Source organism: Myxocyprinus asiaticus, chromosome 26, assembly GCF_019703515.2.
Source record: "Myxocyprinus asiaticus isolate MX2 ecotype Aquarium Trade chromosome 26, UBuf_Myxa_2, whole genome shotgun sequence".
Classification (NCBI taxonomy): Eukaryota; Metazoa; Chordata; class Actinopteri; order Cypriniformes; family Catostomidae; genus Myxocyprinus; species Myxocyprinus asiaticus.
In genome coordinates this window covers 32,204,049-32,340,000 of record NC_059369.1, presented here as the reverse complement: position 1 = coordinate 32,340,000, position 135,952 = coordinate 32,204,049, and the positions used below count along the sequence as shown (strand labels likewise).

The window sequence follows — 135,952 nt, the reverse complement described above, 5'->3', positions numbered from 1 at the left end:
ACTCTGGGCCCATGGGCTCGCTGGTCTGCAGAGGCCCCCATCCAGTTGTTGATTGGAAGCTCCTCCCGCAAACATGGATAAGGGAAAATGGGCCCCATGGCCACGAGCTGGCCCCCATGTGAGATGTAGGCCAGTATAAGCCTGTGCATTAAGGTGCCCCTGGCTGTGGCAGCAAAACAATTCAGACCCAATAATTCATAGTTACCACTCCCAACATGTACAAACACCTCTATCTTGATCAGTTCAGATGAGAGTATCAAAAGAGTCTTACCCAATGGAAGGCCAATCATCACAATCGCTCTTTGATTTTTATCCCTGCAGGCTCCTCTGTTTTAATCCTTCTCTTTTCCTCCATAATACCATCTGTTCTCTCTTCATGCACTCCCTTCTGAGATATTTATTTTTTCACAATATATTGATAGCTGAAAGATCTCTAGGTAGCCTATCATGACAGTATGATCTGCATGTTAAAGTATGTTTGTTTTTCTATCATAGTGGGGACTTTCCATGGACTTCTATTTTTTTTCTACTGAGCTAACAATATTTCTATCCCCTATAACCTTACCCCTACACCTAACCCAAACGAAAACCTTTTCACTATCCTTGTGAGGACATTTGGTCCCCACAATGTAGACAAAACCTGATCCACACATACAGATAAGATTTCGAGGCACATTCTAACTGACCTTTAGGGGTAAATATATGGTTAAAACATTATTTGGACAGCAGCAGGGACAATTAAGTTTTCAGATAATAAAAGACCTTGCCACATGTTTATAACACTCATGGAGAACACTGAGAAAAAGCCTTCACCTTCTTTTCTGGTATCTGTAGTTTTTGTTCATGTGTGAAACTTTAAATGACATGTGATATAAGGGGACCACCTAACACCCTACTTAACACCTATGGCTTGTTTCTATGGATACGGAGAAAGTCACTGAACGCAAACATGGGAATGTATGATTGTGGGGATGGGTGACACCATTCATTTAATGAGAAAAATTATCTTTGCACAGCCATCTGGCACAGCCCTATCCAACTTATCGCTATCATCCATTTGTGGTCAAATCATCATAATAAAGGCATAATCAAACATTTATCAGCTATGCTGTAACCTTTCACTACCTACATTTATAAACAAGAGTGGTCCACTTGCAACCTGTCTTACTCTTGGTTATGGAACACTATCAGTAACCATGGAAACTACCATTCTGTTAAACACTCCAAGGCCAGTGAAAGCAACTGCTAATGAATTTGACCAATTTGTCAGCGGTCAGGGCTTGAGAATTCAGGCTGTGTGAAATGCTGTCCTGAGGCGTTAAACTTTCCATGTGTCTTCACCCTAATGATCAGATCAGACTGACTGCATGTTATTTAATATCCTAATTATCCTGTGAGGTTAAAAAAAAGTCAACACCAAAGGTATAAAACCATCCTTTGCTAGTTTGATCTGTTTCTACACACTTTTGATATGATTAAAGGAAACTTTAGGAAACTACACTGTAACAAGTGGTAACCTGCAATTGTTACCTTAAGGAGCTATTTCTACCTAATCTAAACCTTTAAACTAGTTTTGTTGGTGTAACCTAATGTAGTCAGCTTGATTCAGTGATGTTAAACAATATTTGGGCTTGAATCACATCAGTTCATTGAGATGTTATCACATAAGGCCAATTTTTTGGGTTTACATTTTGTCGGTGGAAATAGTTCTTTTGATCTTCTGCCAGTTGTATTCATTGGTCCACTTGGTTGTCCTTCATTGGTGGGATCACAAGAACCATCTTATTTCTTTTTGCTAATGCATCAGAATTGATTTTGTTAAGCTACAATATGCCTCTGTTCAATATTTTTTGATTTGTCATTCTCCTGACAGTTTCATTCACACTGACACCCATTTGGTTCCTGTGTTATTATCAGACATACACAATACAAACGCACATTCTCCAGTCCAGACCACTTATTGACACTTCTCCCAGGCATTTGCTGACATCAAAGACATGATTACATCTCCATGCTGCAGGTTACTTCCCAGATCTCTCCATGAATGCAGACCAGATCTTAAGGTTATGCCACTAGATGGACCTGTTGGACTAAACGTCAACCCTTGTGTCTCCATCAGAGTCCTTCCATGCTGCCTCTGTGCGAATGCTTTAAAACCTTGTTTGTTTGTTTTGAAAGTTGCAGTAAGCTAATGCCTGAGCAGATGCCCCTGGGTAAAATCAGAGGACATGGTAATTAAAAGAGCAGATCCACACACATAAACACACACACACACACACACACACACACACACACACACACACACACATACAGACCTGTGAATAAATATATATGAGACATAAAATTGATGGGAACATCCGCATAATGACATACAGCTCCCAGAAAGTCACAGCAATCACAAACCTATGTAAGAAACCTATCAGAGATGGCTGTCCACTCAAAGCTCACGCAAATCAAGATAATGTATTCATGCAGCCTGTGGCGCTTAATAGAATAAATTACCATAATAAAACCAATTACAACAATTATGGATAAAAATAAATAAATAATAACAAAAACACACCAAAAACAACAAACATTGCAGAATGGTTCAGAATGTCCTCTATTTCCAAAATAACTACCTGTACTTTGAGTAAATACTTAAACAACAGTCCTGAGAAACGATGGAGGGTACAAGTTGTGCATGGCCTGGATAATGCGTGCACATGCTCACTCCCACGTCTTCAACACCCATCCATCTGGACACTTCAAAGCGCAGATCACTGTGAAAACAACTCAAGTCCAAGTGATTAAACGTCAGCCATTACGTGAAGGTGAAAAGGTTGAGAAGAGAGTAGGAGGTAAATGTTTTTATACAGGTAAGAGATCTCATTCAGAGTCCAATGAAAAGACCATCTGGTGGTGAGGTCTGGTGAGGTAGGTGTGTGTGTAAGTGCATGTGCATGAGGCTCTAATAAGAAGTCTGGAAACAATTAATTAGTCAACACCTGCACATTAGGGAGTTTTGCTTTGATCACCTAATGACCACAATCATCAGAGCATGGGTAGTATATGACCTGCCTAAGTGTAAACATAAGTATCCTGGGAGTATTGTGTAATAAAAAAACTTCTCACATACACAAGGCATACACATTCTGAGATACAAGCCATACACTTGTATTCTTAGCAACTTAAAATGCATGCATAAGTGTTCAATTAGTACATATTTATCGGTACATGTGTTCCCTGGGAGTCAAACCCTCCTTAGCATTGCTAGCATCATTCTCTATCAGTCAAGCTACAGGAACACAATAAGCTATCTATCTACAGTTGAAGTCAGAAGGTTACATGCACCTTAGCCATTTTTTACATTTAAACTCAGTTTTTTCACAATTCCTGACATTTAATCGTAGAAAAAATTCCCTGTCTTAGATCAGTTAGGATCACTACTTTATTTTATACTAAGAATAAAATTGAGTAGAGAGAATGATTTATTTCAGTATTCATTTCTTTCATCACATTCACAGTGGGTCAGATGTTTACATACACTTTGTTAGTATTTGGTAGCATTGCCTTTAAATTGTATAAATTGGGTCATACATTTTGGGTAGCCTTCCACAAGCTTCTCACAATAAGTTGCTGGAATTTTGGTCCATTCCTCCAGACAGAACTGGTGTAACAGAATGAGGTTTGTAAGCCTCCTTGCTCGCACTCACTTTTTCAGTTCTGCCCAAAAATTTTCTATCGGATTGAGGTCAGTGCTTTGTGATGGCCACTCCAATACCTTGCCTTTGTTGTCCTTAAGCCATTTTGCCACTACTTTGGAGGTATGCTTGGGGTCATTGTCCATTTGGAAGACCCATTTGCGATCAAGCTTTAACTTCCTGGCTGATGTCTTGAGATGTGGCTTCAATATATCCACATAATTTTCCTTGCTCATGATGTCATCTATTTTGTTAAGTGCACCAGTCCCTCCTGCACCAAAGCACCACCACAACATGATGCTGCCACCCCCATGCTTCACGGTTGGGATGGTGTTCTTCAGCTTGCAAGCCTCACCCTTTTTCCTCCAAACATAATGATGGTCATTCTGGCCAAACAGTTCAATTTTTGTTTCATCAGACCAGAGGACATTTCTCCAAAAAGTAAGATCTTTGTTCCCATGTGCACTTGCAAACTGTAGTCTGGCTTTTGTATAGTGGTTTTGGAGCAGTGGATCTTCCTTGCTGAGCAGCCTTCCAGGTTATGTCGATATAGGACTCGTTTTACTGTGGATACTGATACTTGTCTATATGTTTCCTCCAGCATCTTCACAAGGTCCTTTGCTGTTGTTCTGGGATTGATTTGCACTTTTAACACCAAACTACGTCCATCTCTAGGAGACGGAATGCGTCTCCTTCCTGTGCCGTATAATGGCTGCATGGTCACATGGTGTTTATACTTGTGTACTATTGTTTGTACAGATGAACGTGGTACCTTCAGGCATTTGGAAATTGCTCCCAAGGATGAACCAGACTTGTGGAGGTCTACAATTTTGTTTCTGAGGTCTTTGCTGATTTCTTTAGATTTTCCATGATGTCAAGCAAAGAGGCACTGAGTTTGAAGGTTAGCCTCAAAATACATCCACAGGTACACCTCCAATTGACTCCAATTAGCCTATCAGAAGCTAATTGGCTAATTGCCTAAAGGCTTGACATCATTTTCTGGAATTTTCCAAGCTGCTTAAAGTCACAGTTAACTTAGTGTATGTAAACTTCTGACCCACTGGAATTGTGATATAGTTAATTAAAAGTGAAACAATCTGTCTGTAAACAATTGTTGGAAAAATTACTCGTGTCATGCACAAAGTAGATGTCCTAAACAACTTGCCAAAACTATAGTTTGCTATACATCTGTGGAGTGGTTAAAAATTTAGTTTTAATGACTTCAGCCTAAGTGTATGTAAACTTCTGACTTCAAATCTATCTATCTATCTATCTATATATCTATCTGTCTATCTGTCTGTCTGTCTGTCTGTCTGTCTGTCTGTCTGTCTATCCAACTATCTATCTCTCTATCTAATATCTGTCTGTATGGAAAAACAGATGCAGATTTGGTTGCATTTTGGGGATTTGGTGTAACTTTTTTTCAATGATTTCAATGGCTTGCAAGATCTTGTGAGTTGTAGCTCTTTTGTAATGTTACTGTCATTTCATGTTGCAACAGACATTAGCAAAAGACAGTACATGTTCACTTTGTACACTAGAGGGCAGTACTTTTGCATGGCTCCTACTAACTAATCAATTATGCCTCATGTGCAATACAGACTTCTATATATTTCTTTTCCACCTCTACTAACAAAAGAGATTTAAATCAAACAAATGCTTTCATACGGCATCACAAACAACACAATAATACTGATGCTAATGTCATTGCAGGGTTTTATGCTATTACAGTAATATGAATGACTAATAGACATAAATATACACACTCGCAGTCACTTTGGTTTTGGCAGTAAATTAGTGGAATGGTCAGTCAGTATGTTCACCAGTCAGTCTGGTTCTGGCTTTAGGTACACTTTCTAAAACAACTCCATGGTGGCCTGTGGTTTTCTTTCTTGTGGGAACTGCCTGCCTGGAAAACACTAACAATGACAGTGACAGTACCAGAAACAATTTTATGATGAATCGGTGAGGTTCAGTTCCTCTCTTTATTCTGACTCCTAGTCCTGGGACAACTAAGGCCAAGTGTACACTTCATTAGTATGAATGTTTCACTTGTCTCTGCAGAGGCCTGATGTGGCTTTGATGTGAACTATTACACAAGGGGAGAGTAGATTATGTATGCACACTTTGATGGGCCAACTCAAGCAAAACAGACATCAGTGAAGTCTATTCACAGTATCAGTATTACCTAACAGAAATGTTTTGTAATATTTTGTAATTTTCTTGCAAAATGTTTCTAGGCCACAGACAATTTGTGGCAGCAATCAAAAGAAAAATATTATTTTATTAAATAAACTTCGCTTTATGAAGTTTATGATGTCCTTGACAAATCTTGATCCTTGAACAGCTATCTGTGGTGTGATTGAAATAAAATGGATTAAGAAATGTTGAATTTGGGGAGAAAGGACATATGCAATGGGAGTCTACATTGAAAATGTATTAACCAAATCTAATTTAAACCTGGAAATAAACTTTAGGATTAAAAAAAAAAAAAAAGAAAAAATCTACAACACAGAGAAGTTATGATGTAAAAAAATAAGAAATATTTATAATTCTGTACTATTTCCAGGTCACTAATCAAATAAGCAAATTTGTTGCATTGACTATGCTAACTCCTAACAAAAGGTCAGATTTCCTTGCTTTCATTACAGCACACCCGACGCTCTTTGGAACATTCTTAATAATGCCGGGATAACATGGATCATCAGGTTTTGCACAAACCTCTGCAGTCCATGCCAGCGCAAGTGAATTATATCATTGAAGCAAAAGCGGGACATACTAAATATTCATGTTAATTTTTATGTTCAACTTTTTACTCATATTGTTATGCTGACAATATAATTTGTAATGGAAAAACTGCAAGTTAAATCAGAAAATCAGTGCCCACGTATTTTAGGTGAAATTCTAAATTTTTATGTGTGCCGCTACAAGGTATTAACATACTTTGTAACAAAACAGCAAGAAAAAAACTAAGGTAAGTTGACTGGTTTGGAAAATATCACCAGCACCTCAGTTTGCTCTTGTCCCCTCTCTCAAGCCAGAGCCAAGAGTAGCTTTCTGTACTAGAAGAGTCTTATCTCACTTCTGTCACTCGATGTCTCTCTCTGTTTTTTTCACATACAACAACTTTTCAAAATGAACAAAGTAACAGACATTATGACATCAACCATATGTGCGTATGCAGGTATGTGTGCATGAACATGGGTGTTTTGTTGCAAGAGAATCTCTACATTGAATCCCATCTCTGATTTCTATCTACAGTTAGTCAACCATATCAGCACTTCATTATAGGAGCAGATATCTGAGAGTGGCAATGCCAGAGCAGGAATGCAGAGAGATAGCTTTCATCAGCTACTGCCTACTTAACATGCCTGCCGTGAAGACAGATCACCCGCTAATGTGGCTTGGGACTCTGGGACACACCAACACTGATAAAACAGACCAAATATTCCATCAAACAAAGTAGAGACTCGAAGCATTCACCCTTCACATTAGTAGGAGAATGCATGAGAAGTGAATTACAGGTGGCATTGGTGGGCGAGTGGAATATTGTTACATTTCACTGGAGAACTTTATAATAATTATGTAATAAACCAACAAATATGCATTGGAGTGGGATGTTTGTTTCCTTTGTCCTCTTGATTCCTATTAGGAGTACCATAATAATGAGGGAAATGCCAAACATATGTCGCCATGGACCATGGCCATTTAAAGCAACAGGGTTATAATTTAAAACAATCATGTGTTAACTTGTTACTTTGTATTGAATAGTTGAATAGTTGAGTTAATGGCTTAAAACACTGAAAAAGCACATCAGGCTTGCTTGAAAAAATTGTTCCGTCGCCAGAGTGGTCTCTTGTGTTCTCGCCAGTTGACCAATGAGCTTCTTCATTTACTGAAGAACTGACAAGACATCAAGCTGATCTGAACATTTTCATCGCACTCAGCTGCATATCATCACAAATGCAATAATGCATAGTGATTCTGTCAACAAGTGTTTTTTCCTACACTAAAATGACATCAGAAAGCAGAGGCACAACAGTCTGATTTATTAAACAGAATTTCTTTACTTACTTATAGCTGTCTATGGACATACACGTTCTATGGCATGCCTCGAGGGGATAATTACACAATCACGCACTTTCAGAAGGTAAAGTTACTCCATGAATCGCTTCCAGAGGACATTTTCACACCTGGCTCATTTGAAGCATTTGCTTCAGAACCTGTTGTGTTGTCTACCTTGGTTCGGTTCTATAGGCACATATGAACACAGCAATCGCACTCAAAACAATTGGTCCGAGACCATCTGGATGGGGAAGAAATCTGTTGGTCAGCTCATCACTGTAATTCTTCATTACAACGTGGATATAGCCTTTTGGCGGCTATATTAGATATTGGTCGATATTCACGATCGCTTCTCTCTTTTGGATAGCTGCAGAACAGTCACAAGTAGGACGGCATCAGCAACTTTTTGACAGATAAAAATGTGGCTTCACAGAAAGAGAGCGCTCCGTGAGAACAGGTACTTTTCGATGCAGAAATAAAGTAATAGCAATCAATGACTGATAAAAATAACCACAACGGAAATTTTACAGTTTTAGTCCATTTTGAAATATTACCTTGTAAAAGTGAGCCGAACCATTAAGAAAATGCAACATTGTAACTATTTTATCCTCTGTTTCGTAACAAATCAAACAAGCTACAAGTCTAAAAACACTCTTAATCACTCTATTGCAATGGTTTATCTCACATGGTACTCATGTTGTTATTTCGGCGAGCTGCACGTGACAGGGATTAAGAGAGAGAGAGAGTTGTGGTGCGTTGGTATGTCTGTCACCACTCCACCATTTTTTTTTTATCAGCAAGTGTGTCATACATCTGACTGAAGAGAGCAAGATCTCAGCAAAACAGTATGCATGTGTAACACCCTCTGCCAAAATAGAAATGTTTGGAGTCTGCTAGTGTGGCGCCAGTTTAGGCAGTACTTCTTTTTGCAGAAGACAACTCTCTGAATTGCAATCTGTTGAGCATGGCAGTCTCATTTGAGAACCTAAAGCACTTTTTATAAGTTGCTCTGGATAAGAACATCTGCTAAATGCCTTAAATGTATGTAAATGTAATGAGAAAACTTGCTCTGAGGGCGGCATAAAATGTTTAGACGTAAAGATACTGAGAATGAAATATTTAGAGACAGATCAAGAAAACTGACTCTGATAGCAATGAGAGAGTGCAAAAACATCAACAACATTTGTATAGTGGAAATGTGCTTCTTGTTGTAACATCTAAATTAATTGGTTTAATTAAAGTTAAAATTATTATTTAACATCACTGAATCAACCTGAATACATTAGGTTAGATAAAAGGGATAGTTCACCAAAAAATTAAAATTCTCTCATCATTTACCCTCATGCCATCCCAGATGTGTATGACTTTCATTCTTCTGCAGAACACAAATTAAGATGTTTAGAAGAATATTTCAGCTCTGCTGGTTCATCCAATCCAAGTAAATGGTGGCCAGAACCCTGAAGGTCCAAATATCACATAAAGGCATCATAAAAGTAGTCTATTTCCATACAACAGTGGTTTCCAGTGGTCTTCTGAAGCGATCCAATCGGTTTTGGGTGAGAACAGACCAAAATGTAATTCCTTTTTCATTATAAATCTTGACAACAGTCTCCTTGGTGTTTATCACATTTACTGAAGTTCTTGCTGCAAAAAAAATTATTTTTTCAACATTTAACGCACATTAAATCTCATAATGCCAGATGTTTGCAACAAACTCATAGTGGTTACTCTAATTATAGAATCTGAAAGACCTAAACGAATAACATTTTAGCTGTCCATGCTAAGAATCTGACGCATACAGTATCACTGTGGGTTTGGCTTAAATGAGCCAAGCTTGCTATTTTATGTGTGTGTTTGCTTTCTGAACATGCACCAACCCTCTACACTTAATTCCAGTGACCCAGAGCTCACTCTAGCCACATATATATCATTCAACTCTGCTGAGCTTGTATTGAAAAAATTACATTTCTCTTTATATCACAGAGAAGTGTGGTTAGTGGGGCAATGGACAAAGGTAAATTCTAACTTTCTATTCATAGGGCTTTGCTGGAGTTTGAGTGCTTTTTTTCTCTGTCTGTAAAAGCAAGAGTCCAGGCACAAATTCAGAGGAAATTGCAAATAAAATGTTTACCCTAGGCCTACAAAGGGGAACTAAAGAGACTATGTGTGTGTGCAATCAAATGGGGATGTAATCAGACTGGCTGGTGATGGCCGCATGCCTCCACAATCACTGATTTATCTGCCAATAAAGCTTTAACACACGCATATTTGCATATTTAGTTGTTATACAAAGTCTACAGCTGTCATTTTTGTATTAACATACAATAGTACATTTATTGTAAGGCCCAACAAGCAGGTATAGGGGCCAACAAAAACATTTTATTTAAATTACAAAGCAATATTGAATAAAGTAGATGTCACTGTGTTGAGATACTTAAATCTTGCAACACACCAATAAACAACAAGGGTTTCATTCTGTCAAAATAATATATTCCATAAAGCCCATTTACATTAGTGCAAAACCACTGACAACAACATGTTCTGCTTATACAGTAAATGGTTAGAGTGATATTTTATTGTCCATTAGCATAATTGTATTTGGGCAATTTAGAGTTGTTTATGAATTCCTAGAGTGAGTTCTCATTATGCAGCACTTAAAACTAATTCAGACCTGCCATAAAACATACTGTATAGTTTGTTTTGAAGTGTAAACATTAATGTCCACATTCAAACAGAGACATAGACAAAAACACTCCTTAATTTACCTTTGCACACACACAAACACACACACTACTCAGAAACAGACATATGCTAACATCAATTATTCATCAGACACTGAGCATTCATCATGGATTTGCTGACAGCATTTGTAATATGTGAAGTATCTTCACAAATATCTTTTGTTGGTGCACATACTTTACAATTTGAGCTATCATAACAAAATATGCAATCTTAGATTACATTTCTACACATATGGAATTAACCTGTGCCATTATGAAAAAAATATTTAAACGACAAAAAATTATGTATGATATCTAACTGTTGTGATGTCATTGGTTAAAAAGGTAAAATGCTTTGTCTGAGATTATAAACATATCAGTAATAAATTGTTGATATTTCACAGTTGCTGGAAATAACCGCACCTACATATCCAGTGTTAGGTGTAATCTGATTACAAAGTAATATTTATTACCACAAAAAAAAAAAAAAAAAAAAAAAAAAAAAACATCTGGGTTGCAGAGAGGCACTTACAATGGAAGTAAATGGGACCAATCCGTAAATGATAAAATACTCACTTTTTCAAAAGTACAGCCACAAGACATAAACAATATGCGCATTAACACGATTTTAGTGTGATAAAATCACTTACTAAACTTTTCTGTATAACATTACAGCCAATTTTACAGCTTCGTTGCCATGATGATGTACTGTCAACAAACACTTCAACAACTGTAAAAAATACGATTTAAACAACGTTACACCAAACAATACACAAGTTTTAACATAAATATTTATGTTTATAAATAAATTTATAAAAGTGCTTTTATTATTAAGTCTCGCATTTCTGCCTTTGAACCCTCAAAAAAAAAAAAATAAAAAAAAAAAATTGGCCACATTCACTTCTATTGGAAGTACCTCAGTGTAATCTGGATTTTTGCTTTATTTTTTAAAGAAAAGGAGGGACTAGTCAAATGTTTTTTTTTTTTTTTTGTGGTAATCAACATTATGCCACAAATGCTGTCGATCAAGCTTAACGTGTACTGAACCCGGAATATTCCTTGAAGTTAATTTCTTTTATTACTTGAGTTACACATTTTGAAAATACGTCTCTAATACGTCTCTTACAGCTGAAGTGCAGATGATCCCTAATGAATCATTGTAAGGGAGAATCACGTGGTGCTGAATGTATGACTTGCGTGTGAAAAAGAACAAGGAAACATAGACATAATTTTGAATTCATTGAGAAAAAAAACAAAAACTTTTCTGTGAAAAGTTTTATAAAGTGACTTAAAAGTGAGGAAATAAATAATGTGATTACAATTTTGATGAAGTAATCAATAAAGTAATCTTATTGTAATTTTATAGAAGTAATTAGTCATTTATAGTGGATTACTTTTCCTTAATAATTTACCCAACACTGCTAATCTCTGGAATATGTCTAAACCTAATTGTGAAAAATGACATGCAAGATTTCCCTGAACAATTAGTAATCTCTGTGATCAAATTATTTCAAAATTGACATTCCCCAAAATGATTCTGTCGTCACTGTAGATATCTCAGGAAATGCAATAATGTCATTTCACATAATTGTGGTTTTCAGCTGCAAGATTCACCTTAACAGTTTTTGTGCTGTCACAGTGGCAGAGAATGTATTTGGTGTTGCCATGAATCATAGTAATGGCAGAATTAGCAATAGTAATTATAGGGAATGGAAAAATACATTGAGAAATGCTGCTCCTTGGAGCCTGAGGATGATGGGCTTATGCCAGCATGCTAATACCAAACAGACCATCGAGAATTAGGCACAGGAAGCAGAGGAAGCTTCAGTCAATGCCGGAACTCCCCAAAGCTAGGTCTGACTTATCGGAGTGGCAGATTTTCCAAAAGATGTCAGAGAGTGAGAGGGAGAGAGGAATGCACAAATGTGTTTTTCATCGTGCACAACAGAGATACATAGCAGAAAACAGATAAAGTTAAAGCAAAATATAGATATGGTGAAAGAGAAAAGGAAATACACATCCCACAGAAAAGGAAAATAAACACATCTGATGGTGACCAAAGGGAAGTTATTGGATGAGTCTTAATGGTTGGGCAACCCCCAATTTGGCATGCATGCTTTCATGCTCCCCTCAGACAGTCTGAAAACAAACCACAAAAGAGTGTTCCTTATTAGTCCTAATAAATGTATTACACCACTACATTATTTCAGATCTCAAATAACCTCTGGAGTCATCTAAGACATCCTGTCCTTATGTGCGTCATTGTGTTAAGTGTACTGGGCTCCCTGTGACAGTGGAGGAAAACTTGGTTCTTGGGTGAATCACTGTGATTACACAATACAACAGAGTGACTGCATATGGTAATATGAACTGAGTGCTGTAGTGGATCAGGGATCTGTTAAAGTCCCTTTGTTTAAATGAAAATCTGGGCACAGCGACTCTGTTTGTTTGGTTTTTGGGTGACATTAATGGTTTGTAATGAAATATTAGAACACGCAAAACACAAAAGACCTGGATCAGAATTTCATTGACAAAAAATAAATAAATGAATAAATATTGTAAATAATAATAATAATAATAATAAGAAGAATAAATGGTAGTTTACATTGTATTTTCATTCCACAAATGTTGAATACATATTCAGAGGAACTCTGTAATAACAAACATAAATATGCCACTCCTGTGCATGCCATTAAAAAAAAAAAAACAAAAACAAAAAACAAACTTGAAATAAAACATTTGGAATCATATTTAATGTTATATTTCATGCCTGCAACATGCAGGCTGCTGATGAAGAGTGGTGGTGTCATACTTCTCTATAGTGTCACTGCTGTGTTAAACCTATATGCAGGGCTGGGGTGTAACAGAATACATGTAACGGGAATACGTATTTAAAATACAAAATATTAGTAACTGTATTCCACTACAGTTACAATTTAAATCATTGGTAATTAGAATACAGTTACATTCAAAAAGTATTTTGATTACTGAAGAGATTACTTTGCATTTTATTGTCATTTGTTTCATTTAATATTTAGTCCTTTCAGATGGAAAACATTTATACATATGATGCGATCCAAAGTGCATTTGAACAGCTGTGAAAAACTTTCTTATGATGTGTTACATTCATACGAGCAGACAGATTAGTAAGTTTGAAGTAAGTTTGGAGCAGAAGAGATAGAAATAAACCTTGTGTAAATTGTCAGCTTTACGCTAAGCTAAAATGCTATTTCTAGCCATTTTACATGCACATGTTATCAGGCACGATCATATTTTTTTATCAAGAAAATTCACATTGGATCATAATTTCTTTTTTTCTAGAAAGACCTTTGATATTAGGGCAAAAATCATATTCTTGATAATAATTTCTGTATTGTTTCCCTGTAAAAATATCTAAAAATCCTTAAAACAAGATCAATTTGATTTATCTTGTTTTAGAAACAACACTACATAACATATTTAGGTTTTTCAGAGAATGTATTTTTAACATGTGTATTTTGACTTACTGTACTGGCAGTTTTTATAGACAAAACAAGTTAAATAAATCTACCAGTGCTGAAGAAGTAATCCAAAGTATTTAGAATATGTTACTGACCTTGAGTAATCTAACGGAATACGTAACAAATTACATTTTACAGCATGTATTCTGTAATCTGTAGTGGAATACATTTCAAAAGTAACCCTCCCAACCCTCTCTATATGGCATCTCGCTGACCTCACAGGTTTGTGCTGTATTGACCTTCTGCTTTTTAATCAAGAACGGGTTGTGTAAAAGGGCATATAGAGAACCAGCAGTGTCCGCAACAGAGTGAGCAAAGCCTTTCCAACATGTAAAAAAACATGAACAAATGTAAAAAGCCTTTTAATATCAAATAAACATAATTTCATGACAAGCGAGACATACAACACTGTAAATAGTGGTTATATGCGGTTGTTTCATTAAGGTGCTGTTTCTTCTTGATCTGAACCTCAGAAATTCATTTTGTTGGTGAAACCTTATGTATTCTGGTAGCTTAAGTTGAATAAAACCAGTTCATTTAGATGTTACCACATGAAGCACATTTTTAGGTTACCCAACAAGTTTTACAGTGTATAAAATGCATAGCATACAATACAAAGCCTTGTTTAGGAATCTGGCTACAGGAGAAGCAGACTTTTATAATATTATAGTTTGATAATACTTAGCCTATGTAAAATTCTCTGGACATTAAAAAGAGGTATAACCTGCAATTGTTAACTTAATGATAATCATACATACACACACACACACACACACACACACACACACACACACACACACACACACATATATATATATATATATAAATAATAATAATAATAATAATAATAATAATAATAATAATAAAGGTTTTGTAGGTGTAACAAAGTATTTAGGTTGAGTGATGTTAAATAATATCTTTGACTTGAATAAAACCAGTTAATTTAGATGTTGACGCAAAAAGCAAAAAAGAAAATTCCAAATAGTTTTTAAGGGTGAAGGTTATAACTCCTGTACTTAATGCTTTAACTAACCATAATGGTCATACTGTAACAACCACAGGTGGTCGAACTTTAGAGGTAGTTTGCACTCGCGCAAAGTAGGAAGCAAGCATAGCGAACATTTGGGTACTAAAATGAGTCATTTTGTTATCTACGAATTATTGTAAAACTCCAGAAAAACTCTGTACAGAGTGCTTATCCGTGGCATAAGCTAAAAACATTTATTTGCCTTCGCTGAGAGGAGCGCACAGTTGAGAGGTGATCCTGAGCGTGTGCGAGATCACCGCACAGTCGCGCGCTCGACTCCGCGCTGGCATCGCTGGCAATCTCAGTCACTCCTAAACACCGCCTTCCGTGGGAGGCAACATTAGACACCGGCTGAACTCATAGTTCTTCGGTTTGTCTCACATCTTTCATTTTGCTTTATTAATCATAAGGTTTTTTCTTTTCTTCTCCAGATGTTTGCTTCAGGCGCGCAAAATAATTACTGTATGTGACACGAGCACATCCAGCTGTCGCGCGGTAACAGGTATCCAAGGGAACTGACATCACTAAATTTCTTTTCGATATCACAGGAACCCAGAATACTCTAAACTTATAATCGATCGTCCGCTGGAGTGACACGCTGTCTGGAAAAAGGAATCTTTCTCACGGATTTGATGGATGTTTGATCGGTTGGTGATGCCCATTTATATCATCGACCGCAAATTTCCAGATACACCTGGTGAGTCTGTTACGCATGCTGCACATGGCATAGAAACATAGTATGCTGATCAAGGTACTTCATTTAGGCACAGGCTGAGAAATGTCTCCTTGAAGTTGTTGTCGTCTCTGGTTTCAATCAATAGCTGACATGGAATGCGCACAATTAGTTGTCATGTCCTACAATATATGAAAATGTGCACTACTCTGAAAGTATTGGCTGCATTTAATGCATTTGAGCCTTTTTACCACCTCTAAACAGAGAAAAGTACATAACAGGACATGTAAGCTGCAAAACTGACACCTCCTCACTGAACACATTATAAGCCATGTGGTGATGAGTGAGCATTCAGATCAAGGAGACATGCACAACCAATCTACAGTTGCTGATATGCTTTAATATATAAACATTTAATGGAAAACTCAGGCAGTGAAGGATCCAGTCTGAACTGTTTTTATGGCTAAAAAATGACCCATACCACTCTGTACCAAACATATCACACTGCCTATTGAGAAGTGTTATCCAGATTACCCTTTGTGTTTGTGTGCACATGTTGGATGTGCAGAACATTCTGCGCTTTTAATCTACTTGTTGTTTCAACACAAGAGTGAAATCATGTCAGCTTCTTGTAATAGATGGAAAATCATATTCAAAGTTTCATTTAACCTGTTTGGGCATTTGGCAATAAGTGTAGCTCCACTATATTTCTTGAACATTTTCTGAAAATTTTGTGACACAATACAATTAACCTTGCAATTTCAAGAAGCAAGACTTTAAAACCAGAGAACACGTTTCCAGTCACTTCAGTGACATTTTCTGAACTTTAATTAATGCATTTGGCCACTGCCCAAACACATAAAACATTTCAGTTGATATTCAAACGTTCCAGTATGATATTATAAAGTATAATAAGTAAAATAATTAAAGCTATACAAGATGTTATTTAAAATAATTAGTTGAAGAAAGTATGTCATAGCACAGGGCACTGCTGACAATGCTTGAAATTTCATGTCAATTACCCACATAACTATGTGTAAATGTATGACAATCAGTGAAAACAGAAAGTTGGCCAGAATATGTGCAAAAGTGAATGTTAAAACACCAGTTGAAAACAGGCAGCAATGTTGGGGGGATAAATATAAATAAAATTGGGCATATTTTAACATAGAGCCTTTTATGGGCTCTATTTAACATATTTTAAATAGGGGCTATAAACACAACACCTCAAAAATATATAAGAAATAAACAAATATAAATATATATAAAGTGTAAATGTACCTCTTAGAGAGCAGATCTTTGCAGATAGGATAGTTAGGTTATTTTTCAGATTAATTGCTCATATTTTCACTCTGTGTGTTTTAAAAAAAAAAAAAATTATATAATCTTTCATATTATACTTAATATGTTGCTTTTGGTTATCACCATTATTGTGATTTGTATGTCAAATAATCAGGTCCACGAGTGTTGCGTGGCAAGGTCGTGTTCAGTGAAATGTGCCAAGAGTGGAACTTATTTTATAATAAAAGTCATTGATGTCAACAAAGTTGTTATTTGTTAATTGATTATTTGTTTATTTATGGGGCTCTCACAGAAATGTTGGTGCCCTGGGCGGTCATCTATATTGCCTTTAGAACGTGCCAGCCCTGATCATTGTTTCTTTATACTTGCGTAGCAGTGGGCTGGTCCACATTGCCCAGCGGCCCACCAGGAAAGCTCCCGGTGCTCCCGATGGCCAAGCCGCCCCTGCTGACATCCACCCCATTCTGCCAAATTACTGACATGCGCCATCTCCCATTAGACATTTTTAAATGAATTCAAGTACTTTTACATTTTCCTGCAGGTCAACGGAGTGCACGTTGGGTCAGCAACATCACAGACCTGAGTTCGTATACCGTGTTAAAACCAGGAAGTAATTATGTTTTTATGATGAGCGCCATTCGATTACATTTTTACTCCATAAAATATGCATTCATTTTCATTGAATTAGCCGAAAAGAACTCGCTTCACAACTAGCTTTTTGCGACCTCTCCTGAACATAAACGGAGCTCACACATGCCTATACACCCTTCCCGCTTTGGCCACTGGGGGTAATGTTTTAAATTTTGGTCAGCAAATACTGATTTTTGCTAAAGAAAAGTCAACCTACTCTTTCCGATTTCACTGTGAGATCAGGCTGGCTAACACATGACTTTACATTTAAAAGCACTTCCCACTTCGGCCACTGGCAATAGTTTGAATTTTGAGTATGCACAGACCGATTGTAACTGAAGAACTTTCGATCTTCTGTCACAGAATTCACAGTTAGATTAGTCTGTTCCAACTGGTTACATGTTTAAAGGGAATATCTCCTACAATAGGATCCGCTACATGTGTTTAACGATTCCTGATTTTCAGAGCACTAAACTGAGAGGTAGCAATCCAAAACATCCTTTAGCTTTCTCTAACCTAATTTTCAAATGCTCCCTGACTCCCCAACTAGTGTCCCCCTAATGAAATGCACCATTTCCACCACTGGCCAGGACAGCTTAATGTCTTAAGTGAGGTCTGATTTGAGAATTAATTAGTCTCTTGTTTTAAATTATTTAATTAATTAATTGGTCAAACACATTTACAAACTGTGTTGAATTGAACTCTTGAGTCAAAATGAATGGAATGGACTGATCAAAGAGTCCACAGATCCTGCAATGAATCAACATCAAGTTCCTGATCCTGAACACCATCACGTTCTGTCATGTTCAACTCAAATTGAACAGAACACCTGATAATGATCCGGGCAGGAGAGCAATAAAGCCTATAGTCATCAAAAGGCCCACTTTAGTTTACTAAGTTCATAAAGGCCCAAAGGAAACCAGACCTTACGTTTCATAATTCTGCTATTCAGTGAGAAGGTGTTTGAGATATGTTGCAAAGCACTGCTAGGTCAAAGTATCAGGTGTTAAAAGAGCCTGCACAAACCCATTCCAACTGTTGAAGTCTTGTTGCTGATGTTGTATCTAAGTCAGCTACACAGGAAAATTATGTAGTTGTACAACCCCAATTCCAAAAACGTTGGGACAGTATGAAAAATGCTAATAAAAACAAAAAGGAGTGATTTGTAAATTATATTCACCCGTTGCTATATTGAAAGCACTACAACTACACATAATATGATGTTTTACCTTGTGAATTTCATTGTTTTTTTGTTTTTTTTTGAAAATGTTCAGTAATTTCAATTATTGCAACACACTCCAACAAAGTTGAGACAGGGGCAATTACAATTTGACGAGCTGAAATAACAAGGCGATGTGAAACAGGAGATGTTAAACAGGTGAGGCAATTGTGTCATAGCACTGTATACTGTATAAGGAGCCTCCAAAAACAGCCTAGTCTTTCAAGAGCAAGGATCGTTCAAGATTTGTCAATTTGCAAACAGATGCTTCAGCAAATAATCCAGCACTTTGAGAACAATGTTCCTCAAAGACAAATTGGAAGGATTTGGGGTATTTCACCCTCTACAGTGCACAGTATAGTTAAAAGATTCAAGGAATCTGGTCAAATCTTGGTGCGTAAAGGGCAAGACAAAAACCATTTCTGAATACTCATGATCCATGATCCCTCAGACGTCACAGTCTTAAAAAACATCATCCATCTGTAATGGATATCATGAACATGGGCTTGGGATAACTTTAGTAAACCTTTGTTAGTCAAAACCACTTGCTGCTGCATCCACAGATGCAAGTTAAGACTTTACTATGCAAAGCAGAAGCCCTACATCAACACTGTCCAGAAGCACTGCCGACTTCTCTGGTTTCGGTCTCATCTTAGATGGAAAGTAGAACAGTGGAACTGTGTTTTTTGGTCAGAAGAGTCCACATTTCAAAAAGCTTTTGAAAAACACATCCGTCATGTTATCCAGGCCAAAGAGCAAAAGGACCATCCAAGCTGTTATTAGCTTCAGGTCCAAAAGCCAGTGTCTGTATGGGCCAGGAGTGTGCCAGTGCCCATGGCATGGGTAACACACATCAGTGAGAACACCATGAATGCAGACAGATTTGTAAAAATTTTGGAGCAACATATGCTGCCATCCAACACCGTCTTTTCCAGGGATGTCTCTGCATTTTCCAGCAGGACAACTTCAAACCACATACTGCCCGGATTACAAGTGAATGGCTGTGTGAGCAGAGAGTGTGGGTGCTAGATTGGTCTGCCTGCAGTCCTGACCTGTCTCCACTTCAGAATGTGTGGCGCATTATGAAGCACACCATACGGCAACGAAGGCCCCGTACAATTTTGCTGCTAATTTTTATTTTTATTTTACAGGAAATGTTCTGTATTTTTATTTTTATTTATTTTATTTTTACAGATTTTCCCTTTTTCTCCATAAAACAACGAAATGCCTGTTGTTTACAGTTTTACCCTTTAAAATGACTGGCAATTAACCATAATTTGAGATTACATCAATATTATGTTTTTTAATGGCAATTTATAGTACTTTTACGGATTAAAAAATATAATTTTACATAAAATGTGAAGTAATATTTTACACATTTTTCCTGTTCGTGATAACAAAGAAATGAATGTAAAATTACAGTAACTTGACTTTATGGATTCATGTAATTTGTGGAGGGGGGACTAGGTGTCATGGTGCCCTGTAAAAAAATAGCACTTTGTTTTTTTATAATTGATTTTCTTAAATAGTTGAATTATTTAATACAGTGACAAATTGTGAGAATTACCACAGACAGGTTTGTGACAGTGCTTTGAATCAATGGCTAATCCACAATTTGCTCTGCAAATCTGCTTTGAAAAGGCCACAGATTGATGAAATAGTGATTAAGGTCATTTCATTTGATGTGATGCATATATTTTGTGCATGCTGTAAGCTCTGTATTGATAAATATGGGATTTTCACTGGTTTCTATTTGCTAGATATTGATTATTATGGGAGATCTTATGGTTGTTATGGGCTCTGCATTTTAATTATGGTCTATCCTGTGATTGCTATGGGCAAGGTATTGCTTATTATGGTCTGCCCCTGATTGCCATAAACCTACAAATCACGTACAAACACCTTAGCAACCACTTGAAATCATAGAGCAAGCACTAAGTAACACCAAAACCACTAAATGCTTAGCAATCACCTTGTAACAGCTTAGCAACCACTTCTACTTATTCACCTTTTTCACAGGCAGCGAAATTACCCATTATGCTTAGTGTGTTCTTCCAATGCGGATGCTACAGACTTCTGCTTCGCAGATTATTCCCAATACCAAGCACTAAAATTTCACTAACAACAGTCAAAAAAGAGTGAACAGTCTGCGTTTTCTTAACATAAATCCCTTTCTCACTAAAGGCCGCATGTGAACATTGGGTTTCGATGGCAATCCCTGAATAGATAAGTACACAATCACACACATTTACAAGGTAAAGTTACTGGGCACTAGCGCTCTCTGCACGCGCCCTGTATGTGTGTGTGTGTGAAAGAGAGACAGAGAGAGACAGGCATACAGCACGCAGAGAGAGAGAGAGAATTCACGTATATGATGCGCTAGATTTAATTACGTTTTTTGTTGAGCAGTTCAATATGAAAACAGCCAAATCGCGGATATTTAGGGAATCTAGAAATCCCAACTGGTCGCCTTTTAAGGTTCAAAAAAAGAGGAAACATTTGTGAAAAGAGGACGTATGGTCAAAATAGGTTCCATTTAAAAAATTTCAGATTTGAGGCACATAACTTTGCATTATTTCTGCATTAACAAGTGCCGCCTTCTCACGCACTCTGCCGAGAACAACTGGGTCTCTCCCTCATTCACATACACTCACAGCACGATATGAGATATGAACATTGTAAAGACTATTAATAAAACAAAGGCTTGGTTTAAATGTTTTTCTTCTTTGTTATCTTCCAAAATGACAGACAGTATTTGTGACAGAGAATTAGTTTAATGCAACCTCTGATTATTAAATCTGGCTCGACTCGGAATGTTTCAGCATTGGCAGTTTTTGGGGGGCTTATCGTTGTGACATTAATTTTCCAGTAGTTTTTAAGCCACCTGTAGTTGTTATAACACCCTATAACAGCGCATAATTATCCAGACCCTTAGCTGGTCGCCATCACCAGTAACGTTAATCTAGCTGATAACAACAACTAAGCAGAAGTGTGGAGCATCCGAGAGGAAGTCTCTCACCGCAATGGCACCGCCCATGGAGAAGTCAGGAAAAAGGTGGATAGCAAACCTAAAATAATCCATAGTGTCATCCAGCCCATTGCGAAGTATAGTGAAGTATAGGATCCACTCAGTCATCATAGCTATACCCGATGGGAAAATCACCTAGCAGAATCTTTACATGCAGAATTTTGCAGATACATTTTACACATACACAGAAAAATATCAAGACACAAAAAATCATGGCAACCAAAAGAAAACAGAATATGTGGTCACTGTTTGACAGCATGCATGCATATGATATACTGTACATACAGTACATAATCAATATATATCAATCTTAATGTTATATTAATGTTTATATTACTGTTATTGTGTACTGTCCAAATATTTGGACAACATTTTATTGTGATGCTTTGGCAACATTGTTTCTCCCAACTTTCATGCCAGTAAGGCCCAGCTGAATTTAACTGAACCTTACTACAGCAGCATCCATCAGCATTGTTGATTAGCACTCACCCGCATTCTTCAGGAAATGCACATTTTGACTTTGAAGCAAATATTCAAATAAATGGTCAGGTTACAGTTTACCCTTGCCTATTTCCTTGGGTTCCTTTATAGTCAAACACATATGAAAGAAATGCTGGAATCACCACAGGCATATTTATTTTTTTTGGCATAAAAAATAAACAAACTGTCCAGGAATCTGAGTGGTTTTCACCAGGTCTGTGTTAAACCATATCTGTTCTAACCAGTAGTAGCCTAATATGGCATAATCTATATACTGTATGTATGTATGTATGTATTTATATATATATATATATACACACACACACTGGCAGTCAACAGTTTGGAATAATGTACAGATTTTGCTCTTATGGAAAGAAATTGGTACTTAATTCAACAAAGTGGCATTCAGCTGATCACAATGTATAGTCAGGACATTAATAATGTGAAAAATTATTATTACAATTTCATAACTTTAAACTACTTCAAAGTGTTCTCATCAAAAAATCCTCCACATGCAGCAATGACAACTTTGCAGATCCTTGACATTCTAGCTGTGTTTGTCCAGATACTCAGGTGACATTTCATCCCATGCTTCCTGTAGCACTTGCCATAGATGTGGCTGTCTTGTCGGGCACTTCTTACGCACCTTACAGTCTAGCTGATCCCACAAAAGCTCAATGGGGTTAAGATCCATAACACTCTTTTCCAATTATCTGTTGTCTAATGTCTGTGTTTCTTTGCCCAATCTAACCTTTTCTTTTTCTCTTTCTTTGGCTTTTTCTTTGCAATTCTTCCCATAAGACGTGCACCCCTGAGTCTTCTCTTTACTCTTGTACATAAAACTGGTTTTGAGTGGGTAGAATTCAATGAAGCTGTCAGCTGAGGACATGTGAGGCATCTATTTCTCAAACTAGAGTCTCTGATGTACTTATCCTCTTGTTTAGTTGTACATCTGGGCCTTCCACATCTCTTTCTGTCCTTGTTAGTGCCAGTTGTCCTTTGTCTTTGAAGACTGTAGTGTACACCTTTGTATGAAATCTTCAGGTTTGTTTTGGCAATTTCAAGCATTGTATAGCCTTCATTCCTCAAAACAACGATTGACTGACGAGTTTCTAGAGAAAGCTGTTTCTTTTATGCCATTTTTGACCTAATATTGAACTTAAGACATGCCAGTCTATTGCATACTTTGGCAACTCAAAAACAAAGACAATGTTAAGCTTAATTTAACTAACCAAATATCTTTCAACTGTGTTTGATGTAATGACAAGTGATGTTCTAGTACCAAATTAGCAATTTAGCATGATTACTCAAGGATAAGGTGTTGGAGTGATGGCTGCTGGAAATGGGGCTGCTGGTGATGGTGCTGCTTTTTACAGCAGTAATGTCCTGACAATACATTGTGATCAGTTGAATGCCACTTTGGTGGATTAATGTACCAATTTCCTTCCGAAACAGCAAAATCTGTACATTATTCCAAACTTTTGGCCGCCAGTGTATATTTAAGCAATATCACACGATAAAGAGTGCGATAAGGCCCTACATCAGCACTGCTGTGATTCGGCCGTAGTTAATCACAGCAGTGCTGATTTAGGGTCATATAGCACAATTGTGAGTGTGATATTGCTTATATACAACAGTTCATTGAACAAGTACATTTTAAGAAATTAGGAAAAACTGAGTACGGTCATAAAAAACGCATTTGTGCATGGAACAACTTTCTTATGCGATGGATCAGAATCTGCCATTGCTGGTTCAAAATCAGAATCTGATGCGTCCAAGCCTTCGTTAGTATTTAAAAAATGGCACTTTAGAACTAATATCATGGCTTGGGCTGTTTCTAACAAGTTATTGGAGGAACAAGGATGTATGTGTGTGTGTGTGTGTGTGTGTGTGTGTGAGAGCGAGAGAGAGAGAGAGAGAGAGAGAGAGAGAGAGAGAGAGAGAGAGTCCGTGCCACCACCTGATGCCACTCCCAAGCAGAGATGCTGTCAGCTGTCTTAAGTTCAGCTTTCTCAGTGGAAAAATAGCCATCCAAGCGGGGATATTCCTCCCTATTTCACGGTAGCCGGTGCGCAAGAGTCTTTCACTATAGAGACTGCAGTCTCCTCTGACATTTTGAGCAGTATGTCCTCTCCAATAAACTCTGGTAAGAGGTAAGCACCCTAAGTTTGTGTAATTAATCAGTCTGTTGTGTCTCCCAGCTGTGATGAGCCTTAATGCTGAAGTTGTTAGTTTAAAGCTGTTTAAAGCTACACTACCGGTCAAAAGTTTTGAAACACTTGACTGAAATGTTTCTCATGATCTTAAAAATCTTTTGATCTGAAGGCGTATGCTTAAATGTTTGAAAATTAGTTTTGCAGACAAAAATATAATTGTGCCACCATATTAATTTATTTCAATTTAAAACTAAAATGTAATTTAAAAAAAGTTTTTGAAATTGATGACTTGGACCAGATAATAAAGAAAAGCATCCAATAAGTTCCCAACATAGATGGGAACTCCTTCAATACTGTTTAAAAAGCATCCCAGGGTGATACCTCAAGACGTTGGTTGAGAAAATGTCAAGTGCCATTTATGTTATTCCATAGTTTTGATGACTTTACTATTATTCTAAAATGTGAAAAAAAATAAAAATAATGAAGAATGATTATTTAATGTTTTAAAACTTTTGACCGGTATTTCCTAGCTTTAGTAGTGCAGTAGTAATACAAGTGATCACGTAGTGCTGTTGAATATATATACACTATATTGCCAAATGTATTCGCTCATCTGCCTTTAGACGCATATGAACTTAAGTGACATCCCATTCTTAATCCATAGGGTTTAATATGATGTCGGCCCACCCTTTGCAGCTATAACAGCTTCAACTCTTCTGGGAAGGCTTTCCACAAGGTTTAGGAGTGTGTTTATGGGAATTTTTGACCATTCTTCCAGAAGTGCATTTGTGAGGTCAGACACTGATGTTGGACAAGAAGGCCTGGCTCGCAGTCTTCACTCTAATTCATCCCAAAGGTGCTCTTTCGGGTTGAGGTCAGGACTCTGTGCAGGCCAGTCAAGTTCTTCCACACCAAACTCGCTCATCCATGTCTTTATGGACCTTGCTTTTTGCACTGGTGCGCAGTCATGTTGGAACAGGAAGGGGCCATCCCCAAACTGTTCCCACAAAGTTGGGAGCATGGAATTGTCCAAAATCTCTTGGTATGCTGAAGCATTCAGAGTTCCTTTCACTGGAACTAAGGGGCCAAGCCCAGCTCCTGAAAAACAACCCCACACCATAATCCCCCCTCCACCAAACTTCACAGTTGGCACAATGCAGTCAGACAAGTACCGTTCTCCTGGCAACCGCCAAACCCAGACTCGTCCATCAGATTGCCAGATGGAGAAGCGTGATTCGTCACTCCAGAGAACGCGTCTCCACTGCTCTAGAGTCCAGTGGCGGCATGCTTTACACCACTGCATCCGACGCTTTGCATTGCACTTGGTGATGTATGGCTTGGATGCAGCTGCTCGGCCATGGAAACCCATTCCATGAAGCTCTCTACACACTATTCTTGAGCTAATCTGAAGGCCACATGAACTTTGGAGGTCTGTAGCGATTGACTCTGCAGAAAGTTGGCGACCTCTGCGCACTATGCGCCTCAGCATCCGCTGACCCCACTCTGAAATTTTACGTGGCCTTAAGAGTTGCTGTCATTCCCAATCGCTTCCACTTTGTTATAATACCAGTGACAGTTGACTGTGGAATATTTAGTAGCGAGGAAATTTCACGACTGGACTTGTTGCACAGGTGGCATCCTATCACAGTACCACGCTGGAATTCACTGAGCTCCTGAGAGCGGCCCATTCTTTCACAAATGTTTGTAGAAGAAGTCTGCATGCCTAGGTGCTTCATTTTATACACCTGTGGCCATGGAAGTGATTGGAACACCTGAATTCAATTATTTGGTTGGGTGAGCGAATACTTTTGGCAATATAGTGTACTTGAGTGATGCTGACTCACTTCACATCACCTAACTGGCTTATATTACACACAAAAATGGTCTTTTGCCATCACCTGCTGGCTAAAATATGTAATGTCAAAAAATTAAATGTAAAGAGACACATACAGTGGCTCTTAACACATCTGCACTGCTCATACACTTTAATTTAGAATAGCACGAACACATGCGGAGTGATACACACAGTGATGTGTCAGAGTGCTGATGGTGTGAGACAACTAGTACTCATAGAATGTCTCTAGTCCAATCAGATTCGAGGACCAGAACTGACTGTTGTATGTATATATACATTGATCAGAATATTTCCAAAGCAAAATTGAAACAGCATTATTCTAATTTCAACTCCATAATCAAATTAACATTCAAACTTTTAATCAACAACACACTTTATTCTGAGGCATATATATTTGTGTGTGTGTGTGTGTGTGTGTGTGTGTGTGCATGCGCATGTCCATCATGCAATCAGACGACGTAGATTCAAATTTGCCATCAATTTCCAGTTTGCTTCGTCCCGCCCACAATGACCAATGTCGGATGTGTCTTTGGTGACTGTGTGGGAAAAATGAATGTGCCCTTTCAGCAAGCCTGTTGCGGGGCGCCTACAGCACAAACATAGCAGATTTTATCAGAGCCACAGCGGACGTCAACCGACCACTGGTTGAGGTAAGTGTCTCAGATAACACATGTGAATGATATTTTCAATGTGTCATACCATGTGGCTGCACTATTGTGTTGTCAAGTTGAAAGTCTTTAAGGTAATGTTAGCATTCCTCTGATAAATTGCTACTGTAACATTAGCTATCATTAGCTTTTAAAATAGCTATGTAACCTTAATATTATTGGCAAGTCTACTAAGGCAAATCTTCAATGTCTGAAACACAGTTAAGCCAATTATCGTAATTTTCAAATTGCTCTTGTTCAGCAAGTTAATGCTAATTATATGTGGGTTGCTGTGGGAGAGGATCCAATTTGTATGACTGATTTAGGAATGCGTACCGAAACCCAGTATTCAGCAGATATGTAGGGGGGGAACAATATCTGATGGTAACAATCTTCGCTGTCAGAATGTGTTCCCCTATGCACAAACCTAACCTTAACCATTCCCTACCCTACCCTACCTACCCTAACCCTAACCATAACCCCATACACTATCGGGGCTAGGGGGAAAACGATTCCGACGGGGAACACAATTTGATACAACACCGGTATTAAACGGGCCCGTGGCTAAATTATTAAAGACCATAGTAATAAGCTCCAACGTTATCGGTTCTTTTATCGATACTTTTTAACGTTTTGGTGTAATTTATTTTCAGACTGCAGGTGCTCTCCTGGCCCAGTCTGTGTCGAAGAGAGCAGAGGTTTGTTTTACACAAGCACAGCGCACTAGTTCGGCTGATAGCGAATTGTTACAAACAAGCTTAAACAAAAGCTGTCTGTATGTATTCTAACTGTTTAGCTTAGTTTGCTGTGTATCTTAAAATTGGGCAAATTCTTGTCAACTTGAGACTAGAGATGAAACGGTATAAAAATTTCATATCACGATTATAGTGACCAAAATGATCATGGTTATTAGTATTATTGCGGTATGGTTCAAATGTGCTGGCAATGTTCAAAAAGTACTGATACACACACTGAAATCATTTCACCAAGTTTTATATTGAAACCCAACTCTGTAAACCAGGGAATAGCAAATTTATTGTTATTATTATGATTATTATTGGTGTTGTTACATTATAATAATAATTATTATTATTATTCACACACACACACACACACACACACACACACACACAATTTATCTGTCTGTCAGTCTACACAGTCTGTGTTGCATTTGAGTATATGTAATGACCCCATGCACAATTTACATAAATACAAATGAGTTATTAAGAAGATAGTGATAGTAATTGCAATGAGCCCAACAATTGACATAAATACAGGAGTATTGTATAGTAGTCTATAGTGTTTCTCCTGTTGGAACACATTTACAACCAAGTCGACGACTGCTGGATTTTAAATGAACAAAATATGTTGGTTGGGTGACTAAACTATGCAATGGGTGAATAGAGTCTGCAGACACATGATGCATACAGCAGCAGAACAACATGTAGTGTTTTTACAAGTGTAGGTCACACTGAAAGCTTCAGTTTACATTTTTGACAAACTATTAGCAAGTTAGTCAGACAAACCATGACATTTTCCCCCATTCCGAAGTCCCCACATCATGCATTGAGCTAAAAGTTAACTAACCTTCCATTCGCTATAAAGTAGTGGGTGGTGGTCACGAAGATGACTCAAGAGATTTTAAGTGTTGCCCCCTTTTGCAGCATTTTTTTTTTTTTTTTTTTGGCATGTTCTGCAGACAGGGTGACCATCTTCGATTAAGTTTCCCTCAGCACTCTTGCAAAACCCAAAATATGACCACACTTCAGATTTGTTCCTCTTAGAAGGCTGAAAAATCTCCCGAGTGCTGCCACTGCCTTCCGCCATGTTTTCACACAAAACAAAACCCATGTTGCATGCTGCGCCTGTGTCAGACTGTTGCTAACTTTGGTTGATGCTGGACAGTATTTACCGTGAATTTTCCAAACTGCGGTAATCAAACACGGTTTTAATGATAATATTTGAAACGGTAATACTAACCGTGAAGAATTTACCATGGTTTATCGTGAAACCGCTAACCGTTTCATCCCTAGCTGAGACAAACCAGCCTCTTCTCTCTACCAGCAGTACCTGCAGGCATTGAATCACATCAGCAGCAGGAGGACAAAGGACAGGAGGAATGACTGATACTGATGTCTGTGTTCTTCATTCTTTATAAACTTCACTCAGTATTCTGATGTCAGGAATATTATTTTATTGACATTTTAGATTTGTTTCCAGTGAGATATTGAGTTTATATAGTGACTCTGCTGTTGTTAACATTACTGTTGCTGCTCTAGAAACAACATTTAGTTATATTTAAAATATATAATAAATTGTAATCCTGTTCTGAATTTATTATTAATTTAAATAATATATATATATATATATATATATATTTAAAGTAATTATTTAGTAATGAAAAAGTACAGATAAGATTATCGATAAAGAACCAAACCGATAAGGAGTATCGATAAGTGTAGTAGTATCGAAAAAATCCTAACGATACCGTCCTGCTGCAACTTTATATTTGATGGTTAACCAAGCTTAAAGGAAAGCTAAATGGCTAAAGCTAACTGATCTATAAATGCAGTGCAGTAATGTAGCTAATGTTAAGCGCACCATAACATTATCATGGAAAAACAGCCTTGTTCTCATTGATTTTCTGCCTTCAAGCTAATGTTTTTTAGACACTACAGTTAAGCTAAGGAAATACATAAGTGGCCAAAATTCAAGTTTGGATGGTGGACGTGTAAGCAGGCCCGGTTCCAGATCAAAATCACTGAGGGTGCTTCTGAAAATAGTGGGGGTGCTCTGTATAAAGTCGAGATGTATCATAATTTAAAAAATTTTAATAGATTAAATCATGTTTAAATGCTACTTAACGTAAAGAAAAGTTTGTTTTTTTAATGTACAAAACATTTATTGCTTCAAGTGTTTTTCCCCCATGATCTGTCTCTGAAAATGACAGCAAAATTATGTGCCTGCAAATTAGGACATACTGATTTGCAAAATCATACACGTTTATAAGTTTTGATGCAGCATTTTGTGCATTCACAAAATGCAGGATGTTTGTGTGTTTGCTGGTATTCAAGAAAATCTGCTTGCCAATTTACAGTTCAATTGAGCTCTATTCAATTGAGCAGGGGTGTGCAGTTATTTTGGTACTGGGGCCACATCAGCCGTTAAGTAGAACTTGGAACAGAGAAGATAAAAAGTTCTGCATAGTTTTATCTTTTAATCCCAGACATGCACTCAATGAATGATGCACACTTTTCTGAAGTGTATACTGATGGGACCATTCTGCAATTGCTTGAAGTTTTGCTGCTATACTTTCTATCATAAGTAAAACTGAATAAAGGCTGAATAAAGTTATTAATTGATTATATTTTACCATACTTCAATGCTATGGTAATTTAGTATTCAATTTAACAGTCTATATCAGGAGTCTGGTTTAAAAGTCAAATAAAATATTCGGGAAAGAGATTCTAAAAGCTTATTTTAATGTTGGCCGCAAAGTGGACCCGTTTACTTGTTTTATTCTGAAAACATTATCAACCCGTTTACACGCTTATGGGTCATGATGTGAGTCTTGTCAATGGTTTGTTTGGCATTCCGTTTAGCACACCACTGAATAAAACAGGCTGCATGACACTGATAAATTATTACTGCCAGAGTAACATTCACATGCAGGTGTGAGGGACTTCAGCATTTTACAAATAACACAAAGAATAAATATATTCCTCTCTCACTTGGTTTTATTCGGGTGTCCCCTCTGTGCACTATTGAGCGCTAAGTTGTTGTTTGTTTGTTTTGTTTTTTGTGGAGAGAAAGCGCGTTCGCATGTTTGGTTGCCAGATTGCATAAATTAAGTATGACATAAGGCGAAATATTTCCAATTTATGCAAGTATAAATCTCTGATTGGGAAGAGTGGACTAACATTACAGAGTTGGAGTTCAGGAAGCGTAGCTTACCGTTATCTAAAAGATTAAACAAACAAATAATGGTTCAAGTTTGCGCATTGCCAAATTGTGGAAACAAAATTAAATGCATTTACAGACTTTGGGGGACATGAACACGCTGATTGCCAAATTGTGGAAACAAAATTAAATGCATTTACAGACTTTGGGGGACAGGAACACGCTGATGTTGTGGCTAATTGTGCTACAAATGGATGAAAACACTCCTGTCTGTACACTGCACCTTGCAAACCATCGTGTTTGCAGTGACCAATTTCACCGGGATGTCTATTGCCAGTCAAATAGAAGAAGAAATCCTACACCAAAGCACTTTTACCAGACGAAAAAGATAGACCTGCTGCAGACAGAGTGGAGGTAATGTTGTTAGCTAACGTTATTTTGTTGACCTGGCATCAATACACACGAAAGCATGCTAGGATAACGGCAAAAACAATCATTCAATAATCCAGTAGTATGTATGCATGCCCTGCATGATTACATTGCAGCCGTTTCGTGTTTGCCGGTTATAGCATTCTCCCAAAATATTGGATCGATTGCAAACATTTTGGTCCCAATTAACCCAAAATCATGGGAAAATAGGGCCCAAGTTTACAAATACCAGAATTACTTATTTAACTTCGATGGAAAATGTCATGAGGTCAAGGAAAGATAGAAAGGAGAATTCATAAGGAGTTCGAAAAATATTACCGTGAGCTAAGACAGTCCAACTGATCTTGCACTAGACCACATAAAGGTTTGTGGTTGTCTTACAATGTTTTATGGGGGTTGGCAACTTTATGGTGCATTACTGCTGTCTTCCGGACTAGAGTGCTGGTTGAGATATCTATTACCTACATAACCTAATTAATAATATTTGTTATTAAAAATCTGGATATAACACATTCGGTAAAAATTAAATATTGTATGAGCTTAAAGGAGAAATTAGCAATTTTTAAATAATATATAACAAAAAAATTATACACTGTATTTTCTCCAATATGTTGACATGGGGATTCAAAGTGTTTTGTAGGTTTGGAATGAGCTTTTTTATACTATTTATTCTGTTTATTTAATTTTTGTTTTAATTTTTGTTTAAAAAATGTTAGAATACATTTTACTAGAAACCAACTGAATGCAGGGGCTGAAGGCTCATTGCATTATAAACATATGAAGAGATAATTTACAAAAAAATTGTTATCAATTGATATTTCTAATAATGTGTTCAGTGTTTCTCCTAGATTTTTTTCAGCATCGGTGCTGTTGTGCGTGCCGTATGTCCACGAGCATGCAACGCCAGCCCGTATTCACGTGCGTTGGAATAGCTTAAAATTAATAAAATGACATCATGGTCATTATAGATAAGATTATTCATGTTTGCATTTTCTGTCTTAATTTATTTCATTTAGAGCTTTTGACATTTATCTTTGAAATGTATATCAAAGTATGAAATGCCACAACACAGAACATTATTTACACCATTTATTTAACATGAAGTAAAATGTTAATAATGGTTTCTGCACCGAGTTACAAACATTTTCTCAAGCTAAAACTTGGTGACATAGGCTACATCCTGCCTGTGAACATTTTATTTTTCTGGGCCTTTGGTAGAAGAGCTCCTCTATAGAGGAATTGGGTGGTGGGGGGCCCATTGATGCTCACACATATGCAAGAGGCCAAATGCTCTTCCTATAGCCTGTGAAAATTTAAATATAATTTAACTATCAAGATGTATGTGTACAGGACAAAGTTGTAAACCAGTTTAGTTTAAGCTTGTACCTGACGTTCCTAACACTGGACAAGTAGGTAGTAATATGATGCAGTTAAGTCAAGTAAATAACGTTGCTTCCTATAAATTTAGCTAACGTTACATAGCAGCCAAAAACTGTTAGCCTTTCCTGCTCATCTTCCAAACCGTAGTCAGAAGCACAGAGGAGATGCTCCTTCACTTTTCAACCCTCATTAGAACTGAATTTCTGGTTGAGGTTTTGCATTGTGTCTGTGGAACTTTATTCAAAATATTTCAAAATATTTATTTATTTTGTGATTTCAGGTCATGTGGAAAGACTGTGCTTGTTGATATCTACAGCAGATGACCATGGCAATCCAGGTGTGGAAAGAGTTGACTGTTTTTAATCTGAAATTGGCATAGACAAAGATAGATAAGTATTCTGATGCAATACAATCGCTCTGAGAGTGGCAAAAAATTACATTTGATCTATACTTCATATCCATTATCCAATAATATCCTTTTTTATTTATTCATTTGATCCTTGAGGGGCCACTGTGGCTGCACAAGGTTTGGTATTGCAACAGTGAGACCTCTTTCTTGCAAGGTTTGGTTGTAAGGAAGTAAATACAATGCAAATCGACTCTATTTTCATTAATCGATTTTCATGAATTAGTGGATCAAATGTATTTATTTTTACTACTCACAGAGCAACCGCATGGTGTCAGAAGATTTGGATTATACTACACGAGCCGTATGGAGTCATTTTATGGACATTTGTTGCCTTTTTTGAAGCCGAAGGCCTGGACCCCATTTACTGCAGTTGTTTGGAAGAAAGCTCACCTGGCAGTAATTTTTGGGTGAACTATTCCTTTAATCACAGTCATAGCCCCTGTCACTTTCCTGATAGTAACATTTTATCTTGTGACTGAATGCAATGATTGATGAAATCGCACAGTCTGATCACATCTCCATTACCTTGTCTTCTGGCTTTTTATCTGTGACCTGCACTCATTGCTGGGCACAGCCTCATACCTTTGGTTTATTAACATCAGGACTGGGCCACTTCCTTAAAGTGATAATGAACTTTGTTGAAGTTTGGGTTGTGGAGTTTAATGGCCATGACATAAGTCCAAATATTGCTGATCATTTTCATCAGCTGCTCCTGTGCTTCCCAAGGGTGGAACAGAGTATAGCCTCCCAATACACATTCATTGCATTGAGGAAAAAGGTCTCAAAATGACTCTTATTGCACATAAATGGGCAAAAGGCAGATTTTGATAGTATATGTTACAAAGTCTCCTGTAATCATGTCAAATTAGGCCACCTTTTGAATTGTGACATGCCCCCTGCTAGAGCAAAGACATTACTGACTCAGTACACAGACAGTAAAAAGGAAATGGTAGGCTAATCTTACCACTTATAGGTGAAAAAAGTTTGCAATGGGCTACTTTTAACAGAATCCACTCAGTTTCTGTTTCCAGTTTTGCCATGCAATAAATGTGTATGGAGGGCTATTCAACGTTACCTACTTGTGTAGCATAGGAGCAGCTGCTGGAAAAGATCAATATTTTGGACTTACAGCATGGACAGTACAACACAAAGTTCTACCAAGATTCAATATCACTTTAAAGGATAAAGCCGGTGTCATTTTTACTTATTGTAAACATGGCCTGTGAAAAGAGCAAAAGCTTGCATTGCTTTTCTGTTAGTAAAACTATGGTCCATCTTGCCACCACCAGAAATACTTCATATCATGTAATTAATTGAACTCTATGGTATTCTAAAATTAAAACAAGTCACAAACTTGCAATTTTGCTTTTGTCTGCATAATTTATTGTTACGATGACACTTCATGAAGTTGTTTCCCAGAAAAGTGTAATGAGGAATTATGCTGATCAAAGAAAAAATATAGGTCTGTGACTTGTTTTCACAGGTTTTTGGAATACAGTGGATTTAAATTAGTTACATAATATAAGGCGTTTCTGATAGTGGCTATATGGGCCATAGCTGAATTGCATTGTAGGTCTTTTCATAGGCCATGGTGACAATAAGTATAAACGTAAAAACCCCATTTCCAGAAAAGTTGAGATATTTTGTAAAATGCTATAAAAACAAGAATCTGGGATTTTTTTAATTCTCTTGAACCTTTATTTAACTGACAAATGTACAAAGAAAAAATGTCCTGTACTGCAACACACTCAAAAAAAGTTGGGACAGAGGCATGTTTACCACTGTGTTACATCACCTTTCCTTTTAATTACACGGTTTAATCGTTAGAAACTGAGGACACTAATTGTTGTAGTTTTGCAAGTGGAATATTTACCCATTCTTGCTTGATACAAGACTTCAGCTGCTCAACAGTCCGTGGTCATCATTGTCTGATCTGGTCTGCAGGCAGGCCAGTCAAGCACACACTCTCTGTGTCTACGAAGCCACACTGTTGTAGCATGTGCAGAATGAGGCCTGGCATTGTCTTGCTGTAATAACCATTTACTTCCTGGAAAAGACATCATCTTTTATTTATTTTTTATTTTTTGGATTTCCCCCCTTTTTCACCCAATTTGGAATGCCCAATTCCCAGTGCGATTTTTAAGTCCTCGTGGTGGCATAGTGATTCGACTCAATCTGGGTGGCGGAGGATGAATCCCAGTTGCCTCTGCGTCTGAGACCATCAACCTGTGCATCTTATCATGTGGCTTGTTGAGTGCGTTGCCACGGAGATGTAGTGCATGTGGAGGCTTCACGCCATCCACCGCGGCATCTGCGCTCAACTCACCACGCCGTTTCCTCAGTTCATAATGTAATTAAGAAATGGCAGTTAACAGGAATGGTGGAGTTCAAGTTGAGGTCTGGAAGACCAAGAAAACTTTCAGAGAGAACTCCTCGTAGGATTGCTAGAAAGGCAAATAAAAACCCCTGTTTGACTGCAAATGACCTTAAGGAAGATTTAGCAGACTCTGGAGTAGTGGTGCACTGTTCTACTGTGCAGCAACACTTGCACAAATATGACCATCATGGAAGAGTCATGAGAAGAAAACCTTTCCTGCATCCTCACCACAAATTTCAGCGTCAGAAGTTTGCAAATGAACATCTAAACAAGCCTGATGCATTTTGGTAACAAGTCCTGTGGACTGATGAAGTTAAAATATAACTTTTTGGCTGCAATGAGCAAAGGTATGTTTGGAGAAAAAAGGGTGCAGAATTTCATGAAAAGAACACCTCTCCAACTGTTAAGCACAGGGGTGGATCGATCATGCTTTGGGCTTGTGTTGATGCCAGTGGCACAGGGGAACATTTCACTGGTAGAGGAAAGAATGGATTTAATTAAATACCAGCAAATTCTGGAAGCAAACATCACACCATCTGTAAAAAAGCTGAAGATGAAAAGAGGATTGCTTCTACAACAGGATAATGATCCTAAACACACCTCAAAATCCACAATGGACTACCTCAAGAGGCGCAAGCTGAAGGTTTTGCCATGGCCCTCACAGTCCCCCGACCTAAACATCATCGAAAATCTGTGGATAGACCTCAAAAGCGCAGTGCATGTAAGACAGCCCAAGAATCTCACAGAACTAGAAGCCTTTTGCAAGGAAGAATGGGCGAAAATCCCCCAAACAAAAATTGAAAGACACTTAGCTGGCTATAAAAAGCTTTTACAAGCTGTGATACTTGCCAGGGGGTGTTACTAAGTACTGACCATGCAGGGTGCCCAAACATTTGCTTCGGGCCCTTTTCCTTTTTTGTTATTTTGAAACTGTAAAAGATGAATATAAAAAAGTAAAATTGCTTAAAATATTAAAGAAACGTGTCATATTTAACTTTAAGCCTTTTGGAAATCAGGCCATCTTTTGCTTGCTTAGCTATTCACAGCAACAGAAATTTTGATCAGGGGTGCCCAAATTTTGCATGCCACTGTATGTGAGTCATCCATGCCATGGGCACTGATGCACCCCCGTACCATGACAGATGTTGGCTTTTGCACCTTTCGCTGATAAAAGTCAGGTTGGTCCCTTTCATCTTTGGTACGGAGAACTCGAAGTCCCTTTTTCCCAAAAACAAACTGAAACGTGGACTCATCTGACCACAGCACACATTTCCACTGTCTTTTGGATCATCTGAGATGAGCTCAAGCCCAGAGAACTCGGCAGCGTTTCTGCATAGAATTGATGTATGGCTTTCTCCTTGCGTAATCAAGTTTCAAGTTGCATTTCTTGATGCAGCAACTGTGGCTATATTTAACAAAGTAGCGTGACAGTTTCTCATGCAGTGCAGTCTGAGGGCTCGAAGGTCACGCACATTCAACAGTGGTTTCCGGCCTTGCCCTACAAGGACTGAGATTTTTTCTGCATTCCCTGAATCTTTTCACAATATTATGTATGGGAGATGGTGAAAGATCTAAATTCTTTGTAATCTTGCATTGAGAAATTTGATTTTTTAACTGTTTGACAATTCTCTCAAGAAGTTTGGCACAAAGTGGTGAGCCACGACCCATCTTTGCTTGCAAAGACTAAGCCTTTGGTGGATGCTCCTTTTATACCCAATCATGATACCCTCACCTCAAGAGGCGCAAGCTGAAGGTTTTGCCATGGCCCTCACAGTCCCCCGACCTAAACATCATCGAAAATCTGTGGCTAGACCTCAAAAGCACAGTGCATGCAAGACAGCCCAAGAATCTCACAGAACTAGAAGCCTTTTACAAGGAAGAATGGGCGAAAATCCCCCAAACAAAAATTGAAAGACACTTAGCTGGCTACAAAAAGCTTTTACAAGTTGTGATACTTGCCAGGGAGTGTTACTAAGTACTGACCATGCAGGGTGCCCAAAATTTTGCTTCGGGCCCTTTTCCTTTTTTGTTACGTACGCACATTCAACAGTGGTTTCCGGCCTTGCCCTACACGGACTGAGATTTCTCTGCATTCCCTGAATCTTTTCACAATATTATGTATGGTAGATGGTGAAAGACCTACATTTTTTGTAATCTTGCATTCAGAAATTTGACTTCTCACGAAATTTGTCACAAAGTGGTGAGCCACGACCCATCTTTGCTTGCAAAGACTAAGCCTTTGGTGGATGCTCCTTTTATACCCAATCATGATACCCTCACCTGTTACCAATTCACCTGCTTATTGTGGAATGTTTCAAAATGGTGTAACTTGAATATTCTATAAACTTTAAACTTTGATTGAATTTTGCCCCTGTCCAAACTTTTTTTTGAGTGTGTTGCAGGCATCAAATATAAAATGTGCTTATATTTACAAAATACAATCAAGTTGGTCAGCAAAAATATTAAAAGTCATTTCTTTGTACTATTGTCAGTTAAATAAAGAGAATGACCAAATCACAGATTCTGTGATTTTGCACACTGGCCTTATCCTTTAAAGTGCCTCACCACTATGCCAAGAAATAAATTAAAATAACACCCCCTGAGTTTAAACCCTCTGACATATGTGATGTGTGGTTAAGCATGTACAAATATAATACAGAAAATGATTCTTTAAAGTAGTCAATTGTACTATAATTTTACTATTTAGTTTTTATACACTTGTAAAACTTGTATACTTGCATTTTAATGTGTAAAGACTGTGGATTGCTGATGTAAATCCCTTAAATGTTAGCTGAACACTGTAAATGTGAAGAGATTTGCTTTCAAAAGCAACTTGTGATGTACTTTGAGTTCTTGAGCATTTTGACATTTTCAAAATGAAAACTGAATAGTGTAAACAGAGATTTGCAGTCAGTATGATTAATAATGACTGACATTTGTACATCTTCAAACCTATATTTAAACAACGAATGTGTAAAAACTGGTTAAATCCTTAAAATGTCTGATTGTGTAAATATACAGACATTTCTCTTTATGTAGATACTTATTAAAGGAATAGGTTGGTATTTTGAACTCTGGGCCCAAATGGCGTTTTTGGTCATGATCGCTATTAGTAGAAACCAGAATTTCGCTTGCTCCTTGCTCCGTCCATCTGGTAACGCCGGGAAGCCCCCTCCTACTCTATTGCATGGGCATACGTGTCTTTGAAAACAATGATAAATGTTGTTTTGCCAGACAAGACGCTTGCAGTGTAATCATACCAGTGTCAGTATGTTACCTTGAAAAAAAAAAAAAGCTTTCTGTCAGCAGTTATTTTTGGATTCTTCTGGCTCTCGTGGAGCAGACACCGGCTGAGAAGGTAGTGCATTTGAGAAAAAATAGTTCCTATCCAAATAGCACACAACTATTGCCAGAAAACTTAGTTTTTTATTATTTTTGCGAATAACATACTGACACTGGTATGATTATACTGTGAGCGTCCTGTTTTGAAAAGCGTTTATCATAGTTTTAAAAGACTGTCGCATATGCCATGCAGTAGAGTAGGAGGGGTCTTCCCTCTGTTACCGGACAGGTGGAGCAGGGGAGCTAGCGAAGTTCGGGTTTCTAGAAATAGGGATCATGAAAATGTCCTTTGGGCCCAGGGTTAAAAATATTGAACTATTCCTTTAAGTATTTCTACTTATTTCCTAGTTTTTCACATAAAAACCAATATTTTGGCAGTAAAACACTTTATTGGACAATTGTATAAAATAACTACTGAATACCTTACATTTACAGAGATTGCCTTTTAATGTAGCTATATTTCATGTGTTCTGACATCCCAAGCTTGTTCATGAACAAATGTTCATTTGCCCACTGTCAAATGAAAATGTTTAACAATAAATATTTGTTTGCACTTCACTAAAATGACTGTTTAATGTCATAAATTAAAAGTACATATTCTGTGTTTATACATTGTGTTGTATTTTTTTTTGCTTGGAGAAACAAAAATCTTACAGGAAATAACTGTAGGTAGACGGGGCAGTTGCATAAAGTAACTACTAAATACTCTTAATTTACAGAGATTGGCCTTAAATGTAGCTATTTTTTATGTACTATGCTTGTTTTTCCACTGTCCAATCAACTTTTTTAAAAATATAATAGTTCTGTAAAATGACTGATTAATACTGTAAATGTGCAGACATTTGTCTTTGGTTTTATGTACTTATTGTGTTTTTATACATTATTTCTTAGTTATTGAACATGAAAAAAACTATATTTTAATAGGAAATTACTGTAGATAGACTGGGCAGTTTCATAAAGTACCAATAAAAGCCCTAAATTTACAGAGATTAACCTGAAAGGTAGTTGTTTTTAATGTATTTTGACATAATATATTAGTTTTTTTTGACTGTTTAATGAACATTTATCAACAATAATATACTGTAATTTAATTTTGACTAAAATCTGCTCTATATTTTTACAGTTTATTGCATGTAATTTTGTGGTATGGTTATTTACTGTAATTTGCCGGTATCCGTCTGGAAACTTTGCTGCCAGACTTTTCACCATTTTTTTTTACAATTTTTTTTCAGTTCACATCTTTCGTGTTCACTGTCTAGGAAAATGTCAGTAAGTCAATTTCCAGTCATCCATTTGCTGATATTTGCTCAGTATTACTTTCATTCTGTGTATTCTTGATGATAACAGATGTTGCCTAATTGGCATGAATCTTCATTTTTTTCTGTTCCTCTTCTTTTGTTTGGCCTTTTGTTCTCTGTACCTAATCAGATAACATTTACTATCAATGTTTGGCAATGTTTGACACCTTACAAGCAAGAGGATTAGCAATTCATTTCACCCTATTCAGTAATACATTTTAATGTTGCCTTCAAGAGTTTATGGTTGAAGTTAGGTTGGGGGTTTGGATTAGATGCAATAAAAACACACTATATGATGCATTTCTAGTATGCTTTTTAAAACATGCTCACCTCACCCTATGAATTAACAATTTCTTACCATCCATAATGATTTTTGTGCACTGATTAAGCTGGCATTCAGAACACCATGATTACGAGTGTTTTGAATGGAACTTTAAAGGGGTCATGAAATGCTATTTTAAAAAAATAATTTTATTATCTTCCCTGAGGTCCACTGATAATGTAAATTTTTTGCATCAAAACTGTCAAAGTTTAGTAATAAATGATAATTTTCCACACTGTCTCTGGCCCTCTGTCTCAAACACATGGTTTTACCCTCAGCGTCTCCTATAAACTTAAATGTAAATGCCCACTGTTCTGATTGGCTAACATCGTGCAGCCCCTAAAATACAGCCATATTTGAAACACAGCTGGAAGAGAAGGAACAAGCTCCACAACATTATAAAACTAAATTTCACTCAAGCACATGAGCACCATAACCATCAAACATCAAACAGTCATGTCATTTGAAATATTCATGAATGAAACTGTTGACTTAATGTTTTGCAGTCAAGACCAAGTGTCCACTGTAAAGCTTGAATCAAATTATGATTGGTTCACAAGTAGTCCATGCTGATATTAGCAGCACATACACAGTCCATAGCACAGTGAAACATGATGCAAACACATAGGTGCACTGAGGCGCAGATCACCAGAATTGCTTCTGATGGGCAAAGACGTCCAGCTAGTGCTTGTTTACCTACACCAACAATTAAAAATAGCGCATTGTTTCAGTGATGAATGACTCAATTTTGTGAAGAATTAATCAACTGAGTCATCTCAATTACAGCATAAAATATTTTTCACAACCTGCTGGCATTGACATGTAATAGAGTGTAACAATCTTGTTCTGTAAGTAAAAATCCTATTAACTTTTAAACCTTTAAAGACAGACCTACCGTGAGGTCCGAGGTTGTTCATCGATTGATATGCTTCCGCTGCCATCAGTCAACTTCATTGTTTAAAAATTGTTTGACAGTGGAATTCCTGGTGAACAACTACATTAAACATGCTCCACCAGAGAAAGTTTCACCAATCAGATAACTGCAGCCAATAGAGTCTGTCTCCCTTCACCCTTAAACTACTTATACATTTGTACATATCAGAATATTTAGCAATAAATGTGAAATATATTGTTTCTATACTCATAATCAACAAAATAAAAACAATATTTTTATTTATTCCCATCGTTTTTTATTCAATTACATCACTCGCAACGCTTCATGTGATTGTTGTTCATTCCTGTGTGAGAGACGGTTAGTACACAGTCTTGTACCTTTGTATTTTTGTCCGATTTTCAAATAATTTTTTGCCTCAATACAAAGTTTGTAATGTTGTGATTCACCTCGGTGCTGGTTGGTTTGGTTCGTGGCTTTCAGCTCTTTCATGGAGGATATTATGAAAGTCTATGCAAAAAATGAATGGGAAAAATACTTCAGGAACCCAGACGTCTGAAAAGGTAGGCAGGCACTGTTGCGCTCAATTGGCAAAAGTGGTCACAGAACGAATCTACAAAAGAAGTCAAAATCAACGATGAATCAAAACAGACAAGCGGAGTGTGTAGTTGTGTATGGGAAATTGTGTAATTACCCTTATACATAGTGTGTATTGAAATGTGAGAACGGTTTTGAAAATGTGTTGCACAAGGAAACCTGGAAACAATTTGAGACTAGCAGTGGAGACCAATGCAGAAATCTAATGTCCCAGCTGGCAGAGTTTGATTTTGAAGAGCACTGTAAGACTTAAAACTTAAAATAATTGCAAATGTCTTGTCATGTATTACTGACAAGCTTCAGCCAGAGCGCCAAAACATAGAAAAGGACCTTTTGGAGATGCGTTTTCTTCTATGGACCTCTGGATACAGCTACAGTATCTATTAAGTGTTTGAAGCCTAGTATGTGCAGTTGGGCTACTTTTGTGAGTGTAACAGCATTGAAATATAGTCTAATTCAGGAGCCTACTATGATCAAAGACTTTTAAGATTGGATGTGTAAACAGTGTGGATTAGATACAGATGTATACTGTCTGTACACCAATGAGCTGTACAAACATAACAGTTTTCTAGGGGTGTTACTTGTGCATTACACTATGATGGAGAAGTCATCTGGAGGATATGTGGATGTGTTTGTCTAAACAGTCATGCTTAGAGGATTCACCATTGCTTTGCCAACATGGAAGCAGACAGCAGCTACTATAGCCAATTATATGATTCACCATTGCAGTGCCAACAAGGAAACAGACAGAAGCTCTTGTGAAATACCCCATGCAATGGCTTGACGAGCGCAGTTTTCTTTCCTGTGTTGACATATTTCCTTTTAAAACAGGAAGTTTTCAAGGGTGTTGTCCTTACCAGGATTTTCTACTTGCTATTGCTAGTCAGAAGTTGGTGGGCTGCATTTAAAAGCTGAAAAATGCTGCCTTAAGAAGCTGTATTCAGAGGTTGGACATGCCCAAATTCAATGTTTGCATCACATCCTGTCTACAAAGATGCCCTCATCTGGCAGTACCGATAGTCTCCTTTACAGCCTTTTGATATTCCAAAAACCTATGCAAATGATTCCGTAGCTGGCTGATGGAATACAAATGGCATCTGAAGGACTGGTTCAAAGTAGGGTTGCAGCTAATGATTTTTTTGATAATCGATTAATCTACAATTATTAGAACGGTTATTCGACTATTTGGCGATTATTGCAATGATGAATCATTAGCTCTTATCCGATCATTCAACTTGTGCCCCTACTTAAAAGGTTGTATTAAACGTGCTTACTAACAATAAAGAGGACAAAATCATCTTTTAAAAATACTTCTAAATGACATTCACTGAATTAAAGTGAAAAAAAAAGAAAAAAAAAATTCTTATGAAGTTTAATTCAGTAAAGATATTCACTGCAAACATTTTTGTTTTTGTCTTGTTTTCCATTTAAAATTGTCTAAAAATCCTTAAAACTAGATACATTTACTTGAGAAGAAACATATAAGATATTTAGACTTGATTTAAGAGAATGTATCTTAAATAGAAGAGTATTTTGTATATAAGTGTATTTTTTCACTTGTTTATACTTCTGCGAATGCAGTAAAAACAAAATATACAAAATATATGCAAGTCTAAATATCTTATATGCTGCTTCTCAGGTGAATGCATTTTTAAAGGATTTTTAGATATTTTAAGTATTTTTAATACTATATTCATCATTCTCAGATAACAATTTTTTCTTCTGCAGTATAGCTGCTAAAGAAAATGTATGTTGTTTTAAAGGAGTTTTAGATATTTATATTGGAAAACAAGCCAAAACAAAAACAAATCAAAAACGTATTTTGTTGCAGTGTGTAATGGGGCGAAGACTACCCTCTCTCACCTTTCTGTTCACTTCAATCCATCTTTAACTTACAAAAAAACAAACTCTCTCTTCTTAATGACATATATTATGATTCAATAAGTCGCGAGCCATCACGTTATGATCTAGCTGCATTAAGCGTGCACGCTCGAGGGATGAGCATCCCAGCAATAGAGTGTGCATCAGCCGTGCAGTTTCAATCTCTCCCCTTTAGATTTGGACATTAGCGCAACTCATTGAAGAGGTGCTGACCGCACAGAGAAATGCCAGTTTCGGAGTTTGTAGTTATTTACATGATCTGCTTCCGTATTATTTGAACTTTAATAAAGCTATAACGCATTAAATATAACTACATATAAGATGTAATGCTGGGGTGTTTCCTTTAAAGATGCTCGACACGCAAGTTTTGCTTCAGCGGAGCGGCAGCTCCAGTTCCACTTATTCCACAATGAGAGTGCTTCTGTATTTACTTATTTTGTATTTTGCATAAAAATTCCCTCATACTTTGCAATCTACATCACCTGAAGCTGTTTGGAAAGTTTGGAGTGCATCTGGTCTGTGAGCTGTGTAATTCTTCCTCTCCTCAATCAGGCGCGAACTGCAGTGCTGCTCTCGCGTGTCATCATTAAAGTTGAATGTGATCGTTAAATGAGATCAAACGACTATTGGTCAATGAAAATTTTTGTCGACAATTTTTTATTGTTGACGTTGTCGATAACCTCAACTAATCGTTTCAGCCCTAGTTAAAAGCAATATTTAGCTTATAAATGTCCCATTTTTCTTTTCTTTTTTCAACTTATGACTTGATATAATGACTTAATATTATAATAAAATATTGGGCCTGGGTTGGACTTGTGATTATGGTGGGCAGCAGTCTATTTTCATCATTCAAGGTAATAATGTTAAAACTCCTTATTACACTGCGCTCTGGAATACTCTATTCTGATTGGTCAGTGGTGCTGTCTCGTGGTCTGATATCTCTGAGTAACAACTGCACATCTGGGGATTAAGACGAATCAGACCGGTCATCTGGATATTGCGAGTCTTTCCTGCTTCTTGAATCACTGTTCAATCTCTACAAGTAAGCTAATAAAATAATTTCAGCTTAAGTCAATGTTTCATGTCCAGTGTTTACAAGTAATCTTGTAAAAGGCTGGATAATGTATATTCAGCTGGTTGTTTTTGCAAAATAAGCCCCTTTAGGATGATTCTAGACCCCTCTGCTTCATGTCTGGGTCCTGATCACCCTGTCGGGGTTTATTTTGCAATAACAACCAGCTGACTGTACATTATCCCTTACTTGTCGTGCTTTTCTTTGCTTATTAATTTCAGTTTGCGCTGTGAAATATGATACAATTTATATTTGCTTACATTCCATCCTTGTGTGTCTTAGCTAGCCAATGTTAATGCTTGCTGGTCAGAGTGTCTCCTTGGCTGTTAACCTTTAACAATGACAGTGACAAACTATGGAACTGGATTGATTTTATCATTCAAGCCACTATCATCAAACTATCTCTGTAATATAAGCTAACTGATTCGTTCCACTTGGAAGAATCTGTACAATTATTATTATTTTTTTTAAATACCATCTTCTGTTGGATATGGGAAATGCATTCAGTTAGACCAGAAGCAGGGATAAAATGTATCTCCTCTGGGGATGAAAAATAAATGAACAAAAGGGGGGCTATTAAAAAGCAAAGGCAGGTAAAAATCCCTTAAACAAATTATGATTCTCTGCCATTACTTTCTGTGGTAAAAATAGGATTAATGTTCTTGACGTAGATGTCTAATGAAAGTTTGGCTTGTAAACACACCAGCATGGCTAAGCTGGAAGAGATTAGGTTGAAAGGTCTTCCTGTTCCTTAGTCCTCCAGGGAGATTGTAATTCTCCTGCTAAGGCAGTTTGGTTCCCTGCTGTTGCACATACGTCAGACGATATCCGATCCGGGGGTCCTGGGGCTCTCCATGCGTGTCAGGATTATGCCTGGTGTGGCAGTTGATGCATCTGCCACTATCTCATGTACTCTCCCTCCCCTTTCAAAATAATCTAAATTTACTGAGAAGCTCCCTGCCTGTGTGCCATAGATGGATTCAGAAAGTCATTCAAAGCTGAAGAAGACACTCTGATTCTGATTTGCTCCAGTCCTGCCGCAGTCACGAGTAGATACACAAGGAAAAACAGTTGTGCAATGAGCTCTGATCATGTCCACAGTGGGGAGGCAGAGGACATGCATAAGCTGTTGCATTGCCACTTAGGGAAATATCACAGACCAGGGCTGGTAAAGACACCCAGCAAGACTTTGTCCATGACCGCAGATGAGCTTAGATGTTGTCCATTAGACAAAATTGGATGGTTACTGGACAGTCCTAGAATATCTCAGAGGACAAAAAGAGAATTATATAGACATAATGAGTTCCAATGTGAGGGATGTCCATTGCAGGTATTCGTTTTACTGCAGATGTAGAACAGATGTTAAAGAAAAAGGAAAGAAAGTTAGTGAGCTGGTTTTCCAACTTTAACTTATGTAACTATCTGACCAAATATTTTTCTCTCAGGCAACTGTAATCAATATTCCAATCAGCCAACCAAGCAAACATCCAAATAAATAAATAAATAAATAAATAAATAAATGCAAATTGAGACTTTTCTCTTCAAATGCAATAAAGAGTGGATTTCTAAATTAAAACATGTTAACTCCTGTTTAGTGGGATGCCCTGGAGCAGCTCTGTGGGCTGTTAATCCTCTCAATTATCCAGCTCACAGTACATCACTCTCTGTTTCTTTAATGCTCTATTATAGGCACATGTGGCAGACACCAATAAACTACAGTTCAACACCATATACTAAGCATTTTCAGCCGTAGTTCTGAGTACGTAAAGTTTAAGTGTTTAATGTCAGCATAATTACCGCCAACAAACAAAATCACAAAAAAATTGCAAACTGCTTTCCCGAACATTCGGTCAACCATACAGTCAGCAGACAATCACTCATAATCTATGGTTTTTAAGCAAAGTGGCCCCCTCCTTTTGAAACAGGAAGTTGGTGTTGGACGTATTGAAAGGATTGTTCCTTTTTTTTATTAGCCAATAGTTTTCAGGTGACATCATAGCAATTGTTTATGATCTGCTGCTTGCTATAGTCACATAGTGCTAACAAGACATGACAGGGTTGTCTGCACATGCAAATGCTTTCATATGACAGAGGAACATGAACATTTTCATGATCTAATCAAGTGTGTGGTTAAAAGGGTGTATGCCTTCAGCTTAAATTTGTACAAGTAGTTTATCATTTATATTAAATATAAGTAACTGCAGTGCAGTTATAAAACCAGCCCCTGCCTCAAATAGTTACACCAGTCACACATTTTTCTCTAAAAGTTCACAAGATTAATCAGCCGGATCTAACCCATGCAGAAGTTGAGATGTTACTGATACAAGAGCCATTGCCCCCTGGAACTACAAATTAGCCACAAGTGACTCATTAGCCAAATTAGCCCTGACATTTTTCCTTCCTTTTCCCAAAAGAAAAAACAGCCCCCTACTGCTAAAGAGCCATTTTCCATAAAGACCACAGGAATTGAAGAAATAAAACTGTGTGTGTAAAGAGGGGTGCGGAGTGAATGTGATTCTAGGTTTGTGTGTGTATGCATGTGATGCTGAGCTGTGTGTGTGTGAAAGAGAGTTTCATGTCATAGTCTCCTTCAAAGGGAGACTTAAAGACTTTGTCCCCAGGTCGGGGTCCTGTCATCTCAGCCTACACAGCAGGAATTGCCTGTCCGCAGAGTCAGGTCTCTGCCTCTGCTTGTAAGTCTGTGTGTGTGTGTGTGTGTGTGTGTGTGTGTGTGGTGTAGGGGGATAAATGATTAATTGCCTGTTGTGATAAACTTAACAGCTCAGAGTGTGGACACTGCATCTTTGAAAGCTGGTAAACAAGCATGTTCTGCAAAGTAAGTCAGAAGGGACTGTGACTTCAGTACAAACAAGCTAAAGGTTTTCAATACTTTTTACAGGTACATATGTTAATCATAGAGACCAGCCTTATCAAGGAAATGTTTTTATCAAACTTTTGTTTATTGTAGCTGATACTATTCTCTTTTGATTTTTTGCCACTTTCTTGCCACAAGTTGCCTTTGTCACTATGGGTTGTAAAACTGCTTTGGGACAATATGATAAAAAATGCTTTACAATTGAAGTGAACTGAACTAATGTGAATTAAATTCTATAAATTTTCAGGTGAGTCTCTACAAGCTGCTCCAGAGGGACAGCAGACCATGGCTGACAACAACACCCAGAAAAAAAAGCCCCATTGGACCTCATTGGAGATTGGCCTCCTGACAATTGTATCTTTACTCTTTGTCATTATTGTGTCTCTCATCATCCTCTTCATCACACAGAGTGGCAAAGGTGAGTGCACGTACATTATTTCAGAATTGTATTAATAATTTACTGGAAGTGCTGTATGATAATTTCACCATATACTATACATTTTTAAATCAAAAGTTATATTAGTTAACATTAGTTAATGCACCATGAACTAATATGAACTAACAATGAACAATTGTATTTTTATTAACTAACATTAACAAAGATTAATAAATTCTGTTAAAAAGATATTGTTAAATGTTAGTTCATGATACTTAATGCATTATCTAATGTTAACAAATGGAACCTTATTGTAAAGTGATACCATTATTGTTGATGTTGAACTATCAGTAGAACTAGGGAGATAAAATCTCAAGAAATACTCTTGATAAATTAGGTTCCCTATCTGTCACTCACTCGATGTTGTGTCGATGTAGTGACACTAGAGGTCACTCTTGGGACCCCGAAACACCTCTGGTCTTTGAAAAAAGGCCAATGAAAATTGGCTAGTGGTATTTGGCTACCACTCCCCCGAACATACGGGTATAAAAGAAGCTGGTATGCAACCACTCATTCAGATTTTGTCTTCGGAGCCGAACGGTTGATGCTCACTGAGCTGAATTCCCACAGCTGTTCATTCACCTCTGCTGGATCTGACGGCGCATTTCAGCGGCTTCTCCCCCGTCTGCACTGGTGCACTGCAGAGAATGCCCCTGGGCGCTTCGGCAGAAATAAAAGAGTATATTCTAAAAAAAGAGTATATTTCTCTAAAAGAGCGGCACACACGGAACGTCTTTTTCAAGATGCCCTTCCGTTTGTGTGTTATTCCTGGTTGCGGTCGTTATCTCTCGCCTTCTGACGGTCACGATCACTGTCTTTCGTGTCTGGGCGCTGCCCACACGGAGACAGCGTTCGTGGATGGGTCATGTACTCATTGCGAGAATATGTCCATGGCAACGATGCGGTCGTGGCTTGCCTTTGTAAGAAAGCAAGCCACCCCAGCGGCTCCCCGCCCTGGTCCTTCTACCTACGGGTATGAGGCCAGTGAGGCTAGCACTGGGGGCGATTTGGGGACCCCAATGGGACCACCTCCATCGAGTATCCCTCCACGGACCTCACATTCCCCAGCACGCTCGTCTGCCCTGATCGGGCTTCCAGACGAGTCTGCCGGATCGTCTCACGGCGAGTTCGACCTCTTGTTCGGAGCCCACGAAGGTGATGAGCTCTCGAGCGTAGCATCGGAGAGCGGGTTCGTCTAGTCAGATGTGGAAGCCTCAGCTGGGCTACCCCGCTCGGGTACGGTCGCCCAGTCACAGGCTGATGCGGAGATGATGGACATGCTTTCCCGTGCCGCTGGACAAGCTGCCTCCTCCCTGCACGCCATGGCTCTCCAGCAAGTCCACCAAGCCAAGGCGCTAAAAGAACTGCACGAGGGTAGTTCCACCCCGGGATTGATGCAGGAGCTGAGCTCGGCGATCAACCTCAATATGAATATAGGTCACGGCGAGGTCTCTCGGGCGGGCGATGTCCACCTTGGTGGTCCAGGAGCGCCACCTTTGGCTCAAACTGGTCGAGATGGGAGAGGCCAACAAGGAACGGTTCCTTGGCGCCCCTATTTCCCAGGTTGGCCTGTTCGGCGACACCGTCGAGGACTTTGCCCAGCAGTTCTCGGCGGTGAAGCAGCAGATGGAAGCTATCCGGCACATCCTACCCCGGCGCGGCTCAAGACCCCGCACCCCATCTGCTCATCGCCAAGGGTGTCCTCCTGCAACTACAACACCGTGGCCTGGCGTGGAGCCCAGCGCAGGAAGCAGATGCCTGTTCCGGGTGTGGTCACAAGGAGCCAGGTAAGTGCTTTGATGTCCCTGAACTCAGCATGGTCACGGCACGATGTGGCACCTCAGGCTCCGCCCTGCCGCGAGGCCCCACCCGCCGGTACATCCGACAAGATTGTCCCCTTGGTCCCCCTCACCCAGAGCTTGAACGAATTCCAACCCGTCGCGATGGCTGGTCCGGACCGTCTGACTTGGCTACACAATTCAGTTTGCCAGGCATCCGCCCAGGTTCAGCGGCGTTCACTTCACCTTGGTGAAGGGCGAGAACGCCACTAATTTGCACGTGGAAATCGCTACCCACCTACTGAAGGGTGCGATAGAGCCTGTCCCTCCAGCTGAGATGAAGATGGGGTTTTACAGCCCCTACTTCATTGTACCGAAGAAAGGCGGTGGGTTACGGCCAATCTTGGAACTGTGAGTACTGAACCGGGCTTTACACAGACTCCCGTTCAAGATGCTGATGCAAAAACACATTCTAGCGAGCGTCCGGCATCAAGATTGGTTCGCGGTGGTAGACCTGAAGGACGCGTACTTCCACGTCTCGATTCTACCTCGACACAGACCCTTCCTGCAGTTTGCATTCGAGGGTCGGGCGTATCAGTACAAGGTCCTCCCTTTCGGCCTGTCCTTGTCCCCTTGTGTCTTCACGAAGGTCGCAGAGGCAACCCTTGCCCCGTTAAGGGAAGTGGGAATTCGCATCCTCAACTATCTCAATGACTGGATAATCCTAGCTCACTCTTAGGATCTGTTATGTGCGCACAGGGACCTGGTGCGCTCGCACCTCAGCCAACTAGGGCTTCGGGTCAATGGGAAAAGAGTAAACTCCTCCTGGTTCAGAGCATCTCTTTCTTCGGCTTGGAGTTGGACTCAGTCTTGACGATGGCGCACCTCACGAATGAGCACGCACAGTCGGTGCTGACCTGTTTGAAGGCGTTCAGACGGAGAACAGCGGTTCCACTGAAACACTTTCAGAGGCTCCTGGGGCATATGGAATCCTCAGCAGTCGCCAATCTGCTCAGGTTGATGCATATGAGACTGCTTCAGCACTGGCTCCAGACTCGAGTCCTGAGATGGGCATGGCGCCGCGGGACACATCACGTGGCCATCACACCGGTCTGTCGCCGCCTCTTCAGCCCTCGGTCCGACCTCACATTTCTACGGGCCAGCGTTCCCCTTGAACAGGTCTCCAGGCGCGTTGTGGTTACGACAGATGCCTCCAAAACAGGCTGGGGCGCTGTATACAATGAACATGCAGCTGCTGGTTCCTGGACAGGCCCATGGCTATGTTGGCACATCAACTGCCTCGAGTTGTTGGCAATTCTGCTCGTCCTGTGGAGGTTTTGACCATTGATCCAAGGCAAGCATGTGTTAGTTCGGACAGACAACACGGCAACGGTGGCATACATCAACCGTCAAGGCAGTTTACGCTCCCGTTGTATGTCACAACTCGCCCGCCGTCTCCTCCTCTGGAGTCAGCAGCATCTCAAGTCACTGTGAGCCACTCACATCCCGGGTGACCTCAACACTGCAGCGGACGCGCTGTCATGGCAGGTTACCCTCAGGGGAGAGTGGAGACTCCACCCTCAGGTGGTCCAGCTGATTTGGAGTTGATTCGGGCAGGCATAGGTAGACCTGTTCGCTTCCCGAGAATCCTCCCACTGCCTGCTCTGGTACGCCCTAACCGAGGCACCTCTCAGTATAGATGCGCTGGCACACAGCTGGCCCCCTGGACTACACAAATATGCGTTTCCCCCAGTGAGCCTATTTGCACAGACCCTGAGCAAGGTCAGGGAAGATGAGGAGCAGGTCATCCTGGTAGCACCCTACTGGCCCACCCAGACATGGTTCTCGGACCTCACGCTCCTTGTGACAGCCCCCCCTGGCGAATTACTTGAGGAAGGACCTTCTTTCTCAGGGATGGGGCACCATCTACGGGGAGCCCCCTTTGAGCCCCTGCAGTCAGCTGAGCTTAAGGCACTCTTTTTAAAGACTGCCCTCCTGACTGCGCTCACTTCCATCAAGAGGGTAGGAGACCTGAAAGCGTTCTCTGTCAGCGAAACATGCCTGGAGTTCAGTCCGGGGTACTCTCACGTGATCCTGAGACCCCGACTGGGCTATGTGCCCAAGGTTCCCATGACCCCATTTAGGGATCAGGTGGTGAACCTGCAAGCACTGCCCCAGGAGGAGGCAGACCCCGCCCTGATGTTGCTGTGTCCGGTGCGCGCTTTACGCATCTATTTGGAGCTTTAGAGTCTCTGAGCAGCTCTTTGTCTGCTTTGGTGGACAGCAGAAAGGAAGTGCTGTCTCCAAGCAGAGGATCACCCACTGGGTCATTGACGCAATGGCATATCACGCTCAGGATGTGCCGCCCGTGGCAGGGCTACGAGCCCATTCTACCAGGAGTGTGGCGGCCTCCTGGGCCTTGACCAGTGGCGCCTCTCTAACAGACATTTGCAGAGCAGCAGGCTGGGCATCACCCAACACCTTTGCGAGGTTCTACAATCTCCGGGTGGAACCGGTTTCATCCCGTGTAGTGGCAGGCACAAGCAGGTAAGTCCAGGACAGCTGGCCAGGTGTATTGCTTACACATAGCACCTTTCACCTCCCTTGAGCTTAAGACGTGCGCTGTTGACTCCCAGTAGTGTTTACAAACTGTGTTCCCTGGATGACTTCCTCCAAGCCCTGTGGCAGACGAGTTTGTGGAGAAACTCACTGCCAGCTCAGTACATGTGCTAACTAAGCCCTGTACTGGGGTAGGTGCTCCGCATATGTTGGTTCCCCATAGGTAACCCCATGCGACGTATATCTTCCACTAATTCGTTTCCCTGTTGGTAAACTGCATCTTCCTTGGGCAGAGGCCCCTCTGCCTCAGTCACCATGTTTGTAGATACTCCTCCCCCGTAGGGTAGGACCTACCATGGGACTTCTCCACATGACATACTTCCGACAAAGCTCGGCAAGACCATGTGACGTATTTCCACTCAAAATTCCCCCCCCCCCTTTCTGAGTGAGGTGTGGTCTCCACGGTGTCTTCCCCTTGGGAGTGACACTCCCCCTCCCCCCCACCCACGTAGACCTGGTGGCCCCAGTTGGTTAACAAATATCACTCTTTTTTTGGGAGAGAAAAAAAAGAGAGGATAAGAGGCCATGACTGGGCTAGCCTGTCTCTATCTTTTGGGCAGTCGACTTGTCCCCGAAGGGCCGTTCGACACTCATAGCAGCGTTGGGGGTGGTTACGTGTCAGCCTGGTGCGCTGGCTATGAGGCACACAGTGGTCTGCCCGTCAGACACCGCCAGTTCACGTAACACAATTTAGTCAGTTGTGGCATTTCGTATAGGGACCCCTAGTGTCACTACATCAACACAACGTCGAGTGAGTGACAGATAGGGAACGTCCTGGTTACTTGCGTAACCTCCGTTCCCTGATGGAGGGAACGAGACGTTGTGTCCCTCCTGCCACAATGCTGGACTACCCGCTGAAATGGCCGGGACCTTGGCTCCTCAGCACAAAACCTGAATGAGTGGTTTATACCCGTATGTTCGGGGGAGTGGTATGCAAATTTTCATTGGCCTTTATTCAAGGACCAGAGGTGTTTCGGGCTCCCAAGAGTGACCCCTAGTGTCACTACATCGACACAACTTCTCGTTCCCTCCATCAGGGAACGGAGGTTACGCAAGTAACCAGGATGTTTTGGCCTTTTCCCCTTTAAATGCTGGGTGAAAGAGTATATGGAGCAAATGTTGAATCTTGTCTTGCTGAAGTCATTTTACACATGCAAAAAAATGACAAGATACCACAAAGGATCATTTTAATCTTTATAAGTCTAACTCATACAAAAATATACATAAAATATATAGCTGAAGGGACTTGTTTTCTTGGTTGTAGGAGCTGGGCGATATATATGAGAAAATTATATTTACATTTTAATTTTAGTTATAGGAGGCATAAAATGAACCAGTCAGTAATTGTTGCCAAGAAGTGCTTAATTCAAAATGTTTATTGCAAGAAGTAAAATACCGTCAATTAAGTATAGTTAAAATCAACCTGACTGTTTTTTTTTTCTAAATAAACACAAGAATGATATTTATACATTTTTGATATATCGACCACCAGGGCTGCATGATTATTACAAAAATCATAATTGCTGATTATATCCCTTGATATTGTAATCATGATTATTAATGTTGATTAATAAATGCCTTGTTGATTCTAATGGAAGTGTTCTAGTTTTGTTGCATTTGCTGTGTATCTCAACGTCTACATTGCAAGTGAGCTGCGCAGCATGTAACAAATCCTAAATAATACCAAATTATTAACTTTGTTCTTTGTTCTGAGCTTTTGTTCTAAAGCTTCTTTTCAAGTATCAGGTGATGTTTTTTCAGAATTAATTTTTGTGTGCCACCATGAACAGATGTGTAATATAAGCATCTGAGCATCAGACTGTTTTAATTCATGCATTAGGATTGGTTGTCATTATTAATCGGACTATTATTTAACTATCACTGGTCTGTAGGCTAATTTAAGGGTCTCTGATTTTCAGTTACCATTTAATTGCTTAAAGGACATGTCTGGGATTACATAGAATACTCAACTGTTGCAAAAACTCATTGGAAATAGAAACCTTTGACACAACAGGAGTAGACTTAAATGGAATGCTGTAATCATTTGTATTCATGGTAAATTCATCGCGGCAGCTGTAATTGTAATCTCGAATTACTTTCTGATTAATAGTGCATACCACAAGTTTTTTTTGGTTTTGTGGGTGTCTTCCCAGGAAATTCCTGAAAAAACCTGCCAACAATAACTCCCCAAACAATACAACAACATACAAACCTTACAACATACTGTAGCTGATTACCCATGTATGGCCCTCTACCCACCTCATTAGAGGCCTCAGAGCAGCAGATGGAGCTTCTAGAGACTCATGGAAGCTTGCTTCTCACACCCTGATCATCTGCTATTAATGTGCTGATAAATGTTTAAACAGCAGATGCAGACAGAATGCAGAATACGGAGATGATCTCCACATACTCTTCCTCACAGCCACAGGTGTCTGGATGGGAGGGCAGGGTGGTAGGGATTGAGGCCAGAGGGTGTCAGCTTGGAGGCTATGTGCTGATGCCTCTTAGCACAGTGAGAGCTACTGATAAACTATCCTGTACATGTACAAAGGGAATTTTCTGTTGTCAGAGTTCAGTGAAGCCATTGATGAACATTTTTCTTTCAAAATACTATAGATACTTGATTTATCATTAATTAAATTATTAATGGTGTTTGTTTGCTTATGACCTCGGACCCCTTCTGTTTTTTTATGCTTTGTAGATGGAGTTTGCATAACAGCTGACTGCACACAGTCAGGTAAATATATTTTTGCAACATACTGCAAAGGATTTATTACATTGTTTGATCTTGTAATGTCTGGTAGAAGTTTACCGATGCAAGTTATTTTTGTTTTCAATTTATTGGAGATGATTTGGCACCATGAATAGGGTACAATTTTCCATTAGTTTATTTTATAATCATTGGATGCACAAATCCCACGTTTTTGGGAATGCATACAAGAACTATGTTAGAAACTATTACTTTTAATAAAATAAAATTAACCTAGCATGAAAAGTAACAACTTTTTAACACATCAAATGTCTGTATCCTTATGTTAACATAGTGATTTTAGTCTCTCCTAAATCAGAATCAACAATTAAAATGTAAAAAAATAAAATAAAATACTACAATGTTATAATTTTGACATAATCTGTTGAAGTGGTATTTAATTAATTGTAATAAAAAAATAGAAACTAATTGTAATGACCAAAATGCCCCACAGACTGTGGACAATCTTACTGCATAATAGTGTTGAACAAAATATAACAAATATTTTTCTTTCTTTTCTTTTTTCGTAAAATCACCCAGAGACCATTTCACAGAACATATGTTGAAAAAAAAAAATAACTTCATTTTTAAGCTTTTAGGCCCTATTTTATCATGGTGTATTCATGATGTTTGAGCATAACTAAACAGTTCCCTGTCATTATACTGTAGCATCCCGGCTTATTGAGAACATGGATCCCACAGTGAATCCGTGCAAAAACTTCTACCAGTATGCCTGTGGTGGCTGGCTAAAGAAGAACATCATACCTGAGACAAGTTCACGTTACAGCACCTTTGACATCCTAAGAGACGAACTGGAGGTGGTACTCAAAGGTACAATAACCTGTTAACTGGTTTTATTCAAGTAAAAAATATTACTGAACATCACTGATGGAGAAATTACAGGAAACATTAGGGTGAAGGGGGTTGGGTTCGGATAATGACTTGTGCTGGATTTGAACTCGGGTTGCCTGCACCATAAGTGCCACCTTGCAACATGCCAAGAGTATGTGCACTACCCACCAGTCCAAAACTCTGACTAAGATCACCTTTCTGACACAATATTCTAATGTACACTATGACTCTGCTCCAAAACCTAGTGAGCTGCATTACTGTCTGTGGAGGAAAATGGGCATGAGGCAGTTACATGGTAAAGTCAGACAGGGTATTAGTATTAGACGCTGCTTCTAATTTTTCGTTTGCCGAGTAGAGTGAGTAACATAAGAAGAAAGCTTTTCTGGCATATTTTCTTTATATCTCAACAAAGATAAACGTCCTGGTTACTTTCGTAACCTCCAGTCCCTGATGGAGGGAACAAGACGTTGTGTCGATGTAGTGACACTAGGGGTCACTCTTGGGAGCCACAAACACCTCTGCTTTTTTGAAAAATGGCCAATGAGAATTGCCGAGTGGAATTTGCATGCCACTCCCCCGGACATACGGGTATAAAAGGAGCTGGTATGCAGCCACTCATTCAGGTTTTGTGCTGAGGAGCCGAGACCAGGTCAGACCATTTCAGTGGGTAGTTCAGCGTTGTGGCAAGAGGGACACAACGTCTCGTTCCCTCCATCAGGGAACGGAGGTTACGCAAGTAACCAGGACATTCCCTATCTGTCACTCACTCGACGTTGTGTCGATGTAGTGACACTAGGTGTCCCTATACAAAATGCTACAACTAGCTGAACTGTGTTACTTGAACTGGTGGTGTATGGCGGGCAGACTGCTGTGTGCCTTGTAGCCAGCGCACCAGGCTGTCACGTAACTTACCTGCTCGTGCCTGCCAATACACGGGACGAGACCGGCTGAACCCAGAGATTGTAGAACTTTGCAAAGGTGTTGGGTGTTGCCAAGCCGGCTGCTTTGCAGATGTCTGCCAAAGAAGCACCACTGGCCAGGGCCCAGGAGGCCACCAAACTCGTAGAGGGAGCCCTAGCCTGAGTGATCGTGTCTACCACCACGGGTGGTAGGCCACTTAGGTCTTCTGTCATCGAGACTGAGTCCAACTCCAAACCGATTAAAGAGATGCTCTGAACCGGGGAGAGCTTGCACTTTTCTCAGTTGACCCAAAGCCCCAGTCGGCTGAGGTGCCAGAGCACGAGGTCCCTGTGTGCTCACAGCAACTTTCGAGAGTGAGCTAGGATTATCCAGTCATCGAGATAGTTGAGGATGCGGACGCCCACTTCCCGGCAGCCTCTGTGACCTTCGTGAAGACGCGAGGGGACAGGGACAGGCTGAAGGGGAGGACCTTGTACTGGTACACCTGGCCTTCGAAGGCAAACCGCAGAAAGGGTCTGTGTCGAGGTAAGACCGAGACGTGAAAGTACGTGTCCTTCAGTTCTACTGCTGCGAACCAATCTTGATGCCGGATGCTCACTAGAATGCGTTTTTGCATCAGCATCTTGAACGGGAGTCTGTGCAAAGCCCGGTTCAGTACTCGCAGGTCCAGGATTGGTTGCAACCCACTGCCTTACTTCGGTACAATGAAGAAAGGGCTGTAGAACCCTTTCTTCATCTCGGCTGGAGGGACAGGCTCTATTGTGCCCTTGCGCAGAAGGGTAGCGATCTCCGCATGCAAAGGTAGCGGCATTCTCGCCCTTCACCGAGGTGAAGTGGATACCGATGAACCTGGGCGGGCACCTGGTGAACCAAATTGCATAGCCGAGTCGGACGGTCTGGGTCAGCCATCGCGACGGGTTGGAAAGTGCGAGCCATGCGCATAAACTCCGGGCGAGGTGGACCAAGGGAATGATCAAGTTGAACGTACTGGCGGGTGGGGCCTCACGGTGGTGGGGAGCTCGAGGTGCCACATCGAGGGGACTCGAGCCCCATGGCCGTGCTGAGTCCAGGGACATCGAAGCACTTACCTGGCTACTGCTGCCCACCATAAGATTAGCTGAGGAGGGGGGAGGAATCTCATCCCCATAGTCCACTGGAACCAATCCCATGTGGGCGTGTTTGTGCCACAGCTGGGCGCACAGGGGCAGAGGGGTCCGCAGCTGGAGCACCATACCTGCCAAAATGGGACGGTGGACGGTGGATGGTGGTCGTGACGATGGCCGTGCACATCGGATATGTGACCCAGGAGACGAGGGAACCATTCTTTTGTCAGGCTTTTGTGTGCCACAGCCTCCTGAGCATGCAGCGACAAAAGATTCTCCTCCCGGCCCTCCACCGGGGGATGGAATGGTCTGTCGACCAGCCCCAGAGAAGTGGGTTTTACTTTCCCCTGGGTCGCCCGTCTCGGGGGCGCTTCGAAGCCTTCCTCGTGTTCTTAGCTGCTGGCCATGAGACGGTTGGTGTCTGCTTCCTGCAGAGGGCTCCACGCCGGAGCTGGGCCACGGGGGCGGGCTGCGGCAGAGCTGGTGTTGTTGCTGAAAGAGGACGCCCTTGGTGCGAGCAGACAGGGTGCGGGGTCTTAAGCCGTGCCGGGGCAGGATATGTTGTAAGACCTCCGTCTGCTTCTTCACCACCGAGAACTGCTGGGAAAAGTCCTCGACGGCGTCACCAAATAGGCCAACCTGGGAAATGGGGGTGTCAAGGAACCGTGCCTTGTCCGCCTCTCCCATCTCGACCAAGTTGAGCCAAAGGTGGCACTCCTGGACCACCTGGGTGGACATCGCCTGCCCGAGTGTCCGCGCCATGACCTTCATCGCCTGGAGAGCGAGGCCGATCCTGGGTCAGAACTACCCTTGTGCAGTTCTTTTATCGCCTTGGCTTGGTGTACTTGCAGGAGAGCCATGGCGTGCAGGGTGGAGGCGGCTTGTCCAGCGGCACCGCAGGCCACAGTCGTCAGGGACGATGCAAACCTACAGGCCCTGGACAGGAGCGCCTTATCCACCTAGGAGATCACCGAATACCCCCTGGCTGCTCCACCATCGAGGTTAGTGAGAGCGGGGGAGCTGAATGACTGGGACCAGGCAGTAAAAGGTGTCTCCCACGAACTTGTCAGCTTCTCATGCACTTCCGGGAAGAAAGGAACTGGGGTGGGGCATGGCCGTGGGTGGTGCCCCGTGCACAGGAACCGATCGTCGAGTCGTGAGGGTTCAGGGGAGAGAGGAGGGTTCCACTCTAACCTGACGCTGGTGGCCGCCCGGGAAAGCATGTCCACCATTTCCGCGTCGGCGTGAGACTGGGTGACCGTTCCTGAAGGAGGAAACCCAGCAGAAGCCTCTGCCTCGGATTGGATGAGCCCACTCTTCAATGCTGCGCTCGATAACTAATCGTCTTCCGGAGCTCCGAACGAGAAGTTGAACTTGCGCTGAGACGAGCCGGCGGTCTCGTGCGAGAGCCCTATTGGGGCAAGCGAGCGTGCTGGGGAATGGGAGGTCCGTGGGGGGATACCCGGTGGAGGTGGTCCCATTGATGTCCCCAAATCGCTCCCAGTGCTAACCGATGCTGCCTTAAACCCTTTTCTTATGAAAGCAAGGCACGACCGCAACGTTGCCATGTTCATGTTCTCGCAATGAGGACATGATTCATCCACGAATGATGTCTCCACGTGGGCAGTGCCCAGACACGTAAGACAGCGATCGTGGCCGTCGGAAGCGGAGAGATATTGACCGCAACCATGAATACACACAAACGGAAAGGCTTTAAAAAGACGTTCCGTGTGTGCCGCTCTTTTAGAAAGAAAATATACTCTTTTTAGAATATACTCTTTTATTTGTTTCTGCTGAAGCGCCCAGGGGCGTTCTCTGCACTCCACGGGTGCAAAGGGGGAGAAGCCGCTGAAATACGCCGTAGAATCCAGCAGATGAGGTGAATGAACTTCGCGGATGAATTCAGCTTCAATGAATAGAACCGCTCAGCTCCGAAGGGAAAATCTGAATGAGTGGTTGCATACCAGCTCCTTTTATACCCGTATGTCTGGGGGAGTGGCATGCAAATTCCACTCGCCAATTCTCATTGGCCTTTTTTCAAAAAAGCAGAGGTGTTTGGGGCTCCCAAGAGTGACCCCTAGTGTCACTACATCGACACAACGTTGAGTGAGTGACAGATAGGGAAACACCAATTACAGACTTTGGTGCCATTCTCACTTTCTCAGCCTTTCTCTGCTTCTTCAGAACACAACGACTGTTTTGTCAATCAAGCTGAGAGCGGGGATTCTGGAGTAGAAGTGTTCAAGGCTGCTCTGAATGTCTTTCTACTCTGGGATGTCTCTCAGTAGAGCTCACTCAAGTTTTTCTGTGTTCTCCAATGAACGTCTCCAATTTTGGAGGTAATCCACCAATGCTGAATAAATGTTTCTGATTGCACAAAAGAAATCATCCACTCGCAAGTCACCAGCTTCAACCAGGGCATCCAAATGCTTTTTAATGTCAGAGGGTATGAATGATTCCTCCAGCCTGGCCTGCAAGACTTTTCTCATGTCATGAATGTGCAAAGCTATGGCCGTGCACAACAGAATGATAAGCAAAAAGTTCTTCACTTGTGCGCACATTGTCAGATTCAGATCTTTGCTTCACAAAAAAAAATTAACATTTGGTGTGGCACACTTACTTTTAGCAGCATCCACATGCTTTTTTGTATGAACATGCTGCGCAATGTTGGTGTGGCCTCAATGGGTGATGGAAAAGCGAGCTCCACAAATCTCACACCTCACTTTACTAGGCTCTGTCTGTGACTCCTTTTTTAGAAATTTAAACTCTTTTTGAAGATCCTCATTAAATGTACATGCATGCTTCCTGCATAAACATGCAAGCGTCCTTGATATTTTGTAGCCGCAATTTCATCTGTGTTCTCAAACTGACTCTTCATTCAGTTCAATAACTGGAGTTCTATTGATAGGCAATTGTGATTGGATAGTTTAATCCAATCATGTACTAACATGTTGTGATTTTAATGGTTTTACAAGCCGTATCCTTGGCTACCTTTGATTAGAATACTCACGTGACTGAGAAAGCCACATAGGCGATAGAGAAATTTTAGGAGAGGGGAAATACGGGACAAAACAAAAAATTTTCAGAATAATTCGGGACACTAGACAAAGTGCTTAAATACGGGTCTGTCCCGGGAAAAATGGAACATCTGGCCACCCTGTGGAGATAGAATTGATGTTTAGTTATGGGGGTGTACAGGAAGTGGATTGACAATGTGGGAATTGGCTCTGATGCAATGTGAGTCCTCAATTTGAGAAAGACCCTCAGCTTATGGAGAAATGAGAGATCTGCCGTCTGACCAGGAATGAGAAGCTTATTAGCCCCTGCATGGGCACTGATTTATAGGAACAATTCCAGAGCAGCCCCTTGGGGTCAAGGGATGTTTTAGAGGGGGTGTGAATGGGGAAACATGTGTGCTAATGATCATGTTCCAGGTGGTGTAGGGAGGAACGCTTGACCTGAGAGAGCAGTGGTAAGTGATGATGGTTTGGCTGGAGAGGTTAGAAGCTGTGGGGGTCTGAGAACAGAGGGAGGCTTGTGGATGTGTTGTTGATATCTGTGGAGAACTCTGATCCAGGGGTCAAATGCTACCAGTGCTTTCACATTACCTGAAGAGATGTGCTTTTCCATGTACACAAGCAATGATAAGAATGTCAAAACTAATCTTACTCATTTTCTCTCTCTGATATTATATTTTTTAGGTAATCCAGTCTAATTATTTTTGGATTACCTCTGACTTAATTCTTGTTTATTTGATGTCAAATGCATTTGAGTAGGATAATCTATACCATTTTGACATACTGTAATGTTGCTTAAATGCATTTAAGAAAGCTTACTTAATCAAAATATGAGTTTTGATATGAGTTTTTGTGTTTTACTGTGTTTGGGTTCAATTCTGCCTTTTGTCTCCACTCTTAATATTTCCTTTAAGATTACTTATAATAATAAATAGTACTGAATATAAAGCTTGATTTCATCGCAGTGATTTGGTCACGGTGAAAATTGGGGAGTTGAAAGAAAGGTCTGATCCGGGTATAATTAACCATTGTTTTACTATAGTAATATTGTAGGAACCATGTTTTTTAGTGGAAGCCATAGTTTTAATGCAATTAACCACTTTACTACAATACTACAGTGTTACTACGGTAATATGGTGTTAATATAGTAACCGTATTAATTTTGTGGTAACTATGATTTCACTACAATACAATGGTTCTTTTAGTAAAATCATGGGTAATTTTTGTTAGGTTTAGGGTTAGGTTTTTTGTAGGGTGTAGAGACTTTGTGGGACTCAATAAACACAATAAACACACTGCAGTGATGCCACTATGCTGTATTTTAGTATTTATTAGGGGTGAAAATAGTATCTGCCACTATTTGTAAAGAAGGAAGTATAGGTCTCTATGGAACAGTAATAGGCGTTTCTCAATCTGTGGGCTTTTTCAAACCGGGATGGGCATTTTTCAACTATACAATGAAAGTAGGGAATTTCAGTGTAGTAGGCAAATTGTATAAGCAATTGAAAAACACCCATCCCGGTTTGAAAAACATTGATTGGAAATGCCCATTTTTGTTCTGCAGAGACACAAGTCTCCAAACAAGTTGCTTTTTGTTGCTATTTTTTTTATTATATTTTTTGCTGAAGGTCAGTGGTATTTCACCACTATACATCAGTAGTGTTTAGCAATTTGCATAATTGCATAATTGGTCATGAGAAGGCATGGTCTAGACTCTAATAGTTTAAGTGTGGTTTTGTCCTCAAATTCAGAAGAAAATGTATTTTACATGGTGTAAAAATATGAAGGGAGTTGCAGATAGAGCTCTAGGCCCTCCATCTAGTTTCTAGAAATATGGACATGTGCTCCAGGGTTTGTTAAAGAAATGTGGTCTTACTCTGGTAATTTCAGCATTACAAACACCATCCACATGTGGTAACAGATCAGACCAGTTGAATCAATGTCCCCAAAGTTAGCACAAAAGCAAAATGTAATAAATTTACATTTTAAAGCAGAGTACAAAAAGCAATTCACAAAACTAAAACTTTACTGCACTAATGTAATCGGTTCGGCATTTATGTTTGGAATACATTTTGAATATGAAATGATGTGTACTTGGGCATTTTTATGTGTTTGGGTTAGTGTAGACATGGTTATATGACACACAGAATGATCATAGTTGGTTAGATATGCAATGTAAAGTTTAGAAAACATGCAAGCATACCTCCAAATGCTTCTTAAGTTTTGGAAGGCAAAGTTTACATTGCATAGTTATGTTTTTGCCCTGTCTTTCCTTAATAGTGAAACGATTTGTTTGTGTAAATTTAGAGTATAAACACAGTGTGAGTGAGACTGCTTCATCTTCAGTGTAATTATAGCCACCTGGCTTGCTAGTATCAGGTCAGGGGATCCATAAATAATAAACAATTTACTGCCGTTGCCTGATTATAATTATGTAATCTATAAAAATGTAACTATAATCTGAATGTAATCCATTACTACCATAATTGTACAAATGTATAATAAGTCAACACCTTTGCAAGTGCCCAAATTTGTGTTCACTATGCTGATTCATGACATCAGGAACAAGAGACCAGAATGAAACAGCCTGTCTGCCTCTTGTCCAATTTCTCTTTGTGTTCCATTAAAAAAAAAAAAAAAGAAATGTCATAATCAGCAATTTGTTTATGAGCATATAATTCAGATTTGTAATGCGTTCTTGATTTATAGCAAACACAGACAAAAATCAACAAGGATATGCTATTGTTACCATTTATTATTTTCTTGATGAGAATTTCCATGTCTCCTCTCACATTGTTTAATGTTTCATGATTTGAAATCATTGCTAATCAATGAACAAACACAAAGTGTGAAATAAAAATAATTATCAAGGAGGAAATTTGTAGTGGAGATTGTGACTTCCCTGGAGAAATCTAAATCCCCTCATTAGCATTTCCAATGTGCTGAGCCTTTGAGGGATGAAAGGGAATGCTGATTGGAAAGTAAGAGTCTATTAAGAGACTTGATTAGACTTTTATGCAAATACATTGTTGATGAAATTAGTGTTTAGGGCCCTTGCTCCTGATAATTTTAACTGTTAGTGGAACTGAAGGACAGGTTTGAATTTATAGAGGAAATGCTTATAAAGGCTTGTGCATCATTGCTACATTGACTTTTTCAATGGTTGATTCTTAAGTTATTACATTTGATCTCCTGCAATCCTGAATATGAGATTGCATGAGTGACTCGATACACCAGTTAAATGACTTTAGTTTTGAATTTTCATAAAAGCAGCATATTCTGTAGAATTCACTTTAATAGTTTACATTTACATGTTTGGCAGATGCCTTTATCCAAAGCTTACACGTTATCAGTATGTGTGTTCCCTGCGAATCAGACCCACAGCCAGTTGAGCTACAGGAGCAAATAGTATGTGATTGGTTGAGAGTGTGAGTATACAGTATGTGTAATGTACTGTATGTTTGTGTAAGCAGTCAGGGAGTAAATGTCAAGGTTTATGTTATCGTTTAAGCCCTGGTAAAGGTGTTTTAGACCTGCTCTGCAGAAGTTGCTTTCAAAGCGCCTACTAATAATTGAAAAAACAAAGAAGAAAATGCACTTTCATAATGCTTACAGTGCACCTTTGCCAGTCCAGAGTCTAATGTCTCTTTACAACAGTTTAACATGATGGGGCTTCAGAAAAACAGTTCCATTTAACTCTGTCTGCAGTCTATATGCATCTATTTAACCTGACTTTTGTTAACCCTTACTGTTTGCTATTGACAAGCAAGCCTATATCTGACCTGCTAAATCTCAGCATGTTTACTTTTAAAAAGGTATTTTTGTGAAGTTAATTCTGTTCCATTTTATTATATAAACTTTACCAGTCTTAGCATGCAATTGCAATCTTAGACATAACTGGCCACTCTCTTACATGTACTCAACACCATATGCTTGAAATACTTGTGACCATTGAACAGGGTACAAAATTTTCTTGTACCTGCCACTGGTGGATACATGCTAAAAAATTGCTGAACATAAATATTTATTGCATTATTTTTTATTTAATATGCCTTTTATGATGCCCTATGACAATGGGATTGTTCAGCTGTTTGTTTTCCTTCCATTTTTGTTCCTCCAATTTTCGTTTTGGTTACTTAATGCCAGGAATTTTTCACATATGTGTCAGCATATGGAGTCCTGGAGAGAGAAAAAAAAAAACGTAGTAGATAAACCCATGATGATGATAACATTTACACTGAGGTAAATTTGTTAGATGACGCATCCAATGTTTTTTTTAGACAGATTGCTATGCCTTTGATTTCAATTGTGCATGTAACTTACATAAGTGAGGGTCAGACTATCATTCATAAGTTAAAATGTTTACATTTACAGTTAAATCATGTAATGTTGCCATTCCACACAATGTTACCAGCCAGTTTATTTACTTGTCATAGTCAATTTGTACTCACATTTCATGCTTGGATAGTGTTGAGGACACAAAAAGTTGACCCTGCTTGAGACACTTTTCCAGGACCTTTCAATGAAAGTGGCCTTTTACCCTGGATGCTATTCAAATGCTTTATCTTACGAGTGAGCCTTTTTATGTTTCTGGCTGTGGAGCATGTGTTCTGCTCAGGTGTGAGGAGTTGTAAAACACTAGCCATAAACCCTAGCATGTGAGTCAGCAAAACATCCTGGTTACTTGCGTAACCTCTGTTCCCTGATGGAGGGAACGAGACATTGTGTCGATGTAGTAAAACTAGGGGTCACTCTTGGGAGCACGAGACACCTCTGGTCTTTGATAAAAGGCCAATGAAAATTGGCAAGTGGTATTTGCATGCCACTCCCCCGAACATACGGGTATAAAAGGAGCTGGTATGCAACCACTCATTCAGGTTTTATGCTGAGGAGCCGAGACAAGGTCCGGCCATTTCAGCGGGTAGTTCAGCGTTGTGGCAGGAGGGACACAACGTCTCATTCCCTCCATCAGGGAACGGAGGTTACGCAAGTAACCAGGACGTTCCCTATCTGTCACTCACTCGACGTTGTGTCAATGTAGTGACACTCGGGGTCCCTATACGAAACACCACAACCGGCTGAACTGTGTTACATGAACTGGCGGTGTGTGGCGGGCAGACCACTGTGTGCCTCGTAGCCAGCGTACCAGGCAAACAAGTAACCTCCCCCAACATAGTTATGAGTGTTGAACGGCCCTTTGGGGACAAGTCATACTACCCAAAAGATAGAGACAGGCTGACCCAGTCATGGCCTCTTTTCCCCTTCTTTTTTCCACTCCCTAAAAAAGAAGGGAGATTATCCGACTGGGCCGCCAGGTCTAGTCGGGGGGTGTGACACCGCGGAGACCACACCTCGCCCAAAGAGAGGGGGTATATTTCAGTGGAAAAAATATATCACATGGTCTTGCCGACCATGTGGAGAGCCTCATGGTAGATCCAACCCAACAGGGGAGGAGTTACTACAAACATGGAGACTGGGGCAGAGGGGCTCTGCCCAAGGAAGACGCAGTTTGCCAACAGGGAAATGAATTAACGGAAGATATATATCACATGGGGTTACCTTACAGGGAACCGTCACATGCGGAGCACCTACCCCAGAACAGGGCTCTTAGTTAGCACATGTACTGGGCCAGCAGAGAGTCTCTCCAAACACTCGACTCCACAGGGCTCGGAGGAAGTCAACCAGGGAACATAGTTTGTGAACACTACTGGGAATTAACAGCGCATGTCTTCAGCTCAGAGGAGGTGAAAGGCATTATGTGCAAGCAATACAACCGGCCAGTTATCCTGGGATTATCCACTTGTATTGCGTGCCACTATCTGGGACCAAACCGGTTCCACCCGGAGGTTGTAGAACCTTGCAAAGGTGTTGGGTGTTGCCCAGCCTGCTGCTCTGCAAATGTCTGTTAGAGAGGCACCCCTGGCCAGGGCCCAGGAGGCCGCTACACCCCTGGTAGAATGGGCTCATAGCCCTACCGGGGGCGGCATGTCCTGGGCATGATAAGCAATAGCTATGGTGTCAATGAGCCAGTGAGTGATCCTCTGCTTGGAGACAGTGCTTCCTTTCTGCTGTGCCCCAAAGCAGAAAAAGAGCTGCTCAGAGATCCTAAAGCTCTGCATGAAATCCAAATAGATGCGTAAAGCATGCACCGGACACAGCAGTGACAGGGCTGGTTCTGCCTCTTCCTGGGGCAGTGCTCGCAGGTTCACTACCTGGTCCCTTAAAGGGGTCGTGGGAACCTTGGGCACATAGCCTGGTCGGGGTCTCAGGATCCCGTGAGAGTAGCCCGGACTGAACCCCAGGCACGTTTTGCTGACAGAGAAAGTTTGCAGGTCTCCTACCCTTTTGATGGAAGTGAGCGCAGTCAGGAGGGCAGTCTTCAAAGAGAGTGCCTTAAGCTCAGCTGACTGCAAAGGCTCAAAGGGGGCTCTCTGTAGACCCTGAAGAAATACAGAGAGGTCCCATGAGGGAACGAGGCACAGTCTGGAGGGATTCAGCCTCCTGGTGCCTCTCAGGAACCTGATGATCAGGTCATGCTTCCCTAAGGACTTACCGTCGACTGTGTCGTGGTGTGCTGCTATAGCAGCAATGTACACCTTCAAGGTGGAAGGGGACAGCTGCCCTTCCAACCTCTCCTGCAGGAAGGAAAGCACCGATCTGACTGCGCATCTCTGGGGGTCATCCCATCGGGAAGAACACCACTTAGTGAACAGACGCCACTTAAAAGCATACAGGCGCCTCGTAGAGGGGGCCCTAGCCTGAGTGATTGTGTCTACCACCACGGGTGGTAGACTGCTTAGGTCTTCTGCTTCCCGTCCAGAGGCCAGACATGGAGATTCCAGAGGTCTGGTTGCGGGTGCCAGATGGTGCCCTGTCCCTGAGAAAGAAGGTCCTTCCTCAGGGGAAGTCACTGAGGAGCGTGAGGTCCGAGAACCACGTCTGGGTGGGCCAGAGTCTGTGCAAGTAGGCTCACTGGGGGAAACGCATATTTGCGCAGGCCAGGGGGCCAGCTGTGTGCCAGCGCATCTATGCTGAGGGGTGCCTCGGTCAGGGCGTACCAGAGTGGGCAGTGGGATGATTCTTGGGAGGCGAACAGGTCCACCTGTGCCTGTCCGAACCGACTCCAAATCAGCTGGACCACCTGAGGGTAGAGTCTCCATTCTCCCCTGAGGGTAACCTGCCATGACAGCGCATCTGCTGTAGTGTTTAGGTCGCCGGGGAAGTGAGTGGCTCGCAGTGACTTGAAGTGCTGCTGACTCCAGAGGAGGAGATGGCGGGTGAGTTGTGACATACAACGAGAGTGCAGACCACCTTAGCGGTTGACATATGCTACCGTTGCCGCGTTGTCTGTCCGAACTAACACGTGCTTGCCCTGGATCAATTGCCGAAACCTCCGCAGGGCGAGCAGAATTGCCAACAACTCGAGGCAGTTGATGTGCCAGTGCAGTTGCGGGCCCGTCCACAAGCCGGCAGCTGTGTGCCCGTTGCAAACAGTGCCCCAGCCCCAGTGTCTGTCATTACCACGATGCGCCTGGATACCTGCTTTAGGGGAACACCTGCCAGTAGAAATGAGAGGTCGGTCCAAGGGCTGAAAAGACGGTGACATACCGGCTTGATGACCACGTGATGTGTCACGTGGCACCATGCCCATCTCAGAACTCGAGTCTGATGCCAGTGCTGAAGCGGTCTCATATGCATCAACCTGAGCGGGGTGGGCACCGCTGAGGATGCCGTATGCCCCAAGAGCCTCTGAAAAATTTCAGTGGAACCGCTTTTTTCTGTTTGAATGCCTTCAAACAGGCCAGCACTGACTGGGCACGCTCTTTTGTGAGGCGCGCTGTCAAAGAGACTGAGTCCAACTCCAAACTGAGGAAAGAGATGCTCTGAACCGGGAGGAGCTTGGTCTTTCTCCAGTTGACCTGAAAGCCCTAGTCGGCTGAGGTGTGAGATCACCAAGTCCCAGTGTGCACACAATCTGTCCCGAGAGTGAGCTAGGATTAGCCAATCTTTGAGATAGTTGAGAATGCGAATGCAAATGCCCACTTCCCTTAATGGGGCAAGGGTTGCCTCTGCAACCTTCGTGAAGACGTGAGGAGACAAGGACAGGCCGAAAGGGAGGACCTTGTACTGATACGCCTGACCCTCGAATGCAAACCGCAGGAAGGGTCTGTGTCAAGGTAGAATCGATACATGAAAGTACACGTCCTTCAGGTCTACCATCGCGGACCAATCTTGATGCCGGACGCTCGCCAGAATGCGTTTTTGCGTCAGCATCTTGAACGGGAGTCTGTGTAAAGCCCGGTTCAGTACTCGCAGGTCCAAGATTGGCCGCAACCCACCACCTTTTTTCGGTATGATGAAGTAGGGGCTGTAAAACCCCTTCTTCATCTCGGCCGGAGGGACAGGTTTTATCTCGCCCTTCCGTAGGAGGGTAGCGATCTCCGCGTGCAAGGTAGCAGCGTTTTCGTCCTTCACCAAGGTGAAGTGGATACCGCTGAACCTGGGCGGGCACCTGGCAAACTGAATCGCGTAGCCTAGTCAGACGGTCTGGACCAGCCATCGCGACAGATTGGAAAGCGCAAGCCACGCATCCAAGTTCCGCGCAAGGGGGACCAAGGGGACAATGTCGTCGGATGTACCGGCAGGTGGGGCCTCGCGGCGGGGCAGAGCTTGAGGTGCCACACCACGTCGTGGCCGTGCTGAGTCTAGGGACATCGAAGCACTTACCTGGCTCCTTGTGACCACCCCTGGAACAGCCTGGGACAGGGGAAGAAGAGGCCTGTCCTCATGACCCATGGAGCCTGTCACATCGGGGGCAGATGTGTGCCACAGCTGGGTGCTTAGGGGCAGGAAGACCGCCGCTGGAGCGCCATTCCTGCAAGGAAAAAACCATGGACGGTAGTCGTGATGACGACCATGCACACTGGGTATGTGACCCAGGGAAGGAGGAAACCGCTCTTTTGCAGAACTGTTGGGTACCACAGCCACTTGTGCATGCGGCGAAATCAAACAAAAAGGCAACAAAAGATTCTCCACCCGGCCCTCCACCGGGGGATGGAGTGGTCTTCCTACCAGCTCCAGATGAGTGGGTTTCTTCGACCCTGGGTCGCCCATCTCAGGGGCACTTTGAAGACCTACGTGGGTTCTCAGCTGCCGACTGTGAGACGGGTGGTGTCTGCTTCCTGCGGTGGGCTCTACGCCGGGGCCGGGCCGAAGGGGCGGGCTGCAGCGGAGCCGGTGCAGTCACCGCAGGGGGACGCCCTTGGCAACGAGCAGACGGGGTGTGGGATCTTGGCAGGATATGCCGGATAGCCTCCATCTGCTGCTTCACCATCGAGAACTGCTGGGCAAAGTCCTCGACGGTGTTGCCGAATAGGCCAGCCTGGGAAATGAGGGCAGCAAGGAACCGTGTCTTGTCGGCCTCACCCAGCTTGACCAGGTTGAGCAAAAGGTGGCGCTCCTGGACCACTAATGTGGCCATCGTCCGCCCGAGAGACCTTCGTCGCTTGGAGAGCGGGGTCGGTTGCCGAGCGCAGTTCCTGCATCAGATCTGGGGCGGAACTACCCTCGTGCAGTTCTTTTAATGCCTTGGCTTGGGGGACCTGCAGGAGAGCCATGGCATGCAGGGCAGAGGCGGCTTGTCCAGCAGCACTGTAGGCTTTAGCCGTCAGGGACGATGTGAACCTACAGGGCTTGGACGGGAGCTTTGGGTGTCCGTGCCAGGTGGCGGTGCTCATCTGGCATAGGTGCACCGCGAGCACCTTATCCACCGGGGGAATCGCCGTATAGCCCCTGGCCGCCCCGCCATCGAGGGTAGTGAGGGCGGGGGAACTGAGGAATCGGGACCAGGCAGTAAAAGGTGCCCCCCATGATTTCGTCAGCTCCTCGTGCGCTTCCAGGCACTGGAGCAGGGATTGGCTGCTTTGAGCGGCGCCGCGAGGGTTCAGGGAAGAGTGGAGGGTTCCATCCCATTGGGGTCCCCAAATCGCCCCCAGTGCTAGCAGCGCTGGCCTCAAACCCATAGGTAGAAGGACCAAGGCGGTCTTACGAAAGCAAGCCGCGACCGCAACGTTGCCATGGTCATGTTCTCGCAGTGAGAACATGAACCATCCACGAACACTGCCTCCGTGTGGGTTGCGCCCAGACACAAAAGACAGTGATCATGACCATCTGAAGTTGAGAGGTAATGACTGCAACCAGGAATAACACACAATCGGAAAGGCATCTTTAAAAAGACGCGTCTTTAAAAATACGTTCCGTGTGTGCCGCTCTTTTAGAGAAATATACTCTTTTAGAGAAATAAACTCTTTCAGAAAATATACTCTCTTGTTTTATGCCGAAGCGCCCAGGGGCGTTCTATGCAGTGCACCAGTGCAGAGGAGGGAGAAGCCATTGAAATGTGCCGTCAGATCCAGCAGAGGTGAATGAACAGTTGGAATTCAGCTCAATGAGCATGACCGTTCGGCTCCGAAGAGAAAATCTGAATGAGTGGTTGCATACCAGCTACTTTTATACCCGTATGTCCGGGGAAGTGGCATGCAAATACCACTCGCCAATTTTCATTGGGCTTTTATCAAAGACCAGAGGTGTCTCGGGCTCCCAAGAGTGACCCCTAGTGTCACTAAACCGACACATTGTCGAGTGAGTGACAGATAGGGAACTGCTGGAAACACCTTGAGTTACAGCATAAGGAAATACCTTGAGTTACAGTGTAATGAAACATTCCTATGGAGTGATATAAAAGAGAGACAGAAACAGTAAATTAAAAATTGGTTTTGTGATGACTTAGTTGTTCATTGGAATGTGGCAATATTATGCTCAGTTTACTTTAACTGTTCTGATTAGTGTCTACCTAATCTCCCTGCTGAAAATAAAAGTGCTTAAACCTAAAAGATGGTTAGGTAGTCTCCCATCCTGATCAAACTGGTTAGGCTGTTCTGTTTTAATGGTTTTAGAGGGGCTTGGAGCATTTGTCAACTGGTCACGCTGGGAAACCAGCTAGACCAGTTTAAACCAGCTAAGACCAGCAAACCACCTTAGACAGTTATATTTCAGCATGAAAGAAATATAGAGAAATGTGAGAGAGATATTTTAAAGCAGATCAATAGAGAGATAAAAGAAGAGGAAATGGAGAGAAAAAAGATGAAAAAAGAAAACTGTTAGAGGCATTTCCATAGTTCTTTTTCCTTTTCCCGCAGGCAGTACACTTTGCATGAATTCAATCACAAAAACAGGAATATTTGGCCAACACAGAAATGGAATAAAACTGCCCTACATTGTGGATCTTGATGGCTAAATGTTTACATTTCTCTCACAGACTTAGAATGCTATAGGCTGTAGGTGAGAGGTGTAATCCGTACATTATCAGACTGACAGAAAATAGGATATAAATACAGAAAGCTTTTTGAACAGGGCCAGTGGGAATACTCATGCATTTACATGCAAAAGATGCTAGAGGGGCTGTTTCCTGCCGGAACAGAGTGGCCTTTGTCAGGAGATGTGGGTCAGATAAGGCTATAGCTGATCTCAATATCAAAAAGTTACTTTCAATAAGGTTGTATATTGTGGCCAATACATTACCAGACCTATAAAAACTGTTGTTTGGCTTTGATATAGATACATCTGTTTTCATTTATTTTGACATGAATAAGTGCATGTGGACATTTAGTGCTGTTTTTTTTTCTTCATATTTTTTTTATACATTTGTATTCCATAAATTATAGTTTACATACACAGCATAAAAAAATAAAAAAAATAAAAAATTTCATGAGTCTGAGAAATTACTGTCTGGTTACAGTAATGTTTGGGTTAGGGTTGACTCGACACATTTCAGTAGTCGGGACCAATACCAGTAAAATGTCTCGATTCTCGATACCGATTTCGATACCACAGAAAAAATGGATAGTATGCTATTAAACACACTTATTTAGCCTATTAAAAGCTATTAAAGTTCAATATCAATGTAAATAATAACAACTGCATTACTTTCAAGTGTATTTCAAGTTTTTTTTTTGCAAGTAGGGCCCTATGTAACATTTGATTTTTTCCCAAATCTTTGAGTTTTCTATTTTATTGTTTGTGATTCTTTTTTTTTTTTTTTGGTGAATTTTGTGAATTTAAAGTTTATTTCAACATCTGCACCAAAATGGTGCCTAATTAAATGAATTCATAAACTTTAATAAAATAAAAAAATAGTCAATAGTTTTTAACATACCTTTGCTTTTTTATCAAATATAGTGCTTTTGAAAAGATCTTCACAGCATAATCTAAAACGGGACATTTATCTTATTTTTTTTTTTTTTTTTGTCAAATAAAGTGCTGCACAACAGAGCATCACAGTATAAATGAAAACATTAATACAATCTTTTATTCAGTACAACAGCACTTTTGCTTGGGAAATATTGCTTAACCATTATTATTATTTGTATTATTATTATTATAGTTTATAATATATATCTTAGTATATTACATTTAATTATACAGTGTTAACATATTTCTATCACAAGTTGTATCAAGCTTTTATTGTGATATGAATGCTTTTAAGTTGTGTGTGTTTTTGACAGTAGCTTCACACCTCAAGATAAACAGTTTTTTTTAGTTTTTTTTAATGGCCGAATTGATTTTTAAAGCACAAAACACTACAATTTAATCATATAAACATACTCTGCATGCACTACGCACTCCACAGTCATCTTTTACAGCACGCACAGTGCAATTGATGCTCTTAATGCTATAATTTTTTCATTTGAGCAGTGTCACACATTCACTGTAAAGCGTGCAGCACATGCAGACAAACAGTATATTTATTTTATTAAATTGCATCCTTTTGCAGTTTAATAGTCACACTAGGACCTTTTACCATTTTAATCAGATTAAATGTGCATACATTTTTTTCCCAAAAATGTCAAATTTGTGTCTGAGCATTTGAAAGCAGTCTTGTATCAGTCAAAAAAGCGCATGGGTATCGAATTGAGTCTGTGCTCAGTACTACCGGTACTGCATAAACACTGGTATCAAGGCAACTTTTTTTTATTTTAGTATCGACTTGGTACTCGAAGTACCGGTACTTTTGACATCCCTAGTTTGGGGATTTTTTTTGGTGCTAACTAATAGCCAGTCTACACACTTCCTAAGGCAAAACCTTCTGAAAGAAAAACAGCAGAAATCAGCCTACGGTGGTTTGCTAGTCTTAGCTGATTTAAGATAGTTTAGTTGTCTAGTTTAGCTAGTTTTCAGATACATTAGGCCAAGTTGGTGTTTAGATGGTTGGCCGAATGGTCTCTCTGCCTCAGCAGTGGATAAGTGCCTAAAACCCCTCTAAAACCATCTAAACAGCTCAGCCTAACCAGTTTGGCAATCCACCTTAGACTAGATTAAGTTTTTTTTTTTTTTTTCAACAGGCAAATCTTTGATTAGGTTTGTTGTTCAGCAGTCTGTTTGTTGCTTTTGCATTTAGGTAAATAGCAGCCTATAAATAAGAATTTACGAGTTTTTTGTATATAAAGTGGGTCTACTGTGAGAGAAAAAGCATGTAATCTGCACATGTCAGATGGATAGAGAAAAAGGGTGACTGAAATGAAGTGACAGAGTTTTGAAGCTATAGAGGTTCGTGCCACATAGACACCAGGCAGTCACTAATCCAATCACACACACATGATCTGTGCACTTTCACAGGAAACACTCAGACGCAAGCACTTATTAAAATCTGAGCACAAGTACTGCAAAACAGGATATAAGAGATTTAGAGCAACAGCTGGCCACTTATTGGCCAAAATATTGTCTCTTTATAAGCGAAAGAGACAGGGAAAAGACACTGCCGTGTGACTTAATTCACTGAACGCTTAATTTCCAAGCATGAGGTCTTCATTTGGGGGCAATGTTTAGACCCTCACTACTAATTCAATGCAAAACTGTTCAACACATTCATTCATATTACATCCAAACATATTTAAATTAATCTCTTTAAGATACTGGTCGTTAGAATGTTAGTAGGTAGTATGCATTTCCCAAAAGCATAGTTATCTAAGTAGCATGTAAAAATTTTGTAAATTAACGAGAGCTAGAAACTGCTCTTAAGAGCAACTTAAACATATCTTGCTAGCATATTTAAGTTTAACAGAGACAAAGGGACATTTAATAAATTGTATGAATATATTTGGTCATTGGAAAGGCACTGTATACTACTTCAGAGGGTAAAAAGTGTCGAACAAATCGCATTGAAAGCAATAGGGAGTCTCCACAGTCTGCACATGCGACACTGATGATAAGTCTAAATTTGCATGGAACGTAATACAGTATTATGCTATATTGGCCTTCTTTTTAAGCATAACTATAATGGCAATAGAAATATGATGTGTTCTTACTAAACTGATTTCTTAACAAGGCATATGTGAGTAAATTGACCCTGCAGTTTTAAAATTAAATAAATAGGCGTAAATAAATATTTAAAACATGATTAACAAAAGTGATTAGAGTGATTAACCCCCCCCCACCCCCCCAATCACTTTCGTTAATCTCCAAGAAGTCTACGTCTGAAACCCTGTCTTAACAAAGCGTCATGGTTACTGGTGTAACCTCCATTCCCTGATGGAGGGAACGAGACGTTGGTGTTGATGTAGTGACACTAGGGGTCACTTTTGGGAGCACGAGACACCTCTGGTCTTTGATAAAAGGCCAATGAAAATTGCCGAGTGGTATTTGCATGCCACTCCCCCGAACATATGGGTATAAAAGGAGTTGGTATGCAACCACTCATTCAGGTTTTACTCTGAGGAGCCGATATAAGGTCCGGCCATTTCAGTGGGTAGTTCAGCGTTGTGGCAGGAGGGAACAACGTCTCGTTCCCTCAATCAGGGAACAGAGGTTACACCAGTAACCATGACGTTCCCTATCTGTCACTCACTCGACGTTGGTGTCGATGTAGTGACACTAGGGGTCCCTATACAAAATGCCACAAGGCTGAACTGTGTTACGTGAACTGGTGGTGTGTGGTGGGCAGACATGCTGTGTGCCTCATAGCCAGCACACCAGGTCAACACGTAACCTCCCCCAACACAGTTATAAGTGTCGAACGGCCCTTTTTGGGGACAAGTCGACTACCCAGAGATAGAGACAGGCTTAACCCAGTCATGGCCTCTTTCCCCTTCTCTTTTTCCACTCCCTAGAAAAGAAGGGGGATTATCCGACTGGGCCGCCAGGTCTAGTCGGGGGGTGTCCCTCCCAAGGGGAGGACACCGCGGAGACCACACCTCACCCCAAGAGAGGGGGGGATATTTAAGTGGAAGAATACATCACATGGTCTTTCTAACCATGTGGAGAGCCTTTAAGGTAGATCCTGCCCAATGGGGAGGAGTTACTACAACATGGAGACTGGGGCAGAGGGGCTCTGCCCAAGGAAGACGCAGTTTGCCAGCAGGGAAATGAATTAGCGGAAGATAGAGATCGCATGGGGTTAGCCTTACAAGGAACCGCCACATGCGGAGCGCCTACCCCAGAACCGGGCTCTTAGTTAGCACGTGTACTGGGCCGGCAGCGAGTCTCTCCGAAAACTCGACTGCCACAGGGCTAGGAGGAAGTCAACCAGGGAACAACTTTTGTGAACACTACTGGGAATTAACAGCGCACGTCTTCAGCTCAAAAGGAGGTGGAAGGCGCTATATGCAAGCGATACACCCGGCCGGCTATCCCGGGCTTATCCGCTTGTGTTGCGTGCAACTACCTGGGACGAAACCGGTTCCACCCGGAGGTTGTAGAACCTTGCAAAGGTGTTGGGTGTTGCCCAGCCCGCTGCTCTGCAAATGTCTGTTAGAGAGGCACCTCTGGCCAGGGCCCAAGAAGCCGCTACACCACGGGTAGAATGGGCTCGTAGCCCTACCGGGGGCGGCATGTTTTGGACAAGATATGCCATAGTTATCTGACTGCACATATCTGACTGCGCATATCTGGGGGTCTTCCTGATGGAAAGAACACCACTTAGCGAACAGACGCCACTTAAAGGCATACAGGCGCCTCGTAGAGGGAGCCCTAGCCTGAGTGAACGTGTCTACAATCGCAGGTGGGAGACAGCTTAGGTCTTCCACGTCCCGTCCAGGTGCCAGACATGGAGATTCCAGAGGTCTGGGTACGGGTGCCGGATGGTGCCCCTTCCCTGAGAAAGAAGGTCCTTCCTCAGGGGAATTTGCCCCGGGGAGCTGTCGCGGAAAGCGTGAGGTCCGAGCACCACGTCTGGGTGGGCCAGTAGGGTGCTTACCAGGACGATCTTCTCCTCATACTCCCTGACCTTGCACAGGGTCTGTGCAAGCAGGCTCACTGGGGGAAAACGCATATTTGCGAATGCCAGGGGACCAGCTGTGTGCCAGCGCGTCTATGCCGAGGAAGGCCTCGGTCAGGGCGTACCAGAGCGGGCAGTGGGGAGGATTCTTGGGAGGCGAACAGGTGCACCTATGCCTGTTGAATCGACTCCAAATCAGCTGGACCATCTGAAGGTGGAGTCTCCACTCTCCCTTGAGGGTAACCTGTTGTGACGGCGCATCCACCGAAGTGTTGAGGTTGCCCGGGATGTGAGTGGCTTGCAGCGACTTGAGGTGCTGCTGACTCCGTTGGAGGAGACGGCGGGCGAGTTGTGACATACAGCGGGAGCGCACACCGCCTTGGCGGTTGACATATGCTACTGCTGCCGTGCTGTCTGTCCGAACTAGCACGTGCTTGCCCTGGATCAACGGTCGGAACCTCCGCAGGGCGAGCAGAATTGCCAGTAACTCAAGGCAGTTGATGTGCCAACGCAGCCGCGGACCCGTCCAGAGGCCGGTGGCTGCGTGCCCGTTGCCAACAGTGCCCCAGCCCGTTTTGGAGGCATCTGTCGTGACCACGATGCGCCTGGAGACCAGTTCTAGGGGAACACCTGCTCGTAGAAACGACAGGTCAGTCCAAGGGCTGAAAAGCCGGTGACAGACTGACGTAATGGCCATGCAGTGTGTCCCGTGGCGCCATGCCCGTCTCGGGACTCGAGTCTGGAGCCAGTGCTGAAGCGGCCTCATATGCATCAGCCCGAGCGGGGTGGCCACCGCCGAGGATGCCATATGCCCCAGGAGCCTCTGAAAAAGTTTCAGTGGAACCGCTTTTTTCTGTTTGAACACCTTCAAACAGGCCAGCACCGACTGGGCGCGCTCGTTCGTAAGGTGTGCCGTCAAGGAGACTGAGTCCAACTCCAAACCGAGAAAAGCGATGCTCTGAACCGGGAGGAGCTTGCTCTTTTCCCAGTCGACCCGAAGCCCTAGTCGGCTGAGGTGTGAGAGCACCAGGTCCCTGTGTGCGCATAAAACGTCTCGAGAGTGAGCTAAGATTAGCCAGTCGTCGAGATAGTTGAGAATGCGAATGCCCACCTCCCTAAAAGGGGCAAGGGCAGCCTCTGCGATCTTCGTAAAGACGCGAGGAGACAGGGACAGGCTGAAAGGGAGGACTTGTACTGATACGCCTGACCCTCGAACGCGAACCGCAGGAAGGGTCTGTGTTGAGGAAGGATCGAGACGTGAAAGTACGCATCCTTCGGGTCTACCGCCGCGAACCAATCTTGATACCAGATGCTCGCCAGAATGCGTCTTTGCGTCAGCATCTTGAACGGGAGACTGTGTAAAGCCCGGTTCAGTACTCGCAGGTCCAAGATTGGCCGCAACTCACCGCCTTTTTTCGGTACAATGAAGTAGGGGCTGTAAAACCCCTTCTTCATCTCGGCTGGAGGGACAGGTTATATCGCATCCTTCCGTAGGAGGGTAGCGATCTCCGCGCAAGGTAGCAGCGTTTTCGTCTTTCACCAAGGTGAAGTGGACACTGCTGAACCTGGGCGGATGCCCAGCGAAGTGAATCGCGCAGCCGAGTCGGACAGTCCGGACCAGCCCTCGTGATGGACTGGAAGGCGCAAGGCATGCGTCCAAGTTCCACGCAAGGGGGACAACGTCATCGGATGTACCGGCAGGTGGGGCCTTGCGGCGGGGCGGAGCTCGAGGTGCCACACCACGTCGTGGCCGTGCTGAGTCCGAGGACATCGAAGCACTTACCTGGCTGCTTGTGACCACCCCCGGAACAGCCTGGGACGGGGGAGGAAGAGGCCTGTTCTCATGACCCATGGAGACTGTCACATCGGGGGCGGATTTGTGCCACAGCAGGGCGCTCAGGGCGGGAGACCGCCGCTGGAGCGCCAACCTGCCAAATGGAGTGGTGGACGGTGGTCGTGATGCCAGCCGTACACACCGGATACGTGACCCAGGGTACAAAGAAACCACTCTTGCTGATCTCTTGAGTACTGCAGCCACTTGGGCATGCAGTGCAATTAAATGCAAAAGGTAACAAAAAGATGAAGATCTGCTTACCAGCTCCAGAGCAGCGGGTTTCGTTGTCCCTGGGTCGCCCGTCTCAAGGGCGCTTTGAAGCCTTTCACGGGTTCTGGGCGGCCGCGAGACGGGTGGTGTCTGCTTCCTGCGGTGGGCTCCACGCCGGGGCCGGGTGGAAGGGGTGGGCTGCGGCGGAGCCGGTGCAGTCACCGCAGGGGGACGCCCTTTGCGATGAGTAGATGGGGTGCGGGATCTTGAGCCACACCGGGGCAGGATATGCCGGCTAGCATCCATCTACTGCTCTACCATCGAGAACTGCTGGGTAAAGTTCTCGACGGTGTCGCCGAATAGGCCCGCCTGGGAAATGGGGGCAGCAAGGAATCGTGTCTTGTCGGCCTCACCCATCTCGACCAGGTTGAGCCAAAGGTGGCGCTCCTGGACCACTAGTGTGGCCATCGTCTGCCCGAGAGACCGCGCCGTGACCTCCGTCGCTCGGAGAGCGAGGTCAGTCGCCGAGCGCAGTTCCTGCATTAATCCCGGGGCAGAACTACCCTCGTGCAGTTCCTTTAGCGCCTTGGCAGACTTGCAGGAGAGCCATGGCGTGCAGGGTGGAGGCGGCTTGTCCAGCGGCACCGTAGGCCTTGGCCGTCAGAGACGACTTAAACCTACAGGTCTTGGATGGGGGCTTTGGGCACCCGCGCCAGGTGGCGGCGCTCTGCAGGCATAGGTGCACCGCGAGCGCCTTTATCCACCGGGGGATTGCCGAATAACCCTTGGCCGCCCCACCATCGAGGGTAGTGAGAGTGAGGAAGCTGAAAAGATCAGGACCGGGCAGTAAAAAGTGCCTCCCGTGACCTTGTCAGCTCTTCATGCACTTCCGGTAAGAAAGGAACGGGGCGGGGCGTGGCTTTGAGCGGCGCCGCGAGCCCAGGAACCAATCACTGAGCCGCGAGGGTTCAGGGAAGAGCGGTGAAATCCACTCTAACCCACGCTTGTGGCTGCCCGGGAAAGCATGTCGTCATCTCCGCGTCAGCCTGTGACTGGGCGATCGACCCCGAAGGGAGGAGCCCAGCTGAGGCTTCCGACTGGATGAGGGTCCCCAAATCGCCCCCAGTGCTAGCCGCGCTGGCCTCAAACCCGTGGGTAAAAGGACCAAGACGGGAGCCTCTGGGGTGGCTCGCTTTCTTACGAAGGCGAGCCGTGACCGCAACGTTGCCATGGACATATTCTCGCAATGAGAACATGACCATCCACGAACGCTGTCTCCGCGTGAGCAGTGCCCAGACACGAAAGACAGTGATCGTGACCGTTAGAAGGCGAGAGATAACGAGCACAACCAGGAATAACACACAATCGGAAAAGCATCTTTAAAAAGACGCGTCTTTAAAAAGACGTTCCATGTGTGTGCTCTTTTAAAGAAATATATACTCTTTTAGAGGGGAAAAATGCTCATTCAGAAAATATACTCTCTAGTTTTTCTGCCAAAGCGCCCAGGGGCATTCTCTGCAGTGCACCATTGCAGAGGAGGGAGAAGCCCCTGAAATGCGCCGTCAGATCCAGCAGAGGTGAATGAACAGTAGTATTCAGCTCAGTGAGCATGACCGTTCGGCTCCGAAGAGAAAATCTGAATGAGTGGTTGTATACCAGCTCCTTTTATACCCGTATGTTCGGGGGAGTGGCATGCAAATACCACTCGCCAATTTTCATTGGGCTTTTATCAAAGACCAGAGGTGTCTCGGGCTCCCAAGAGTGACCCCTAGTGTCACTACATCGACACCAACGTTGAGTGAGTGACAGATAGGGAACCATCGTTATTACTTTAATTAAATTAAGTAATAGCACCTCGGCAAGGTTACATAGAATTTCCATGTTTGCCAGTATTTGTGCATTATTATCATGCTGAGAAGACAAACTCCTGGACATACTGGCCAAAGTTTGAGCACCTTTGGCCGGACAGCTCTTGTTTCAAAGCACTTATGTTCTCCTTTATAACCAGCAATCTACATGCAGGTTTGGTAAACAGGCGTTGCTCCATCATAAAACAATGAGCGATGTTAGTTAAGATGGTTGAAAAAGCTTAAGTAGCAACATTATCAGGAAATCCAGCCATTATGTGACATACTCAGTGATACTTTACATTTATTTCACTTTAGGAGTGTTGGAGAAAGAGGACAGTGGAAGCAGCAGCTCACTGGCAAAAGCCAAGATTCTCTACAGGTCCTGCATCAACGAGAGTAAGTACAACAACCACCTCAAAAACAGGACTGGTTGGAGACCAATGGCTATATATTTTGAGTGATAACATAGAAACTTGTGTTTAATTCCCAGTAAAGTGAACTAGAATAGCCATAATCCTAAAGCGAAAGATCTACCAATCAGAGAATCGTAGCAAACAAACTGCAGCAAAAGAGCTCAGCAGCAACCGTCCATTCCCATGATGCATCTCAAATGACGTAATCGAGTCGGTCTCCACTCTCACACTACTTATATACAATATTATCAGTATATATGAATATTTTGCAGTAAACTTAAAATAAGTTGTTTTTATACATAAGCAGTGACTTTGTAAGGGATAATGTACAGTCAGCCAGATGTTATTGCAAAATAAATCCCTTCAAGGTGATACAAGAGGTGATTCCTGATCACTCTGTCTGGGTTTATTTTGCGATAACAACTGGCTGACAGTACATAATCCCACTTATTACACGTAACCACATAAATAAATACATGGACATTTAATATTGATTTGCGTTGAAATTATGTAATTATGTAAGAAGAAAGAAATCACTGAACAGCTAAAATCCACCTCCAGTTTGCATCTCAGTTCGGTTGGTGTTTACAGCGCTTCCTTTCCGCTGTGCACCAAAGCAGACAAAGAGCTGCTCAGAGATTCTAAAGCTCTGCGTACAATCCAAATAGATGTGTAAAGTGCGCACCGGACACAGCAACGACAGGGCTGGTTCTGTCTCCTCCTGGGGCAGCGCTTGCAGGTTCACCACCTGGTCCCTAAAAGGGGTGGTGGGAACCTTGGGCACATAGCCCGGTCAGGGTCTCAGGATCATGTGAGAGTAACCCGGACCGAACTCCAGGCACGTTTTGCAGACAGAGAACGCTTGCAGGTCTCCTACCCTCTTGATGGAACTGAGCACAGTCAGGAGGGCAGTCTTCAAGGAGAGTGCCTTAAGCTCGGCTGACTGCAAAGGCTCAAAGGGGGCTCTCTGTAGATCCTGAAGAACTACAGAGAGGTCCCATGAGGGAACGAGGTGCGTTCTGGAGGGATTCAGCCTCCTGGCACCTCTTAGGAACCTGATGATCAGGTCGTGCTTCCCTAAGGACTAACCGTCAACTGCATCGTGGTGTGCTGCTATGGCAGCAACGTACACCTTCAAGGTGGAAGGGGACAGCCTCCCTTCCAACCTCTCCTACAGGAAGGAAAGCACTGATCTGACTGTGCATCTCTGGGGGTCTTCCCGTTGGGAAGAACACCACTTAGCAAACAGACGCCACTTCAAGGCATACAGGCTCCTCATAGAGGGGGCCCTAGCCTGAGTGATCGTGTCTACCACTGCGGGTGGTAGACCGCTTAGGTCTTCCACATCTCGTCCAGGGGCCAGACATGGAGATTCCAGAGGTCTGGTCGAGGGTGCCAGATTGTGGTGGGGGGGGGGCTGTTGCAAGGAACGTGAGGTCCGAGAACCACATCTGGGTGGGCCAGTAGGGTGCTACCAGGATGACCTGCTCCTCGTCCTCCCTGACCTTGCACAGGATCTGTGCAAGTAGGCTCACTGGGGGAAACTCATATTTGCATAGGTCAGGGGGCCAGCTGTGTGCCAGCGTGTCTATGCTGAGGGGATCTTCGGTGAGGGCGTACCAGAGCGGGCAGTGGGAGGAATCTTGGGAGGCGAACAGGTCCACCTGTGCCCGTCCGAATCGACTCCAAATCAGCTGAACCACCTGAGGGTGGAGTCTCCACTCCCCCCTGAGGGTAACCTGCCGTGACAGCGTGTCCGCTGTAGTGTTGAGGTTGCCTGGGATGTGAGTGGCTCACAGCGACTTGAAGTGCTGCTGACTCCAAAGGAGGAGATGGCGGGCGAGTTGTGACATACAACGAGAGCGCAGACCGCCTTGGCGGTTGACATATGTTACTGTTGCCATGTTGTCTGTCCGAACTAACACGTGCTTGCCCTGGATCAATGATTGCCAAGTCACAGGCTGATGCCAAAATGACGGACATGTTTCCTGGGCAGCCGCGAGCGTCAGGTTAGAGTGGAACCCTCAAAGCAGCCACGCCCCGCTCCAGTGCCATTCTTCCCGGAAGTGTACGAGGAGCTGACAAAATCATAGGAGGCACCTTTTACTGCCCGGCCCCGATTGACAACAAAAGATTTTCCGCCCGGCCCTCCACCTGGGGATGGAGTGGTCTTCTTACCAGCTCCAGGTGAGTGGTTTCCTTCATCCCTGGGTCACCCGTCTCAGGGGCGCTTTGACGACCTCCGTGGGTTCTTAGGTGCCGACTGTGAGACGGGTGCAGGGTGACGCTGTTGGCGACGAGCAGATGGGGTGCGGGATCTTGAGCCGTGCCGGGGCAGGAGGTGCTGGATTGCCTCCGTCTGCTGCTTCACCACCGAGAACTGCTGGGCAAAGTCCTTGACGGTGTCGCTGAATAGGCCAGCCTGGGAAATGGGGGTAGCAAGAAACTGTGTCTTGTCGGCCTCACCCATCTCGACCAGGTTGAGCCAAAGGTGGCGCTCCTGGACCACTAGTGTGGCCATCATCCGCCCGAGAGACCGCGCCGTGACCTTCGTCGCTCGGAGAGCGAGGTCGGTCGCCGAGCGCAGTTCCTGCATCAAATCTGGGGCAGAACTACCCTCGTGCAGTTCTTTCAACGTCTTGGCTTGGTGGACCTGCAGGAGAGCCATGGCGTGTAGGGCAGAGGCAGCTTGTCCAGCAGCGCTGTAGGCTTTAGCCGTCAGGGACGACGTGAGCCTACAGGGCTTGGACGGGAGCTTAGGGCGTCTGCGCCAGGTGGCAGCGCTCTACAGGCATAGGTGCACCGCGAGCGCCTTATCCACTGAGGGAATCACCATATAGCCCCTGGCCGCCCCGCCATCGAGTGTAGTGAGGGCGGGGGAACTGCGGAATCGGGGCCGGGCAGTAAAAGGTGCCTCCTATGATTTTGTCAGCTCCTCGTACACTTCCGGGAAGAATGGCACTGGAGCGGGGTGTGGCTGCTTTGAGGGTTCCACTCTAACCTGACGCTCGCGGCTGCCCAGGAAACATGTCCGTCATTTTGGCATCAGCCTGTGACTTGGCAATCATCCCCGAGGGGGGAAGCCCAGCTGAGGCTTCTGTGTCCGACTGGACAAACCCGCTCTCCGATGCTGCGCTCGAGAGCTCATCATCTTCGTGGGCTCCGAACAAGAAGCCAGTCTCGCCGTGAGAGGAGCCGGCGAACTCATCCGGAAGCCCGATTGGGGCAGACGAGCGTGCTGGGGAATGGGAGGTCCGCGGGGGATATGAAAGCAAGCCGCGATCGCAACGTTGCCATGGTCATGTTCTCGCAATGAGAACATGAACCATCCACAAACGCTGCCTCCGTGTGGGTTGCGCCCAGACATGAAAGACAGCGATCATGACCATCCGAAGTTGAGAGATAACGACCGGAACCAGGAATAATACACAATCGGAAAGGCATCTTTAAAAAGACGCGTCTTTAAAAAGATGTTCCGTGTGTGCCACTCTTTTAGAGAAATATATATACTCTTTTAGAGGAAAAAAGCTCTTTCAGAAAATATACTCTCTTGTTTTCTACCGAAGCGCCCAGGGGCGTTCTCTGCAGTGCACCAGTGCAGAGGAGGGAGAAGCCGCTGAAATGCGCTGTCAGATCCAGCAGAGGTGAATGAACAGCAGAATTCAGCTCAATGAGCATGACCGTTCGGCTCTGAAGAGAAAATCTGAATGAGTGGTTGCATACCAGCTCCTTTTATATCCATATGTCCAGGGGAGTGGCATGCAAATACCACTCGCTAATTTTCATTGGCCTTTTATCAAAGACCAGAGGTGTCTCGGGCTCCCAAGAGTGACCCCTAGTGTCACTACATCGACACAACATCGAGTGAGTGACAGATAGGGAGCTCTTTACTGAAGTTTGTTTAATCCCTACACTGCAAAAAATCATTATCTTGCTGAGTATTTTTGTCTTGTTTTCCAGTAAAAATATCCAAACTTTCTTAAAACATACTGTACTTGATAAAAAAATAAAAAAAAATGACATAAGACATTTTGTATTTTGTCTTGTTTAAAAAAAAAAGAAAAAAAATGTTGTCTTGTTTTAAGCATAAACCCTACTAAATGTTGTTAGAATTATCTATAAACAAGACTTAATATCTAATGTCACTCTACTTCTGAAGGAATTTTGCTTTCTTTTTCAAGTCTGCTTAGATATTTCTACTGGAAAATGAGACAAGCAATACTCAGTAAGAAAATAAAAAAAAATTTGCAGGAGAAAATTAATGGGAAAAATACTTCTGGAATCAAGGCTGCTAATGAAATGGGCTGTCACTTTTGTGCTCTGTATTCACTGCCTGCTAAAATGAGTGTATCACTTCAAAATGTTGCATTTCTCTGACAGGCTTCATTGAACATAGAGGTGGGATGCCTCTGCTCAAAATGCTACCAGATGTCTTTGAGTGGCCTATAGCAACAGATGATTGGGACACCACATATGGTATGAGATGATCTCTCAATGGACTTGTGTATGCATAACCACAAATACATCATAAGTATAGACTATACCCCAAAAGTTCTCCTCTCCTCTCCTCTGCAGGACTGAATTGGAGAGCAGAAGATGCCATTGCTAAACTGAATGAGAAATATGGAAAGCAAGTCCTAGTTAGCTTTTTTATCGGTACAGATGACAGAGACTCCAATGCACACATCATTCATGTAGGTGTGCACAACAACAGACTACCTCTATTCTTTTTTTTGCACAAAAAACACACACTTTAATGTTCACTTACAGTACACACTTCTGTTTAGAACACTTGTGTGATCTCTAAACAGCCATTAATTATCTCTGCAAGGGGTCTTTTAAGCCAATGAATTTAAATCACAAAATCTCTATGAAGAAACTGTGCCCTTGTTTATGTGCCTTAGATGGCACTTTCAAGTGCTCTCTCAGTTTTCATTACAGTAAATGATACAGTTTTATTGGGACGGTTCATCATGCGAATGCATCAGGTTTCCTTTTAAGAATGAAAGGCTGATTGTCTCTTGGTTTTGTTCTTCGTGCCAGTTTGACCAGCCAACTCTTGGCCTCTCCTCAAGAGACTACTATGTGTGCACTGGGCCCTATGAGGAGGTAAGAACAATCTGTTAAACAGGCACAGGTGGATTTTGTTAAACTTAATCTCTAGCTTTTCTCTCCCTATCTCCTCAAGCTCTATAATGTAAAGCTGACAGACTGTCTAATATTTTTTTCATTTTCAATTCTATACTTTTCAAGTATGGATTTCAATTTCAGTACTTTATTGGCATGATTGTTTCACATACAATTTTGTTAAATCATTATTACACACGTAAAAAAAAAAAAAAAAAAAACAGGGCCAGAAAAGAAAAGATATAAAGAGATAAAATAAGGTGGCAATAATGTTTATCATTCTCATTAATAATAATAATAATAATAATAAATAAAAATATAATCTATCTCCCCTTTCTCTCTCTAACTTTTTTATCCAATACAAAAGCCCATATACAGTATATCATATTTGTAAAATGTGAGAAAAAAAAGTTACAACCAAAATCCTTTTTGTATTCAAAATCAATGCACCATCAACCCGATAGTGGAAATCCGCTTCTATTTGCTCTCAGAACCGGATATTCAGTTTTGCCTCTGGCTTTAACTTGAACTTGGACTTGCCCAAACCACACAAGTTAGAGGTACAAGATGAGACTGGACCATCTCGTAAAACATCCAACAGTCTTGTCATGTAAACACAAGCTAATCTGTTTGCAATTAATTTCTCCTGACCAGTCACTCTTGGGTTGGAGTGTACAGACCCAATGGACACCAATTGTTAGTTATCATCTAATCGATATTTAAGTCAGGCTTACAATTCTGAATGATATGTGCTTTTAATCCATTTCAGCTCTGGCTGGTTAATTAGAAAAAAAAAAAAAAAAAAAAAAACAGGGAATAGAGAAGGTTAGGGAGCTTCAGAAATGGACAAAGAGATGGAAACACTTGGACCAAGATCTAGTCTTTTGTTTCTAGTTTGAAGATGATCAGTCAATGTGAGGAAGGGTGGAAAGAAGGTATTGAATCAACCCAATTAGCCTGAATAATTTCTCACAAATATTCATAAATGGCTGGGAGCCAGCGTCTGGATCCTGTCGTATATGAATTAGAAACATATGCATGCACACAGGTATTGAATTTAGCACTCATGTGTTTTCAATGTGATTTTTTTTAGGCCTGTGTGGCATACGAGAACTTCATGACTGACTTGGCGAAGCTTATCCGAACTGACCGGGGGCTGGAGGTTAATGACACAAATATCAGACAAAAGGTTTCCCGGGTGATGATGATGGAAAAGGAAATTGCTAATGTAAGCATGAAAATGTGTCTAATTTTCCACTGTACAACCACTGTAATAAGATTTATAGGTATCTAATGACACCTGAGAGACAGATATTGGCTAGAGATTTACGGTTGGAGCAGGGAAGTGTTGTAATCAACAACTTTCATCCTATTGAGAAGCATAACAGTCACTCTAGCACTTTAATATGGGACCATTTTTGATAGTGGGACCTTTTTTAAATAGTTTTAAAAATCATTTTCAACTTTATCTGTGGGTTAATTCTGTCCAGAGCCATAATTATTTGCCAACTAGCTTCATTTTTTGCTCTACATGTAATAATTGTAATCATTGTTTATCCACAGTCACTTACAATGCATTCAGGGTATATACAGTATTTTATTGTACAGTATGTGTGATCTCTGGGAATAAAACCTTTGACCTTGACATTACGAGTGTCAAGCTCTGTCAGTTGAGAAACTGGAACCTCTAAATTGCTACATTTGCCAAATGTTAGAGTTGTGTAAAATATTTTGTTGCAATATGTTAAATGTAATAGGAAATATGTTCACATATATATACAAACAGTTCCTGGAACTGCAAATCAAGGTTTTGGGGTTCACTTGAATAAAAAAAAGAAAAAGTGATTTAAAATGTATCTTTTAGATATTTATTGTACCCTACAAACTATGTACTTTCAATTTATAACAAATGTGATGTTTAAAAACTGCACATCCTTTTTGATGCTTATTTAGCTGGTGAGTTATTTGCAGCTTTATTTTACATTCAGTGCCCAAGGAACAGGATGTTTCTTTGTTTAACCCATATGTTGTGTTCGTGCTCCACACTGAAACAATTTGCCATGGAGGCTGTGTTACCAGCGCACTTTGGTAAATGTCGATGTTTTTTCCACTGTTTGTGGTGATGTTTTTATCTTTTACAATAGTGAACTCATTCCAATTCAGTTTACAGAGCATGCTAGTTTGTATTAGAGCTGAATTCAGATCAGCACTTCTGCTGATATGTTCATACTGACAGTAATAAGCCTGTTAAATGCTCATGCACAGTTACAATCACAACAGTGCATACAGATTTGTTTATTATGAGTGGGTTTGGTTCAGCTTAGTGTACACAGCTAGGTTACAGGTCCTAGATTTTATGTTCTAATGAGGTAAATGCTTGAAACATTCTAAAAAGAACACTGAAGTATGCTTATATAAGGACATTGCTGCTGTTATGTGTTTTAATATTGTAGGAGGAAGTGAAGTTTTCAGAAAGTGGAAACTGGACAAAGAACTGTTGTATCACCCTCTCACATCCTATGAAATGCTCTGTCACCCTTTTGAAAATGTCTCTCCCTCATGTCATGCTTTCATTTTTTCACAGGCAACAGACACACCCGAAGACAGAAACAACCCAGTTCTACTTTATAACAAGATGCCTTTGGAGACCCTGAACACCAATTTCACCATGGAGTTTGATTCCGGGGTAAGAAAGTGTCACCTCCCATCTGAGACTGTGTACACTGGGTCTCAGTGCATACAGGTGTTCTTACTGTGTGCAGAAAAAGTGCTGCCACTGCTGCACACGCATATAAATTTGTTCTTACTGTTGTTCTAATGTTGATGAATCTGGATTATTTCACAGGTGTAGATTTTGATAGGGATGGAAGGGACATGTCCCTATCAACTTTCAGAAAATCAAAAATGTCCTGATCAACATTTGGGAAATTTTTGCATTTTTAACTAATATTTCATATTTTCTGCACACAATGTATAGCAGGGTTTGGCAACCTTTTTGAAATGGAGTGCCATTTTTTATTTTCCTGGACAATGGCTGTTTAATTTCGAGGTTTAATTTATATTTTGAATAGACTCCAATTTTTGAATCACACGACGTGGGTTTATGTTTTCTCTTTTAATCGTTTAATGTAGTTTTTAGTGTGATCATGGTTTAAGGAGGGTGTACCTGTATACTGTTTTGGAAATCTCAAGGATTAATATTGATGTTTTCCTTATTACATCACGTTTTGTTCTGAAAGCAAAAAGAAACAAATGAAACAGAATGTATGTTGTCATCCGTGCAGCCTGACCGAAGTAAAGCGGGTGCGTTTATTAGCGCGATTAACCGAACGTGAAGAGCTGCTGGCTCGTGATGCGCGAATGGCTTGCACGCACTGCAGGAGTCTGTTGGATATACTGCAGTCTCTTCACATTTAAAAAAAATGTTTAGCCTCCCATTCAGCTCATGAAAACATGCTGCGTGATCATGAGGAAGGATTACATCAAGATGTAGATTGGAATGCAGGAGCAGAATATATATAAATAAAATAGTCTACTCCTCTCTTGCCGTTGCTGGTGTGCCAGTGATTACCCCTCCGCATGCCAATGCTGGCACGTGTGCCATAGGTTGCTGACCCCTGTTGTATAGCATACTTCGTGATCAAAATAGTGCTATTAAAAACAGGATAATATTTAATATGGTGGGGCAGGGGAATAGAAAATGAGACTTGTTATATACGGAAATATTGTACTGAAGCTATAGACACTATACTTTCTCTCACTCTTAATATTAACATTTTGAATAATGTTCTCCTTGCAATATGTCCCTACCAACTTTCAAACAAAACCTACGCCCTTGGATTATTTATAAAGATTAAACAGTGTCTAAATGATTTGAATGCGCAAAGTAAGATTTGTGAAAGCGTAAATCAAATTGCAAGCATACATTTTTTTTTTTGCATGCGCAAAGAACATTTTGTAAATGTCTAAATCAAGTTGCAAAAAAATAAAACAATATATATATATATATATATATATATATATATATATATATATATATATATATATATTTGCAATATTTTAATGCTTTGCATAAGTGTAATTCATGTGTTGTGAATCTGTAATTTCAAATGAACACAACGTAAATTTGATCTGTATTCTTCTGACTATTCTTTTTTCGCTCTACGACTTTTTGTCACTGTTTATGTGCCTGAACATGTCCAAAATCAATGCAAACCAGCTATCAGCGAAATGCAAGCAAAGAAATGGTATCATGAAAAGCACCATAGATTGACCACCTAGAATCAGTCTGTATGTGCAAAAATAAACTACTGCAAAATTGTAACTGACTTATGTTTAGAATAATAGGTAGACATGGCTCAGTCTTCCCTTTTGTTGCAGTAACACTTTTTTTTGTAGTTTTGCAAGTATGAGGGGAAGGCGGGTCTACCTGCTTCATGTAACCAATCAAATTAGGGTTTTGTTGAACAGTTTACTCTGATCTGATTGGTTTAAGAATGTGACAGACAGCTTCTTCTTCTTCATATGGCTCAATGTCATTCCTAGGTATATCTCTACTCTCTTAAATATTAAACTTAAATATTAGTACACATTCAGCCGACAGACACCATTTATTCATAAAAATATAAATCTCAATCTGGTGTTCAAATGTTTCTTCTTGTTGCTTTTAATTATTTTAATTACATGTTTTAATTACTTTTAATTATTACTAGCATGGCATTTGGATGGATGGATGGAATTAGCTGGTATCATTGAACTCAACAAAATAGTAAAGTAAATCATATAAAACTAAACTCTCTGAACATTAAAAGTCAACAGAAAATAGTTTTTACTCTTTCTGCCAATTCTGTGTAATTTTGTTTTTGTTTTTTACACTAAATAAAAGAATGTGTATTAATATTTAAGATTAATATTTAAGAGAGAAGAGATACCCAGGGGAACGACGCTATCGGGTACTTAATACCATGTAACATGCGAGGAATGGCAGACGGAGGAGTTTATGGTTCTCCCCTTGGGTAAGATGATGCCCCCCTAGGAGCTGGTGCCTTACACAGACTGCATAATATGCGTATAGGGAGCAGCAGTACTGGTCACTCTCTGCGAACGTCTCTCTATGCAATCTAAAGGTGCACAAGTTGAGCATGCACAGCAAAGATCATTTTTATGCAGAACCCCAGAATCCTAAAGCTATAATGAGCTTCATTTTTGCTACTCTGAAATAAGACTTATTGTAGGGTCACTTAATTATTAACACACACACACACACACACAGGTTTTTTGTACAAATCTGTACTTACATGCGCCGTTGGTGAATGAATGCCTTAGTAGTTAAACACTTCTTGCTTCTTTAAGAGTTTTTATGTATTATGTTTGAATTGATCCACAATGAACTATATTATTCATCTTATAAACAACATAAAATAACAACATGAAACAACATGAATATGGCATCCCATATTTTCATCCCATATTTATTTTGATCCACACTTCCCACTTCTGTTCAGGTGTTCAACTGGACACTCTTCACTAACAGGATCATGGACACAGTTGGCGTTCCTGTTACAGGCAGTGAGGAGGTTATTGTGTATGCCCCTAACTACTTTAAGAGGCTCAACCCTGTCCTTGCCAAGTACACTAAGAGGTAGTTCACACAACCACTTCAGATATACAATATTTAGCTCTGTTAGCTGCTCTAAGATCTGCTATTAAAATAATGGCTATAGAACACCACCATTCTAGTCATACTATTTTGTCATACGGAATATGCGTATCATGTAAAGTATGCATATTTTCAGCATGCATGGAATACTTTATTTGCCAAACTGTCCAGTATACAGTATAGCAGAACACACTGTGTGAGATGCTGTATTCCATATGAAATAAACTTGTCGGGTGAATTGAAACAATCTCAATCATCATTTTTAAAATAATTTTTTTGACAAATTGTTGTTTGCTTGGACTGCCAAAAGTTATGAAAAAAAAAAAAAAAAGAAAAGAACATTTCCAAAATGATAAGTGTGCTTGGTGCATACAGCAAACAGTATTTAATGCACAGTAAGCAGCACACTAGCATTCCAAACAAAGATGATGACTTACGTCGGAGCCGTGGTGCAGTGGTAGATTGTGTGCGTGTGACACATAAAGTCACAAGTTTGACTGTCTTTCTAATAAAAGTGTTAAGAGGCCGTACATTTCAGATGATGAGTATGAATCCTTCTGTGATTATGCGTATAGGGACATTCAGAACTACATGGTGTGGCGCTTAATTATGAATCTGGTGGTCGGTCTGAGCAGGCCATACAGGGAGACCAGAAAAGCCTTCAGAAAGGTGAGGACCAAGGAAATTCAATTCAAACTGTGAATTGCCTTTTGCTTTGGCTATGTTTTTACACATTTCGCTATTGCTCGTACTTATCTCAGGCTATCTATGGGACCACCTCTGAAGCAGCGGTTTGGAGGCAATGTGCCATCTACGTCAACAACAACATGGAAAATGCTGTGGGGAGATTGTATGTGGAGGAAGCCTTTGCCGGAGATAGCAAAGAAATGGTGAGATTTAATGCAAATTTCATTGGGTATTTTAAACATTGATTATTAATATCTAATGTCTCTGGAAATAAGCCATATGTTGTGTGTATGATAATATGTTTCATGTTATACTGAAAAATAGAATGTATTAATAAAAATTAAACTTACAATGGTATTATTAATGTATTTGAATTGTATTCAATTTGAATTTGGCTTCTTTAAATCTGAATTCAAATTGCAGTTCTGCATGCGTTTGCTTCCTCAATTCAAATTCAGTCCAATGTCAGGGTCTGAATTGGAGTTAAATTCACATTCTTAATCTAATTCTAAATACCGCACAACCCTGCTGTGTGGGTCTTATATATTTGTCTGTGGAGATGTGCGCTTTTCGTGGTTTCTGGAGTGCTTGTACAATCCTCTCTCGGGACTGTGTGGGTTGACTTGAGTCGGGTCCATTTCCTCGTATGCATCTACGAACAGCTGAGCATTGCAACAGGACCACCTGTCATAAAACACATTCTCTAACACTCCATTAATCACTGGACTCTCCTGGCCTCATGCCCACCACATGTACATGGCAACACCCTGCACAGTGTGTGCGTCTATGTCTGATATTGTAGATGTACATTTTCCACAATGTTATGTATGAAACTACATACCAGCATCTTAATTGTTGAATTACCTCAATGTCCTAAATGGTCAAACAGATCAGTTTTGTTAATGGAATAGTTAATCTAAAATAAAAATTATATTATTATTCACTCACCCTCATGTTTTTCCAAACCATATGCCGTAACATTTTCTGTGGAACGCAAAAGGAGAATGTGTGAAGATTTCTTCAGATTTCTCCTTTTGTATTTCATGGATAATTTTTTTTTTTTTTTTTTTTTTTTTTAACAACATGAGATTAAATAATGTCTGGATTTGACATTTTATGGGTGAACAATTCCATTAATAATTGATCATTGAGTCTAGGTTGTTTTTGCCAATCAGATTTGTAATTTTAATAGCCATATGCGTGTAATCATTCCATGTACAGCATGTGCTGATGCGCACATTGGTAAATGTCAGCATGCTTGATGACGTTGGTGTTTTTTTGGCACATAGTTAATGGCAGGCCTTAGCATTTGTGTGTGTGTGTGTCCATGATCAGGTGACAACTGCAAAGACTCAACCACAGATTATTACTCACAGCATCCATGTTGTGCCAGTGCGTTTGAGGTCACCAGGATAACATTACTGATATGCACATGAAATATCTGCCAATAAATGGTCTATTCCCCATCCACTGCTGTCTATCTGTCCAGCAGTCTATTAAGACATCATGACTTATTATAGCAACATTCTTTGAGCAATCAGTGGTCTCTCAGAATCAGTTAGCCTGTTTAATAAATGAGGGAACAAAATTTCTTATAAGTTCCAATCAAAACAACCACATCACGTAGCCTACAGTGTGAAAATGTATTACACAGAGCTGATTTTTCCATATCTGTATCTATGTCAAACATGAATAGGATACCCTATTATAGAAATGATGTTCAGGTCAAAGACCACAAAAAGTAAATGACATGTTTGTTTTATTTCATAATTTAGAGAAATATGAGGCAATTTTTTATTTTTATTAATTTTTTTCTTATAAAGATAAGACCCTCCACTAAACCCCACTAAGTCTTTTCACAATCTTGGCCTGCATCCTAGCTGCCTGTCTAAACAGCATGAAAGTTTGGGCTTGTGTTAATGTCCTAGAAGGCATTCACATTTAATTTAAATAATAAGCTTTTGAAGTGTTTGTTCTCCAATGTAGTATTATGGTGTCTTCTTTGGGATCTTTTTATAGCTATCTTAAATGAGACTGTGATAATGAATAATTTTCTGTTAATAATTTTATCTGTATTTGTACATCCACTTGTGCATGCTTTAGATTTGATCAACCAGTGTCCCAGTTAACCAACACTAACTATTTAGTGTTAATAGATTAACTATTTGTTAATCTTATAAATCAAACACAGCCTAATAAACAATTCTTTCAGTCCTTATTAGTCTTTAACTTCTGTGTACTTCCCTTAAAAATACAAATAATTTGATAAAATATACTTATTGTGCACATGCATGTTGTTACATTACTTACATTAAAACAACACGTATTTACACGATAAGTAAATTGCATCAAACTCTTTTTCTTTTATGTAAGTACATAATAGTTAAAGATTCCTAATATAAAGTGGGACCAATAAATTCTTAAAAGAATGTGAATGGAATGTCTTTGGGGAAATGTCTCATGGAGTCCTCCTTTGTAATTGGCTCAGATGGATGAGATGATCACTAACATCAGAGAGGTGTTTGTAAGTAACCTGGATGATCTAGCTTGGATGGACGCTGAAACTAAGAAAGCTGCAGAGGAGAAAGTGAGGCTTATTTTCAATTCTATTTCTAAACTTTAAGGCAATTGATACTGTAAATCACTGCTGATCTAAAGAAGAGCCAAGTCTTGAAATGATTCCATATGGAACAGGGGCATCAATATGTTAAAGGCCTTTGAGGTTTTGGCAGAGACATGGCAAAGAGTAACTTTGAAAGCTCATTAAATCTAAGATTAATGAGGTAAAGAGATTACATTTTAATTTACTTTTTGCTGAACCAAAGAGAGATCTTTGAAGTGTTTAGCTGCAATTTTACTTCGTGAGAAAAGTGTGTTATATCCCTCCAGACCCATGAAACTTAACAGCCATTTTTTGTTTTTAATCTTCCTCATTACAGGCACGAGCAATCCGAGAAAGAATTGGTTTTTCAGAAAACATCATGAATGACACATACCTAGACCAGGAATACCAAGATGTGAGTGGCTGCCAAACGAAGGGTTGACTGTGCATGGGGGGAGATTATTTTTCCAAAAAGTTGACACTCCTTTGAATAATTTAAAACAACTTAAGTGCTTATCTTAACTTTACTATGTTGTGCAACTTTTCATTGTTCCTATTACTAGTTAAGCTACAATGGAGACGAATACTTTGAGAACATTCTGAAGAACTTGGAATTTGGTCAGAAGAAACGACTGAAAAAATTAAGAGTGAACGTGAACAAACAAGAGTAAGAAATGTATCTTCACTGTATATTTTTTTATGTATGTTACATTAATTTATTACTTGATTTGCATTTTCTGAAAGAAATACCAGTACTTACAATGAGGAAAAAGACTAATGTTGATATTTTAGATAAGTTTAGGTTTTAGGCTTTGATTCTGTGTAAATGAAATTATGCATCAGAGCTGCTTTGCCATTGCCATGACACTCAGCGCATGTCTTGAGAATCAACACATAACATGTTGCAAGAAAGAAGAGACCAATTAAGTACACAAATAAATGTAAGAAAGAAAACGTCCTGGTTACTTTCGTAACCTCCGTTCCCTGATGGAGGGAACGAGATGTTGTGTCGATGTAGTGACACTAGGGGTCACTCTTGGGAGCCCCAAACACCTTGAGAATTGGCGAGTGGAATTTACATGCTCCCCCGGACATACAGGTATAAAAGGAGCTGGAATGCAACCACTCATTCAGGTTTTGTGCTGAGGAGCCGAGACCAGGTCCCGGCCAGTTCAGCGAGTAGTTCAGCATTGTGGCAAGAGGGACACAACGTCTCGTTCCCTCCATCAGGGAACGGAAGTTACGAAGGTAACCAGGATGTTCCCTATCTGTCACTCACTCGACGTTGTGTTGATGTAGTGACACTAGGGGTCCCTATACAAAACGCCACAAATAGCTGAACTGTGTTACGTGAACTGGCAGTGTGTGATGGGCAGACAGCTGTGTGCCTCTTAGCCAGCGCACCAGGCCATCACGTAACCTCCCCCAACGCTCTTATGAGCGTTGAACGGTCCATTAGGAACAAGTCGGCTGCCCAACTACAGGGACAGGCTAGCCCAGCCGAGGCCTCTTTTCCCTCTCTTTTCTCCCCAAAAAGAGTGGAATTTGTTAACTGACTGGGAGCCATAAGTGTCTGCGTCGGGGGGTGTCCCTCCCAAAGGGAAGACACCGCGGAGACCACACCCCGCCCAAAGGGGGGGGGGTATTCTGAGTGGAATACGTCACATGGTCTTACCGAGTCTTGTCGGAAGTATGTCATGTGGAGAGGTCCCATGGTAGGTCCTACCCAAAGGGGGAGGAGTTTCTACAAAGCATGGTGACCGGGGGCAGAGGGGCCTCTGCCCAAGGAAGATGCAGTTTGCCGTCAGGGAAACAATTTTGCAGAAGATATCACATGGGGTCGCCTTCGGGGAACCAGCATATGTGGAGCACCTACCTCAGTACAGGGGCTTATTAGCGCACGTACTGGGCCGGTCAGCGAGTTTCTCCGCAAACTCAACTGCCAGAGGAAGCAGGAGGAGGAAAGTCATCCAGGGATCACAGTCTGTGAACAAGACTGGGAGTCACCTCAATGGAGGGGAAAGGCGCTATGCGCAAGTGGTACACCTGGCCAGTTTATCCTGGAACTTACCTGCTCATGCCTGCCAATACACAGGACGAGACCGGCTCAACCCAGAGATTGTTGAACCTCGCAAAGGTGTTGGGTGTTGCCCAGCCCGCTGCTCTGCAGATGTCTGCCAAAGAGGCGCCACTGGCCAGGGCCCAGGAGGCCGCCACACTCCTGGTGGCACATCCTGAGCCTGATATGCCATCGCAATGGCGTCAATGACCCAGTGGGCGATCCTCTGTTTGGAGACAGCGAACAAAAGAGCCACCAAAGCAAACAAAGAGCTGCTCGGAACTTCTAAGGCTCTGCATGCGATCCAAATAGATGCGTAAAGCTCGCACCGGACACAGCAACGCCAAGGCTGGGTCTGACTCCTCCTGGGGCAGCACTTGCAGATTCACCACCTGATCCCTAAAAGGGGTCGTGGGAACCTTAGGCACATAGCCCGGTCGGGGTCTCAGGATCACATGAGAGTAACCCAGACTGAACTCCAGGCATGATTCACTGACAGAGAACACCTGCAGGTCCCCTACCCTTTTGATGGAAGTGAGCGCAGTCAGGAGGGCAGTCTTCAAAGAGAGTGCCTTAAGCTCAGCTGACTCCAAGGGCTCAAAGGGAGCTCAATGTAGACCCCGAAGGACTACAGAGAGGTCTCACGAGGAGACGAGGCGTGATCTGGAAGGATTCAACCTCCTAGCGCCTCTCAGGAACCTGATGATCAAGTCGTGCTTCCCCAAGTACTTACCATCTACTGCATCGTGATGAGCCGAAATGGCGGCTACATACACCTTCAGGGTGGAGGGGGACAGCTGCCCCTCCAGCCTCTCCTGCAGGAAGGAAAGCACTGATCTGACTACACATCTCTGGGGGTCTTTGTGTCGGGAAGAACACCACTTAGTGAACAGACACCACTTCAAGGCATGCAGGCACCTCGTAGAGGGATCCCTAGCCTGAGTGATCGTGTCTACCACTTAGGTCTTCCGCATCCCGTCCAGGGGCCAGACGTGGAGATTCCAGAGGTCCAGCCCGTCTTGGAGGCGTCTGTTGTAACCACGACGCGCCTGGAGACCTGCTCTAGGGGAACCCCTGCCCGTAGAAATGCAAGGTCGGTCCAAGGGCTGAAGAGGCGGCGACAGATCGGTGTGATGGCCACGCGATGTGTCCCGTGGTGCCATGCCCATCTTAGGACTCGAGTCTGAAGCCAGTGCTGAAGCGGTCTCATATGCATCAACCTGAGCAGTGTGGCCGCCGCTGAGGATGCCATATGCCCCAGGATCCTCTGAAAAAGTTTCAGTGGAACCGCCGTTTTTCATCTGAATGCCTTCAGACAGTTCAGCACCGACTGTGCGTGCTCGCTCGTGAGGCGCGCTGTCATCGAGACTGAATCCAACTCCAAACCGAGAAAAGAGATGCTCTGAACCGGGAAGAGTTTTGCCACTTTTGCCAGTTGACCCGAAGCCCCAGTCGGCTGAGGTGCCAGAGCACGAGGTCCCTGTGTGCGCACAGCAACTTTCGAGAGCGAGCTAGGATTAGCTAGTCATCGAGATAGTTGAGGATGCGGATGCCCACTTCCCTTAGCGGGGCAAGGGCTGCCTCTGCGACCTTCATAACGACACGAGGGGACAAGGACAGGCCGAAGGGGAGGACCTTGTACTGGTACGCCTGGCCTTCGAAGGCAAACCGCAGGAAGGGTCTGTGTCTAGGTAAGACCGAGACGTGGAAGTACGCATCCTTTAGATCTACCGCCGCGAACAAATCTTGATGCCGGACGCTCACTAGAATGTGTTTTTGCATCAGCATCTTGAACGGGAGTCTGTGCAAAGCCCAGTTCAGTACTCGCAGGTCCAGGATTGGTCGCAACCCACCGCCTTTCTACGATACGATGAAGTATCCCCATGGCCATGCTGAGTCCAGGGACATCGAAGCACTTACCTGGCTCCTGTCACCCACCATAAGATTGGCCGAGGAGGGGGAGGAGGAGTCTCGTCCCCGTAGTCCACCGGACCCAATCCCATATGGGCGTGTTTGTTCCACAGGACATGTGACCCAGGGAACAAGAAAACCGCTCTTTTGTTGAATTTTTGGGTACCACAGCCTCTTGGACATGCAGCGAAATTAAATGAAAATGAAACAAAAGATTCTCCTACCCCTCCTCCACCGGGGGATGGAGTGGTCTGCTCACCAGCGCCAGAGAAGCGGGTCTCCTTGCCCCTGGGTCGCCCATCTCAGGGGCGCTTTGAAGCCTTCCTCGGGTTCTTGGTGGCCGGCCGTGAGACGGGTGGCATCTGCTTCCTGTGCTGGGCTCCATGCCAGGCCACGGTGTTGTAGTTGCAGGAGGACGCCCTTGGCGATGAGCAGATGGGGTGCGGGGTCTTGAGCCACGCTGGGGCAGGATGTGCTGTATGGCCTCCTTCTGCTGCTTCACCGCCGAGAACTGCTGGGCAAAGTCCTCGACGGTGTCGCCGAATAGGCCAACCTGGGAGATGGGGACGTTAAGGAACCGTGCCTTGTCAGCCTCTCACATCTCAACCAAGTTGAGCCGAAGGTGTCACTCCTGGACCACCAGGGTGGACATCGCCTGCCCGAGAGATCACGCCGTGACCTTCGTCGCCCGGAGAGTGAGGTCGGTCGCCAAGCACAGTTCCTGCATCAATCCCGGGTCAGAACTACTCTCGTGCAGTTCTTTTAGCGCCTTGGCTTGCCGTAATTGCAGGAGAGCCATGGCGTGCAGGGCGGAGGCGGATTGTCCAGCGGCACCATAGGCCTTAGCCGTCAGGGACGACGTAAACCTGCAGGCCCTGGACGGGAGTTTCGGGCACCCGCGCCAGGTGGTGGCACTCTGCGGGCACAAGTGCACCGCAAGCGCCTTATCCACCTGGGGGATCACCGAATACCCCCTGGCCGCTCCGCCATCGAGGGTAGCGAGAGCGGGGGAGCTGAAAGACCTGGACCTGGCAGTAAAAGTTGCCTCCCACGATCTTGTCAGCTCCTCATGCACTTCTGGGAAGAAAGGAATGGAGTGGGGCGTGGCCGTGGGCGGCGCCACGAGCCCAGGAACCTTATTGTCGAGCCGCGAGGGTTCAGGGGAGAATGGAGGTTTCCACTCTAGCCCGACGCTTGCGGCCGCCCGGGAAAGCATGTCCGTCATTTCCGCATCGGCCTGGGACTGGGCGACCATTCTCGAAGGAGGAAGCCCAGTCGAAGCCTCTGCGTCCAACTGGACGAGCCCGCTCTCCGATGCTGTGCTCGATAACTCGTCCTCTTCTGGGCTCCGAACGAGAGGTCGAACTCGCCCTGAGACGAGCCGGCGATCTCGTCCAAGCGCCCGACCGGGGCAAGCGAGCGTGCTGGGGAATGGGAGATCTGTGGGGGATACACGGTCGGAGGTGGTCCCACTGAGGTCCCCAAATCGCCCCCAGTGCTAACCGGCACGGCCTCATACCTGTAGGTAGAAGGACCGAGGTGGGGAACCGCTGGGGTGGCTTACTTTCTTACGAATGCAAGCCGCGACCGCAACGTTGCCATGGTCATGTTCTCGCAATGAGGACAAGACCCATCCACGAACGATGTCTCCGCGTGGGCAGTGCCCAGACACGTAAGACAGCGATCGTAGCTGTCAGAAGCGGAGAGATAATGACTGCAACCAGGAATAACACACAAACGGAAAGGCATCTTTAAAAAGACGTTCCGTGTGTGCCGCTCTTTTAAAAAGAAAATATACTCTTTTTAGAATATACTCTTTTAGTTGTTTCTGCCGAAGTGCCCAGGGACGTTCTCTGCACTCCACGGGTCCAGAGGGGGAGAAGCCGCTGAAATGCGCCTTAGAATCCGGCAGATGAGGTGAACGAACTTCGCGGATGGATTCTGCTCCAATGAATAGAACCGCTCGACTCCGAAGAGAAAATCTGAATGAGTGGTTGCATACCAGCTCCTTTTATACCCGTATGTCCGGGGGAGTGGCATGCAAATTCCACTCGCCAATTCTCATTGGCCTTTTTTCAAAAAAGCAGAGGTGTTTGGGGCTCCCAAGAGTGACCCCTAGTGTCACTACATCGACACAACTTCGAGTGAGTGACAGATAGGGAACCTGAATTCAGTATTCAGTATGCAAATTTTATGATAGTGTCATCACTGCTGGTTAGATTTTGAAATGTAAGTAAATGGGAGATTTACAAACTTCTGTCTTAAATTTCCTAAAAAGTATTAAAAAAAAAACAAACAAGAAAAAAAAACAAAAACAGACAGCACACCTAAGGCTGAAATTATCTTCCAAACAAAGTTAAGTGGATTGGGCTTATGGTTAAAGGTGTGAAAGAAACCCTAACCAGAATGTCTGAGTAATATAAATATATTAACTATATTTTTACAGTAATAAAAACTAAATACAAATAAAAATAAAAATATTTAAGACCTTTTTTAAGATTTACAAATTTAGGTATGTATGACAAATTTCTATCAAACTGAATTGGGCAATCTTTAAATAATGTACATAGTATTATGAATTCGGAATAAATGTGAAGTACTTAATTAAACTTATTTAACAAAACAATTCAGTTTGGAAAATGGCAAAGTAACTACATTTGCTGTGATATTAAATTAACTAATTTTGTATTTATCAAAGTTAACCAGATTTAAATGTAAAAAAAATTCAACCATTTGTTTAAATCACACCATTGCTGGTAATCATTTTTTGAGCACTGGAACTAAAATACTCAGTCTAAAATAGCATTGTAATTGCTCCAATTTATTAACTGCCATAAAACCCTTACTAATAAAGATCCTTCATTAAATATTAAATTGATATTCATCTTTAATTCAAGGTGGATCACAGGAGCTGCTGTGGTCAATGCATTCTACTCATCTAGCAGAAACCAAATAGGTACTACTAAATCACAAACTTCCACAAAAAGCATAGCATTTATTGATTGCCTGAGCAATCAATTAATTATTTCTATACTTAAATGCTCTGCTCTCTCTCAGTATTTCCTGCAGGTATTCTTCAGCCTCCATTCTTTGGGAAAGGTCAGCCCTGGTCTCTGAACTATGGAGGCATCGGCATGGTCATTGGACATGAGATCACGCATGGCTTTGATGACAATGGTATAAGACCAGAGACTGCAATTCTTTAAGTTTCCTCCAGTTATGACACTTCACCTTCCATGTGCTTGATGTTGCCATTTCTATTCTTGTTCAGGCCGTAATTTTGACAAAGAAGGTGACCTCAAAGACTGGTGGACTCCATCTTCGACTCAGAAGTTCCATGAGCTTTCAAAATGCATTGTGGACCAGTATGGAAGATTCTCTTGGGACTTGGCAAATGGACAAAATGTATTCCACCAATGTTTTCAATAACTGTGTAATCCAACCATGACTATTTTTTATATTACATTTACTGCATTACCCCTAGAGAATAGTGCACTGTAATATGATGGTTGCTTTGTAGCACATGATGAGTTTTTTAATTTATCATGGCAAATAATTTCCAGTGCGACAAAGCTTACCACCTTTGTTGCAAACATTGTTTAACAGAAAATACTACAGTTCTATCTGTCATACACTGGCTGTTTATCATGTTTGGCACATGATATTCATGCATCAGTCAGGGGCTCCTTTCTGAGAGTTGTAGACAATAATATGGGCCTAATTGTCCACAAATAGTTTTCCTGGAACTAGAGTAAGCAGTAATTTTCATGAGATGTAGAGAGACATCTAAATTACTGTCTTCTTTTCCATCCCTGTCGTTTCTTTTTCTCTCTCCTCTGTCCTTTGTGTGAACAGCTAAATGGGAATAATACCCTTGGGGAGAACATTGCTGACAACGGGGGTATTCGCCAGTCTTATCAAGTAAGAACAGGGGATCTTACCCTTTATCGTGGCTGTCTTGACATCCCTCTGTACTGCCAAAAGAATTAGTTTAGTTTAAAGGAATAGTTCACCCAAAAATGAAAAACAAGTTGTTTAAAAACCTTATCCTGTTTTTGTTTTTTTCTGCTGAACACAAAGGGGGGATTTTTAAGCAGTACTTTTCTGTACAACTCCACCAAAAAGAATGATAAAAGAAGGTCATACAATTTATCTGCAATATCCAAGTTTTCAGAAGATAAACAATAGCTTTGTGTGAGGAATTTAAGTAATTCTTCACTTGCTACGTTTCCATCCAACTATTTTTATGCAAATTTTTTATTTGCACTTAAGAAAACCTGAATGGAAATGCTTGATATGCGATTAAACTCGATTAAAAGATTATGTGCTAAATGCGTTTAATTCGAATAAAGGTTTATTCACTAAATGTGTTTGTTCGCAAAAGTTATGACGTGCTTACCAATTGTGCACTTGAAATGTGCAATGGGATGCTCATTGGTTTGAATGGTCTGTGCAATAGCTTGATGTGTCTAGTGCAACGAATGTTCAGACCTTGGCAGACAAATCTTTGAACATAGCCCTTTCCATTCATGATTATTTAACCCACAGCTGGTCATTAACAGCAAGTTCTCACAATCCACCAGAACAGTTAGGAGCATGAGCATTCCCAGGTATATGGAAGCTGGTGGCTCAATCCTTGTTATACGAGAATACTACACTCATTCTGTGCCGTCTCCTGGCAGCATTTAATGAAATTATGTACAATGTCTCCAATACCACATACAACACTACCTGAAGCAAGGAGGGCATTCAGCTGCTCCATCATGAAAAAGGCGGACTCATAATGCGCATGTCATAGTGGATGGAAACGTACAATGATTTGCATTTGCTTTAGTCAAATTTTTAGAATTGCAAAACATTTGGATGGAAACCCAACTGTGTAAGTGATAAATGTCCACAGCTGCATTACACATTATTATCATATGGCTTTAGAAAACTTAGAATGTTGTACACAAGTCAGATGGTGTTTTTTTGCCCTTTGCACTGTTTTTTAGTTGGAAATAGCTTAATGAAGATTCGTTAAAATTCTCCTTTTATTTTCTACTGATAAAATAAGAGCAAATGGGCTTATAACAACATGAGGATGTGTAAATAATGCCAGAATTTTAATATAAGGGAAAGCTATTACTCTAATACTCCTTTTACTTCAAAACGTTCCTAACTGTGCATCTGTTCAAAGAATTGATGTTAGAAGTGATGATAGACTTTCATATGCTGAGCAGAAAAGACAGCTCTGTTTGTTCCGCTGTGGATGGATTTCTGTCAGACTGTGATGACAGAGGGAATCAGCTTAATAGTTTAGTCTCACAGAAAAGCCGAAGGGGACAAAATGGCTCATTGACTGTACGGTTTAGTGTGTTTAATGCTAGGCCTCACTGAACCATCAAATATAGGCCAACAGTATATAAGATGCAATCATAAATCTGTCACTGATTCACAGGTCACATGTGATTCACATTTTCTTCAGAGAACATTTGGCTGTGAGATGATACTTCATGTCTGATGTTAATTATTATTTGGAAATCTGAGGAAAAAATACTTTATTTCCAGTAACCGCTTCCCATGATTCTTCATTATCGCTGCTGTGCTATCACTTTTATAGGCCTACCAGCACTATGTGAAGAAACATGGAAAGGAAACTCCTCTGCCTGGAATTGACCTCAATCACGAGCAACTATTTTTCCTTAACTTTGCACAGGTAAAACTCTAAAATATTTGGGATCCACCTGTAGTTAGGGAACAGGAATGGATCCGTGAAGCTTCTTGAACATTCTTATTTTGTTTTTTAAGGTTTGGTGTGGAACCCATAGGCCTGAACATGCTGTCAACTCAATCAAAACCGACGTCCACAGTCCAGGGAAGTTCAGGTATGTCCACCTTCATTCACTCACAATGATAAACTTTGATTTTCATACCTTCAGTCTGTTAACCAGCATATTACAACTTGATCTCTACTTTGCCATTTCTCATTGTACAGAGTCCTTGGATCATTACAGAACTTCCCAGAGTTTGCCAAAGCCTTCCAGTGCCAGAAACACGACTACATGGTGCCAGAGACGATTTGCCGGGTGTGGTGATCACTCTTGATGAGGGTTTTATTGAGGGCCTATGGTCTCTCTGTTGACTCTTAGACCACTATGGCAGAAGTTGAGAAATGTTCTCAACAGAGTAAATTAGGGTCCCTACACTCAACTCCACCAGTGCAATTGAGCCATTTATGGAGAAGGGGAGCTATATCGATACACTCCTACAAGCGACAGCCAATTTATTTGATTTTAGTTAGTGCAATCATTGCACAACCCATGGCTCTTACTGTTTGTATACATTATGTCAAATCTAAATTTGTATCTCTTTTTGTTAATATCAAGTAAAACTGTGAAATGGCGATATCAGTAGCATTCTGTATAGGCTTATACAATTTTTTTGTTTTTTTGTTTTGCAATACCAGTATACATCCACTGCTTGCACCACCGCTGGTCAACCAGAATAGATTCTGTATGACGCTACCAGGATATGCCAAGAATTGTATGTATAGTACTACAGGAGTTAATAGATATTTTAGTGAATTACACTCTGTAATCATTTATCTGGAAACAAGCAAATTATCTAATTTGTATTTAGCACAGTGTAAATTAAAATATGTAGATTTATTTGTAATTTGTGTCAATTGATTTTCCATAGAACATTTCATAATATCACAAAATATTAACTGAGACACATTTCCAGCAATTCAGAAACTGATTGTTTGATCTGAATCTCCCAAACATGTCTCATGACATCAGAAGCACAGGAGTTATGAAATGCAAATGTGTCTGCTTACATTACTTGAATATGTTTAATCGAGTGTATTTGGGTGAAGGTATACATTTGTTTGTTTTCTTTTCCCACTGTATATGCTGGCCTTGATATTTGCTTGTATGAATAGGTGTGGATGGGACAAATAATATGCTGTCCGCCATTATTGACTTAAAGCCTTAAAAATGAGCTATTGATGTTGTCATATGAAGAACAAGGCTAAGTGATTCATACTGAAATCAGTCCATGCACACGATAAATATTTATGCCAAAGATTTTTACACTTACCCTCGCTCTGTGATTTTATGTTAATCTAGAAAATATTATATGATAGTTTAAGAACTGCTGGTCCAAACATACCCTTCACAACATCATAAGCAATGACACATACTGTCAAAATTAATGTAACTCTTTTCTTTACTACATTTATGAAAATCTAAAGGATTATACTTGTGATATTGTTAGTGATCAGGTAACTGTGTATTTTACATGTGCTGTACAATATTTTTTCCCCCAAGGGCATTGAGAAATTGTAAGCTAAAACATGCACACACACACAGACACACACACACACACACACACACAACAACAACAACAACAACAACAACAAAAAAACAAAAAAACCCACTTAAAACAATATAAATTTACATGAGAATCAAAATGTTATAATATATTAAATCTTGCTTTTAGTGAAATTGAAGAAACTTTTGCATTAACCCCATGTATAAACCACAAATTTTTTTTTTTTGATTTCTCTGAAAACAAGACTTAATATCTTGTCATTTTGATTCTTGAGTAAATGTTTCTTGTTTTAAGGATGATAAGGTAAAAATACTGAATAAGAAAATGACTTTTTTTGCATTCTTTGAAGGAATTTAGCCTGAAAGCTCCTGTGATGTGTTAACAAAAGAATCAAATGCTACTGTTTTTTCTTCTTTTTTTTTCTGCTTGTATGTTTTTTATATCCATTTGTTCCCTGAGGGTTGTCTTGGTATTTTTAAGTTTGTGAACACTGCTTCCCCCTCTGATAAAATCCAATACTGTTCACCAAAATCCATCTCAACTACTCCACAGAGAGATATACCTCAGATGCTTGTATTTAGATACTTTGTAATAAGCATCCTTGGAAGAAAAAATTTGTTTTAATAAATTGTTAATGTAAAATTATCTCTTTTTGTTGTGCATTTTGTTCTCTCAGGGTCTCTGCCTCTAAGATAAAAAGCATCGAATAGGGAATAAAAGCAGGCCTCAAAAACACAGCCTCTCTGGCATTTTCTTTGGCAGGCAAACAAGATCTGGGAGACTGTGGTGCAGCGTATCAGCAGCCCAGTGAAAAGAAGCATTGTTATTTTTTCTCTATGTAATGTTTTTACACTGCATTAGGTCAGAGTCTGAGTAGGTACACACTCTAATGTGGGGCCTTGCAAAGGTCAGAATGTACAGCCTTTACTGTGTGCATGCTAACAAATCTTCAGACAGTTGTAAAGCGTCACCACAGGGATTTTCCCCTCTTCACTCCATAATTTCAGTCCTGCAGATCTTGTCCATTATTGCCTCTTTGCAGATGAGTTAAATATACCACATGCAGAACCCACCTGATTAAAAAAACATTTGTCAGCTTGCTGTTGACAGGTTGCAGTGAGACTGAAATTTGAACTGCAGGCATGCAATACCCTCCTCACCATCTGAATATCACTCCTCAACTTGTAGCAATGTTTGATTTTCACACACAAACATACATGCTTACCTAGCTATGATTGAGGGCATACTATAGACCTAACTAACCCTAACTCATGCCCCTAAAAGCATTTTTACATGTTGAAAAACAGACATGAGTTGTTACAGGACTGCGCAATTTTGTGTTCTTCTATTTACAGGTATGTGTTTTTTCCATTTGCTGTGGTTAGCAAGTGTCTCTTTATGTTTTCCCTCAGTATTTTTTATATAATTGTACCATCTTGTGCTAGCTTGAGGATCAAGATGACCACCAAAATTTCAAAACATGTCTAAAACAATATTTGTTATATGATCATTTAGGAACACATAAATGCACTCTTTCTTTGCTCACTGCTGTCTTTGGCCAGTACTATGTACAGTGTGTTTGCATGTAAATGTGCAGACCCAATAGCGTCTCCCCACTCTCTCAACCACAGATAATCATTTAATGACCCTAGCATCTAATTCTCTCTTTCAGAAAACTATTTAGTGATTATAACTACCATTTCAACCATAATACTGCAGAGGTGCTTACACTTTTATGAGCTCACTTGGCTCTGAAATGCGATCTTATAGTCTGACGCCAAGCAAAGCTAAAAAAAATGTGTTCAACACCTTCTCGCGTTGCAGTTTTGTCTTGCTCTGTCACCCCTGCACTGCAGGAGCATGCCATTAATAGGCTCAATCTAACTTAAACCTTTTTACACAATAACATGCAATTACTGTTCAGACTCAAAGTATGGCAAAAAACAAAAAAGAGAACTGAATTGATTCATTATTGGCAGTTGTGTTGTCCAATCAACAGCTATGTTACTGAAGGATGTGTGGTCAAAAGAATCTACAGTCTAGAAAACCGTCCCATTTCACATACAGTATTTCTGCACTATTCTAATCTATGCAATTTTGTAGTACAAGTAGCATGAATAGTTCATTCACACTGAAAAAGGAGAGTGTTGAACCAAGCTTGGCTAACGTGCTTAAGCTAACTACCCCACATCATATGCATTTGAAACATCATTTGCCACAACTGAAAATGGCTAATGATTCTGTAAATAAATGTTAGTGTTCCATTTGAGACAATACCACCCTTCAAAAATGTATACACTACTGTAGATAGCTGAGCAAATGTAACTATTGTTTATAGAACATCATTTCAGACACAATAACAAAGCAAGATGAGCTTTCAAAATAACCTTTGACCTTTTCCTCTTCATCGTGCCCATCCACACCTAAAGAATAATTGATTGTCGTGAAGTGTTTTCTTAGAAAACAGACATTTTTCCCAGTCATGCACAGTAATAGAGCAATTTGACACCTGATGGGACACAAGCCATGTAATGGGTGTTAGCTGCTAAAAATCTACATAATTACAAAACCATAAAAACCACACACAGTTCACGATAGGGAGGCAGATAACACTAGTCCAAAACCACCTGAACTTATAGAGAAAGAAAAGTCCAGAAAAACAGGTGCAGGTTAGCTGTTTCAAATGTGTATGAAATAAACCCAAACCAGTGTGACGGAGCGGCGATAAGAAATACAGAAAAAGAAAAAGTGCTACTCATTTTCATTGGTTTGAATGGTCTGTGCACTGACTTGATGTATCTAGTCCAACGAATGTTCAGACCTTGGCAGACAAATCTTTGAACATAGCCCTTTCCATTCATGATTATTTAACCCACAGCTGGTCATTAACAGCAAGTTCTCACAATCCACCAGAACAGTTAGGAGCGTGAGCGTTCCCAGGTATATAGAAGCTGGTGGCTCAATCCTTGTTATAAGTGAATACTACACTCATTCTGTGCCGTCTCCTGGCAGCATTTAATGAAATTATGTACAATGTCTCCAATACCACATACAACACTACCTGAAGCAAGGAGGGCATTCAGCTGCTCCATCATGAAAAAGGCGGACTCATAATGCGCATGTCATAGTGGATGGAAACGTACAATGATTTGCATTTGCTTTAGTCAAATTTTTAGAATTGCAAAACATTTGGATGGAAACCCAACTGTGTTAGTGATAAATGTCCACAGCTGCATTACACATTATTATCATATGGCTTTAGAAAACTTAGAATGTTGTACACAAGTCAGATGGTGTTTTTTTGCCCTTTGCGCTGTTTTTTAGTTGGAAATAGCTTAATGAAGATTCATTAAAATTCTCCTTTTATTTTCTACTGATAAAATAAGAGCAAATGGGCTTATAACAACATGAGGATGTGTAAATAATGCCAGAATTTTAATATAAGGGAAAGCTATTACTCTAATACTCCTTTTCCTTCCAAAACGTTCCTAACTGTGCATCTGTTCAAAGGATTTATGTTAGATTTATGTTAATTACAAAACCATAAAAACCACACACAGTTCACGATAGGGAGGCAGATAACACTAGTCCAAAACCACCTGAACTTATAGAGAAAGAAAAGTCCAGAAAAACAGGTGCAGGTTAGCTGTTTCAAATGTGTATGAAATAAACCCAAACCAGTGTGACGGAGTGGCGATAAGAAATACAGAAAAAGAGAAAGTGCTACTCATTTTCTACCTCGACTACGCCACCCAGGCACGTACCCCTGGGAGGGTTACCAGAATTAATGGAAATGTAGAAATAAGGCCACACAGGTGCGTTTCACAAGAGAGAAGCAGGAGACGTGAGTATACGAAAATAACACCTTTATTTAATATTCATTCAATTAAAACGATTTATATAAAGACCATAAAGACTTACTGACTTTCTCAAATCAGTCTGAAGAAGAGTCACTAAATATCAAACAATAATAACAATAATAAAGAAAAATAACCCAAAGAACCAAAATAAGAAAAAAAAAGAAAAAAAAAAAAACTAAAAACAACAAGATAAATAATTTTCAATCACACCGGACACTCAGACTTAATTCTGCGAAGGCGCCATTCACAAACACATACCGTGGTGAACTGAGTACAAACACTACATCAACGAAGGAGCCGAGGTCATCAGCAGGGTTCAAATAATAAAAAAAGTAAAATCACCCCACACACTTGCACACATGTGCACACACACACACACTTTATAATATCAGGAGCACGGCACACGTGAAGAGAAAAACCCGTAACCCAAAGCAGGCCCCCCTGCTGGAGATCCTCATCTCCTATAAAAAAAAAAAGAAAACAAATTCAGTTCACAGACATACACCTACACAATTAAATAAAAAAATACAAATAAAAAAAGATTTAAAGAAAACCAATAGAACTAAACACCAAAGACACACACTAACATAATCACAATACCACTCATTAAGGGCAGAAGCCCAGCCAATATCAGTAAAGGACAATGAAAACAGAAAAAAGGAAATAAAACACACAAAAAATCAAATTCAGTAATGAGGAAAACCTCACAAAAACACACATAAAAGCGATCAGGAGGCATACACATAAAACAAATCAAAACACAGTCACTCAACCCAACACAGATCCACACCACCAGATGGGAGTACAATTCACACACACAAAAAACAAACAAACAAAAAAACAAAAAAAAAACAAAGCAGCAAGCCCAATGGCAATAAACAAAGTAAACAGAAACAAACCAACAGAAAAGAAACACACCCACACAAAACAAACACAAAATCAAAACAAAAGCAAACACTGCAGCTAACAAAAGCAGCAACAGCAGCATCTCTGACGGAAGAGGCCCTCCTGCGTAGCCCTATTAGCAGGGAACGTTTTCAGTGCATAAATGTGACCAGTCCGCCTGCAACAACAAAAGTATTAAATACATGCGTATTACTTTAAAACCCCTCACTAAACACTCACTAGCGCATACATACCGGAAGTAAAGCTTTCTCCGACTCGATCAAGGAGCAGCCACGACAAACATATTGGCACAAATAATCCAATCCGCCCTCGGTATAGAAATACCCACACCAACTGAGAGGGTGAACACACCCCGAATGTTCTAAAATACACAAACACGAGTTGGCAACGCTGCTAGTGCACACACAGCAGTACCAACACGGAAGAGGAACTAGCACCTACCTGCAAATGAGCAAATCCTCTCCCAGCGCAGGTTATAGAATCAACACTCGGCTCTCTAGCAAATAGCGTGTATAATCAGCACTCGACTCTCTAGTGGATGGCGTGTGTAATCAGCCTCTGCTCTCTCGCAATGAATGAATGAACGTTACATTTATATGGCGCTTTTCTGACACTGCACTCAAAGCGCTTTACACAGTGAACAGGGGACTCTCCCCAACCACCACCAGTGTGCAGCATCCACCTAGATGATGCGACGGCAGCCATAGTGCGCCAGTTCGTTCACCACACACCAGCTATTTTTGGAGAGGAGAGAGTGTAGTGATAGAGACAATTAATGGATGGGGATTATTAGGAAGCCATGATTGATAAGGGCCAGTGGGGGAATTTGGCCAGGACGTGCACCACAAACACCAGACGGCATTCGGAAACAATTCCGATTAGAACACGGCCCCTATATATAGTTCCGTGCGTCCCGCTCAATCAGCATTACCCATGTCAAATTCCATTAGGGGGAGGTCGCCACTCCACCACACCAGCATACGCATCTAAGGAAGCAATACTACACAAGCAAGAGTGCTGTTGTCCTCAATATCAGCACAGCTGTGCAAGTAATTACAGTCATGCTGATATTGAGTTTAACAACTCAAGTGTATGTTTTTAAATAACAGTTCTATAAACAAGAAGTTAGTGTTGAGTAACTTGCAATATAGGCACAATAAAGCCAGCTATTTTTTGTTTTTTTTTCTCAACCAACCAATTATCTTCAAGATAAGCCAAAGCAGGATCACTGCATGTCATCTAAATGCCGCAAATACTGACAAGCAGAGTGAATCCGAGTGAAAGGTGTCTAATGATATCAGCACTATTGGAATGCTGATCAAATCAGAGGACATGAATTAAAAGTTAATATATTCCATATATTAGATCATTTATTTTAGATTGTGGACCCTATTTTAACAGCGTGATGCTTTGAGAGCAGCACTATGTGATAATTCATACGTGCAAAGTCAGTGGACATGGCCATGAAGTTTTGACATTTTCGTGCAAGTCTTGGCACAAGTGGGTTGGTGAAATCATGTGTGCAAAAGCATTAATGGGCTGGGTAAAGTGCAATTTAATTCTGAGATTCTTCTCTAATAGTCTGCATCCTATAGTCTATTCCCTGTCAAGCAGTGTCGACATAAATGAAGAAAGTCCATTCATAAGAATTTGGTAGTGTACATGGTCTGTATGCAATGCTAGTGGAATCCCCAAACTGAAAATGCAGGTAGTGAGTTTAGATTTTGCCCCGAGATTAGATGTGCTTCTCAGACATCTTTGCGCAATTACCTTTTTCTCAGGAAAATAGCAAATTGTGCTTTGCACCACTTTATTAACATACAATACACCCACAGTTTGTGTGCATACACCCATAGAGACCACAAAGACCCCTTCCATCCACCGTCACTTGCCATTTGTGCTGGCACAAAAATTGCGCTTACAATTAGCACTCTTACAAAAACTGGATAAGACATATCACACAGTCGCAGCATTGCGCCGAGCGCGGTCACGAAAATAGAGCCCTGTTTCTGTCCTGGAATGAAAGAATTGCTAGTGTAATGGTAGCCAGCTGGTACATGCTGTGCAGTGTGTGTAAACCTCACTCCCCTGGGGTTGCACCAGCTGTGCGTAAGTTAAAACTTAGCCAAGTTGTGGCGTAAATGGGCACTGTCACATTTTACGCACTACTAAATATTTGAGCGTTGCACCATTAAACTTAGGTAGGACTTAACCCTACGTATAAACTAAATATTTACGGCAGACTCCGACCAGGAGTAACGAATGGAATTAAAAGTCAGACTGATATTTTATGACATAAATGAGCTCATGTTTTGCGTGACAGGCATCAATCATTTCGACATACAGTATGATGTTGACATTTACACTCGTTTACATTTACGAGAGAGAAAAAAACGTACTTTTAAGTGGCTCTTCAGCATGAAACCGTTCTAACGGTGCAGTTTTCAGGATGTGTTGCCCGTTGTCAAGTTTCAACACATTCAAAATATATATAGGATATTAAAATGAAAAAATGTCTATTTTTCCAGCCTGTTGTATTAGTATTTATTTATCACCCCTACTTTATTTTAGATACAGTTCCTATATATTGTTATTTACACAGGGCAAATATATTTATCAAATATACTTTTATTACGTATCCTATTTTAATGGGGATATAATTTATTACAGCTGACAGTTATGTGAGCAAACAAGATTTGAACATCAACCCTAACCAGTAGGGCTGCCCCCTGATAGTCGACCAAAGGTTAGTCATGAGAAGAGTCTTGGCCGACCAAGTTTTGATTTGTCGGTTGGTCGCAGAAAAAACTCCACATAAAACTGACGAACACCGGTATTAGTGCTGGTTGGACGCTAGATGGTACTATGGGGTAATTTTCATTAAGCAGGGTCAGGGTTAAGCCTACACAATAAAGCAAGACACCTTGATTTCAAACTTAGAACTTTATTTTTTATTTATTTGAACTAAAAATTCAAATGAAACTGGAAAAAAAATAAGTGCAATTAAAACGTGTGTTGTTCAACTTTTTGAAAGATGGTTTTACAACAGTTGTCAACATCTCTCTGGCAAACAACCTACTTTTCATCATGCATTCTCTATTTTACGTTTTAATCACAGATGTATTGGTTGCAGAGTTGCATTCACAATGAACTGCTCTGTGGAAATAAAGTGACCTGAACTCAAAGCACCTCCTGATCTGAGAAGTCTGAGGACATTTGCAGCACTCATAGACAATACTGTTCTTGCAAAAAAATAAAAAATAAAATAAAATAATAAAATAAATTTAAAAAAAAATCTGAAGACAGAAACAAAGAGTGAGAAGTATTTCTCTGTAATGTAGAACAGTTTTAGCAATGTTACTTATAACATTCTTTCTCAGCCCTTGAACTCAAACCATTTTCTGATGCCCCCTTCCAAAAAAATATATTCAAGTAATTAAATTAATATCATAAACATGCAACTAGTCGACATGATTTTTATTTTTTTCTCGAGAAATCAAGATTTTGCTGAAAATATTGCAAACGCTATAGTTAGATACATTGTAAATCCACCAAAGGCTGAATAAGGAAGAGCCTAAGAATTCATAGCGCTTGTCTTAAAGGAATAGTTCACCCAAAAATGAAAATTTGCTGATAATTTACTCACTCTCAGGCCATCCAAGATGTATCTGAGTTTCTTTCTTCATCAAAACAGAATTGAAGACTTTTAGGATTTCATTTCAGGCCTCCTCCTCTAAACAATGCAAGTGAATGTCCTCCATTTTTTTGATGGTCCAAAATGCTTATTTAGGGTGCATCAAAATAATCCACATGGCTCCAATCGGCAAATAAAGTTCTTCTGAACGCAAACGATTTATTATTTTTAGAAACAAAACAATACTTATATACTTTTTAACCACAAATGTTCGCTTCTGTACATCTCTGTGACGTGCGCTCATAAGAGAGATGACGTAAGCTCGTTGGTAAGGTCACGCATCACGTGGAGGAGTCAGGAAGCGCGTCATTGTTTACAATAGAAACTTGCAGAGAGCACAGACCAAGCGCCGTTCACAAACCAGAACAGTCCAAAACAATTTCAAAACAATATAAAATAAAATAACAAATAATTTACATATAATAATAAAAAAAAACAATGTAAACAATGACGCGCTTCCTGACTTCTCCTCCACATGACGCGTGACCTTACCAATGAGCTTACTTCATCCCTCTCATGAGCGCGCATCACAGAGATGTACAGAAGCGAACATTGTAGTTAAAAAGTATATACTGTAAGTATTGTTTTGTTTCTAAAAATAATTAATCGTTTGCATTCAGAAGAACTTTATTTGTCGACTGGAGTTGTGTGGATTATTTTGTTGCACCCTAAATATGCATTTTGGACCGTCAAAAAATGGAGGACATTCACTTGCATTGTTTAGAGGAGAAGGCCTGAAATGAAATCCTAAAAGTCTTAAATTCTGTTTGGATGAAGAAAAAAACTCAGATACATCTTGGATGGCCTGAGGGTGAGTAAATTATCAGCAAATTTTCATTTTTGGGTGAACTATTCCTTTAATGCCGCTTCCGATCGGATCAGCTGCACGTGTGTGGCACTCCAAATGAACGTGACAGTTAACAACAAGGAGACTGATATAAAAGACAGCGGCAATATTCCCAGTATGATTGTACACAGTGTGATTGAAGCTCAGCTTTGTCCATCATGCAGGTATACACTGGCTTAAGACCATAACTGGCCTCGGCGTGAGTATGTTGATGAATGGTCTCCTTTCTTTTCTTTTTACCCATAAAAAAGCATTAATCACGTGACAGTTATTGGCGCTACATTTCAAATCATGGAGAGGCTATATATGGGAGAATCAAACATCCGCCACTCTTTTTGCCATGATGATTCAGATAGATGATTCTGTGACGTGTTTCAAGTGTACTGCATCTATAGCCAACATTTGGCAAGCGATCATTTTGACAAACTTTGCTAGCTGAATTGTAATGATAAATTATTTCATACTGCTGCGCTGCTTAGCATGAACTGCTATAGGGCATGTCTCTATCTGCAGGGGTTTATGAATATACACACAAAATAATTTGATATACAATGAGTACTTTCTATGATAAACTTGATAATTTATAGATAATGATTTCTAGATAACTTTCTAGATAGACTTGGTTTAGATAAATTGAATACCTACACTGGCTAAGAATTATTATGCAGTTTTCATATTCTATTATTTCTGAACATCTGGGTTTATTAGATTTTAATTTATTTTACATTTACATTCCATTAGCAACTTCCTCCTGTGGTGCATTCGTAAATTTTTCTTGCACAACTTTGTTTGAACTTGGATTTCTCTAACCAGGTTGCCTTGCATTCTAATTAAGAACATGCTATTTGAATCAAGTTGAGTACATTTAAAAGTAAAAAATAAAATCTAACTGTGAATCGTGAATCGTCCATAAGTTTGATAAAATTTGAGATTTTATTTTTTTGCCATATTGCCCAGCCCTACACTAGGGGCTGTAGCCTTTAGCCTCCTTGTTAGTGCGCCCACCTTCCATGCCGGAGACACCGGTTTGGATCCCATTCGGAGCAGGTCGAGCAGGAACGGTTACACTAGTGCTTTATTGCTCAGATCTCATAATATGCAAACTAATGCATGAAGACTGGAAACGTCATGGTTACTGGTGTAACCTCAGTTCCCTGATGGAGGGAACGAGACGTTGGTGTCGATGTAGTGACAATAGGGGTCACTCTTGGGAGCCCGAGACACCTCTGGTCTTTGATAAAAGGCCAGTGAAAATTGGTGAGTGGTATTTGCATGCCACTCCCCCGGACATATGGGTATAAAAGGAGCTGGTATGCAACCACTCATTCAGATTTTCTCTTCGGAGCCGAACGGTCATGCTCATTGAGCTGAATAGAACTGTTCATTCACCTCTGCTGGATCTGATGGCGCATTTCAGCGGCTTCTCTCTCTTCTGCACTGGTGCACTGCATACGGGTGCCCCCGGACATACGGGTATAAAAGGAGCTGGTATGCAACCACTCATTCAGGTTTTACGCTGAGGAGCCGATATAAGGTCCGGCCATTTCAGCGGGTAGTTCAGCGTTGTGGCAGGAGGGACCAACGTCTCGTTCCCTCCATCAGGGAACGGAGGTTACACCAGTAACCATGACGTTCCCTATCTGTCACTCACTTGACGTTGGTGTCGATGTAGTGACACTAGGGGTCCCTATACAAAACGCCACAAGGCTGAACGGTGTTACGTGAACTGGCGGTGTGTGGTGGGCAGACTTGCTGTGTGCCTCATAGCCAGCACACCAGGTCGAAACGTAACCTCCCCCAACACAGTTATGAGTGTCAAACGGCCCTTTTGGGGACAAGTCAAAACCCAGTCGTGGCCTCTTTTCCCCTTCTCTTTTTCCACTTCCTAAAAAAGAAGGGGGATTATCCGACTGGGCCACCAGGTCTAGTCGGGGGGTGTCCCACCCAAGGGGAGGACACCGCGGAGACCACACCACATGCCAAGAGAGGGGGGGGATATTTTTAAGTGGAAAAATACGTCACATGGTCTTTCCAACCAAGTGGAGAGCCTTCAAGGTAGATCCTGCCCAATGGGGGAGAAGTTACTACAAGCATGGAGACTGGGGCAGAGGGGCTCTGCCCAAGGAAGATGCAGTTTGCCAGCAGGGAAACGAATTAGCGGAAGATATAGATCGCATAGGGTTAGCCTTACAGGGAACCGCCACATGCGGAGCACCTACCCCAGAATCGGACTCTTAGATAGCGCGTGTACTGGGCCGGCAGCGAGTCTCTCCAAAAACTCGACTGCCACAGGGCTCGGAGGAAGTCAACCAGGGAACGAATTTTGTGAACACTACTGGGAATTAACAGTGCACATCTTCATCTCAGGAGGTGGAAGGCGCTATGTGCAAGTGATACACCTGGCCAGCTATCCCGGGCTTATCCGCTTGTGCTGCGTGCAACTACCTGGGACGAAACCGGTTCCACCCGGAGGTTGTAGAAGCTTGCAAAGGTGTTGGGTGTTGCCCAGACCGCTGCTCTGCAAATGTCTGTTAGAGAGGCACCTCTGGCCAGGGCCCAAGAAGCCGCTACACCATGGGTAGAATGGGCTCGTAGCCCTACCGAGGGCGGCATGTTTTGGGCGAGATATGCCATAGTTATGGCGTCAACAAGCCAATGGGCAATCCTCTGCTTGGAGACAGTGCTTCCTTTCCGCTGTGCACCAAAGCAGACAAAGAGCTGCTCAGAGACTCTAAAGCTCTGCGTGTGATCCAAATAGATGCGTAAAGCGTGCACCGGACACAGCAACGACAGGGTTGGGTCTGCCTCCTCCTGGGGCAGCGCTTGCAGGTTCACCACCTGGTCCCTAAAAGGAGTGGTGGGAACCTTGGGCGCATAGCCTGACAGAGGACGCTTGCAGGTCACCTACCCTTTTGATGGAAGTGAGCGTAGTCAGGAGGGCAGTCTTCAGGGAGAGTGCCTTAAATTCGGCTGACCGCAAAGGCTCAAAGGGGGCTCTCTGTAGACCCTGAATAACTACGGAGAGATCCCATGAGGGGACGAGGAGCAGCCTGGAGGGATTCAGCCTCCTGGTGCCTCTTAGGAACCTGATGATCAGGTCGTGCTTCCCTAAGGACTTACCGTCAACTGCGTCATGGTGTGCTGCTATGGCAGCAACGTACACCTTCAAGGTGGAAGGGGACAGCCTCCCTTCCAACCTCTCCTGCAGGAAGGAAAGCACTGATCCGACTGCGCATCTCTGGGGGTCTTCGTGTCGAGAAGAACACCACTTAGCGAATAGACGCCACTTAAAGGCATACAGGCACCTCGTAGAGGGGGCCCTAGCCTGAGTGATCGTGTCTACCACCGCAGGCCACTTAGGTCTTCCACGTCCCATCCAGGGACCAGACATGGAGATTCCAGAGGTCTGGACACGGGTGCCAGAGGGTGCCCCGTCCCTGACAAAGAAGGTCCTTCCTCAGGGTAATTCGCCAGGGGGGGGCTGTTGCGAGGAGCGTGAGGTCCAAGAACCACGTCTGGGTGGGCCAGTAGGGTACTACCAGGACGACCTGCTCCTCATCCTCCCTGACCTTGCACAGGGTCTGTGCAAGTAGGCTCACTGGGGGAAACGCATATTTGCGAATGCCAGGGGGCCAGCTGTGTGCCAGCGCATCTATGCCGAGGGGAGCCTCGGTGAGGGCATACCAGAGCGGGCAATGGGAGGATTCTTGGGAGGCGAACAGGTCAACCTGTGTCCAACCGAATCAACTCCAAATCAGCTGGACCACCTGAGGGTCTCCACTCTCCCCTGAGGGAAACCTGCCATGACAGCACGTCAGCTGTAGTGTTGAGGTTGCCCGGGATGTGAGTGGCTCGCAGTGACTTGAGGTGCTGCTGACTCCAGAGGAGGAGACAGCGGGCGAGTTGTGACATACGGCGGGAGCGCAGACCGCATTGGCGGTTGACATATGCTACCGCTGCCGTGCTGTCCGTCCGAACTAGCACGTGCTTGCCCTGGATCAACGGCCAGAACCTCCGCAGGGTGAGCAGAATTGCCAGTAAATCGAGGCAGTTGATGTGCCAACGCAGCCGCGGACCCGTCCAGAGGCCGGTGGCTGCATGCCCATTGCAAACAGTGCTCCAGCCCGTTTTGGAGACATCTGTCGTGAACACGACGCGCCTGGAGACCAGTTCTAGAGGAACACCTGCTCGTAGAAATGAGAGGTCGGTCCAAGGGCTGAAAAGATGGTGACAGACCGATGTAATGGCCACGCGGTGTATCCCGTGGCGCCATGCCCGTCTCGGGACTCGAGTCTGGAGCCAGTGCTGAAGCGGCCTCATATGCATCAACCCGAGAGGGGTGGCCACCGCTGAGGATGCCATATGCCAAAGGAGCCTCTGAAAAAGTTTCAGTGGAACCGCTGTTTTCTGTTTGAACGCCTTCAAACAGGCCAGCACCAACTGGGCGCTCTCGTTCATAAGGCGCGCCGTCAGGGAGACTGAGTCCAACTCCAAACCGAGAAAAGAGTTGCTCTGAACTGGGAGGAGCTTGCTCTTTTCCCAGTTGACCCGAAGCCCTAGTCGGCTGAGGTGTGAGAGCACCAGGCCCCTGTGTGCGCATAACACGTCTCGAGAGTGAGCTAAGATTAGCCAGTCGTTGAGATAGTTGAGAATGCGAATGCCCACCTCCCTTAACGGGGCAAGGGCAGCCTCTGCGATCTTCATAAAGATGCGAGGAGACAGGGACAGGCCAAAAGGGAGGACTTTGTACTGATATGCCTGACCCTCGAACGTGAACCGCAGGAAGGGTCTGTGTCGAGGAAGGATCGAGACGTGAAAGTACGCATCCTTCAGGTCTACCGCCGCGATCCAATCTTGATGCCGGACGCTCACTAGAATGCGTCTTTGCGTCAGCATCTTGAACGGGAGTCTGTGTAAAGCCCGGTTCAGTATTCGCTGGTCCAAGATTGGCCGCAACCCACCGCCTTTTTTCGGTACGATGAAGTAGGGGCTGTAAAAAACTTTTTTCATCTTGGCTGGAGGGACAGGTTCTATCGCGCCCTTCCGTAGGAGGGTAGTGATCTCTGCGAGCAGGGTAACAGCGTTTTCGCCCTTGACCAAGGTGAAGTCAATACTGCTGAACCTGGGCGGGCGCCTGGCGAACTGAATCACGTAGTTGAGTCGGACGTCCCGGACCAGCCACCGTGATGGATTGGGAAGCGCAAGCCATGCGTCCAAATTCCGTGCGAGGGGGACCAAGGGGACAACGTTGTTGGAGGTACCGGCAGGTGAGGCCTCACGGCGGGGCGGAGCGCGAGGTGCCACAGCACGTCGTGGCCGTGCTGAGTCTAGGGACATCGAAGCACTTACCTGGCTCCTTGTGACCACCCCCGGAACAGCCTGGGATGGGGGAGGAAGAGGCCTGTCCTCGTGACCCGTGGAGGCTGTCACATCGGGGGTGGATTTGTGCCACAGCTGGGCGCTCCGGGGTGGAAAGGGCACCGCTGGAGTGCCAATCCTGCAAGAAAAAGCCCGTGGACGGTAGTCGTGGTGACGACCGTACACACCGTGTATGTGACCCAGGGAGGAAGGAAGCCGCTCTTTTGCTGAACTGTTGGGTACCGCAGCCACTTGGGCATGCGGCGAAATCAAACAAAAAGGCAACAAAAGATTTTCCACCCGGCCCTCCCCCGGGGGATGGAGTGGTCTTTCTACCAGCTCCATATGAGTGGGTTCCCTCGTCCCTGGGTTGCCCGTCTCAGGGGCGCTTCGAGGACCTCCGTGGGTTCTTCGGTGCTGGCTGTGAGACGGGTGGCGTCGGCTTCCTGCGGTGGGCTCCATGCCGGGGCCGGGCCGGAGGGGCGGGCTGCGGCAGAGCCGGTGCAGTCACCGCAGGGGGACACCCTTGGCGACGAGCAGATGGGGTGCGGGGTCTTGAGCCGCGCCGGGGCAGGATGTGCCGGATTGCCTCCGTCTGCTGCTTTACTGTCGAGAATTGCTGGGCAAAGTCCTCAACGGTGTCACCGAATAGGCCCGCCTGGGAAATGGGGGCAGCAAGGAACCGTGTCTTGTCGGCCTCGCCCATCTCGACCAGGTTGAGCCACAGGTGGCCATCGTCCACCCGAGAGGCCGCGCCGTGACCTTCGTCGCCCGGAGGGCGAGGTCGGTCGCCGAGCGCAGTTCCTGCATCAAATCTGGGGTAGAACTACCCTTTTACAGTTCTTTCAGCGCCTTGGCTTGGTGGGCCTGCAGGAGAGCCATGGCGTGCAGGGTAGAGGCGGCTTGTCCAGCAGCGCTGTAGGCCTTAGCCGTCAGGGACGACGTGAGCCTACAGGGCTTGGACGGGAGCTTAGGGCGTCCACGCCAGGTGGCGTCGCTCTGCGGGCATAAGTGCACCGTGAGCGCCTTATCCACCGTGGGAATCGCCGTATAGCCCCTGGCCGCCCCGCCATCGAGGGTAGTGCGAGTGGGGGAACTGCGGAGTCGGGGTCGGGCAGTAAAAGGTGCCTCCCATGACTTCGTCAGCTCCTCATGCACCTCCGGGAAGAATGGCACTGGAGCGGGGCGCGGCTGTTTTGAGCAGCGCCGCGAGCCCAGAAACCAATCATCAAGCTGCGAGGGTTCAGGGGAGAGCGGAGGGTTCCACTCTAGCCCGACGCTCGCGGCCGCCCGGGAAAGCATGTACGTCATTTCAGCATCGGCCTGTGACTAGGCGACCGTCCCCGAAGGGGGAAGCCCGGCTGAGGCTTCTGCGTCCGACTGGACAAGCCCGCTCTCCGATGCTGCGCTCGAGAGCTCATCATCTTCGCGGGCCCCGAACAAGAAGCCAGACTCGCCGTGCGACGAGCCGGCGAACTCATCTGGAAGCCCGATTGGGGCAGACCAGCATGCTGGGGAATGGGAGGTCCACGGGGGGATCCCATTGAGGTCCCCAAATCGCTCCCAGTGCTAGCTGTGCTGACCTCATACCCGTAGGTAGGAGGACCAAGGTGGGGAGCCGCTGGGGTGGCTTGCTTTCTTGCGAAAGCAAGCCGCAACTGCAACGTTGCCATGGTCATGTTCTCGCAGCGAGAACGTGAACCATTCATAAACACTTCCTCCATGTGGGTCGCGTCCAGACACGAAAGACAGCGATCATGACCATCCGAAGTTGAGAGAAAACGACCGCAACCAGGAATAACACATGATCGGAAAGGCATCTTTAGAAAGACGCGTCTTTAAAAAGACGTTCCGTGTGTGCGCTCTTTTAGAGAAATATACTCTTTTAGAGGGGAAAAACGCTCTTTCAGAAGATATATACTCCCTAGTTTTTCTGCCGAAGCACCCAGGGACATTCTCTGCAGTGCACCAGTGCAGAAGAGAGAGAAGCCGCTGAAATGCGCCGTCAGATCCAGCAGAGGTGAATGAACAGTTCTATTCAGCTCAATGAGCATGACCGTTCGGCTCCGAAGAGAAAATCTGAATGAGTGGTTGCATACCAGCTCCTTTTATACCCGTATGTCCGGGGGAGTGGCATGCAAATATCACTCGCCAATTTTCATTGGCCTTTTATCAAAGACCAGAGGTGTCTCGGGCTCCCAAGAGTGACCCCTAGTGTCACTACATCGACACCAACGTCGAGTGAGTGACAGATAGGGAACTGGAAATTAAAAATGCATGCTGTTATGAGTTAGTATTTATTAAAGTCACATGATAAATCAAACCTGATTGTGACTGAAATTGCTTTATACTGTAGCAGCATGAGGCTGAAGTAAAGGACCAAAAGGCCAAAGGTGGAGTGTTGAGCTGGTGTTCTGAGAGAGTAGACATGTCTGTCATGTTTTTGTGCTTCAGAGAGAAGAGGTGTGCATGTAAGACCGTCACTGAAATCACAGACCCTGCCAAAACACCACTGTGACCTTTCCCACCCAAAGATGACTGGTAACAGCCAGTCGCAAATAAGCATGCCTTTCAAACGTACCTCTCTGCCTTACTCAGAAGAGGAAGAGGGGTCCAGAAAATGCCTAGCTTTCTGCAATGAACCTCACAGTGTCCTTGTTCCTCTCTTTACTTCTATGTGTTGTTGTTTTTCTTTTTTTTTCTTGATGTGGCCCCATTAGTGGCATGACCCCAGAGTGATCAATGTAGTGTGGGGACAGTGGCATGTGGTGGTGTGAGTCCATGGCATATCTGGAATCTGCACAGAATTCACTGATTTACAGCTCATGGAGTTTCATGAATCTGTCAAGCACTAATTTTCACTGCCTACAAGTACATGCTCTCTCTCTCTCTCTCTCATGTGGTGCATGCTGGGAGGTTGTGGGTGAGAGCAGTGTTGGGCGAGAGTGAAGCTGTGAAAGTTCACCTGTTTTTTTCTGTCTGTTTTTTTTCCTCTCTCTTTTTCTTTTTGCATGGTTTTTAATTTTTGTGAAAAAAGTGGGAGCTGTGTAAGAGGATAGGAGGATCGCATTCCACATGGAGACGCCATCCATTTCTCTGCGTAATGGATTTAGGTGTATGCCAGAGGATGGAGTGATGGTGGAGGATGTTCTAGTTGCGGTAGGAGAGAAGGTAAGCATGAATTATTGCAGTTTGTCAAGATTGCGAGTCCATTCAGAGCGATTTCTCTGGGGTGTAAGAACCTGGCATTGAAGCATGTTATGTCTTTTAAGAGACAGGCTTACATGTTTTTAGAATCACCAGATCGTACACTTAATGTCTCCTTTCATATAAAACATGAAGGAGGATCATATATGATTTATGCGACTACCGGGAATTTGTGATGCTTTGAATGCGGTGATGTCAGCCATAAACGGCAGGTGTGCCCGTATAAAGAGCATGGACAGGAAAACATTGGCCCAGGGATAGAGGCTGATGTTCAGGCTACTTCTATACATACGGGTCAGGAGGAGACTTCAGGCCTCACGGAGGTGAGACACTCAGAGATTAATATGGATTTAAATATAGCAGCGAATACTTTAGAGATACCAGTGGTAGCGGCAACAAGTTCAAATACTGATGTCAGTGATAATGCTGTTAAAGGTAAAGAACATTTACTGGTTGAACAGGACAATGAATGTGACGAGAATGTGTTGCCAAGTACTAGTGCTGATTAGTATGGGTGTGATGCACAGATGAGTCGAACAGAATCACTGAAGGCAGCAGAGGATGCTTTGTCAGATTAGTCTGCTTCTATGCAGGATATGGACTCCTGCTCACAGTGTGGGTTTGAAGAGAAGAGAAGAAGAGAAGAGGGAATTTTTTCCTGATGTAGAGAAGTTTGTAAAGTCAGTTTCATTTCTTCAGAAAACTGTGGGGGATGATCTATTGAGCGAAAAGAAGCAATTCCGTCTAAAGAAGCACTTAACTGCAGTTAGAAAGTATCGAAAAAATAGAGAAAAAGAGAACATCAAAAGTACTTATGTAATTGACCTTCCATGCATCACATGGTGTCTTTCTGTCTGTCTGCTCTTTCTTCCAGTGTTTTTTATTTTTATGGAAGTATTAAGAGTTGGCTCACTTAACATTAATGGTGGAAGGGATGATCGTAAGCATGCTCTGGTTTCTGAAACAATAGAGCAAAACAATTTTAATGTTATTTTCCTTCAAGAAATGCATAGCGATATAGTTAATGAACTTGAGTGGGGAATTTGGTGGAAAGGGCAGTATGTACTTAGTCATAAAACAAATGTGAGCGCAGGGGTGGCAATCTTATTCTCTCCAGATATAAGAGTTAATGTTTTAAAAACAGAGGAACCTGTAAATGGTAGACAGCTGATATTGAAGGAGTCCTTTTTTACTTTGTAAATGTATATGCACCTGTAAGGAGGAGGCGAGAAGCAGCTTTCCTGGTTCAGGTAAGGATTTATTTTCTCTCTCTGCAGCACAAATTACAGTCTCACAGTCTTTGCGTTATGCACTAAGTTAATCTACAATCACACACTGCTTCACAAAATAAACTCTCATCATTTGTAATAAAAACTCTTTGCTTCTTGTTTGGGTCTGTGGTGCCCAGGCTCTCTCTCCCTTCTATTTGCGGTGTGTCTCTATTTATGCCGCTCTCCCCGTGCTCACTGAAATTAGAGACAGGTGTTAGACATAATTTAGCTCAGGTGTAAGCACCCTTACCGCTTTCTCTCTCTCCGGAGAGATGCTTAACCACGCCCCCGCTGCCACAGCACCTAATGTGGGGCATGAACGAGTTATCTTTTTCATATGTTAAGTAATGTTTTAAATCAGTGTTCTGATGGAAATATAATTATGGGAGGTGATTGGAATTGTACTGAAAATGTTACTATTGATCGCACCAATGAGGAACCTCATTTTCAGTCTTCATCTCAATTATCGAAAATAATTAAAGAAATAGATCTTTTAGATATGTGGCATATTAAACATCCACAAGTGAGACAATATACTTGGATTAAAATGATGGATAACAGAGTTAGTGCTGCTCGACTGGATAGGATCTATGTGTCCAATCATTTTAGTAGTAGGATTATTGATTGTTTAATCATTCCAGTAGGGTTCACAGATCATCATTTGGTTTCTCTTACTATAAGTATGTCCAAGTGTATAAAAAAGTCTTCTTATTGGCATTTTAACACTAAATTGCTTCAGGATATTAATTTTTGTGAACATTTTGAAACTTTTTGGCAACAGTGGAGATTGTGTAAAGGCACTTTTGAAAATTTAAAACAGTGGTGGGAAATAGGGAAGACAAATATTAAATTGTTTTGTTTGCAACATACTGCTAATTCCACTAATAAATTAAGAGAAACTATTCAGTTAATTGAGAAGGATATATCAAATATGGAGGTGGATCTAGTTAATAGATATGATCCTAATTTGCTTAATAACCTGCAAGAAAAAAAAAAAAGAGAATTGGGGTTGTTTTTGAATGAGAGGGTGAAGGGAGCTCTTGAAAGGTCTCGGTTTGTCTCTGTTAATGACATGGATGCCCCTAGTGCTTATTTTTTTTAAATTAGAGAAATCACAACAGAAACAAATGGCATGTCTTCACCTTCCTGATGGGAGGGTGACCAGTAATATTATGGAGATGAGGCATCATGCAGTGACTTTTTATTCCAGTCTGTATACTGCTGATCATTGTGATACTGATTGTGCCGAACAGCTAACTCAAGACTTGCCTCAAATAGACTCAGACTCTAAGACTGCCTTGGACATTGAGCTGTCTTTCCAAGAACTTACTGCTGCAATTGGTCAGCTTGGTATTGGACGATCTCCTGGTATTGACGGGTTGCCGTCTGAATTTTACAAGCGATTTTGTGATTGGTGTATTGGTGAAGGTTTATATGAGGTTTTCTGTGAATGCAGTAAAGATGGTTATTTGCCTATATCCTGTCAACGTGCCATTTTATCTTTATTACCAGAAAAAGGGGGATTCATCTCTTTTAAAAAAATTGGAGACCTGTTGCATTACTGACTACTGATTATAAAATGTTGTCTAAGTGTCTTGCTAACAGACTTAAAAAATATCTAAACTTAATTTTACAAAAAGATCAAACTTATTGTATTCCAGAGAGAACGATCATGGATAACTTGTTTTTAATTCGGGACATTTTAGACATTTGTAAAGGTTTCGAAATGAAAGTTGGTATAATTTCTTTAGATCAAGAAAAAGCCTTCGATTGGGTTGATCATTGTTATCTTTTTAATGTTTTAAAAGCGTTTGGTATTGGTGAACATTTTTTAAACCTGGTCAAATTGCTGTATATGGGTGCTGCTTGTATTGTGAAGGTGGGAGGTGGGTTAAGCCGGCCAATCCCAGTTTCAAGGGGCATCAGACAAGGTTGTCCTTTATCAGGGCAATTATATAACATTGCTATTGAGCCTCTTCTTTTTAATTTACGTAAAATTTTGTGTGGATTCATTGTTCCTGAGTTATCTCAGAGTTCAAGTATCACTGTAAGTGCTTATGCTGATGATGTGATGGTGTTTGTCAATCATGAAAAAGACATCAAGGCTCTGGTTAATGCACTTAATGTGTATGAAAAAGCTTCATCGGCTAAAGTTAACTGGGACAAAATTGAGGCTTTTTGGGCAGGACAGGTTTCTTTTGAAAACCTTCCACAGTTGCCAGGAGATCTTACATGGAAAAAAAAGAGGGATTGAAAATTTTAGGAATTTATTTTGGCTTAAGTGAATTTCAAAAGTTAAATTGGGAGGGTTTAGAGGAAAGAGTGTGTACCCGATTGTCTCGCTGGAAATGGCTGCTACCTCAGTTGTCCTACAGGGGAAGAGTTTTGGTCGCTAATAATCTAGTGGCTTCTACTCTTTGGTATAAACTGAATGTACTGCAGCCTCCTATAGGACTAATTCAAAGTGTTCAAAGGAGGCTGGTGACCTTTTTCTGGTCAGGACAACACTGCATTCAATCAGCCGCTTTGTATCTTCCAGTACAAGAAGTGGGGCAGGGCTTGGTGGATATCAAGTCTAGGAAAATGACTTATCAGCTACAAACAGCCCAAAGACTGTTGTACAATAAAAACTCTGCCTGGATGGACACTGCAATAGCTCTTTTAAGGATGGCAGGTGGAATGAATTTTGATAAGCATTTGTTTTTAATGCAGCTGAAAGAGACTGAAATGGTGGATCTTCCCCCCATTTATAGATCTGTGCTGGAGGCCTGGAAGGTTTTTTTGTTTCAAGATCATCTAATACACCTGCTGGGTCTTGGTTATTAGAGGAGCCACTGTTTTTGAACTCCTTTTTACCTTCAAGACTGTTGTCCTCTGAAAATGTGGGAGCATGACTGTTAGCGGCTGGGTGTTAGAAGCTGGGACATATCCTGAGAAGCAATGTGCAAGATTTGAGCCAAAGAAGCAGTGTGGAATCGATCCGTTTTTTACAACAGTGCATTGCAGAGATATTCAAGGATTTGAGAGCAGATTATCAAGGTTTTTTTGAAAAACCCAGCTGTCCTAAATGAATGGGTGGAGGGGCATGGTTATATCTTTCCCTCAATCATTGTAAGTGCGGCTGTGGAAGACTGGGTGGAAGATGAAAGCTGTTTGCTGTCTCTGAGTACCCCAGTTCTGGAAAGTTTTGAATCTGCTGGAAAGAAATCTCTTAACTTGATATGTGTTAAAGTTTCCAACATGCAATTTTTGAATGGAGTTTCTTCAACAAGATGGACACAGTTTTTTGGATCTGACTCTTCTCCTAAAGGCTACTGGTATACCCTGTACAAACGTCCGTTTGACAAGCGGACAGGTGACCTCCAGTGGAGGATTGTACATGGGGCAATAGCTACAAACAGACATGTGGTACACCTCAATCCTAGTGTTGGTGTGGGTTGTCCCTTTTGTTCTGAGGCCGAGTCAGTTTTTCATCTATTTGTGCAGTGTTCACGATTGGGCAATCTTTTTGATTTATTAAGTAATTGTTTCGTGTCCCTGGGTGAAGAATTTTCTTTTCAGTTGTTCATTTTTGGGCCAAAGTATTCAGTTCAAAAGAAAAATGTGTCAGTTTTAATGAATTTTTTTATGTGGCACTGCAAAATTGGTCATTTGGAAGACAAGAAAAACAGACTGTTGGGGCAAGGGGCAATAAGCGTTGTGCCTATGTTTTTAGGTATTGTAGCTTCTCGATTGAGGGTGGAGTATGCATACTACAAGTTGATGGAATCTCTGCCAAAGTTTATAGAATTATGGGGACTAAATTAAGTATTATTCACACTGTATGATAATGAATTGGTTTTTGATGTTTTAAAAATATTGTTTTGTTGTTTGGTTTGTTTTGTTTTAGTTTTTTAGTTTTTTTTTTTAATGTAAATTATTTGTAATCCTTTTGTAATAATAGTAAGTATTTTGTAATAATAAAGGTGAACTTAAACTCTCTCTCTCTCGCTCTCTCTCTCTCTCTCGCTCTCTCTCTCTCTCTCTCTCTCTCTCTCTCTCTCTCTCTCTCTCAAACCCTCCCACTTCCCACTGCACTAATTTGAAACACATATGCTTAGTTATCTTGACAAGTTGCGGTACCTTTCACATTTGACACATACATTTATAAGAGAGATTTATTTATAAACTCCAACAACTCTCTATATATTCTATATTATATACAGTATGTTGTTCAGTATAACATTTCAGTGATTCTTCATATTTAAAAATATTTTGTGGACAACAATAAAAAATAAATAAAAAAAGTCAAGGTTTACAGAGATAGACATTCTGGTCTGTGAAGAGGAGCCAGTCATTTAGCAACATACAAACCACAAAAATGAGCCATAAAAGCTCCATGACTTGGAAAAAAGGAAAAATACCTCTCCTTCATGGATTGTTATGGTTATGGCAACAACAATAACAAACAACGGGCACTTTATAATCTAAGAAGCCTCTCTCTCTCTCTCTCTCTCTCTCTCTCTCTCTCTCTCTCTCTCTCTCTCTCTCTCTCTCTCTCTCTCTTTCTGTCTCTCTCTCTCTCTGCCCCCCAAAATTTAGTTAGGCACTATCAGAAAACACAAAATTATAACAATGGGTGATACAACGACATCATGTGGCGGTACGAGATATTGCAGATACGTGACAAAATTCTATCCAAGTGAATTTAGCCAAATTGCCTGACAAGTTTAATAATCCGGAAATTCTGGTTTGCATGATATGTTTTATTCTCTAAAAGGCATTTCTATATCTCCTTTACAGGTTGCTGCATGCAATGCTGCTTACTCCCAATTTTAATAGCCTCAATTAATTCATACACTGTAAACAATAGGAGGAGAGAGCAATTCATGCTTGAGGGGTTTAACATGTTCAAACCATAAAACGGGTTAAGATTCCATTAATTTGATTAGCCTGCAGGTGTGAAATATTTTATGGCTTCTAGGTCTGTTGAGTTGTGTATGTAAGCCTGATGTAGTTTTAGTAGATAAAACACTGTTTTGTTTTGTTTTGTTTTGTAAGAGTTCAGCAGAAGAATTAAAGTCATTCACATCTGGATGGCATGAGGGTGAGTAAATGATGGCATGAGGGTGAGCAAATGATTAACTATTCCCTTAAAATGAACGGGAATGCTAGCGGATAGATTTCTCAGGGATTACAGACTTGATTTTCTCTTATCAAACAGATATGTTTTATAACTCACATTTGCTGGATGTCCCTACTTTCAGACACACTGAGTTGTTTTGTTTATTTTTGAGTAGTTTCCCAAGATTCTGGAAACAGCACCAACTTACAACAGAATGTTGTTGTAATGAGGTCCAGCAAGTTGTCTCTGAAATAGTGGGAAAAATAAAACATACTGTGGCAGGGAGGAGGGCGAGGCAGGGTCGTGATGCTGCACACCCAGCCCCTAATCAGGCTAATCAAGCCCTCGAGAGGGATAAAGGTGACCGGAGGCGGCAGTTCGAGAGAGAGAGAGTTACGGGCAGCTACCCTGCATGTGTTTATGTTTGTAACTTTTTGTTTTATTAAAAGATTATTTATATTGTCAAGCCAGTTCTCGCCTCCTCCTTTCCATTTAACTTTGTTACACTGGTGCCAAAATCCAGGAAGGAGGAGGGATGCGCCATAGTAGAGTCCTCGCCACTACCATCCACCCCAACGGAACAGCCGCGGCCAGGGGCGGAGGAGACCCCTACCGGCCGCTAAAACGCGACAGGGCGTTCCGTCCACCAGGGGCTGGAGGACTGCCTCTGATCCCCCCGGGGAGGTGCGGCTGTCATCCACTAGAGGGTGGAGGAGTGGCCGAGGACCAGGCTACGGGGTATCATAGAACCGGCGAGTTCGTTTTTTTCTCTCTCTCCTCTCTCTTTCCCGCTGTCACTCCGTGTTGGCCTTTCCCTCTCATTTTTTTGTTGTTGTTGTTTTTTCCCTCCCCTTGTTACCCTCCCAGGTCTGAAGAGGTGGGGATGACCTGCTGACAGGTGGGGCGGGAAGGGTACGCCCCCCCCCCCCCCCCACACACACACACACCTGGCCACTAATCAGGCTAATCAAGGGATAAAGGTGACCGGAGATGGCAGTTCGAGAGAGAGAGAGAGTTACAGGCAGCTGCCCTGCATGTGTTTTTGTTTGTGTCTTTTTGTTTTATTAAAAGATTATTTATATTGTCAAGCCGGTTCTTGCCTCCTCCTTTCCATTGAACTTTGTTACCCGTATAAAAATTAATTATACACACACACACATGTGTTAATATTAATAAGAGTACATGATGTAATAGTTGTTACCAACCCTTTTTTAACTTTGCTTGAAAACCCATGTTTACAGTAAAGAACAAAATGTTCAAATAAGCCCTTCGGCCCCATGTGTCGCCATGGCAACAGCATCACTTTCAACACCTGATGATTAGTATGTGTCTCTGGACCTCATCACCCTGAAGCACTCTCCTGATCACTTTAGCTCAACAATACTCAATGAGACAAACAGACAGACAGCTACACAGAAAAAGACAAAAAAGGAAGGAGAAAGCGCATTGTTCTTTCAGGGTAACGGGAATGCTTTTCATTTCTGTAAATCTTGCGTGCCATTAACAGTTACAAAACAATCACTTTTATCTTATTGTATTATTAAAGAGGCATTTTTTAACAGTTTAAGGGTGTTATGCAACCACTCCAGCTTTCTAAATGTCAGTGGAAATTAACAATAATGGGTTGTGAGAAAATTAAGAGGCAAAATATAGAGACTAATTACACCGAATTAATAATCTTGATCCAGTAAAGAACTAAGTGTTCACAATCCAGAGAGAATTGCTTTCCTTTTAAGATAGATAAATCACAGAAATATATTTACAATGAAACTTTGAATATTCAGATATGTCCACCTATGTTTCATCTTTTGCCAAATCTACGGCACTCGGCCTGTGGCCGAATCACAGCAGTGCTGATGTAGGGCCATATCACACTCTTGCTCGTGTGATATTGCTTATACAACAGTTCAATGAACAAGTATATTTTAAAAAATGAGGAAAAACTGAGTATGGTCACAAAAAACGCATTTGCGCATGGAACTACTTTCTTACGCGATGGATCAGAATATGCCATTGCTGGTTCAAAGCAAATGATGTGTCTAAGCCTCTCAAAAACATCATTTTAGAACTAGTAATACGACTTGAGCTGTTTCTAACAAGTTATTGGAGAAACAAGGATGTGTGTGTGTTTGAGAGTGAGAGAGAGAGAGAGAGAGAGAGAGAGAGAGAGAGAGAGAGAGAGAGAGAGAGAGAGCATGTGCGATTACCTGAGTTAGTCGTGACTCTAAAGCAGAGATGCTGCAGTGTGTCTTTCTGAAGATAATGTCAATTTGTTCAAATGCATCCTATTTTCCCTGTGGAAAAATAACCATCAGAGCAGGGGTATTCCTCCCTATTTCGCGGCAGCCGGTGCACAAGAGTCATTATCTATTGAAACCGCAATCTCCTCTGCCATTTTGAACAGTATGTCCTCTCCAATGTGAAAACTCCGGCAAGAAGTAAGTGCTGAATCGCTTCATGCTGAAGTTGTTAGTTTAAAGCCGTTTAAAGCTATTTCCCAGCTTTAGTATTGCAGTAGTAATCCCAGCAATCATGGAGTGTAGATGAATAAAAACACTGACTGATGCTGACTCGCACCTCACCTCAACTGACTCATATTACACACAAAAATGGTCTTTTGTCTAAACCACTGGCTAAAGTCTTTAATGTCACACATAAAAATTAAAAGACACACATTGCTCTTTTACACATCTGTGATGATCTTACACTTTAGTTTAGAACACCACGAACACAAGCGGAGTGATACAAACAGTGAAGCATCCGAGTGCTGATTTTCTGAGACATCAGTACTCATGGACAGGGTTGGGGAGTAACGGAAAACATGTAACGGGAATACGTATTTAAAATACAAAATATAAGTAACTGTATTCCACTACAGTTACAATTTAAATAATTGGTATTTAGAATACAGTTACATTCAAAAAGTATTTTGATTACTGAAGAGATTACTTTGCATTTTATTGTCATTTGTTTCATTTAATATTTAGTCCTTTCAGATGGAAAACATTTATACATATGATGCGATCCAAAGTGCATTTGAACAGCGGTGAAACACTTTCTTAATATGTGTTACATTCATACGAGCAGACAGAGAAGTAAGTTTGAAATAAGTTTAGAGCAGAAGAAATAGAAATAAACCTTGTGTAAATTGTCAGCTTTACGCTAAGCTAAAATGCTATTTCTAGCCATTTTACATGCATATGTTACCAGGCACGATCATATTTTTTATCAAGAAAATTCACGTTGGATCATAATTTCTTTTTTTCTAGTAAGACCTTTGATGTTAGGGCTAAAATCGTAATAATTTTTGTATTGTTTTCCTGTAAAAATATCTAAAAATCCTTAAAACAAGATCAATTAAAATCAAGATCAATTGTTTTAGAAACAACACTGCATAAGATATTTAGGTTTTTCAGAGAATGTTTTTTTAACATGTGTATTTTGTCTTACTGTACTGGCAGAGTTTTTATAGTCAAAACAAGTGAAAAAAATCTACCAGTGCTGAAGAAATAATCCAAAGTATTTAGAATACGTTACTGACCTTGAGTAATCTAATGGAATATGTTACAAATGACATTGTACAGCATGTATTCTGTAATCTGTAGTGGAATACATTTAAAAAGTAACCCTCCCAACCCTGTTCATGGAACATATATAGTGTATACACACAGTATATAAATATTTATATGGCTTTTAATTACAGTCCTTTCAAAATTATTAATGATTTTGAAATTCTTCACTCTGTGTGGCTCATGAAATTCCTGAATAGCATTGCAGAAAAATAGATTGTACATTATTGTCAATTTATTTATTGATTTATTGTGGCATTTGCAACCATTTTAATCACATTCTGGATCCTCATGAATGGCTTTTACCCTTCTTTTATCCTCTTTCAGTGAAGATCTCCCACCCTACTTTCTCCCATCCGAGTTATGGAACCCAGGTTCCACAATGGGACAATTCGGGATGATTTACAGCTTGACAAGCTCTCTAATATTTGTAGGGGTCTCTGGACCAGAGTGACTCCTGATAACCCTGATATTTATCTGAAGTGTATTTGAATGGGGAATGCTTTGTGAAGGTGGTTAGTGCATGTGAACCAGAATTGTATGTCCTGTGTTTGAGTTAAGAGTTTGGGTGATAGTGAATAGAGGGGGAATGGTTTATGAGCCCATGAACTGCAATAGACCTTAGTGTTTTCTCCTTAGTACACACTGTGGGGATTAGGCAGGGTCAGGAATGAAACCTGGAAATCATTTTTTTTCTGTTTATTTATTTCATGTTGTTTACTGAGACACAGTTCAATGAAATAAACCTTATACAAACAAAGCATCTATCACATTTAGAAGGATCCCATCACCACTTCCCTTTGCTTTGAAATAAAACTAATGCATTTATATAATCTTAAAATGATTTCTACATATAAATAGATATTATCTTCATGAAAAATGCAATCTTCTCACAAAATTCTGTAATTTTTTTTTTTATTTATTTTGTTTTATTTTTTATTTTTTACCCACATCTGGCCATCA

At 42.0% G+C, this 135,952-nt stretch overlaps 2 protein-coding genes across 5 annotated transcripts in view; one reads left to right on the top strand and one right to left on the bottom strand.

Annotated features, from left to right (window-relative positions):
- The first annotated feature begins 15,230 nt into the window (after nucleotides 1–15,230).
- Nucleotides 15,231–107,818, top strand: LOC127416863 (neprilysin-like). Of its 4 annotated transcripts, XM_051656444.1 has the most exons (24): nucleotides 15,231–15,365; nucleotides 15,544–15,692; nucleotides 48,007–48,177; nucleotides 55,294–55,329; nucleotides 56,011–56,172; nucleotides 81,714–81,794; nucleotides 86,192–86,287; nucleotides 86,387–86,505; nucleotides 86,855–86,920; nucleotides 88,032–88,166; nucleotides 89,523–89,624; nucleotides 92,443–92,579; nucleotides 93,173–93,266; nucleotides 93,359–93,487; nucleotides 95,773–95,871; nucleotides 96,224–96,301; nucleotides 96,450–96,553; nucleotides 102,754–102,812; nucleotides 102,914–103,033; nucleotides 103,128–103,261; nucleotides 103,712–103,777; nucleotides 105,459–105,554; nucleotides 105,647–105,723; nucleotides 105,834–107,818. In XM_051656444.1, exons 2-24 carry the CDS (start codon nucleotides 15,632–15,634, stop codon nucleotides 105,931–105,933), a joined length of 2,322 nt encoding a protein of 773 aa, XP_051512404.1. In that variant the 5' UTR covers nucleotides 15,231–15,365; nucleotides 15,544–15,631; the 3' UTR covers nucleotides 105,934–107,818. The 4 variants fall into 4 exon arrangements, with proteins under 4 accessions (XP_051512404.1, XP_051512402.1, XP_051512405.1 ...); XM_051656442.1 differs by lacking the exon at nucleotides 15,231–15,365 and having other exon boundaries at nucleotides 15,373–15,692; XM_051656446.1 differs by lacking the exons at nucleotides 15,231–15,365; nucleotides 15,544–15,692 and adding an exon at nucleotides 47,236–47,577.
- Nucleotides 107,819–135,932: 28,114 nt separating this feature from the next.
- The window catches only part of LOC127416998 (extracellular calcium-sensing receptor-like), a 5,062-nt gene continuing 5,042 nt past the window's right edge, over nucleotides 135,933–135,952 (bottom strand). The window contains exon 6 of the mRNA XM_051656665.1: nucleotides 135,933–135,952. This exon is cut by the window's right edge and continues 885 nt beyond it. Coding sequence (XP_051512625.1) covers nucleotides 135,933–135,952 — 20 coding nt within the window.

Coding starts and splice junctions, on each gene's coding strand:
- LOC127416863 (XM_051656444.1), top strand. CDS start 15,632: ATGTTTGATCGGTTGGTGATGCCCATTTATATCATCGACCGCAAATTT. Junction 48,178..55,293: donor CATCACACAGAGTGGCAAAG/GTGAGTGCACGT, acceptor TATGCTTTGTAG/ATGGAGTTTGCATAACAGCT. Junction 88,167..89,522: donor TGGAAAAGGAAATTGCTAAT/GTAAGCATGAAA, acceptor ATTTTTTCACAG/GCAACAGACACACCCGAAGA.